Source organism: Furipterus horrens, unplaced genomic scaffold, assembly GCF_987537825.1.
Source record: "Furipterus horrens unplaced genomic scaffold, mFurHor1.1.pri manual_scaffold_19, whole genome shotgun sequence".
Taxonomy (NCBI): domain Eukaryota; kingdom Metazoa; phylum Chordata; class Mammalia; order Chiroptera; family Furipteridae; genus Furipterus; species Furipterus horrens.
Window position 1 is genome coordinate 2,186,380 of NW_028327189.1, and position 144,179 is coordinate 2,330,558.

A 144,179-nucleotide genomic window follows, 5' to 3' on the forward strand; every position below is an offset into this window, starting at 1 on the left:
ACCATTGCCTCCAATGTCACCTCCTAGCTTATGCCTTAAACTTTGCTTTTCTCCCCTTCCAATTATACATATAATAAAACCCAACTCTGCATACTCTGTCACAGCCTTTACCACCTTTGCCTGATTTTCCTCCATTATAACCCTGACCACTGAATCCTTTTTACACACTAACCACTCTGTCCTCTATCACAGCCCTAACAATTCAAGTAATTCCTTCATTATTTCAAGATCACGCTCCTACACAAATGAGCCAAAGAGGCTCGTGTTTTAACCTCTCCCTTTATTTCTTCACTGAAGTAGCTGTAAACAATTGGTACCTCAGTCAAATTTTTGTATGTCAGTGATTTTATCCAAGCCTTTATCAGAATTTGACTTCTTTCCTCGTGCTTGGGGAAGTCTAAATTAGGGTTTGGTGAGGTAAGTGGCTCCTTTCAAGACCTTATTATTTTTCTCTGTCCCACCATTCTCCTGAGGTGTTCAAGACGCCTGAAGGCAAGGACACTTTTAGCCTTTGGCATCTCCCTATGTATCAAATCCTGAGAATTCACACCAGTGCTCATGCTCTAAGTCAGGAGCTGCCAGCCCTAACTTCTCCCGGGGTCGCCTTGGTCTACACACGGCGTGTGTTGCTTTCCCAAGGCCTAACTTCCCTCTGCACTGTGGAGGAGTCCTGAGGACCACTGACCCTTAATTTTCAACCCCATCATACAAACTCTGGTACTTAAAAGTCCCCAGGAAACTGGATATGCCAGTCCCATTGGTAAAGTTGTGTGTAATAAAGGAGAAATGTATTTCAGTAAGCACGCAGTTCTCTTGCAAAGAAAGAAAAAAAAATAGGGTCCATGTCCATGGAGACATTCTTTCCAGTTGACAAAATCAGATATGAAAACACTTCAGGAGCTCTTTCTTGCAATTTCTGGTTCCACTGGTGAGGCACCCAGCTGTATTGTGGTGCCTTCATATTCCAACTAAGCCCAAAACACGACAACCCTTAACTTGCAAATGAGTCAGTTTTCATTGGAGCATATCTATTAGAAGCCATCTTCTTTTCCTACAAGGAGTTACATAGGCGTCCTAGTCAGCACTGATACTGCAGGGAGGAAGAAGAGAAAGGTTCTGAGAAATACCTGCAGGTCCTCAGCTGGTTATATGGTGGCTCCCAGGGAGTACAGGCAGTTTGGAGTGGGGAAGGAAGAGGCAAGGGAGTGATATGGCTTGAGTGAATGGAGGTATATCCACAACTCTCTGGACACACCTGAGCTTGCCAGATGTCATAGAATCTTGAAAATCAAATTAAAAACCTCTTGGGAAGTTTTAGGATGACAGAGAAGCTTTGACTTGTTTTCTGTTGTGCTCTTTACTCTGAGCTAACCACCAGGGCCCTGCTTGCAGTGAATCCACATCTGCTTTCCTGTCCCAAGTGGCAAAGAGGGCAGTAGGATCAGAGAAGAAGGAATAAGGCATAGGGCTGCCACCTCAAATGACACCAACTTGGTGGACAGGAAATGCTCTTGGATTGCCACTGAGCTGAAGCAGCTGGAAATGGACATGGAGAGCAGAAACACAGCTTCAAGAGGCATGATGCTGGACAAGCCAACTACTGTTGTTGGAAGCTAAGCAAGATCATCTGCTTAGTGCTTGGATGGAATTTGGCCTGTTAAACTGAGTACTGTGTGCTACTGACAGCTGAAGTCACCACCAGTCACTAGCTTTAGGACATAAACAAAGATCTCTTGACCCTTTGCCCAAGAGCACCATGAACCTGAAACATTTTCCTTTCCAGCCATGGCAGAATAGGCAGAGAGCATGTATCTAGCCTTTGCTAGTCACAGCTCCAATAAGGTGTGCACAAAAATTTCCTCATAGGCCACTTCATGCATACCAGCTTCTTGAAATTCATACATAAGCCCCAACCCTTCAAACCAGGAGCTGCCTGCCCTAAGGTTTTCCAATGTAGCATTTCTGTCTACATGACTTTATTTCCAGATGGAATGACATTCCTTTTGCATCACAGAGACAAGCCAAGGGAACAACACTTTCCTTTTGCACCTGGACCACATCATATACATTTCATGTACACTCAAGTCCCAAGAAAAACTAGCAGACTGAAAGGCCTCATTGGCATGCTGGCTCCTGCTCTCAAGAAACAGTACTGCTGTTTCATTAATTCAGGGAAACATGAAAAACAAAACAAAGAAATAAGTATAACCCAGGGAAAAATCAGTTTTTCTGCATGGAGAACAGTGTGGATGTTCTGAGAAAATACCTAAATATATCATCTTGAGTCTTCCTCTGGTTCCTTGGGTGACTGACAGCACAAGCAGGTGGTCTCTTGTTCTGACCAAGCACAAGCAGCCAAACTTGGATGAAGCAGCTGGCCTTTTTACCATGACCCATTTATCAGAAGCTGTGTTCTTTTCCCACTTACTGGCAAGATTTTGGTACTGCTAGGTGTGTAGGATGTTCCCAGCAAAAGCTTCAGAGGCCCTTTGGATGGGTGGCTAAGATGTGTGAAATGGCTGGAAAAGCTTGCAGTGTCCAGAGTTTGGGTGCTTGGCTCTCAGTTTTATCTTGCAGAATTTGGTTAAAGCTGGAAGTCAAGTGAAGTTAACTGGCCAAGTTCTTGGTTAAGAGACCTTCAGGATTCAAGAGAAGATGGTGGAGGGTCACTGACTGGGCAGTTCCCTAGCTGGCTTCTTGTGCTGCTACATCCCGGGCAGTTGGAGGAAGGGGAAATGGCCAGCACTGCAGTTTGCTAGGCAGAGGCTGAGTGCTGGGTGCTAGGGAAGTGTTATGGTTAGGTGGACAGATCAGGTCTGAAAGAGGACATACCTGAGGAAGCTGTGCAGTTCAAGCTTGTAATGCTCCTACAAGAGTTTTTGATATCTACAGTTCTAATACTCTCAATGCTTCTGATTTCAGAAGCAAAGCCTGGCTGGGAATTTTAGGCCCTTAGGAGTTTTTTAAAATCCTCACATGAGTACATGTTTATAATTTTAGGGTGGAGGGAGAAGGGGAGAGACAGAGACAGAGAGAGAGAGGAGAGAAATGCCAATCTGAGAGAGCTATATGGATTGGTAGCCTTCTGTACACACCCTAACTGGGGACCAAATCCCCAAACTTTTCTGTATGGGATTACATTCCAATCAACTAAGCAATCTGGCCAGGGACAGACTCTTAGGGTTTTGCATCTGCCAGCCAGCCATCTGTCTCTTTATTGTTGCCCAAGCTATGCACTGTAGTCTTTGACAGTTTCCCATTGTTTCTTACTACTGACTACCAAGCTAGCATAAAAGAAGGCCTATGGCAATGAGCTTTAGAAACAAGTTGTCTCAAGGAAAACCTGAGACAACTTCTGTAGTATCATTTTTTACTGGAAAATGTTTAGGGACAACCATGGCTTTTCCACCGGTAAATACATGCAAATATAAAATAGAATGGTGTTTCTGTGTAGTTTAAAAATGAAGCTTATTCAGTTGTTTTGTTATGTCAAATAGGGAAAAAAAGGATTTATAAAGGAAAATACACTATTGACCTTTATATTTTTCTATGTAGTTACCTTTCCCTCTGTTATTTCATCAGATGGCTTCATATTTCTGTCTTGAGTTCTTTATTTTACTCTTAAGGTCTCCCTTTAGTATTTCTTGGAGAGCAGTACTAATAATCCCTTAATTCCTGCTTCATTTTTATCTATAATTTTGTTGAATCTAAAATGCTTGGTTGGACACAATGGAATTCTATGTAGCAGAAAGAAAGAAGGAACTTCTACCATTTGCAACAACATGGATGGAACTAGAGAAAATTATGCTTAGTGAAATAAGCCAGGCAACAAAAGAAAAATACCTTATGCTGTCACCTATTACAGGAAACTAATGAACAACACAAACAAATGAGCAAAATTGAACCAGAGGTATGTAAACAAGAAGTAGACTAACAGTAACAAGGAGGGAGGGGGGGAAGAAAAGAAGGGTGTAAGGGGAAGGATCAAGTAAAAAAAAAATATATATATATATATGAATGACACGGACAGGGGCAACTGAGTGGAGAATAAATGTGGGGGAAGGGAGGGACAGGGTGCAGGGAAGCAAGAGGGTTAAAAAAGTGAGACAACTGTAATGGAAAAACAAAAATATTTTTTTAATGGGGGAAAAATGAAAATATGAAGAATGGAAATGCCAGTTCAGTGAATATTAGGACAAAGATTTTCCTTCAAGTTGTATATTTTTCTCCCTATTTGATCGCTCCAGAGTTTGGCATTCTAAACAAATAAGTAATGACATAGGTTTCTTTGCATAGAACTAATAAGACCAGTTGTTAATAGAGGTTCCTTTTTTTTTTTTTTGACCAAGTCTTTGACTGGAATGTCAAGCCTAAAGGAAACATACTTGGGCTCAGATTGTTACCAAAAAGCCCTGAGGAACTGGGAATGACTTTCAAATGTAATAAAAGCCCGTGAGATAAAAGGCCTGGTACCATGGTTGGTTGTGTGACCCACAGCAATCTTTCCAGGGAAGGAACGAAGGTTGTTTTCCTGAAAGATGGCTAGAAGGGACCTTAAGGAGCAATGAAAAACCAGAAAGACTTGGAAAAAATAGGTGTGTACAGGCAAGGATGAATGCCAGATATGTGGCTCAGCTCCTGTGCCCTGAAGAACAGACTGAGGGTCACCCCAAATATTCCTTGGGTAAGTTCCAGCAAAGCAGAACTAAAGATCATAAGTGATCATTTACTGCTCTTGTTATGTTTATGTAAACAAACAGGATAAATTAAAAATGGACTTAATGTAGTCCCTTTAAAGACAAGGAGGGTAACCTTAGGGAGAAAAATTATTATTCAAGGAAAATCACAATGATCAGTAGTGGAGTATAAAATAGGGCAACTAACCGTCTTAAAAGTTTCTTCTCATTTAAAATATGATTTCACTTGAAAATTAAACCATGTCTGTGATATCATCAAAGATATTCAAGTTGCAGGCAAATAGAATTTCAAGTGACTTGCAACTGGATGTCTTCCCAATAAGATAGTCTTACAGATTTAGAGACTTGTTTGTGGGTTATGTTACATAAATTAACACGTGTTTTCTGTTTTCAAAGGACATAAACCTATGATCACATTACCTGAGTGATTGTCTGTACGCATAAGCCTCACTTAATCCTCTCTGCAGCGCTGCCTCCTGGGACTCAACGGTTTGGCTGAACTAAATGGATGGGTTGGTGAAGAATGGGGTGGTCTGTGGGGTTCACTTTAAAACGGGTTTCTCTTTTCTATCCTAATGGCTTGGACAGAAAAGGCCCAGAGGTCTGAGAGGGGGAAAAACCTAAACTATTTACCTCAGCCCAAACTAAGTATAATGGGCAAAAGGGTTTTGGACAGGCGAGATGTGCCTAGCACACCTTCTTACAAAGAAGCCTTTTTTTTTTTTTTTTTTTTTCCTTCCCTAATATGGAACATTGAAAAATTAATCCCTGCCTTCTGTCATCTAGTAGTTATGGATTGAATGATGTCTTTTAACCCTTTTCGCCAAATCTGTTGCCACCAGAACACAACAAGGACACCAGCCTGTTAAACCAAGCACGCTGTTGACCGCAGACAGCCAACTGACCTGGAGTCTGCACGATCCTTCCCCATGTGGGAAGGCCACCCTCCCCTCCACACCCCCACTCTTATTAGGGTTTTCTGGACCCAAGGGTAGGTAGGACGACGACCATGTCCAGCTTGAAGCAGCTAGAGGAGCTTGAGACCTTCGCCTATTGTCCTTTACAAGATTACAAAGGGTCCTAATATTTGAGAGGGGGGGATAGTTAATTTTTATGAACCAAGGGTATGGACTTGGGGTGATTGCTGGCGGAGGGGGGTGCTCGGTGGAGGGGAACAGGGGGGAGAAAATTGGAACTGTTGTAACAATATAATCAATAAAAAACATTATACAAAATAAAAAAAAAAGAGAGAGGACCCAAATAAATAAAATCAGAAATGAAAGAGGAGAAATCAAAACTGATACAACAGAAATACAAAGGATTATAAGAAATTATTACGAACAACTGTGTGGCAAGAAATTTGACAACCTAGGGGAAATGGACAAATTCCTGGAAACCTATAGTCTTCCCAAACTGAATCAAGAAGAAGCAGAAAGTCTGAATAGACCAAAAACAGCTAGTGAAATTGAAGCAGTAATCAAAAAACTCCCAGCACACAAAAGGCCTGGACCGGATGGCTTCACAAGTGAATTCTACAAAACATTTAGGAAAGAACTAACTCCTATCCTCAGACTATTCCAAAAGATACAAGAAGAGGGAAGACTCCCAAACTCGTTCTATGAAGCCAGTATTACCCTAATTCCAAAACCAGGTCAAGACACAACAAAGAAAGAAAACTACAGGCCAATATCGCTGATGAACATAGATGCTAAAATCCTCAACAAAATATTGGTAAACCGGATCCAGCAACACATTAGAAAGATCATACACCACGATCAAGTAGGATTCATCCCAGGGATGCAAGGATGGTTTAATATTCGCAAGTCAATAAACGTAATACAACACTTAAACAAAATGAAAGACAAAAACCACATGATCATATCAATAGATAAGGAAAAAGCATTTGATAAAGTACAACACCCATTTATCATAAAAACTCTCAGCAAAATGGGAATAGAGGGAGCATACCTCAACATAATAAAGGCCATATATGAGAAACCTGAAGCCAACATCATACTCAATGGGCAAAAACTGAGAGCATTCCCCCTGACAACAGCAACAAGACAAGGATGTCCGCTCTCTCCATTCCTATTCAACATAGTCTTGCAAGTTCTAGCCACAGCAATCAGACAAGAAAGAGAAATAAAAGGCATCCAAATTGGAAAAGAGGAAGTAAAACTGTCATTATTTGCAGATGACATAATAGTGCACATAGAATCCCTATAGACTCCACCAAAAAACTACTCAACCTAATAAGAGAATTCGGCAAAGTAGCAGAATACGAAGTGAATATTAAGAAATCAAAGGCATTTTTATTTTTTTAATTTTTATTTTTAAATGTTTTTTATTGATTATACTGTTACAACAGTTCCAATTTACTCGCCCTTGCTCCCTTCCACCCAGCACCCCTCTCCCCAGAAATCCCTCCCAAGTCCATACCCCTGGTTCATAAAAATTAACTATCTCCCCTCTCTCAAATATTAGGACCCGTTGTAATCTTGTAAAGGACAATGGGCAAAGGTCTCAAGCTCCTCTAGCTGCTTCAAGCTGGACATGGTCGTTGTCCTACCTACCCTTGGGTCCAGAAAACCCTAATAAGAGTGGGGGTGTGGAGGGGAGGGTGGCCTTCCCACATAAGGAAGGATTGTGCATACTCCAGGTCAGTTGGCTGTTTCCAGTCAACGGCATGCTTGGTTTAACAGGCTGGTGTCCTTGTTGTGTTCTGGGGGCAACAGATTTGGCGAAAAGGGTTAAAAGACATCATTCAATCCATAACTACTAGATGACAAAAGGCAGGGATTAATTTTTCAATGTTCCATATTAGGAAAAAAAAAGGGGGGAGGCTTCTTTGTAAGAAGGTGTGCTAGGCACATCTCACTTGTCCAAACCCTTTTGCCCATTATACTTAGTTTGGGCTGAGGTAAATAGTTTAGGCTTTCCCCCTCTCAGACCTCTGGGCCTTTTCTGTCCAAGCCATTAGGATAGAAAAGAGAAACCCGTTTAAAAGTGAAGCCCACAGACCACCTCATTCTTCCCCAACCCAGCCATTTAGTTCAGCCAAACCGTTGAGTCTCAGGAGGCAGCACTGCAGAGAGGATTAAGTGAGGCTTATGCGTACAGACAATCACTCAGGTAATGCGATCATAGGGTTATGTCCTTTGAAAACAGAAAACACGTGTTAATTTATGTAACATAACCCACAAACAAGTCTCTAAATCTGTAAGACTGTCTTATTGGGAAGACATCCAGTTGCAAGGCACTTGAAATTCTATTTGCCTGCAACTTGAATATCTTTGATGATATCACAGACATGGTTTAATTTTCAAGTGAAACCATATTTTAAATGAGAAGAAACTTTTAAGACAGTTAGTTGCCCTATTTTATACTCTACTACTGGTCATTGTGATTTTCCTTGAATAATAATTTTTCTCCCTAAGGTTACCCTCCTTGTCTTTAAAGGGACTACATTAAGTCCATTTTTAATTTATCCTGTTCGTTTGCATAAACATAACAAGAGGAGCAAATGATCACTGATGATCTTTAGTTCTGCTTTGCTGGAACTTACCCAAGGAATATTTGGGGTGACCCTCAGTCTGTTCTTCAGGGCACAGAAGCTGAGCCACATATCTGGCACTCATCCTTGCCTGTACACACCTATTTTTTCCAAGTCTTTCTGGTTTTTCATTGCGCCTTAAGGTCCCTTCTAGCTATCTTTCCGGAAAACAACCTTTGTTCCTTCCCTGGAAAGATTGCTGTGGACCGCACAACCAACCATTGTACCAGGCCTTTTATCTCACGGGCTTTTATTACCTTTGAAAGTCATTCCCAGTTCCTCAGGGCTTTTTGGTAACAATCTGAGCCCAAGTATGTTTCCCTTAGGCTTGACATTTCAGTCAAAGACTTGGTCAAAAAAAAAAGGAACCTCTATTAACAACTGGTCTTATTAGTTCTATGCAAAGAAACTTATGTCATTACTTACTTGTTTAGAATGCCAAACTCTGGAGGGATCAAATAGGGAGAAAAAGTATACAACGTGAAGGAAAGGCTTTGTCCTAATATTCACTGAACTGGCATTTCCATTCTACATATTTTCATTTTTCCCCCACTAAAAAAATTTTTTTGTTTGTTTTTTCCATTAGAGTTGTCTCACTTTTTTAGCCCTCTTGCTTCCCTGCACCTTGTCCCTCCCTTCCCCCACACTTAGTCTCCACTCAATTGCCCCTGTCTGTGGGTCATTCATATATATATATATATATATATATTTTTTTTTTTTTTACTTGACCCTTCCCCTTACACCCTTCTTTTCCTCTCCCCCTCCTCCGTTGTTACTGTTAGTCTACTTCTTGTTTACATACCTCTGGTTCAATTTTGCTCATTTGTTTGTGTTGTTCATTAGTTTCCTGTAATAGGTGACAGCATAAGGTATTTTTCTTTTGTTGCCTGGCTTATTTCACTAAGCATAATTTTCTCTAGTTCCATCCATGTTGTTGCAAACGGTAGAAGTTCCTTCTTTCTTTCTGCTGCATAGAATTCCATTGTGTAAATATACTACAGTCTTTTGATCCACTCATTTACAGATGGGCATTTAGGTTGTTTCCAGCACTTGGCTATTGTAAATAGTGCTGCTATGAACACTGGAGTGCATAGGTTCTTTTGAATTCGTGTTTCAGGATTTTTCGGATATAATCCTAGCAATGGAATTGCTGGTTCAAAAGGCAGTTCCATTTTTAGTTTTTTAAGGAAATTCCAAACTGTTTTCCACAGTGGCTGCACCAGTCTGCATTCCCACCAGCAATGCACCAGGGTTCCCGTTTCTCCGCATCCTCTCCAGCACAAATGGTTTGTTGATTTGTTGATGATGGCCATTCTGACTGGTGTGAGGTGATATCTCATTGTGGTTTTTATTTGCATCTCTCTGATGGCTAGTAATGTTGAGCATACTTTCAAATGTCTATGGGTCCTGTGTATGTCTTCTTTGGAAAAGCGTTTGTTCAGGTCCTTTGCCCATTTTTTAATTCGGTTGTCTGTCTTCTTGATGTTGAGTCATATGAGTTCTTTATATATTTTGGAGATCAATCCCTTGTCTGAGATGTCATTGCCGGATATATTTTCCCATATGGTCGGTTTCCTTTGCATCTCGCTGATGTTTTCTTTAGCTGAGCAGAAACTTTTTAGTTTGATGTAGTTGCATTTGTTTATTCTTTCCTTTATTTCCCTTGCCTTAGGAGATATATCAGTGAAAATGTTGCTACGTGGGATATCTGAAATTTTCCTGCCTATTTTTTCCTCTAGGACTTTTATGGTATCACGGCTTACATTTAAGTCTTTGATCCATTTTGAGTTTATTCTGGTGTATGGTGTGAGCTGGTGGTCTAGTTTCATTTTTTTGCATGTCCCTGTCCAGTTCTCCCAACACCATTTGTTGAAGAGGCTCTTTTCATTCCATTTGATGTTCTTTCCCCCTTTGTCAAATATTAGTTGACCATATGAACCTGGGTTTATTTCTGGGCTCTCTATTCTGTTCCATTGATCTATATGTCTGTTTTTATGCCAGTCCCAGACTGTTTTGATTACCGTGGCCTTGTAGTGCAGTTTTATATCAGGTATTGTGATTCCTCCTACTGTGTTCTGCCTCAAAATTGCTGTGGTTATTCGGGCTCTTTTTTGGTTCCATATAAATTTTTGAAGTATTTGTTCTAGGTCTGTGAAATATGTTGCTGGTATTTTAATAGGGATTGCATTGAATCTATAAATTGCTTTGGGTAGTATGGACATTTTAATGATGTTGATACTTCCCATCCATGAGCATGGTATATACTTCCATTTATTTGTATCTTCTTTAATTTCTTTCTTCAGTGTTTTGTACTTTTCTGTGTACAGGTCTTTTACCTCTTTGATTAAGTTTATTCCTAGGTATTTTAATTTTCTTTTTGCTATGGTAAATGGGATTTTTCTTTCAGTTTCTATCTCTGAGTTTTTATTGTTGGTGTATAAAAATGCCTTCGATTTCTTGATATTGACTTTGTATCCTGCTATTTTGTCGAATTCACTTATTAGATTGAGTAGTTTTTTTGTGGAGTCTAAAGGATTTTCTATGTACACTATCATGTCATCTGCAAATAATGACAGTTTTACTTCCTCTTTTCCAATTTGGATGCCTTTTATTTCTCTTTCTTGTCTGATTGCTGTGGCTAGAACTTGCAAGACTATGTTGAATAGGAATGGAGAGAGCGGACATCCTTGTCTTGTTGCTGCTGTCAGGGGGAATGCTCTCAGTTTTTGCCCATTGAGTATGATGTTGGCTTCAGGTTTCTCATATATGGCCTTTATTATGTTGAGGTATGCTCCCTCTATTCCCATTTTGCTGAGAGTTTTTATGATAAATGGGTGTTGTACTTTATCAAATGCTTTTTCCTTATCTATTGATATGATCATGTGGTTTTTGTCTTTCATTTTGTTTATGTGGTGTATCACGTTTATTGATTTGCGAATATTAAACCATCCTTGCATCCCTGGGATGAATCCTACTTGATCGTGGTGTATGATCTTTCTAATGTGTTGCTGGATCCGGTTTACCAATATTTTGTTGAGGATTTTAGCATCTATGTTCATCAGCGATATTGGCCTGTAGTTTTCTTTCTTTGTTGTATCTTGACCTGGTTTTGGAATTAGGGTTATACTGGCTTCATAGAACGAGTTTGGGAGTCTTCCCTCTTCTTGTGTCTTTTGGAATAGTCTGAGGAGAATAGGAGTTAGTTCTTTCCTAAATGTTTTGTAGAATTCACTTGTGAAGCCATCCGGTCCAGGGTTTTTGTGTGCTGGGAGTTTTTTGATTACTACTTCAATTTCACTAGCTGTTATTGGTCTATTCAGACTTTCTGCTTCTTCTTGATTCAGTTTCGGAAGACTATAGTTTTCCAGGAATCTGTCCATTTCTTCTAGGTTGTCAAATTTCTTGCCATACAGTTGTTCGTAATAATTTCTTATAATTCTTTGTATTTCTGTTGTATCAGTTGTGATTTCTCCTCTTTCATTTCTGATTTTATTTATTTGGGTCCTCTCTCTTTTTTTCTTGATGAGCCTGGTTAAAGGCTTGTCAATTTTGTTTATCTTTTCAAAGAACCAGCTCCTACTTTTGTTGATCTTTTGAATTGTTACTTTAGACTCTATGTCATTTAATTGTGCTCTGATCTTGATGATTTCCTTCCTTCTACTTGATCTAGGCTTTGCTTGTTGTTCTTCCTCTAGTTCTTGTAGCTGTAGGTTAAATTTTTTATTAGAGATTCTTCTAGCTTTTTTAGGCAGGCTTGTATTACTATGAACTTTCCTCTTAAGACTGCTTTCGCTGTATCCCATAGGTTTTGGGTTGCTGTGTGTTCATTATCATTGGTTTCCAGGATCTTTTTGATTTCTTCCTTGATGTCATTGTTAAACCATTCATTATTTAATAGCATGTTTTTCATTCTCCATGAGTTTGAATGTGTTTGAGTTTTTTTCTTGAGGTTGATTTCCAATTTTAAGCCATTGTGATCTGAGAAGATGCTTGATATCATTTCAATTTTCTTGAATTTATTGAGGCTTGTTTTGTGTCCTACCATGTGGTCTATCTTTGAAAATGTTGCATGTGCACTTGAGAAGTATGTATATTTTGCTTCTTTGGGATGAAAACTTCTATATATATCGACTAAGTCCATTTGATCTAAAGTGTTGTTCAGTGCCTCAATATCTTTGGTGTTTCTTTGCTTTGAAGATCTGTCCATTGTTGACAATGGGGTGTTAAAGTCCCCTACGATGAGTGTGTTGCTGTCTATATCTTTCTTGGAGTCTTTCAAAATTTTCCTTACATATTTGGGTGCTCCTAAGCTGGGTGTATATATATTTATAAAGGTTATATCTTCTTGATGGATTTTTCCCTTAAGTATTATGAAATGCCCTTCTTTGTCTCTTTTTATGGACTTTGCTGTGAAATCTGTTTTGTCTGATATAAGTATTGCTACCTCGGCTTTTATTTCATGTCCATTTGCTTGAAATACTTTTTTCCATCCGTTTACTTTCAGTCTGTGTAGGTCTTTTGTTCTAAGGTGGGTCTCTTGTAGACAGCATATATGTGGGTCATTCTTTCTAATCCATTCAGCTACCCTATGTCTTTTAATTGGAGGGTTTAATCCATTTACATTTAAGGTTATTACTGATAAGTACTTATTCATTGTCATTTTTCCCCTTTGTACTCGTGTTCTTCTCTGTCTCTCTCTGTTTCTTTATCTTCTTAGAGCAGACCCTTTAGCATCTCTTGCATTGCTGGTTTGGTGGAGATGTATTCTTTTAGTCTTCCTTTGTCTGAAAAACTCCTTATTTCGCCTTCCATTTTGAATGAGAGCCTTGCTAGGTAGAGTATTCTTGGTTGTAGGCCTTTGTTTTTCATGGCTTGGAATATTTTTTGCCATTCCCTTCTGGCTTGTAGTGTTTCTGCTGAGAAATCTGAGGATAGCCTTATTGGAGCTCCCTTGTATGTTATTAGTTGTTTCTCTCTTGCTGCTTTTAGGATTCTCTCTTTGTCTTTGAATGTTGCCATTTTAATTATGATGTGTCTTGAGGTGGGCCTGTTGGGGTTCATCTTCATTGGGACGCTCTGTGCTTCCTGGATTTGCATGACTCTTTCTCTCCTCATGTGAGGGAAGTTTTCTGTCATTAGTTTTTCAAAGAGGTTTTCTATCCCTTACTCGTCTTCTCCTTCTAGAATTCCTATGGTATGGATATTACGTTTCCTGTTGTCCTGCAGCTGTCTTAGAACCCCTTCAGTCTTGTTCAGTCTTTTTTCATTTTGTTGCATTGTCTGGGAGTTTTTGCGTACATTGTTTTCCAGCTCGCTGATCCGATCTTCTGCTTCCTCTAGCCTGCTTTTAATTCATTCTACTGTGTTCTTCAATTCAGAGATCATATACTTCATTTCCTCCTGGCTCTTATTGATAGCTTCTATGTCCTTTTTGATGCTGGTATAATTGTCAGTAAGTTCTTATAGTTCTTCTGGAGTTCACTGTAGTTTTTCTGGAGTTCTTTGTAGTTTCTGCTGAGCTCATTTAGGTTTTCCATAATCCATGTTTTAAAATCCGTATCTGATATTTTGCTCCCCTCTATTTCATTTAGCACTCTTTCTGGGGATTCTACCTTTCCTTTTGATGGGGGGTTGTTTCTCTGTCTCCCCTATTTTGTGATTCCTTTTGTTTGTTGGTGCTTCTTAGAATGATCTGTTCTTTCTAGTTCTGCCTCTGGTAGCGTCAGATCATGTGCCAGACTGGCCCTAGGCAGCCTATTGGAGACTTCCAGTGATCTACTGCCTTTGTTTCTCTTCTTTAGTTGTTACTATACTCAATCTGTGGTTGGCCGTCAGTCTTAAGGACCGTGGGTGTGGCAACTTAATTCCTGTATGCAAGGCTTTTATTTCCCCTTATTATGACGCCACTTGGCGGGGAATGTTCTGCTGTACTGGGGCTGAGTCAGCATTGGCTGGTCCTGGGAGGGGGTTAGTGTAGCTTCCACTTACTCCTCCGCCCTCTTGGATCTCCGTCTGTGTTGTTCTTCATGATATTTCTTTAATCTGTCCGGTTGTATTTCAGCTACTTTTTGGTGGATCTTTTCCTCTGGTTAGTTGATTTAGAGTCACTCTGCCCACCTTGTCTTGAGATCTTTTGTGAAGGTGCTGCTAAAACATAATTACACAACCCAGGCAAGAAACCCACAGCCTCCAATGTCTCCCCCAAATACAATCTCACTATAGGCTGCAAATGAGCCCATGTTAATATACTTGTGGAGATACTGGGACTCTTATTTCATAGGAGAAACAGAAAGAAGTGGTTTTAAATGAAGGAAGGGTAATTTTTTGAGCTGGAAGTTGATAGAGTATTAATATTAGCAATTGGGATCAAGGTTATGTAAGAGATCAATTAACACTTACACTGTCTGTTTGAAAAGGACGGGAGGGTTACAGTGTGGAGTGAGAAAGTGGAAGTGTATAGTATTAGGATTATATAATCGGTATATACTATATAATTAGCATGGGATGTAGGGTAGACACAACAGACATCCAGGTAGACAGACAGCCAGAAATTGAAAGAGAGGAGTGGGGAAGTTAGAAGGTAGGAAACAGATTGAGAGAGAATTTTTTAAGAATAAAAATACAGAGTACAAAATAGTAAGACAGGAAGGGAGAGAGGAAAGAGAGAGAGAAAGTAGAGAAGAGAAGGGTAGGAGAGAGAACAAAAGGAGATGGGGAGGTAGAAGAGAGGGGACTGGATTAAAATTCTTTTTTAAATTATATATTATAAAAAAGATTAAGAGATTAAAACATGATATAAAGTTGCAAGATAGAGAGAAAGTTTGAATATAGAGAGAGAGGAATAGGAGATAGGAAAGCAATAGGATTTGGGAGGAAAAGATCTCAGAGGAGGGAAGAAAATCAGGAGGACGAGGAGATATTAGGGAGGGGAGGATTGAAATTGAAGAGTTGACAAAAGATAGGATGAAGGAGAGAAATACAAGAGGTAGAGAAAGAAGTGAGGGCATGGGGTAGAAAAAGAGAAGGGGTAAGATTGGGAGAGTAAAGGGAGAGGGGGATAGATTAGAATTATAATTTGAATATTAAGAGATTAGAATATAAAGTGGAATAGGGAGAGAGAGAGAATATGTATAGGGAGAGAAAGAAAATAAGGACAAGGGATGAAAGAAAGACGAATGTAGACTGAAGGGGGACAAAATAAAAAAAGAAATTTAATAAAGTTGAAGGTGCGTAGCGCAGAGAAAGGAGAGGGTGAGAAATGGAGAGAACTTAAAATTATAAAATTAAATGAGAATAGGATGAAGGGGAGACATGCTAAGGGGAGAGAAGGGAGGGAAGGGGAGGGGAGAAAAGGAGAGAGAATAAGAAGGGACTGACGGTAGGGGTAGTTAGAGAGTGAGGGATAAAAGAGTGACGATTTTAACTCAATTCAACTTTTATGCACAGTCTCTGGGTATTTTTGGTTTGTTTGTTTTTTGGTTTTTCCTTCCTTCCTTCCTGAGTCCGCTCCTATTCAAAATTTTATGAGTTTCAAATCTTTTCTGGTTGGTTGGCTGGCTGTGGGAGGGTTCTGCTTGATTCTGGGATTGCTAGTCTTTTTTTCATGGGCCTACCACCACTCTGCTGTGAGCTGCGTTTAGTTGTCCTCTCCTCAGGCAGCCTCAGCCCTCCTCAGGCTTGTCCAGCTACTCCTTCCCTCTGTTGGTCCAGCCTGTGCCTGCCAGCAATCCCCACCCTGCCTCCAGTCCTGTCTCTATTCCAAGGCTACAGCTTCTGCTCTCTTCCCTGTCTATATGCCTGCGCACCCTGTCTCTCTCCCTGTCTCAGGATCGTCCTTTTGTTGTGCAGGACTCTGGCACAGTCGGTCAAAGTGCTGGGCCCAGTCGCCCTTTCCTGCCGAGGGCCTCTCCCCTAGTCTGGAGCTTTGCAGTGGCTTTCCTGCGTGTGTTCTTCTCCTTGCCCCAAAACTTTCTCTATTCCGAGCTACAGCTTCCACTGGCTTCCCTGTCTATCGGCCTGCATGCTCTATCTCTCTCCCTGCCACAGCACTGTCCCTTTGTTCTGTAGGATTCTAGTGTGGTTGGTCAGCGCAGCACTCTCTTACCCCGGGGCTCTCTGCCAGTCTGGAGCTCTGCAGCAGCCTTTCCCTGCGGCCCCTTCTCCTTGCCCTAAAACCGTCTCCCCTCCAGAACCTCCGCCTCCGCTCTCTTCCCTACTTACACACCCTGCGCGTCCTATTTCCCTCCTAGCCCCAGACCGGCCTTTTATTCTATGGGATTCTAGCGTGACTAACGAGCAAACACTGGTTTCAAGAACGCAGTTCTCCCCTGGTCTTGAGTTCCGCAGCAGCTTTTCTGTGCTGCCGTTCTCCTTGCCCCAAAACTGCTCCTTTGTCCGGTAGGTTCCTAGCGCTGGTGCTGGGCTCGCCTGGAGTACCGAACTTTCGGTCTGAGGTTGCAGCTGAGGAGGTTTCCCATTCTCGGAATGACTCAGCCTTCATTTTGTGATAAACCCCTCCACCCCCCTCCACGCTGCTCCCAGAATCTCCTCCCCGTTCACGTTATCAGATATCCACACCCACTCAGTCACTCCTCTCTGCATTTGTTCCTGGTTTCTCTCCTTAACAGGAGCGAGCTGAGAACACTGTGCCTACTCCGCGGGCATCTTTGTCCCTCCATTAGCACTTTTCTCAAAGGCATTTTTATACACCAACAATAAAAACTCAGAGATAGAACTGGAAGAAAAATTCATTTTACCATAGCAAGAAGAAAAATAAAATGCCTAGAAATAAACTTAACCAAGGAGGTAAAACACCTGTACTCAGGAAACTACATAACACTGAAGAAAGAAATTAAAGAAGATACAAATAAATGGAAGCATATACCATGCTCATGGATCGGAAGAATTAACATCATTAAAATGTCCATACTACCCAAAGCAATTTATAGATTCAATGCAATCCCTATTAAAATACCAGCAACATATTTCACAGACCTAGAACAAATACTTCAAAAATTTATATGGAACCAAAAAAGAGCCCGAATAGCCACAGCAATTTTGAGGAAGAACACAGTAGGAGGAATCACAATACCTGATATCAAACTATACTACAAGGCCACGGTAATCAAAACAGTCTGCTACTGGCATAAAAACAGCGATATAGATCAATGGAACAGAATAGAGAGCCCAGAAATAAACCCAGGTTCATATGGTCAACTAATATTTGACAAAGGGGGAAAGAACATCAAATGGAATGAAAAGAGCCTCTTCAACAAATGGTGTTGGGAGAACTGGACTGGGATGTGCAAAAAAATGAAACTAGACCACCAACTTCCACCATACACCAGAATAAACTCAAAATGGATCAAAGACTTAAATGTAAGGCGTGATACCATAAAAGTCCTAGAGGAAAAAATAGGCAGGAAAATTTCAGATATCCCACGTAGCAACATTTTCACTGATATATCTCCTAAGGCAAGGGAAATAAAGGAAAGAATAAACAAATGCAACTACATCAAACTAAAAAGTTTCTGCTCAGCTAAAGAAAACATTAGCGAGATGCAAAGGAAACCAACCATATGGGAAAATATATTCGCCAATGACATCTCAGACAAGGGATTGATCTCCAAAATATATAAAGAACTCATACGACTCAACGCCAAGAAGACAGACAACCCAATTAAAAAATGAGCAAAGGACCTGAACAAACACTTCTCCAAAGAGGACATAAAGAGGGCCCATAGACATATGAAAGAATGCTGAACATCACTAGTCATCAGAGAGATGGAAATAAAAAGCACAATGAGATACCACCTCGCAGCAGTCAGAATGGACATCATCAACAAATCAAAAAACAACTTGTGCTGGAGAGGATGCGGAGAAATGGGAACCCTGGTGCATTGCTGGTGGGAATGCAGACTGGTGCAGCCACTGTGGAAAACAGTTTGGAATTTACTTAAAAAACGAAAAATAGAACTGCCTTTTGAACCAGCAATTCCATTGCTAGGATTATATCCAAAAAATCCCGAAACACCAATTCAAAAGAACCTATTCACTGCAATGTTCATAGCAGCACTATTTACAATAGCCAAGTGCTGGATACAACGTAAACACCCATGTGTAGATAAGTGGATCAAAAAACTGTGGTACATTTACACAATGGAATTCTATGCAGCAGAAAGAAAGAAGGAACTTCTACTATTTGCAACAACATGGATGGAACTAGAGAAAATTAAGCTTAGCGAAATAAGTCAGGCAACAAAAGAAAAATACCTTATGCTGTCACCTATTACAGGAAACTAATGAACAACACAAACAAATGAGCAAAATTGAACCAGAGCTATGTAAACAAGAAGTAGACTAACAGTAACAAGGGGGGAGGTGCGAGGGAGAGAAGGGGGTAAGAAAAGGAAGGGTCAAGTCAAAAAACATGTATAAACAACAAATGGAAATGGGCAAGTGAGTGGGGACTCAATGTGGGGGAAGGGAGGAGCAGGATGTAGGGAAGCAAGAGGGGAAAAAAAGTGAGACAACTGTAATGGAAAAACAAACAAAAATATATTTTTTTTAGTGGGGAAAAAATGAAAATATGAAGAATGGAATTGCCAGTTCAGTGATATTAGGATAAAGATTTTCATTCACGTTGTATATTTTTCTCCCTATCTGATCCCTCCAGAGTTTGGCATTCTAAACAAGTAAGTAATGACATAAGTTTCTTTACATAAGACCAGTTGTTAATAGAGGTTCCTTTTTTTTTTCTTTTATTTTGACCAAGTCTTTGACTGGAATATCAAGCCTAAAAGAGACATACTTGGGCTGAGGTTGTGACCAAAAATCCCTGAGGAATGGAGAATGACTTTCAAAGGTAATAAAAGCCCACGAGATAAAAGGCCTGGTACCATGGTTGGTTGCGCGGTCCACAGCAATCTCTCTAGGGAAGGAACAAAGGTTGTTTTCCTGAAAGATGGCTAGAAGGGACCTTAAGGCACAATGAAAAACCAGAAAGACTTGGAAATGACAGGCGTGTACAGGCAAGGATGAGTGCTAGTTATGTGGCTCAGCTCCTTGGGTAATTTCCAGCAAAGCAGAACTAAAGATCGTAAGTAATCATTTGCTGTTCTTATTATGTTTATGCAAATGAACAGGATAAATTAAAAATGGACTTAATGTAGTCCCTTTAAAGACAAGGAGGGTAATCTTAGGGACAAAAATCACTATTTAAGCAAAATCACAACGATCAGTATTAGACTATATAGTAGGGCAACTAACCGTCTTAGAAGTTTCTTCTCATTTAAAATATGGTTTCACTTGAAAATTAAACCATGTCTGTGATATCATCAAAGATAATCAAGTTGCATTTAAGTAGAATGTCAAATGCCTTGCAACTGGATATCTTCCCAATAAGACAGTCTTACAGATTTAGAAACTTGTTTGTGGGTTATGTTACATAAATTAACACTTGTTTTCTGTTTTCAAAGGACATAAGCCTATGATCGCATTACCTGAGTGATTGTCTGTACGCATAAGCCTCACTTAATCCTCTCTGCAGCGCTGCCTCCTGAGACTCAACGTTCTGGCTGAACTAAATGGCTGGGTTGGTGAAGAATGGGGTGGTCTGTGGGCTTCACTTTAAAACTGGTTTCTCTTTTCTATCCTAATGGCTTGGACAGAAAGCGCCCAGAGGTCTAAGAGGTGAGAAACCAAAATTATTTCCCTGAGCCCAAACTAAGTATAATAGGCAAAAGGGTTTTGGACAGGTGAGATGTGCCTAGCACACCTTCCTCCAAAGAAGCCCTTTTCTTCTTTCTTTTTTCTTTCTCCTAATATGGAACATTGAAAAATTAATCCCTACCTTTTGACATCTAGTAGTTATGGATTGAATGATGTCTTTTAACCCTTTTCACCAAATCTGTTGCCCCCAGAACACAACAAGAATGCCAGAGCCTGTTAAACCAAGCACGCCATTGACCGGAGACAACCAACTGACCTGGAGTCTGCATGACCCTTACCCATGTGGGAAGGCCACCCTCCCCTCCACAACCCCACTATTATTATGGTTTTCTGGACCGAAGGGTAGGTAGGACGACGACCATGTCCAGCTTGAAGCAGCTAGAGGAGCTTGAGACCTTTGCCCATTGTCCTTTACAAGATTACAAAGGGTCTTAATATCTGAGACTGAGGGATAGTTATTTTTTACGAACCAGGATATGGACTTGGGTCGGGGCTGGGGGAGGGAGATGCCGGGTGGAGGGGAGTAAAGGGGAGAAAATTGGAACTATTGTAACAATATAATCAATAAAATACATAAAAAAAAATAAAAGGTAGAAAAATAGGGATCATAAAGGCCATTCTTGGGACATTTAAAAAATATTCCATGAGATTTAAATCAACACCCCCAAATTACACATTAATAAAAATTATTCTTGTAGCACAGGAAGACTGCATTGGTCATTTGATAGGTAAATCTTTTCCATCAAGTAAAAGAATTTGCATAGGTAAAAGTACATAAATTAACTAGGAAATGAACCACAAAATATAACCTCAGAGTCTATACCTTTCCTCTTCTGAAAATATTAAACACTGTTGATGCTCAATGCTGTTGAACACTACATTAAATTTTAACACTTTAGCTATTTCAAATACAGTCACAGCCACTATTTCTTTTTCTTAAAGTTATTTACAGTCACATTAGAACCAAAGGAAAAGAAGGGCAAGAAGAAAAATTAGGCAAAGGAGTTTATATTCCAGACATTTCTTTAAATCTTAATACGAGCAACCACTTTTCAGAAGTAAAGTACGTTTTTTACACTATCAATTTCACAATCACATAGTTCACCATAAACTTCACCGACTAGGAACTCTGTCACGTAAAAAAGTTTTTAATTTTCAACCAGATTTGTTATCCACATACCACTTTATAAAGTTAAGTTTACAGTGGAGGCATGTCAGTGAAAACTGTGAAGGGGACAGTTCCAAAAACACACCCTATACTAAAGCAGTGATTAAGCTAGCAAAAACTGTAAACACCCACTTTTTTAATACTCTAGAATCTCATCAGAACCTACAACAACCAAAGGATTGCTTATTGAAGAAAGAAGCTGCTATTATTTTAGTAAAAGAACACTGTAACTTCTAAGACACCTACCTACCCTTCCGTAATCCCCAGCTTGGAGGTGGACAGTACTTCTGCTGTAGCTTGCTGGTGCCACACTGGGTAATAAGAGACATTGCTCTTAGGAACACTGATGGTGGGTTTTGACCTATATAGCAGCTTTCCCCGAGGAGCAGCAGAGAGGTATGTCTTGTTTTGCCAGCCTCAGCATTTCCTCACAGCTCACAGTGTCTCCTCGTGTCAAACTGGGGTCATGGAATAACAAATAGACAACAGAAGCAGCATACGGAATGAATAGCTTATGAAGAAGGAAGTTGGAAAAGCAGATACGTGAAAGAATAGGTCTTTGAAAAGGCTCCAGGTATTCAAAGGGAATCTACAAGACCATACATGTCCATGGCAGGATGCACACTCAGAAAAGGCCTCCAAAGACTCTACACTGTTTTGTATCTGGTTGTGTGCAAAGACAAAGTGTATATGCTAAGGCAAGTTTTAAATGGCTCAGCTAACAGTTAAAGGAGTTCGCCAAACAAAGCCAATGTTATAAAGCCTGGGGAGTTTGTTTGTTGTTGTTGTTTGGTTGCTCCAGGGATTCAAGGAACTCTCTTTCAAATCACTGGATGATCTCTAAGCTAACATGAGACTTCAGAGACCATACAGGACAAAGTATACAGTGACAGTATAATTAAAATCCCTCTGGGCCCTGGCCCTGTAGCTCAGTTGATGAGTGTTGTCCTGTCCCCGATACGCCAAGGTTGTGGGTTCGATCCCTGGTCAGGGCAACAGGCAAGAAGCAAGCAATGAATGCATAAACAGGTGGAAAAACAAAGCCATGTTTCTCTCTCTTTCTGTTGTCTCTCTTTCTCAATCCAATTTTAAAAAGAAAGAAAAAAACCCAATCCACAGTTTCACTTTCCACAATTTCAATTACCAGCAGTCAACCTGATCTAAAAATATTAAACAGAAAACTCCAGATATAAACAATTCATATGTTTACAAAGTCTAATTTTGCACCGTCCTGAGGCACATGATAAAACTCAGGTCACCCTGCTCAGTCCATACCAGTGCCTGATATGAATCATTCCTTTGCCCAGTGTCTCCATACTCTATACCAGCGGTTCTCAACCTGCAGGTTTGACTCCCTTTGGGAGTCAACCACCCTTTCACAGGGGTGGCCAAAGACCATCAGAAAGCACATATATAATAATTACATATTGTTTTTGTGATTAATCGCTATGCTTTAATTATGTTCAACTTGTAACAATGAAAATACAATCTGCACCTCAGATATTGACATTACGATTCATAACAGTAGCAAAATTAGTTATGAAGTAGCTACGAAAATAATTTTATGGTTGGGGGTCACCACAACATGAGGAGCTGTATAAAAGGGTCGCAGCATTAGGAACGTTGAGAACCACTGCTCTACACGCTTCCCGCTCATTAGTCACTTAGTATCCTTCTTGTTTATCACAGAGGCTTTCATGGAAATGTGTGCTTTTGGTCATGGAATCTGTTTTTTACTTAATAATGTTCCTGAAACACAAGAGTAATTGTGTCAACTCACACAGGGTAAAGAGAAGGCACAAAGTGAAAAGATCGAAATTTTCAAGCACAAGGTAATAAAATTATAATATGAACTTTGTAAGATCTATGATAAGAATAAATCTTTTATCTGTGAATTTGAGAAAGATAACCAAATTTGTACCCATTTTGCTGTCACACTGTAACAGAACCCCTGGGCTGCTCTGATTGAAACAGAACCCACGGGTTGTTTAGTTAGGGGCCCGATTGCCCACCGCCAGAATCATAACTCTGAATACCAGAGTTTGGTGAAAAGGAAAAGAATTATTTACACATAGTCCTGCCTCCCCCTCCCAGACCTGGCCAGTCTTAGGAAAGTCAGAAACACCGTTTCCCTACTTCCTAGACATAGTTCAGCTTTACCAGTAGCTGCCAATCACTCAGTTCTGATTGGGGAGGTCCTTTCTGTGCTGTGGTGCCCTCCAGCTCTCAATTCAGGGTCGTCTGGATTCTCAGCCTCCTCGTAAACTGCCTTCTTCCTGCAAACCGCATGGATCTCCTCTCCTTCTCCAAGCAGCCTGGCAAGAGCCCCTTCTTAAAGCAGCCTGGAGACCCCTGCCCCTCCAAGCCACATGGAGGGAGCCCACAAGAGCCAGAGAGTGAGGGCGTGAGGGCCAGAGAGAGCCTGAGAGAGAGCCTCCTAGAGCCAGAGCCAGCCCAAAATGTCCGCAGCTGCTTCTCTCTCCCTCCCTGCCTCCTCTCTCCCCCTGCGTCCTCTCACGCAGTGGGTGTTGCAAACAGTTCTGACCATTCACAGAACCCTATGTAGGCTCTGTCTGCTTCTTCCATACCAGCCCACAGTCCAAGATCCCTCCCACCTTCCTGAGTCTTGGAAGTGAAGCGGAACTTTGCAACAATGTATCCAGCCACTAGCTCCAGGCATTCAAGGGCATCCTGAGAGCTGCTTCCTGCTGCCTCTCTCCCAGCCGCAAACTCTGGGGTTTGTTTTTGGACTCCCCCGTTTCTGTAACAACACCTCAAACTGCAAAAGTTACTACCAAGTGTGTGTGGATAGAAGATATCAATAGAAAATGTGTTCTGACTTACAGTACATGTATTGCCAAAAACTACTGAGGCTATAAGAAAACTTCAGCAAAGGATCCCGTGAAAAGAGTGAGTCCTCAAGCCATTAACTGAAAGTAAAGGTGATTACACAGACTCAGGAATATGTTTGGACTAAAATATAATAAAAATACTAGAGTGAGTAAGACTACAATCCTATAATTCTTATTACAGTATATTGTAATAATTCTTACATTTATTACAATTGTTGGTGGTCTCTTTTATATCTAAAATTATAATAGGCATGTACTTATAGGAATAACATAGTACATACAGTTTTTGGTATTGTTCATACTTTGAGGAATCCAATGGAGCCTTGAAAGTTATCACCTACAGAAAAGGAGGGGACTACCATACAACTGTTATAAAAAGTTTACTATATAAACCAGAAAAAGCCAGTGAACAAAACTACAATCAATAACGAGGAGCAACAACAACCCCCAGGAAGGGATGAGTCTGCTTTGCAGATTCAGTGTTCATAACTCCCTGTTTCTTACTTATTGCCCTCTCTTGAGCAAATCTGAAACTACTTTTCTTCCCAAAGACACCTTAAATGTGACCTACCTATGATCAAGCACTAAACTGCATCATACGCCTCTATTAACAGCTAATTTCAACAGTCACCTGCTGCTCACTCTCCTTTGCTTGCTCAGTTTCCCCTTAAAAAGTTTCTGCTAATCTTGCCTACTCTTCCCAGTGGAAAAAATAAACTCATCCTGATAGTCTGAGACACTTTCACATTTCTTAAGTCAAAATATTCTCTCTTTTCCAGTACTCTCTTTCAGTAAGAGTCAAGATTTAAGTAATGATTAGTTTCTGTTTGACGGCCAAATATATATAATATTCCAAATATTCAGTAGCCAACAACAACAATAAAAAAATACAAGTTATTAAAGAAACACTAAAGTTTGCGCAAGTTCCAAGAATAGTTACTAGATATTATTTTTAAATAAACCGTTGTAAATAAGCTCAGAACTACAAAAAACCATAGACAAAGTTCTAAAGGAAATCGGAACAAAAAAACCAAGTATGAACATATAACAGTATCAATATGTAATAATGAAATAAAACGAATAGAAATTGCACAGTTGAAAAGTTCAATTGCAATTAATTAAATTCAGCAGACAGGTTCAACAGATTTTAGCAAGCAGGAGAATCAGCGAACTGGAAGGCAGGTCAACGAAAATTATGCTTGGTAGAGCTAACAGTTTTGGTACGTTTTTTCGCTTCTGCATAGGGTTGAGGGGGATCTCTGTAACCTCCGATCCTTAAACTCAACCCAGTCTTCAGAGACTCGCACTGTTTTCCTACTCCGTCTCTTCAGAGGCCAACCTCTTCCGGTCACGTGAGGAGGCTTCCGCGATCTCATTGTGTGCTGAACTTCGGGAGGTGGGAGCTGCTCCAGCTGATGGGCTGATTGGTCAGAAAGGTTTAGGCTGACTCCGTCACATCTTCGCGACGTAGGAATAGACGAAGGGTGGCGAAGAGACCGTGGTCTAAGGAAACGTTAGAAGTCGGAAATGGTGGGACAACGACGAAAGCGTAGCAGGTCAGTCCGAGAGGTGCTGTGTTTGCTGCTGGGCACCGGGCGTGTAAAGTGAACAAGATCGTTTGTCCGTCTAAGTTAGTCCGTGGACAAACTTACGGCCTTTTTCCTCGTAGGGTAACTGCAGCGGGAACAGGTGTGTGGGTTTGGATCGGAATAAATGCAGTGCGGCTGATAGTTTCGAACCAGCAAGTTTATGATGAGGGAGACCGACAATGCAGCCCGGACTGGATAAAGGGTTCGAGGCAGGGACTTGGCTGCTGCGACACCACGTGCGACCAGTCGTGCAAGGTCACCGCACAGTCCCGGGAGTCTGGTGTCCAACCTCCTAGCCTACGCTTTCCCAGTGGTTAGCGTGGTGGGTGGCGCCGTCGCTGGCAGGAGGACGTTAGGTGGTTTGCAGAACTCTCGAAAGGGTGACCCCAGGAAGCGAAGGCGACATTGTTCAGTAGTTAACTAATGGCGCTGACCTAGGGTATGCTACGCTACATTTTATTTATCTTCCTTTCCTGTCCGCCATAACCCAAACTGGTGGGACAGCGATTCACAGCCGTTTTTTAAATGTCCCAAGAATGGCCTTTATTATCCCCACTTTTCTACCTTTTAATCTGCCATAAGTAATACTGACTTGCAAAGAGGATACTGTTTTTCTGCTTCTATAATGTAGAATAGTTTGGTGGCAAATAGTTTCTAGGACTTGTGCTGGTAGTTTAAAAGATGGTTTTTTCTTTAAGAATTGAAGAGTAGATCACATTAATGTGATTGTGTGGAGGTAGATAGTGTCCCCCCGAAAGATGCCCATATCCTAATCTCCGAAACCTGTGAATGTATTGCATTACCCTGCGTGGCAGAAGGGACCTCTCGACTATAATTTTGTAGGATCTTGAGATGGGGAGATTGTCCTGGGTTTGTCTGAATGGGTTCAGTGTAATCAAAAGGGTCCTTATAATAATAGGAAAGCAGGCAGGTCACAGTAGAGATGGAGATGTCATGATGAAAGAAGACATCAGAAAGATGCCTGAAGACGCTATGCTGCAGATGTTGAAGGAGAAAGGGGTAAAAAGCCTGCTGACTCAGTTTGGACTTCTGACCTCCAGAACTGTAAGATAAAAAGTGTGGATTTTCTTCTGCTAGGTTTGTAGTAATTTGTGGCAGCAGTAATAGGAAACCAGTATAACATGCATTCTGTAAAATGTCCTCATTCACCAAGTATCCCAACAATTAGACTGTGGTCCAGCAATTTACATTTATTGTATCTCTCATGTTAGTACTTTGTAAGGTAGGTACTGTACATCCCAGATTATAGATAAGAAAACAAAGAACTTGACCTCTCCTAGTGGTCACTGGGAGGTGGTAAGTGGTATATTCAAAGATCGACCCTTTCGGCTCCAAAGGATTTATCTATCTCATGATCTCAACACAATTATGGAGGATGATAAAGGGCAAAATTAACTTTCTTGCTGAAAGAAATGTGAGAAAAGTTGGTGGTAGGTAAATGAATAATAATTTTTACTAAATGAAAAACAATTATTAAGGGTAGGAATCAGTGATTACGAGGTATCAGAAATTTGTTGTAACCTAGGGACCAGTATGAGTAGTTAGACTTCTAGGCTTTACACTTCTTGTTTCACTTATTTGTCCCTAAGTGGGCTTTAAGATACATTATTTAGGAAGTGTGCTGCACTGTCACTCCGTGAAAAGTAATCCATTCTAACCTGGAAATCTCTCCATTGCAACTTGGGAAAATTGCAAGACTGCATGGAATTAATTATGCTGCAGTTATGTAAAGTGTCGAGTAGAGAGCTCCATTTTAATTTTGTTAAATAAAATCCATAGAACATAGTGTTAACATATTAAAGTTGTCTGGATACATAGGACAGATAAAAAGAAGAGACTTGATGTTTCAAAGGTGCATTATCATTGTCCACATGGAGCTGAGGGAGAGGGCTTTACATAATTGGGACAGAGATATCCCAGTTAGCCAACCCATAAAACTAGGGGACCATTTTTTACATTTAGGAGGCTGTGGCTTAAAGATGCTAATTGTGTGATGTAACTCCTACCCCTCTGTATATTTCATTGGACATTACAACCCTTGGATGTCCTGATCATTTTGCTGCCAAGGTCAGTGTTTAGAATCATGTTGCAAATAATCATTGAATTACAGTTAGAGCCAGATGTGATTATTTCAGCCCCTTTTAGTTTTATAGATAAAATAGCCACAGGTGTTATTTGCAAAATGCAATCAGTTGTGTTTGTTTTAAAAGGATATTTTATGTGATCTAACGTACTACCATTTTAGAACCCCCTAAGACATATAGAACTTAGTAGTATCTGCACTACTAGTATGGAAATTACAAAACTAAACAAGACTGCTTCTTAACTAGCCATTTTCCAAACTATTTTGATCATTCCTGGATTCTTCAATGGTGGATGGAACAAATTAGATTTTCTCACCCCTAAGTTTAGCATTGGTTACTCCTCATATGTACCTCTTTGTACATCTTTGTGCACTATAATTTACAGCATCAGTCACTCTAGTTCTTTTGACTGTGGAGAGATAGTATGTGCAGTCACTCCTAGAATGTTGTCTCCCTCTTAATGTCCATCAGAACCCCATTAGCAAGAGATCTGGGAAGACCATAATCTTTGGAATGTTAGTGATAGTGAAAATAATTCATCCTTAATTTCCCTATCTTTCGTTTATATCCTGGACAGACTTGTAAAAATTATGTCATCACTGCTTGTTTATCATAGCTACTTATAATATATTTGTGAGGATTAAATGAGGGTCTGCTAAATGCCGTTGTAGGTGGTTTAATCCGAGTGATCCAGAGCAGTAAAGACCTAGAGAGAATGCTTTATATCAATTCTTCATCACCACATATTTAGATTATACTGATCAGATACACCAGTCAGAGTCTGATTTATTAGTTATAGTTATCCAAGAAAAAAGTGGTGATGCTCTTCTCCAGAAAATATCCAGTCCCAGGATGTTTTCTGTAAAGTTGCCTCTCCCTGATTATCTGTGTTGAGGTATTGATCCCTCACAGACCATGTCTTTATTTCTACTGTCTCCCTGTCTCTACCCTATTTCACCCTGGGCAGGAGTTCTGAAATTTTTGGCCTAAGAAGTTATATAAACATTACTTAATTTTTACTTAAAAATCATTGAAGACTCCAGTGTAGAATCCTAAGCCTCATCAATGAACTTGTTTTAATGTGTTATGTGAAAATCAAATGGTCCTTTTTTTTCCTTTTTTTCTTCAAGTGGATCTTACGTCTTTCATTTCATTTTGCATTATCATGTGGAAAATATTAATGCACTGAGTTGTGTAATCTTCCAAATATTAAAAAATATTTCCAAGTATTAAAAAATTACTTTTCTGAATGTCAATACCAGTCTCATCAGAAAAATCTTTAAGCACTGAAATAATGGTGATTGATTTAAATGTTCCATTATTGTAGTTTTATTTGGAAGTTTGTTACCACTGCAACAGGTATTGTCAGTTGTTAATTTTTCTGATGGACTTACTTCATTAACTTTCTAGATTTGGGTTTGGCAAATACCCATGTCTGAATAATCATTGGAATAAGAAACTATGAAGGCTCAAAGATTTTAATTTATTTGTAAACTAATTTTGTCTTTTGATTGAAGCATTTAATTATTTGTATTTAAGGTTGTATAGTTATTTGTTGCCATTTTTCTTTTTTTATTTTATTCTTGTTTACATTTGTCCCAATTTTAACCCTTTGCCCTTCTCCACCCATCCCACGCCCTGCTTCCAGTCATTCCCCACACCATCGTCTGTGTCCATGGGTCCATCCATCCATGTAGTTTGACTAGTTTCTTCCCTTTCCACAGTTCCTGCCCTCCTCACCCCTCGTACAGCTGTCAGTCTGTTTCATGTTTCCATATCTCTATTATGCTTGTTATTTTAATTTTGTTTTTTAGATTTCTCTTATCACTGGAATCATATGGTAATTGACTTTCACCAACTGGCTTATTTTATTTAGCATAGTACTCTCCAGTTCCATCCATTTCACAAAATGTAGGAATTTTTTTTTTTCTGCATAGTATTTCACTGTAAAAATGTTCCACATTTTTAAAATCTATTCATCTACTGATAGGCAGGTGGCCTATTTTCAGCTCTTGGCTATTGTAAATAGTACTGCTATGAACACAGGCTTGCATAAGTTCTTTTGTTATGGCTACACAGGCGAGATTGAACACTCTGAAGCGGTGTATAAAGTTAAGCAAAGGATTTTAATAATGGCCAGGAGTTGGGCAGACCCTGAGCTGGTCTCTTAACATGCTTGAACCTACAATGGAGTCTAAACACCGGGTTTTTATACTTGTGCAGTCTCTTTGTTTCTTCTTTGGCGGGAAACAGCCTTAGGAAGATGGGGGGGCTGGGCAGGAATGCAGGAATGTCTTGGCAGTAGCAGGAACAGAAATTTGCAAGACTATAAGGTTATCTCCGGTGGCAGCATAGCTCTTCAGCCAGGGACAAACTCCCTGCGAAGCAATCTATCTTCAAAGGGCTAGACATTCTGTTAAGCACAGCCTTCACAAATGTTATAAACCAGACACAAGCAAGCAAATGGGAGGTGATAGAGGCTGAGGCGCTTTTAGCTTGTAAATCACTAATTGCTATAACACTCCTTTTTACATTCCTTTTCCAAGGCCTTTTAGCAAGTTCTTGCTACTATTTACAAAGAACATTTGAAGCCCCTACACACTTACATACTTAGCAGACCTTTGAAACTTTTTACAGGGAATATTTGGTGCCCGTACTATTCGGTGCTCCTACACTTTTGATTGATATTTTGGTTTCTTAGGGTATATACCCAGCTCTGACATTTCTGTGTCAAAAGGCAGTTCCAGTTTTAGATTTTTTTAAGGAAATTTTATATGTTTTCCACAGAGGCTACATCAGTGTGCATTCCCACCAACTGCATGCACTAGGGTTCCCTTTTCTCCACATCCTTTCCAGCACTTGTTTGTTGATTTATGAATGATGGCCATCTGACAGGTATGAAGCGGTATCTTATTGTGGAACGTTCTTAATATTATCTCATTTGCTGCAAATAAGGATTCTGATCTAGTTAAAAGTAAAAAGGAAATTTTCTAGTTTTTAACTTTAATAAACACTGCTATTGCTTAGCGTCTTTGAGTGTAGATGTGACAGGGCTTGGTGATGGAGTCAAGAGCCACAGAGTTGGAAAGCAGACATTATTGTACATCTAAGCTTCCTCCTTACCTCCGACACCTGCCCTCCTAGCCTCACTAGCAGCCAGCTCAATGCGGAGGAAGGCAGAGCAAGATGTTTGGTCAGAAAAAGACAGGGGCAGCTGGCTTTTTCTCTCCTTTTAATCATGACTGAATACACTTAAACGCTTTTCACCAGAGGAATCCCAAAGCCACTTAACAGACTTTAATAAAGATGTAGCTAGGGCCTCTATCTGCTCAGTGGTGGTCAAGCATGACTGTATCACAGCAACTGGTAACAATGGAATTGTTAGTGTTTATGGGCCCCAAAGCGACTCTATTTTTGGCTTTTTCAAAGGGGAGAATTCCCACTAGCATTTAGGTCATGGTTAAGTAAATCTTATTACACTTCATATACAATGTGTGTGTGTGTAGTAATTTGTACTATATATTCAGGTAGATAAATAATAATAGTACTGTTCTTCAGCTATGAGCTGATTGGTCTAGATTCATTTGTTTATTGTAAACACTGCCCAAAATCCCATTAGTTGAATTCATAAATTCTCTGCTCTAACAGAACCAAGTGGCATAGTTAAAGTTTGGGTTTTCTCAATGTAGCAACATTTTTGCTGATATATCTCCTAGGGCAAGGGAAATAAAGGAAAGAATAAACAAATGGGAGTACATCAAACTAAAAAGTTTCTGCTCAGCAAAAGAAACATCAGAAAGATGAAAAGATAACCAACAGTATGGGAAAACAGAAGGGTTTGATCTCTAAAATATACAAAGAACTTATAACACCAGGAAGACAGACAATCCAGTTAAAAAATAGGCAAAGGACCTGAACAAACACCTCTCCAAGGAGGACATACAGAGGGCATGTAGGCACATGAAAGAATGTTCAACATCACTAGCCATCAGAGAGTTGCAAATTAAAACCATAATGAGATACCACATCACACCTGTCAGAATGGCCATCATTAACAAATCAACAGGTGACTTCTGGTCAAGATGGAGATGTAGACACACACACTGCGTCTCCCTCCACAACTAAGAAGGAATACAGCTACCTCAAAACTAGAAACAACCAGAAGTTCCAGAAAATCAAACTACATGGAAGTCCAGCAAACAAAGATATAAAGAAGAAATATTCATCCAGACAGGTAGGAGGGGCGGAGCCAGGGCGGAGCCAGGGCAGAGAGGGCGACGTGTGGTGGTGGCGGCAGTATAGTGGAAAGCATAGTCACATATTTTAAAAAGTTGGGAGAGACACCTGGGGAGCGTTCCAAGCTCCTCATGGGACCTAGCAGCTCATGGTCCCAGCAACAGGGAAAATCAAGCCTCATTGCTTCTGACTATGCAGACCAGTGCTGGTTGGGGTGGGGGTAGAAACTGCCAGTCTCTCAGCAGAGTCCGCTTGTTTAAAGGGCCCTCACAGTCCTAGAATGTCCACAGACCCACCCACTCTGGGAATGATGGCCAGGGCAGCAGCTAGAGAGGTGCCAGTCCTGTGCAGAAGTGGGAGCGGTGCCTGGAAAAGGAGAGTGCTGGGCAGGAGGCATTGTTCCCTCTCTGACCTCTCCACCACATACAGCGCCACAATGTGGTGAAACAGGTCGCCCTGTACCGATGAATCCCTAAGGTTCTGCCCCTTACAACATAACAGGAGTGACAACTCTACCTGGGACTCAGAGGCAAACAAAAACAGGATCCTGTCAGAATGAGGAGACAGAGAAGTATGGCCCAAAAGGGGAAAATGATCAAGACTCCAATGGGAGAACTAAGTGATGAGATAGCCAGCCTCACAGTTGAGGAGATAGACAACATAACAGACACAGAGTTTGAAACACTCGTGATTAAGATGCTCACAGGCTTGACAGATATGCTTAAGTACAGCAAAAGCATAAGAAAAGATGTGAAGGCTATGCTAAGTGAAACGAAGGAAAATCCACACAAAATCAATGGTGAAGGAAGGAGACGGGAATTCAGAACAATGATTTGGAACATAAGGAAGAAAAGAACAGTCAACCAGTGCAGAATGAGGAAGCAAAAATTGAAAAAAAATGAGAAAAACTTCCCAAATTTTACAAAGGAGATTGACATACAGGTCCGTGAAGCACGGAGGGTCCCGGGCGAGCTGGACCCAGAGGGGACCATACCAGGATGCATCATGATTGAGATGCCAAAGGTGATAGATAAAGACTGAGTCATGGGGGCAGCAAGAGAGAGGTGGAGAGTTGTCTACAGGGGGCCTATAGGACTATCAGCTGATTTCTCGGAGGACACTTTGCAGGCAGGAAAGGACTGGCAAGCAGTATTCAATGTGATGAAAGGCAACTTGCAACCAGGACTACTCTATCCAGCAAGCTATTATTTGGAATGGAAAGGCAGATGAAATGCTTCCCAGACAAGGTAAAGCTAAAGGAGTTCATCATCACCAAGCTATTATTATACAAAATGTCGAAGGGACTTACTTAAGAAAAAGAAGGTCAGAACTATAAACACTAAAATGACAACAAACCCATAACTATCAACAACTGAATCTAAAAGATAAAAACAAAATCCAACTAAGCAAACCAGAATAGGAACAGAATCATAGGTATGGGGATCACTTGGAGGGTTATCAGCTGGGAGTGGGGAGGGGGAGAAATGGGGATATGGTGCAGGGATTAAGAAGCATAATCAGTTGGTACAAAATAGACATGGTGAAGTTAATAATAATATAGGAAAGGGTGAAGCCAAAGAACTTATAGGCACGACCCATGGACATGAAGTAAGGGGGGTGCGATTGCTGGAGGGAACGGGGGTATTGGGCAGAGGGGAGCAAACAGGAAAAATATTGGGACTGCTATAACAACATGATCAATAAAATATATTTGAAACAAAAACAAATCAACAAACTGTTGTGGAGGAAGTGCGAGAACCAAACGGTCGGAGACAACCAAATTAGAATTTAAAGAGCCTTTATTAGCTGGCCAGTGACTGCCCACCCGTCCACAAGCCGGACTTAGGTGGACAGCCCCGACCTTAGGGACTGGGGGATTTATAAAGCATTTCGGGTGCATTCTTGTTCCTACAGGTGCAGGAGCTTGGACAAAAATACAGCTTTTATAGACAAAAATTTTCCACTATTCTCAAGGTCATTGCTCAGAGGAATAGGTCACTGTTCAAAGGAATAACAGGTTTTAAGTTCTTTCTTCTGCTTGGTCGGAGCATGCAACTGCCAGGGTCTTGTTCCTGGGACCCAAGTTCGGCTGATTACCCTACTGGCTGGACATCTAAGAAATATCCTTTAACACAAACAAGTGCTGACGAGGAACCCTAGTGCACTGTTGGTGGGAATGCAGACTGGTGCAGCCACTATGGAAAACAGTATGGAATTACCTCAAAAAACTAAAAATGGAATTGCCATTTGATTCACTGATTCCACTGTTGGGATTATACTCAAAGAATCCTGAAACACTAATTCAAAAGAACCTGTGCACCTATATGTTTATAGCAGCACCATTTACAATAGTCAAGTGCTGGAAACAGACTTAAGTGTCCATCAGTGGATGATTGGATCAAAAAACTGGGTACATTCATACAATGGAATACCATGCAGCAGAAAGAAAGAAAGAACAGCCTTTTGTGACAACATGGATGGAATTGGAGAGTATGATGCTCCTTGAAATACGCTAGGTGGCGCAAGACAAATACCATATGATCTCACCTAATACAGAAATCTAATGAACAAAACAAACAAATGAGCAAAATATAACCAGAGGCATGGAAACAAGGAACGGACTGACAGTGACCACAGGGGAGCAGAGAAGGAAAAGGGGGGAGGAGAGGAAGGATCTAATCAAGGAACTAGTTATGAATGACCCATGGACATGGACATTGTGGGGATTGACTGTGGGAGAGGTTGGAGGTAGGCAGGGCAGCAGAGAGTAATGGGGGGAAAATTGGACAACTAACAGAAAAACAATACAAAAATATCTAAAGAAAGAAAAAAAGTATGGGTTTTTCTTTTCTCCACAGAACAGGATGGGAGTGTTTGGTCTTTGGTTCCTTTTGGGAATGACATACCTTGGCCCCAACCCTAACATCTTTCTCATTAAGTGGACTGAAGTCAGAGTACACACAGGGTACTCAGGGGGAAATCAGTGGACACTAAGGGAGAATTGGTCCAAATGAGTAAGTAAGACATGTTTTTTCTCTCTTGTTTTTGAGCAGTTCTGAATGCTTAGCCATGCTTATTTGTGCCTATGGCTTAGCTTTCATTTTGGCTTGAAAGTAAGACTGATGACTAGGCAGAAGTTTAAGATTAGTCTTATGTTGTAATTTAAGTCTGTGTTCATCTTCTTTCACAGTATCTCTCTTCTCAAGTTTTCCTCTCTACTGTATTTTTTTTCGTTATTGCTGCCCTTTACTCCAGGTTGCATAAGTTATTAATTGTGTCTTTGATATTTTTATCTAAAAGCCTCCTGGGACAGTTCTCCCAAGGGTAAAAAAGGCAAACTCATGTACAGGTTTCTCAAGGAGCTGTCAGAGTTTGGATGGGACCATAAGCTTTTCAAAATAGTGTTTCTATTGTTCCCTGTGGCACTATTAGCCTGCACTAATAAATAGTGTTTGTTGCTGTCTCTAGGATGCTATTGACCTGGGATGTGGAACTCTAGGTGGGAGGTTGGAAATTGCAGTGTTCTACTGCAAAGCAACTGCTGTTTTTTCGCTAAGCCTTGCATTGGGCTATTATTTTGTGTTGTAAGTTTTCAGAAGATTTCAGAGTTCTTCAGAGGTTGACTCTGATAAATCCTGCCATCACGTCTTATTGAAGGCACAGAGCCTTGTCCACCATTATGGTAGTGCCTCCTCTCTATTTTATTTATTTATTTTATTCAAAGTAGTATTATTATTTTATTTTTAAAAACTATGAAAGGGAGGAAAAGTCTTGCCAAATGATGACATGTGCCTATTGATTGTGCCATGTACAAAAAAGTAAAAGCTACATTTAACTATAAACAAAGTAAAACGGAAAACTATTTTTATGCACTACATAGCTTTCCTCCCTTGATTCCATTTGATTGAACCCTTAACCCTTTTCTTCATGTTTCTCTCCCCATATTTCCTCTACCTTGTAATTGGCACAGTGGAAGAATCTAGAATTTGCAAACAAAGAGTAAAAGGAGATATGTTGAGTAATTCTGAATCAAACGATATTCTTCAACATCAAGACTCAAACTGTGGTGGCACAGGTAACAGACATTCACTGGACAAGGATGAAGGCTGTGACTTTATAATAAAAAACAATAATTTGATGAGCGCACTGTATTGCACACAAGAATCAAGAGAGAAACCTCCTCGGCTAGAAGCTGGAACAGAGCCCTCTAATAGTCCACAAGATTCAGAGTGCAACAGGAACAAAGGAAAAACATTAGGTAATCATGTCTACTCAGTGGTTGGACATTGTCACACAGCTCATTTACTTATATTTTCTGAAGCACATGTGATTATGGGATGTGGTCAGGTTTGAAATACATGTTGTTTAGCTACTGCATTTATTTCTTTTGGTTAGGTCGGTGTGCTTGTCCATTGCAATTATATGCATGAGGCTTAAAAAAGCAGAGTAGAAAGCTTAACTATATGAACCTTAGTTATTTCTCTGAATTATCAAGAACTGATTTTCCTAAATACATTTATGGCCAGTTTTGCAGAAGTGGTATTTGATTTGCCTTGTTGTTTGATCTTGTAAAGTCGTCCAACTAATAATGAACAGTTAACACTGTATTATTTAAAAGATATTCACTAAAATTTAGAAATGATGTATGTTATTTTCTGTTTACAAAGTTGATTAATAAGAGTGGATTTTAAGCTAGGTTTTCCTCTCTTCTGCTGTTGATTTTCAGTTTTTTATTCCAATTTTATATAACAGTTACCTTGTCTGATTTGGCTGGTTTCTGCATATGACTATAGCTAGTATGTTCTTTCCTTAATCTCTTACTCTTAAGTACTTTAACATTTATAAGAATATGAAATGTATATAACTTTTTGCAAGTGAGACAAATATCTTCAGAAATACTACCCCGAGTGTGTATAAAATCAATTTGCAGGTTAAAATTGTTTAGTTTAAAATGGCCAGAGTTTATAATCTTCAGAAAGTTGCAATTTAATTTTATTTCTTAGACATTAAGTCATTATATTCCTCTTCATTTGGCGTTGAATTTAAAAAAAGATTTCAGTGTAAAATTTGTGTACATAGGAAAGTGTTTATTTGGAAGTCAGCCTATTCCTGTTCCCTTCCCCCTGAGGCATGTAAAGTATACAAAATATTAAAGTTTTCTTCAGATTTAACAAAAAATGAAGAAATAAATGTCTCACAAAGAAAAGTGAACATTCTAGCAAATGTATACCTATCTCCAGGGAAAGTAATAAAACTTTACTCTTTACCTGGACCCATCATTTTTTCCCATATATTTCAGCCATCTCCTTCTCCCTACCACCGTTTTTAAGGTACTGTTTTTAAAACACTTTCTCAAGGGAAGGGCTAACTGCCTTCCCTTTTTGCACTATACTTGCTTAATGCCCAGATTATGCTTAGTAAATTATCAGAAAATAATTATAACTCAAATTGGTCACAGGAAAAATTTTGAGTCACTAGGGACTATGTGTATTTTAGATACAGGGAGACTGTATAGCTTTTTAAATAGCTTCTTGAACTTCCTTGTGTATTTGTCTCTGATAGGAGAAAGTTCTTAAAAACCTTCCCATCCTTTGTAAAACATCTTAACTTAGAATCAGTGATTAGGCAAGTATTTTTAAACTTCCAGCAAGTGTTCTTACTATTTAAGTGCCATTTAGCTAATATCTACCAGTATTAGTTGGTACATGAAGTTTGGGTGTGGGCAGCTAATAAGTCATAATTGGAAGAGTTACTCTTAATTTAGCAAATGAATCTCTATATTTGATTGATTTGAAAATTTTTATCTTCTGGTTTTTTTCTTCTTATTATTAATCATCAGGAAAAGAAGTGTTATTATTGATGCAAGCCTTAAATACTCTTACAACTCCAGAGGAGAAGCTGGCAGCTCTTTGTAAGAAATATGCTGATCTTGTGAGTATTAAGAGAGCAAGGCTCATATAAAATATGGTAAAATGTGGGTGTGCTTGATAAACTTTTAATATATTTTAATATAGCTTTATATGTAAATTACATTTTACAATATTCCCTCACTTATCATGGGTATTACGTTCTAGAATCCCCCATGATAGGTGAAAATCTGCAAAGTAGGAACCTTACATTCATTTTAGTATTTATATATATTTTAAAGCTTTATAAACCCTTCCCACACACTTATAAACCATTTCCAGTCCCTTATTAACCTTTTCCACACTTTTATAAACACTACGTATGTTCTTAAACATATTCTACACTCTTAAACCTACGTAACTTTAACAACATACATATACAGTACAGCAAAATCCCGCAATATAGTGAAAAATGCGCGATAAACAATTATATGTAATATTTTTTAAAATCCCGTGATACAGTGAGGCTGCAATAAGTGAACCGCGATATAGAGAGGGACTACTGTATTTCAGAATCGAAGGGAATAATCTAATTTCTTGGGAGTTAAGTTGGTTGTATGGCCTTGTTTTATGATATCCTGAACATAATACTGCTTTTTGAGGTGTAGAATAGATATCCTAAAATTTAGCCTCAGCATTTCTAGGTCAGCATTTTTATTTGTCTGTTTACATGCCCCTCTTTCAGGAGTGAATGATTTCTGTATTTAACTTTAGAAATTCTAGACATGAAAGAATAACTAGGGGCAGGGTCTTGATTGAAATTGTAAGTTTTGTGAAATAGTCTTGTACAGTGACTTTTTCCCTTTTTATTGAATCTGTTGGGATGACACTCGTTAGAAAAATTATTCAACTGGTGTACTGTAATAATTTTTAAAATAGATAATACCTGACTCTTTAATCAGGGGCACTAATCTCTTTTTCTTTAGATTGTCAAATAAAATATGTGACAACTGTCAAAACAACAACAGTAGTCATCTGGTATAAATGAATAAAAATTATATCCATCTTCTGTCAGATAGGTAAAAAATATGATATATTCTTTGGTGTAGAATCTTAATAATTAGTTTATATGTGCTTTGAGATGACAGTGGTTGAAAATTGCTGCTCTTGTGGAATAGCCATGATGAAAATGAAATGAACAGTGGTAGAAAAAGAAAGAAAAAGATAGGTGGACAAAGGAGAAAAAATTAGGTAGAAAAAGTAACAGAAGTGGGTGAAGTAGTTGACTTGGTGATGTGACACATGCAGCCATCTATGAAAGAATTAGAGAAGAAAGAGTATATTGACTTGCCCAGTAGTCTAGGGTAGTCCTCAAAATCATGCAGATCACTTGGGCATCTTATCAAATTGCAGTTTCTGATTCACTATGTGTAAAGAACACTTTAAAGTAGATATGAAGAGGGCTGGGGGAGATGGGCTAAGATGCTACATTCTAACAAGGACCAACGTGATGGCCAAAGGTGCTGGTCCAGGGACTGGACCAGGAAATCATTACTGCATTTGTTTTAGGGATTGGTACACTCGAGTCCCTCTATTTGATTTAGTTTTATCCCTCTGGAGAGCAGTAGTTCTTGTGAAAAATAAGAGGTATACATATTTTGGTTTGTAAAAATGTTTTAAAATGCTTTCCCTAAAAAGGTTAGGATATGTAACAGTGAGACCACCTGAGAGTATATCAGTCAAAGACGCAAGAAGAGGGCCACATGGAGGTGAAAGAGACTAATATGTACAGCCCACCCCAGAGCAGTGACCCACTTTGAGAGGAAATTCACAAACTTAGAGCTTCTCCTTAACAGGCGAAGGGTTTTTACCCCACATTAGGCACGCAGCTTTTAAGATAAGTACCTTTCATGGCTGGATGCTTCTATCGCATCACCAAGTCAACTACTTCACCTTCTGGTCTGCTACTTTTTCTACTTAATATACACTCCTTTCTCTATTTATATTTTTCTTTTCTGTTGTTTAAGTCTTCTTTTTCTACCACTGCTCATTTGATTTTCATCATTTGGCTATGTTACTAGAGACTGTCTTACATATCCAAAAATGCCCAAAACATCTGGCTTTGAAAAATCAACGTGGGTTCTCACCCAGGAGATCCAAAAGGCTGTGGTGAACTGAGAAACACCTCTTAAAGGGTTCATGCACAGACTTTCTTGCTCCAGTGAGAAAGCAGCTTTTTCAAAAGTGTTCACACTTTATGTTAAAAGAGATTCATTTGCTAATCTAAAGATCATGAGCCTGAGGGGCAGGGACCTGTTGCAATACTCTTCATGAATGCAGGCATTGGCGAGCACCATTTTTGCACTCTCCCTCTACCTAGCTACAGTTATCTGGTGCGGTTTTTTTGTTACTATAGACTCTTTTTTTACTTTTTCTTTTGGTGGAATCATGTTTACCCTTCAACTGGTAGTTGCACTTTCCCTATATCTTGCTAAAGCCAGTGGGAGACATCTTTTTATTTTCTTTTTGCTCAGTGGGTGCCATCTTTGTATTCTACCTATGTTGTGCTCTACCATGCTAATATCTCTGGGCAGGGAACTTTTACACATGTCTGCTGCCCTGGTTTTGTGGCTGCTGCCCTAGGGATATGTTTTGATCTTCTGGCTCTGGGAGCTAGGGGACTTGCATTTCTTGTTCCCATGAAACTGTAATAACCAGAGAGAGAGCTCTTGGCAGACTTCCACCCCCAGGGTACTGCACAAACTGATGCCTACTTCCTTGTCTAGGAGCTTTGGCCTGAGAGGCAGACTTCTGGGAAGGCACACTCCTAGAACTGTGTGCTCTCAAGGAATGAAGACTCTGAATGCAGTCTTTGCACTCTTACACTACCTCACTAGATAGCTTCTGGTATCTCCAGAAATGAGCTTATACTCTTGTCTGGAGTCCTGATTTAGTGACTTTCACCCAGGGAATACGTCCACATCGCTTGGTCTTGGGGTCATCAGTGTAAGAACGGAGTCGCTCAGAAAGCCAGCAGTGAGCAGGAAAAAAAGAAGTTTATTGAGGGGATTAGCAGGCAGGGAGGGAACCATGCCGAAAGTGGCTCTGACTCCAGACTCCTAGGGAAGGAGGAGTTGTTTTATAGGGGGAAGAAAAAAGGAACTATTGAATTTAGTTTGGTTATCTTGCACCTGCAAGCATATAAAGGGGCTGATCAAGGCCAAACACAGCTCAACTTGACACACCCCACTATCTTGGGGAACTTCCGGCCTAAAACATCACTATCTTCCAAGCAGCTGCAGGCAGGTGGGGGGAAGGCATGGGAACTGAGGCTGTCAATCAGGGCCTACACTTGGCATTTCCACAGGGCTGTATATACTTGTATACTTCAAAAGTTGATCGCTGAGGACCTGGTATCTTCTAGCTGCTGACTGATTCTCCCTCTATGTTCCTTGGACAACTAAGGTCTTGGCACACCTGCAATAACGGAGCTATTAAAAATAAAGTAGGTTGCTTAGACAGTTACAAAATTGCAAGAGCTCAGCAAGGTAGGACAATTGGTTAATTTACATGAGGCCACCCCTTCAAGCCAGAAACGGGGTTGTTTCATCTTAACATAGAAAAAAAATAGCAAAATGAAAGAGAGAAATATACAGTCAGACCTCAGTTCTCAAGTGTCTCCCATTTCAAATCATTTAGTTCTCAACCACATTCATGGAAAAACTGTATCACTTGTTGAACAAAAATTCACTTCTCGACATGACAACCCTTTCATGCTGATACCTGTATGATTAGTCACATGACACTCAGGCAACGATAAAAGGAGAGAATGTGTGTGTATGAGTCAGCTTACCACTAAACCTTGTGTTGTTAACATCTCAGGAAATTGTGCTGTGAATATTTTTGTGATTTTTGCTTTTGCTGCTGCTTACTAAACACAGTGAGTCACCATGGGTCCTAAGAAGGTTAGTGATACAGCAGTGAAAAGGGAACTTGTGAGAACAACATAAAACTTAAAAAAATAATTGGAAAGTATGGTAGAGATATTCACATGTCTGATCTGGCAACTGAGTATGTCAAGACAAAATAAATGATTAGCTCAATTTTAAAACATAAAGGGGCCACAAAGTGCTTATGAAACAACATCATAGGTGATAGAAAAGATAGGAAAATTGTTGATTTGTATAAATGAAAAGCGGCCAGTGATAGCATTTCAGAGGCAATGATATGTGAAAAAGTGAATATGCTGCATGCTGACTTATTGAAAAACACCCCTGGAATGAATTAGCTGTCTGGTTCATGTGTGGGACCAATCCTGCGTGGTGCTGATAGCAGCTCTGTGCTGTGTGAGAGCCAAGGCTGCACTGGGCCCTGAATACCTCTTTCTGTGCCAATTTCTAATCTCTTTGTTCTGCTGTTTTCAGTTGAATAGGGGACAAGAAGGAGCCAGCATAGCTTCTAATAAAGCTTTATAAAGGGCTTCTGTGGATATTCTCTTTCCCCTGTGGATATATGGCAGGGGTTCTTGAGTCTGGCCTTACCATACTGAGGAGATTGCAATCCTGTAGGTGGGTGGATAGACACAACTTCCCATTCTCAAAGGTTTGTGTTCTATGGTTTGGGTGGTCCTACCTGGCTGCAAGGAATCTCAGGTGCTCAGCTGTAGCCCATCCAGTTTCAGGCTCACTGATTTTTATATGACAACATAGGCGAGATTGAACACTCTGAAGCAGTGTATAAAGTAAGCAAAGGATTTTAATAATGGCCGGCAGTCGGGCAGACCCTGAGGTGGTCTCTAACAAGCTCCAACATGTAATGGGGCTTAAAAGCTCGGTTATATACTGGTGATGTCCCTTTGTTTCTTCTTTGGTGGGAAACAGCCTTAGGAAGAGGGGGCTGGGCAGGAATGCAGGAATGTCTTGGCAGTGACAGGAACAGAAAATTGCAAGGCTGTAGGGTTATCTTTAGCTTGCAGCTGCAGCCTTTTAGTTAGGTCGAATCTTTTATAAACCAATTAATTTTGCAAAAAGACTAGACCCGTTGTAAGACATAACTTTACAAGAGTTATAAACAGGTTACAAGCAAATGGAAGGAGGTAGAGACTAAGCTGGGGTCTTTTAACTTGTAAATCACCGAGTGGCTGTAACATTCTTTTTTTTAAGGCTTGCTAGCAGCCCTTTGCTACTTACAGAGAACATCTGAAGCCCCTACATATTTACATAGTTAGCAGACTTCTGAAACTTTTTACAGGGAATATTTGGTGCCCCTACACTTTCTCAGGAGGCTCGGACCAAACCATCCATTGTGTGTGGAGGCCTGCCCCCTGCTCACCAGCTACACTGGGTGGGGCCCCAATCTCTTCATCATCATGCAACCTTCTACCCTTCTTTTTTCATCTGGGTTCAGTGAGTACAAACCACATTTAGAATCTGGCTTCTTAGCTGGCAGGGCAGCTGTGTGTGTGTGGTTCCCTGCTCATCCATGTTTCCACTCTCCTCTTTAAAAAATTCCCTATGTGGAACCCACACTGCAGTTCCACTCCACTGTCCAGCTCTAAAAAGGCAGAGTCTTGGTCAAAGCTGACTACAGCCTTCTGGTGCCTCCAACAGTCTTAGGAGCCAGAGTTCCCCTGCTGGACTCTCTTGGTTGGCCAGAGCCATGGATGTGCTGCTCACTGCGTGTGCAGCTCAAGTCTCAGCCTTCATACATTCTCCCAAGTCTCTCCCTCTTACAATTGGGTGTTCCCTTTGCAGGACTGTGCTTCCCCCCACTGCCTTTTCCCACCCCGTTCCAGGAGGGGCAGGAACCACCAGGATGCACTTTCTCTTCTCTGCTCTCTCCTTTGCTTCAGGCACCTCACCCAGGGTATTATCGGATAGTGCAAAGCCTCTTCTGCACTCTCTGGCTTCAAAAATTCTTATCTACTAAGATTCCATTAATCGTTCAGTCACTTGTTAGATGATCTATTAAAAACCCATGCTGTGACCTTTCTTTTCCTTTGGGATATTGCTGTGCATTTTTTAGCATGGCAAAGAGAATATAATTTTGCTTTGACCCAAGAGTTGTGTTTCAGAATCTCAATCCTGTCTGCTTATTTCTAAAATGGAAAAAAAATAGATGGAAATAATAAAAGACAGGGATAGTCCCTGAAGTTGCCACATATCATTCTCCTACAGTTTTATAGGACCTCTTCCTCTGGGACAAATATTTAAATAGTGATGAATCCCCTTCTACTTTCTCTGAAACCTACAGAACAGCCATGTGATGACCCTTCCCTGTTTGGAACATTGATTGTGTATTTAAGATGAGCTTAAACTTTGCAAAGTACCTTCTGGATTTGATTGGAATCCCTACTGATACTATGCCAATGGAGAAGCATGCTACTTACCTGCAATTATTATTAACCTCTGCACTTAACCATAGCTGCCAATGCCTGTTTGTGGGCTCCAATTTGTCCCCATTCATCCTCGGGATAAATCTTGCTTCCTGACCTGAGGAGAAATCCATCGTGGTGCCTAGGATTAGTGTGATTTGGGTTTGGGAGATGGAAAATGTCTGAAAACTGTTCTTCTTTTTACCACCTCACCAAATCAGTATCTTTGATTCTGCTGCCTTATGAAATGCGAACACCAGAATTCATATCAATTTCATGGGGAAATGGTGCAGGGATTAAGAAGCATAATTGGTTTGTGCAAAATAGATAGGGGGAAGTTAAGAGTAATATAGGAAAAAGTGAAGCGAAAGAACTTATATTCATGACCCGTGGACATGAACTAAGGGGGGTGGGATTGCTGGGGGTAGGGGGGGTACTGGGCAGAGGGGAGCAAAGCGGGAAAAAATTGGGACTATTGTAACAATATAATCAATAAAATATACTTAAAAAAATTTATATCCATTTCTATGGTCAGTATCTCAACTTCTATTTACTAAAAGTTCATTCTCTGGCGACTTTTATTCTTTTTATTTTTTCTCTCCTAGATCTCAAGGCTAAAAGGTGGGTCACTCCTGTCTGTCTTTTTCTTTTTTTTTTAAACATATTTCTTAAACTTTAAGGCAAATATAACTGTTCTGATAATCTTTGCTATCATGGACCTACCTTCCTGGTCATTCCTCACTTACTAAAGACTTTTGCACTGACCCACTGTGGTCCCCAATACCCCAAATCATATCTCAGTTTAGGAGCTTACTCACTGTGGTCAGCTCATGGGGCACTATGGCCATCGCCTCTTTTTTTAAAATTAGGCTAAAATATACATAACATTAAAGGCATTGTTTTAACCATTTTTGAGAGTGCAGTTTCAGTGGTGTTACCTACTTTCATCATCCCAAATTGAAACACAGTAACTCCTCATTCTCTATCCTCCATCCTCTAGGAACCATCATTCTACTTCCTATATCTCATATTCACTACTCTAGGTACCTACTCTAAGTGGAATTAAACACTTTGTTTTTTGTGCCAGGCTTATTTCGCTAAGCAGATAGCAGATTTCATTTCTTTCTTTTTTAAATTATTTTTTTATTTTTTGGATTTTCAATTACAGTTGTCCCATTTTCCCCCCCATTACTGCCCCCATCCCACCCCACCCCTTCTCCCACAATCATATCCCTCCCCGTTGTCCATGTCCATGAGTCATTCATACACGTTCCTTGACTAAACCCTTCCCTTACTTATCCCACTTCTCTGCCTCCCCTCTCCCCCCTATTGAATGCTGTTCTACTCCTTGTCCTATTTAGTTTATTTGTTTATGTTGTTCTTTAGTTTCCTGTATTGGGTGATATCATATGGTATTTTGCTTTCTTTGCATGGCTTATTTAACTAAACATAATTCTCTCCAGTTCCATCCATGTTGTCCCAAATGGCAGGAGTTCCTTCTTTCTCTCCGTTACATAGTATTCCATTGTGTAAATGTACCACGGTTTTTTGATCCACTCATCCACAGATGGGAACTTAGGCTGTTTCCAGCACTTAGCTATTGTAAACAGTGCTGCTATGAACATAGGGGTGCATAAGTTCTTTTGAATTAGGGTTTTAGGATTTTTTGGGTATAATTCTAGCAATGCAATCGCTGGTTCAAAAGCCAGTTCCATTTTTAGTTTTCTGAGGGAATTCCATACTGTTTTCCATAGTGGCTGCACCAGTATGCAATCCCACCAACAGTACAGTAGGGTTCCTGTTTCTCCACATCCTCACCAGCACTTGTTGTTTGTTGATTTGTTGATGATGGCCATTCTGATTGGTGTAAAATGGTATCTCATTATGGTTTTTATTTGCATCTCTCTGATGGCTAGTGATGTTGAGCATTTTTTCATGTGTCTATGGACCTTCTGTATATCCTCTTCAGAGAAGTGTTTGTTCAGTTTCTTTGCCCATTTTTTAATTGGGTTGTTTGTTTTCTTGATGTTGAGTCGTATAAGCTCTATATATTTTGTAGATCAGTCCCCTGTCTGAGATATCATTGGCAAATATTTTTTCCCATATGGTTGGTTTCCTTTTCATCTTGCTGATGTTTTCTTTTGCTGAGCAGAAATTCTTTAGTTAATGTAGTCCCATTTGTTTATTTTTTCCTTTATTTCTCTTGCCTTAGGAGATGTATCCATGAAGATATTGTTATGTGGGATATCTGAAATTTTCCTGCCTATGTTTACCTCTAGGACTTTTTATGGTGTCACGGCTTACATTTAAGTCTTTGATCCATCTTGAGTTTATTCTCGTGTGTGGTGTAAGTTGGTGGTCTAGATTTTTTTTTTTTTGCACGTCCCTGTCCTGTTCTCCCAGCACCATTTGTTAAAGAGGCTCTTCTCACTCCATTTTATGTTCCTTCCTCCTTTATCAAATATTAGTTGACCATAGAGGCCTGGGTTTATTTTGAGGCTCTCTGTTCTGTTCCACTTATCTATATGTCTGTTCTTATGCCAGTACCAGACTGTTTTGATCACAATGGCTTTGTAGTATTGTTTGATGTCTGGTATCGTGATTCCTCCTGCTGTGTTCTTCTGTCTCAAGATTGCTTTTGCTATTCGGGGTCTTTTTTGGTTCCATATGAATTTATGGAGTATTTGTTCTAGGTCAGTGAAATATGTCATTGGTATTTTAATAGGGATTGCATTGAATTTGTAAATTGCTTGGGTAGTATGGCCATTTTGATGCTGTTGATTCTTCCCATTGAAGAACATGGTATTTGCTTCCATTTATTTGTATCTTCCTTAATTTCTTTCTTCAATGTTGTGTAATTTGCAGCGTACAGGTCCATTACCTCTTTGGATAAGGTTATTCCTACATACTTTATTTTTCTTGTTGCTATAGTAAATGGGGTTTTCTTTTTTGTCTCTGTCTCTGATATTTTATTGTTGGTGTACAGAAATGTGTTAGATTTCTTTATATTTATTTTGTACCCTACTATTTTGCCAAATTCACTTATTATATCGCGTAGTCTTTTAGTGGATTTTATAGGGTTTTTTATGTATACTGTCATGTCATCTGCATATAATGATAGTTTTACTTCTTTCCCAATTTGGATGCCTTTTATATATTTGTCTTGTCTGATTGCTGTGGCTAGGACTTCCAACACTATGTTGAATAGGAGTGGAGAGTGTGGACAGCCTTGTCTCGTTACTGATTTCAGGGGGAATGCTTTCAGGTTTTGTCCATTCAGTATGATGTTGGCTTCAGGCTTCTCATATTCAGCCCTAATATTGTTAAGGTATGCTCCCTCTATTCCCATTTTGCTAAGTGTTTTCATCATTAATGGGCTTTGTACTTTATCAAATGCTTTTCTGCATCTATTGATATAATCATGTGATTTTTGTCTTTCATGTTGTTTAGGTGACGTATTATATTTATTGATTTGTGAATATTAAACCATCCTTGCATCCCTGAGATGAATCCCAATTGATTGTGTTGTATGATCTTTTTGATGTATTGCTGGATCTTGTTTGCCAATATTTTATTGAGTATTTTAGCATCTATGTTCATCAGTGATATTGGCCTGTACTTTCCTTTCTTTCTTGTGTTTTGACCTGGTTTTGGAGTTAAGGTAATACTGGCTTCATAGAAAGAGTTTGGGATTTTTCCCTCTTCTTGGAATTTTGGAATAGTTTGCGGAGGGTAGGAGTTAGTTCTTCCCCAAATGTTCTGTAAAATTTGCCTGTGAAGCCATCCGATATAGGGTTTTTGTGTGCAGGAGGATTTTTGATTACTGTTTAAATTTCCTTCTTTGTTATTGGTCTGTTGAGACTTTCTACTTCTTCTTGATTCAGTATGGAAGGTTATATTTTCTTGAAATTTGTCAATTTCTTCTAGGTTGTCAAATTTCTTGCCATACAGTTGTTTGTAGTAATTTCTTACAGTCGTTTGTATTTCTGCGGTGTCAGTCGTATTTTCTCCTCTTTCACTTCTGATTTCGTTTATTTGAATCTTCTCTCATTTTTTCTTGATGAGCCTGGCTAAAGGCTTGTCGATTTTGTTTATTTCTTCAAAGAACCAGCTCCTAGTTTTGTTGATTTTTTGAATTGTTTGTTTGGCTCTATGTCATTTAATTCTGCTGTGATCTTGATGATTTTCTTCCTTCTCTTGCCCTAGGCTTTGTTTTTCGTTGTTGTTCTAGTTCTTGTAGCTTTAGGGTTAGGTTCTTATTTGAGATTGTAGTATTTTTTTCAGTTATGCCTGTATTGCTATGAACTTCCCTCTTTTTTTTTTTTTTTTTTTTTTTTTACAACCTCCTTTATTTTTCTGGGAGAAAATTACAAGGAGGTAAAATGCAGGAAAGTGAATCTCTCTCCTCCTCTGGAGCACAGAAGGAATGACTTTTTCTTATTTTTATTTTTATTTATTTATTTATTTTTATTTTCAGTTTTTCAATTACAGTTGTCCCCTTTTCTCCCAATTTCTCTCCCCCACCCAACCCACTCCCTCTCCTGCAATCATATCCCTCCCCGTTGTCCATGTCCATGAGTCATTTATATACGTTCTTTGACTAAACCCTTCCCTTATCCCCCTTCTCTCCCTCCTCCTTCCCCCCTATTGACTGCTGTTCTGCTCTTTGTTCTATTTAGTTCTTTTGTTTGTGTTGTTCTTTAGTTTCCTGTATTAGGTGATATCATATGGTATTCTTCTTTCTTTGCCTGGCTTATTTCACTAAGCAAAATTCTTTCTAGTTCCATCCATGTTGTTGCAAATGGCAGGAGTTCCTTCTTTCTTTCTGCTACATAGTATTCCATTGTGTAAATGTACCACAGTTTTTTGATCCACTCATCTACAGATGGGCACTTAGGTTGTTTCCAGCACTTAGCTATTGTAAACACTGCTGCAATGAAAACATAGGGGTGCATAAGTTCTTTTGAATTGGTGTTTTAAGATTCTTCTGGTATAATCCTAGTAATGGAGTCGCTGTTCAAAAGGCAGTTCCATTTTTAGTTTTTTGAGGTAATTCCATACTGTTTTCCATAGTGGCTGCACCAGTCTGCATTCCCACCAAGAGTGCAGTAGGGTTCCCTTTTCTCCACATCCTCGCCAGCGCTGGTTGTTTGCTGATTTGTTGATGATGGCCATTCTGACAGGTGTAAAGTGGTATCTCATTGTAGTTTTTTTATTTGCATCTCCCTGATGGCTAATGATGTTGAGCGTTTTTTCATGTGTCTTTGGACCTTCTGTATGTCCTCTTCAGAGAAGTGTTTGTTCAGGTCCTTTGCCCATTTCTTATTTGGGTTGTTTGTTTTCTTGATGTTGAGTCGTATCAGCTCTTTATATATTTTGGAAATCAGTCCCCTGTCTGTGATGTCATTGGCAAATATGTTTTTCCCATATGGTTGGTTTCCTTTTCATCTTGCTGATGTTTTCTTTTGCTGAGTAGAAACTCTTTAGTTTGATGTAATCCCATTTATTTATTTTTTCCTTTATTTCTCTTGCTTTAGGAGATGTGAACTTCCCTCTTAAGACTGCTTTTGCTGTGTCCCATAGGTTTTGGGCTGTTGTGTGTTCATTATCATTAGTTTCCAGAAATCGCTTGATTTATTCTTTGATGTCATTGTTAACCTATAATAGCATGTTATTCACTGTTCATGATTTTGGTTGTCTTTGATTTTTTTCTCTGTGGTTGATTTTTAGTTTCAAACATTGTGGTAAGAAAAGATGTTTGATATGATTTTAGTATGATGTGTTTGTTGAGGCTTTGTTTGTGTCCTATGATGAGGTCTATCTTTGAAAATGTCCCATGTGCATTTGAAAAGAATGTATATTTTGCTTGTTTGGGTTGAAAAGTTCTATATATATCAGTTAAGTCCATGTGGTTTAGTGTGTTGTTCAATGCCTGTATTTCCTTGGTGTTTCTTTGCTTCGAAGATCTGTCTATTATTGATAATGGAGTATTAAAGTACGTTACTATGAGTGTGTTGCTGTTAATATCCTTTTACGGTCTTCTCTTGCAATACTGGTTTGGTGAAGATGTATTTTTTTAGTCTTCTTCTGTGTGGGAAACTCCTTATTTCACCTTCCATTTTGAATGAGAGCCTTGCTGGGTAGAGTTTTCTTGGTTGTCGCCTTTGTTTTTCATTTCTTGAAATATTTTTGACCATCCCTTCTGACTTCTAGTGTTTTTGTTGAGAAATCGGTCGGTAGCCGTATCGGAGCTCCCTTGTATGTTATTTGCTGTTTTTCTCTAGCTGCTTTTAGGATTCTCTCTTTGTCTTTGAATGTTGCCATTTTAATTATGATGTGCTTTGGTGTGGGTTTTTTTGGGTTCCTCATCATTGGGACTCTATGCTTCTTGAACTTGCATAACTTTTCTCTTATCATGTTGGGAAAATTTCCTGTCAGTATTTCTCCTCTCACCTTTTCTATTCCACGCGCCTCTTCTCCCTCTTATTCCAATGATCCTGATATTATTTCTTTTCATGCTATCTGTAATTTACTTATATCTTGTTCATATATTTTCAGTCTTTTTTCATTTTGTTGTATTGTCTTGGAATTTATTTCTACATTGTCCTCTAACTCAATGATCCGATCCTCTGCTTCATTTAGCCTGCTTTTGATTGAATCTGCTGTGTTTTTCAGTTCAGAGATTGTATTCTTCATTTCTTCCTGGTTCTTGTTAATAGTTTCTGTGAGCTTTCTTATGCTGGTATATTTCTCTGTAAGTTTCCTATAATTTTCTTGGAGCTGTTGGTGACTTCCTTGAAGTTTGTCGTAGTTACTTTTGAGGTTGAGTATATTGAGCTTCTTCGCCACCATTGTTTTGAATTCCATGTCTGACATTGGGCTGTGTTTATTCCATCTACCTCTTTCTGTGGATTCCTATTTTTTTTTAATTGAGACTTTTTTTTCTGCGTCTTACCATGTTGGATTCTTCTTGTTTGTTTTTGTTTTTTGGATTTGTCTCCTTTAACTTCCCACCTTTGTGGTATGAGATTCTTTATAGGAGATCTGGGGGTTTCAGTGGTGCATCTCTTTGATCTCCTCAGCCTGATGTTCTTGGGGCACCCTTTATGTTGTTTGGTTATGCAGTCTGGTTATATTTCAGATGCTCTTTTGTAGGATCTTCCCTCTGGTGAGTTGATTGAGAGTCACTCTGTCCACTTTGTCTTGAGTTCTTCTTTGGAGATGCTGTTAAAAACATAAACACACAGCCTAGGAAGGATACCCACACCCTCAAAAATATCCCCCACCCTCCATCCCGTTATCATCCGCAAATGTAGCATAAATGTAGAGGGATTCGAGCTTTTATACTATAGGAAGAATAGATAAGATTTGTTTTAGGGGAGGAAAAATATGATTTTTGAGAGAGAGGATGATAGATTAATGATAGTGGGAAGTAGTGTTGAGACTATGCAAGACAGTAGGTAATATTTACATTGTGTGTTAATAATAATAAAAGAAAAGGAGGGAAGAATGCAGAATATAGTAAGAAAGTGGAATTGTGTAGTATTCGATTTATATAGTAGTTATTTTCTATTTAGTGTGAAAGGGAGTCTAAACTAAACAGACAAACAAAAATTAAAGAGGAAGGATGAGAAGGAGAGATGGTATGTAAACAAATTAAAGACATAGTATTTTAAGGAAAAATAAATTTAAAAAATAATTGATATTAAAGTTTATAATAAGAAATTTTTAAAAAATGAAATAAAATACAAATAAAAAAACTAAAATAGAAATAAAAATTTAAAAAATATATAAAAGGAAAGTTTTTACTCAGTTAAGCCTTTGTGTGTTGTCTTCTTTTTCTGGATCCACAGCTGGTCTAATGAGGCAGGCCAGAGGTTCCTGTTCCTTGCAGCAGCAGTGTGTGCCTACAGTGGCCAGCATTCCTTTGGTGCCTGTTGGAGCTGTCCAGGGTGGTTGTGCGTGTGCAAGGTGGCCTGCTGAGCCACGCCCTGGGAGTCAGTCTCTGGCCCCTTGGGGTGGGGCCCCGGACACTTGTGCACAGTGCAAATGAGTGTCTGTGAGTTGCCGCCACCTGCAGTTCCCACACCTGCCTGGGCAGGCAGAAGCAGAGCCCACACGTGGTCTGCGCTCTGGCCTGGCGCCCACTGGACCTGGCCAGGGGTGTCTGTGCACGGTCTTCTGCGTGCCCAGCATGCCCTCCCTGCGCCCATTGTGGCACTGATCTTATGTCTGTTGTGGTGTGTTCGAGGGGCACCTGGACGCATGGCCCAGCACACCTGGGCCAGTGAATGAGGGAGATTTCATTTCTTTCTAGCTGAAGAATATTCCTTGTGTCTCTCTGTCTGTATATGTACACATGAAGTGTGTATATATGTGTGCTTATGAGTATATGTACACAAATATGAATAAACAAAATTTGGTTATTTTTATATTTTGGCTGTTTTTAATAATGCTGTTATGGAACATGGATTTATAAATACATATTTAAGTACCTGCTTTCAGTTCTTTTGTATGTATACCTAGAAATGAAATTGTCACCGAACAAAACAGGTTAGGCTGCTGGCTGCAACAAAATCCAAATTCATGAGGCAGGTGCTGGTGTAAAAGCAGAGAGGTTTATACAGGTACCGCACAACATGGGAGAGTGATGGGCTTCTGTCTCAAAGACCATCTCTATCCCTGTGATCAAGCTTGAGGTCTTAAAGAGATTGCGAACGGAGTACTTTTTTTTTTTTCCTATCCAATTACCTTTCTGGCATTTTGTGCCTTCTGGGCTCTATCCATTCATCTTGCTTCTGGTGCACTTGAGCCCTGTCCATTTCTGTTTCTAGTTTAATGCACACTTGGGAGCCCTTGCCATTCATCTTTCTAGCGTTGGGGTCTTCAAGTCCCTATCCCGTCATATTTCCATCTTTTTGCTTGCGTAGTGTTAAGAGCCTCCCCTGCTGCCATCTTGGTAACGAAATTGGTGTATCAGTAACTTTATGGTAACCATAGTGACTGCATTCCACCAGCAAGCAATGTGCAACGATTTCAGGGTAAACACTTGCTTTCTGTTTTTTTTTCTGATAGTAGCCAAGCTGATGGGTATGAAGTGGTATTTTGTTACGGTTTTGTTTTTATTTTCATACTGATTAGTAATTTGGAGCATTTTATTGTACTAATTGGCCATGGAAATGTCTTTTTTGGAAAAATGTCTACTTAGTCCTTTACACACTGTGTAGTCAGGTTGCTTTTTTCCTCCAGTTTCAAGAGCTGTTTATGTATTGTGACTATTAATCCCTTACCACATATGTGACTTCCAGATATTTTCTCCTGTTTTGTGTGTTGTCCTTCATTCACTTAATAGTGTCTTTTGATGTACAGCAGTTTTTATTTTGATGAAGTCAAATTTATGGGGTTCTTTATGTTGCCTATGCATTGGTATCATATCTAAGAATCATTGTGAAACTCAGTGACATGAAAGATTTTCTTTAATTTTTTTTCTAAGAGTTTTATAGTGTTAGGTTTTACATTAATTCATTTTTCTATTTTGTGTTACTTATTATATACAGTATTCCCTCACTTATCGCGGGCATTACATTCTAGACTCCCCTGAAATAGGTGAAAATCCACAAATAGGAACCTTACATTTATTTTAGTATTTATATATATTTTAAGGCTTTATGAATCCTTCCCACACACTTATAAACCGTTCCTAGTCCCTTATTAACCTTTCCCACTCCCTTATTAATCTTTTCCACACTTTTATAAACACTACTTATGTTCTTAAACATATTCTACACTCTTAAACCTACATAACTTTAACAACATATGTATACAGTACAGCGAAATCCCGTGATATAGCGAAAAATTTGCGATAAATAATTAAATATAATATTTTTAAAAATCTCGTGATAGAGTAAGACCATGATAAGTGAACCACTATATAGAGAGGGACTACTGTACAGTGAGTGTTAGGTAAGTGTCCAACACTGTTTTTTATTTCTTCATTTTCAAATGCAGATATTCAGTTTTCCCAGCTTGTTTGGTTGAAGAGACAGTCCTTTCTCCATTGAATGGCTTTTGGCACACCTGTTAAAAATCATATATTTAGAATTTATTTCTGAGCTCTTTATTCTCTTCCATTGGTGTATATTTGTCTTTGTGCCAGTTTATTTCAACATCACTTTGTATTAATTTTTGGTGTACACATAGCGGTGGATAGTTTTCCTTTACAAGTGTATGACAATTTTTAATCACTTATCCATTGATAAATACTTAGATTGTTTCCATGTTTTGGTTATTGTGAATTATACTACAACACAGATACTATTGCAAGTTATTATCTTCATTTCCTTGGCAAAAATAGTTAATGACTGGATCATATTGTACTTCCATTTTTAATTTTTTGAAACATTGTTCTCCATAGTGGTTGCACTAATTAATACACATTCCCATGAACAGTACACAACGGTTCTCTTTTATTCACATTCTTGACAACACTTGTGATATTTGTTTTTCTTCTTGATAATAGCCATTCAAACGGGTGTGAAGGGTATCTCATTTTGGTTTTGATTTCCATTTCTGTGATGACTGTTGACACTGAGTACCTTTTCATATACCTTTTGACCATTTGTATGTTTTCTTTGGAAAAAGTCTGTTTGGATCTTAAACCATTTTCTAATCAGATTCTTTATTTTAAATTTGTATGTTTCTATTCTTTTGCTTTTCAATTGTATGAATCCTGTATGTATTTTGGTTAGTAAGCTCTTATTAAGATGAGATTTTTAAATATCTAGTTTTATTCCACTCGTTTCTTTTAGCTTTGCTGATGAATAACATTTGCTCTGTAGAGCATTTTTTGTTTGTTTATTTGCTTGCTATAGTTCCACTTGTTTATTGAAATAAAAAGCTTACAACCTATGTTTTCTCCTAGGAATTTTGTTGTTTCAAGTTTTACATTCAAGTCTTCGATCCATTTCTATTTTGATTTTGTGTGTGGTGTAAGAATTATTCTTTTGAATGGGATCTATGTTTTATGCCTGTTTTAATGCAAATACCATACAGTTTTAATGAATAAATTATGATGGCTATGCTTATTTTTAGTACTTTTCTCTTTGGACCTTTATGCTAGCTTTATAAATTCTTTTCTTTCTTTTTAATGAAAATTCCATACTGTATTTTTTTAATGTATTTTATTGATTATATGGTTACAATAGTTCCAATTTTCTCCCCTTTACTCCCCTCCACCCAGCATCTTCCTCCCCCAGCAATATCCCCCCCAAGTCTATAACCCTGCTTCGTAAAAAATAACTATCCCTCCCTCTCAGATATTAAGACCCTTTGTAATCTTGTAAAGGACAATGGGCGAAGGTCTCAAGCTCCTCTAGCTACTTCAAGCTGGACATGGTCGTCATCCTACCTACGCTTGGGTCCAGAAAACCCTAATAGTAGTGGGGGTGTGGAGGGGAGGGTGGCCTTCCCACATGGGGAAGGATTGTGCAGACTCCAGGTCAGTTGGCTGTCTCCGGTCAACGGCGTGCTTGGTTTAACAGGCTGGCATCCTTGTTGTGTTCTGGGGGCAACAGATTTGGCAAAAAGGGTTAAAAGACATCATTCAATCCATAACTACTAGATGACAAAAGGCAGGGATTAATTTTTCAATGTTCCATATTAGGAGAAAGAAAGAAAAAAAAAAGAAAAAAAAGGGCTTCTTTGGAGGAAGGTGTGCTAGGCACATCTCACCTGTCCAAAACCCTTTTGCCAATTATACTTAGTTTCGGCTGAGGAAAATAGTTTAGGTTTCCCCCCTCTCACACTTCTGGGCCCTTTCTGTCCAAGCCATTAGGAGAGAAAAGAGAAACCAGTTTTAAAGTGAAGCCCACAGACCAGCCCATTCTTCACCAACCCAGCCATTTAGTTCAGCTAAACCGTTGAGTCTCAGGAGGCAGCGCTGCAGAGAGGATTAAGTGAGGCTTACGCGTACAATCACTCAGGTAATGCGATCATAGGCTTATGTCCTTTGAAAACAGAAAACACATGTTAATTTATGTAACATAACCCACAGACAAGTCTCTAAATATGGAAGACTGTCTTTTTGGGAAGACATCCAGTTGCAAGGCACTTGACATTCTACTTGCCTGCAACTTGAATATCTTTGATGATATCACAGACGTGGTTTAATTTTCAAACGAAAACATATTTTAAATGAGAAGAAACTTCTAAGACAGTTAGTTGCCCTATTTTATGCTCTACTACTGATCATTGTGATTTTCCTTGAATAGTGATTTTTCTCCCTAACATTACCCTCCTTGTCTTTAAAGGGACTACATTAAGTCCATTTTTAATTTATCCTGTTCATTTGCATAAACATAACAAGAGCAGCAAATGATCACTTAAGATCTTTAGTTCTGCTTTGCTGGAACTTACCCAAGGAATATTTGGGGTGACCCTCAGTCTGTTCTTCAAGGTGCAGAAGCTGAGCCACATACCTGGCATTCCTCCTTGCCTGTACACACCTGTCCTTTCCAAGTCTTTCTGGTTTTTCATTGTGCCTTAAGGTCCCTTCTAGCCATCTTTCAGGAAAGCAACCTTCGTTCCTTCCCTGGAAAGATTGCTGTGGACCGTACAACCAACCATCGTACCAGGTCTTTTATCTCGCGGGCTTTTATTACCTTTGAAAGTCATTCCTCATTCCTCAGGGTTTTTTGGTAACAACCTGAGCCCAAGTATGTCTCCTTTAGGCTTGAAATTCCAGTCAAAGACTTGGTCACAAAAAAAGAAAAAAAAAAGAAACCTCTATTAACAACTGGTCTAATTAGTTCTATGCAAAGAAACTTATGTCATTACTTGTTTAGAATGACAAACTCTGGACGGATCAGATAGGGCGAAAATATACAACGTGAAGGAAAATCTTTGTCCTAATATTCACTGAACTGGCATTTTCATTCTTCATATTTTCACTTTTCCCCACTAAAAAAATTTTTTTTTTTGTTTTTCCATTACAGTTGTCTCACTTTTTTCACCCTCTTGTTTCACTGCTCCCCGCCCCTTTCTTCCCCCACTTTCAGTCCTGACTCCGTTGCCAATGTCCGTGAGTCGTTTATACATGTTTTTTGACTTGACCCTTCCCCCTTCTTACCTCCTTCTCTCCCTCCCACCTCCCCCTTTGTTACGGTTAGTCTACTTCTTCTTTACATAACTCTGTTTCAATTTTGCTCATTTGTTTGTGTTGTTCATTAGTTTCCTGTAATAGGTGACAGCATAAGGTATTTTTCTTTCGTTGCCTGGCTTATTTCGCTAAGCATAATTTTCTCTAATTCCATCCATGTTGTTACAAATGGTAGAAGTTCCTTCTTTCTTTCTACTACATAGTACAACATTGTGTAAATGTACCACAGTTTTTTGATCCACTCATCTACAGATGGGCATTAAGGTTGTTTCCAGCACTTGGCTATTGTAAATAGTGCTGCTATGAACATTGGAGTGCATAGGTTCTTTTGAATTGGTGTTTCAGGTTTTTTCGGATATAATCCTAGCAATGGAATTGCTGGTTCAAAAGGCAGTTCCATTTTTAGTTTTTTGAGGAAATTCCAAACTGATTTCCACAGTGACTGCACCAGTCTGCATTCCCACCAGAAATGCACCAGGGTTCCCGTTTCTCCACATCCTCTCCAGCACAGATTGTTTGTTGGTTTGTTGATGATGGCCATTCTGACTGGTGTGAGGTGGTATCTCATTCTGGTTTTTATTTGCATCTTTCTGATGGCTAGTGATGTTGAGCATTCTTTCATATGTCTATGGCCCGTCTGTATGTCCTCTTTGGAGAAGTGTTTGTTCAGGTCCTTTGCCCATTTCTTAAATGGGTTGTCTGTCTTCTTGGTGTTGAGTCGTATGAGTTCTTTATATATTTTGGAGATCAATCCCTTGTCTAAGGTGTCATTGGCGAATATATTTTCACATATGGTTGGTTTCCTTTGCATCTTGCTGATGTTTTCTTTAGCGGAGCAGAAACTTTTTAGTTTGATGTAGTCCCATTTGTTTATTCTTCCCTTTATTTCCTTTGCCTTATATCAGTGAAAATGTTGCTACGTGGGATATCTGAAATTTTCCTGCCTATTTTTTCCTCTAGGACTTTTATGGTATCACAGCGTACATTTAAGTCTTTGATCCATTTTGAGTTTATTCTGGTGTATGGTGTAAGTTGGTGGTCTAGTTTCATTTTTTTGCAAGTCCCTGTCCAGTTCTCCCAACACCATTTGTTGAAGAGGCTCTTTTCACTCCATTTGATGTTCTTTCCCCCTTTGTCAAATATTAGTTGACCATATGAACCTGGGCTTATTTCTGGGCTCTCTATTCTGTTCCATTGATCTATATGTCTGTTTTTATGCCAGTACCAGACTGTTTTGATTACCGTGGCCTTGTAGTATAGTTTGATATCAGGTATTGTGATTCCTCCTACTGTGTTCTGCCTCAAAGTTGCTGTGGCTATTCGGGCTCTTTTTTGGTTCCTTATGAATTTTTGAAGTATTTGTTCTAGGTCTGTGAAATATGTTGCTGGTATTTTAATAGGGATTGCATTGAATCTATAAATTGCTTTGGGTAGTATGGACATTTTAATGATGTTGATTCTTCCCATCCATGAGCATGGTATATGCTTCCATTTCTTTGTATCTTCTTTAATTTCTTTCTTCAGTGTTATGTAGTTTCCTGAGTACAGGTCTTTTACCTCCTTGGTTAAGTTTCTTCCTAGGTATTTTATTTTTCTTGTTGCTATGGTAAATGGGATTTTTCTTTCAGTTTCTATCTCTGAGTTTTTATTGTTGGTGTATAAAAATGCCTTCGATTTCTTAATATTGACTTTGTATCCTGCTATTTAGCCTGATTCACTTATTAGGTTGGGTAGTTTTTGGTGGACTCTATAGGGTTTTCTATGTACACTATCATGTCATCTGCAAATAATGACAGTTTTACTTCCTCTTTTCAAATTTGGATGCCTTTTATTTCTCTTTCTTGTCTGATTGCTGTGGCTAGAACTTCCAAGACTATGTTGAATAGGAGTGGAGAGAGCGGACATCCTTGTCTTGTTCCTGACCTCAGGGGGAATGCTCTCAGTTTTTGCCCATTGAGTATGATGTTGGCTTCAGGTTTCTCATATATGACCTTTATTATGTTGAGATATGCTCCCTCTATTCCCATTTTGCTGAGAGTTTTTATCATAAATGGGTGTTGTACTTTAACAAATGCTTTTTCTGCATCTATTGATATAATCATGTGGTTTTTGTCTTTCATTTTGTTTATGTGTTGTATTACGTTTATTGATTTGCAAATATTAAACCATCCTTGCATCCCTGGGATGAATCCTACTTGATCATGGTGAATGATCTTTCTAATGTGTTGCTGGATCCGGTTTGCCAATATTTTGTTGAGGACTTTAGCATCTATGTTCGTCAGCGATACTGGCCTGTAGTTTTCTTTCTTTGTTGTGTCTTGACCTGATTTTGGAATTAGGGTTATACTGGCTTCATAGAACGAGTTTGGGAGTCTTCCCTCTTCTTGTATCTTTTGGAATAGTCTGAGGAGAATAGGAGTTAGTTCTTTCCTAAATGTTTTGTAGAATTCACTTGTGAAGCCATCTGGTCCTGGGCTTTTCTGTGCTGGGAGTTTTTTGATTACTGCTTCAATTTCATTAGCTGTTATTGGTCTATTCAGACTTTCTGCTTCTTCTTGATTCAGTTTCGGAAGACTATAGGTTTCCAGGAATTTGTCCATATCCTCTAGGTTGTCAAATTTCTTGCCATACAGTTGTTCGTAATAATTTCTTATAATTCTTTGTATTTCTGTTGTATCAGTTGTGATTTCTCCTCTTTCGTTTCTGATTTTATTTATTTGGGTTCTCTCTCTTTTTTCCTTGATGAGCCTGGCTAAAGGCTTGTCAATTTTGTTTATCTTTTCAAAGAACCAGCTCCTACTTCTGTTCATCTTTTGAATTGTTAGCTTAGACTCTATGTCATTTAATTGTGCTCTGATCTTGATGATTTCCTTCCTTCTACTTGATCTGGGTTTTGCTTGTTTTTCTTCCTCTAGTTCTTGTAGCTGTAGGATTAAATTTTTTATTAGAGGTTCTTCTAGCTTTTTTAGGTAGGCCTGTATTGCTATGAACTTTCCTCTTAGGCCTGCTTTCGCTGTATCCCATAGGTTTTGGGTAGTTGTATGTTCATTATCATTAGTTTCCAAAAACTTTCTGATTTCTTCCTTGATGTCATTGTTAACCCATTCGTTATTTAATAACATGTTATTCATTCTCCATGAGTTTGAATGTGTTTGAGTTTTTCCTTGAGGTTGATTTCCAATTTTAAGCCATTGTGATCTGAGAAGATGCTTGATATTATTTCAATTTTCTTGAATTTATTGAGGCTTGTTTTGTGTCCTACCATGTGGTCTATCTTTCGAAATGTTCCATGTGCAGTTGAGAAGTATGTATATTTTGCTTCTTTCGGGTGAAAACTTCTATATATATGGACTAAGTCCATTTGATCTAGAGTGTTGCTCAGTGCCTCAATATCTGGTGTTTCTTTGCGTTGAAGATCTGTCCATTGTTGACAATGGGGTGTTAATGTCCCCTAGGATGAGTGTGTTGCTGCCTATATCTTTCTTGGAGTCTTTCAAAATTTTCCTTACATATTTGGGTGCTCCTAAGTTGGGTGCATATATATTTATAAGGGTTATATCTTCTTGATGGATTTTTCCCTTAAGTATTATGAAATGCCCTTCTTTGTCTCTTTTTATGGACTTTGCTGTGAAATCTGTTTTGTCCGATATAAGTATTGCTACCCTGGCTTTTTATTATGTCCATTTGCTTGAAGTACTTTTAGATCTTTTGTTCTAAGTTGTGTGTCTTGTAGACAGCATATATGTGGGTCATTCTTTCTAATCCACTGAGCTACGCTATGTCTTTTAATTGGAGCTTTTAATCCATTTACATTTAATGTTATTACCGATAAGTACTTATTCATTGTCATTTTTTCCCTTTGTACTCGTCTTCCTCTCTGTCTCTGTTTCTTCATCTTCTTAAAGCAGACCCTTTAACATCTCTTGCAATGCTTTTTTGCTGGAAATGTATTCTTTTAGTCTTCTTTTGTCTTGGAAGTTCTTAATTTCACCATCCATTTTGAATGAGAGCTTTGCTTGATAGAGTATTCTACGTTGTAGGCCTTTGTTTTTCATTGCTTGGAATATTTTTTGACATTTAGTTCTGGCTTGTAGTGTTTCTGCTGAGAAATCTGATGATAGCCTTATTGGAGCTCCCTTGTATGTTATTAGTTGTTTCTCTCTTGCCGCTTTTAGAATTCTCTCTTTTGTCTTTGAATGTTGCCATTTTAATTGTGATGTGTCTTGAGGTGGGCCTGTTGGGGTTCATGTTCATTGGGACCCTCTGTGCTTCCTGGACTTGAGTGACTCTTTCTCTCATGTGAGGGAAGTTTTCTGTCATTAGTTTTTCAAAGAGGTTTTCTATCCCTTGTTCTTCTTCTTCTCCTTCTGGAATTACTATGATATGGATATTATTATGTTTCATGTTGTCCTGCAGCTGTCTTAGAGCCTCTTCTGTCTTGTTCAGTCTTTTTTCATTTTGTTGCATTGTCTAGGAGTTTTTTTGTATGTTGTCCTCCAGCTCGCTGATCTGATCTTCTGCTTCCTCTAGCCTGCTTTTAATTCCTTCTACTGTGTTCTTCAGACATTGTATTCTTCATTTCCCCCTGGCTCTTATTGATAGCTTCTATGTCCTTTTTCATGTTCGTGTAATTCTCTGTGAGTTCTTTGTAGTTTTTCTGAAGTTTCTTGTAGTTTCCCTGGAGTTCTTTGTAGTTTCCGCTGAGCTCATTCAGCTTCTCCATAATCCATGTTTTGAATTCCGTATCTGATATTTTTCTCCCCTCTATTTCATTTATCATCCTCTCTGGGGATTCTTCCTTTCTTTTTGATGGGGGGTTGTTTCTCTGTCTCCCCATTTTTGTGATTCCTATTGTTTGTTGGTGCTTCTTAGAAAGATCTGCTCTTCCTGGTTCTGCCTCTGGTAGCGTCAGATCATGTACCAGACTGGCCCTAGGCAACCTATAGGAGACTCCCAGTGATCTACTGTCTTTGTCTGCTTTCGTTAGTTGTTAATCTACTGAATCTGTGATTAGCCGTCAGGCTTAAGGACCATGGGTGTGGCAGCTTTATTCCTGTAGGCAGGGCTTTTATTTCCCCTTAGTGTGACACCGCTTTGAGGGGAATGGTCTCTCTGCTGTACTGGGGCTGAGTCAGCACTGGCTGGTCCTGGTAGGGGATTAGTGTAGCTTCCACTTACTCCTCCGCCCTCTCGGATTTCCGTCTGTGTTGTCCTTGATGTTATTTGTTTAATCTGTCTGGTTGTATTTCAGCTACTCTTTGTTGGGTCTTTTTCTCTGGTTAGTTGATTGAGAGTCACTCTGCCCACCTTGTCTTGAGATCTTTTGTGGAGGTGCTGCTAAAACACAATCACACAATCCAGACAAGAAACCCACACCCTCCAATATCTCCCCCAACTACAATCTCACTATAGGCTGCAAATGAGCCTGTATTAATATACTTGTGGAGATATTAGGACTCTTATTTCATAGGAGAAACAGATAGGAGTTGTTTTAAATGAAAGACGGGTAATTTTTGAGCTGGAAGTTGATAGAGTAATAGTATTAGCAATTGGGATCAAGGATATGTAAGACAGCAATTAACACTTACACTGTATGTTTGAAAAGGAGGAGAGGGTTACAGTGTGTAGTGATAAAGTGGAAGTGTATAGTATTAGGATTATATAATCGGTATATGCTATATGATTAGCGTGGGAGGGAGGATAGACACAACAGAGATCCAGGCAGACAGACAGCCAGAAATTGAAAGATAGGGCTGAGGAGGTTAGAAGGTATGAAACAGATTGAGAAAGAATTTTTCAGTAATAAAAGTACAAAGTAGAAAATAGCAAGATAGGAAGGGAGAGAGGAAAGAGAAAAAGAAAGTAGAGAAGAGAAGGGTACGAGAGAGAATGAAAGAAGAAAAGGAGGTAGAAGAGGAGGGACTGGATTAAAATTCTATTAAATTATATATTATGAAAAGATTAGGAGATTAAAACATGATATAAAATTGGAAGATAGAAAGAAAGAGAATATATAGAGAGAGTAATAGGAAATGGGAAAGCAAGAGGATGGGGGAGGGAAAGAACACAGAGGAGGGAAGGAAATCAGGAGGAAGAGGAGATATTACAGATGGAAAGACTGAAATTGAAGAGTGAACAGAAGATAGGATGAAGGAGAGAAATACAAGAGGGAGGGAAACAAGTGAGGGGATGGGGTGAAAAGTGAGAAGGGGTGAGAATGGGAGGGTGAAGAGAGAGGGTATAGATTAGAATTATATTTTGAATATTAAAAGATTAGAATATAAAGTTGAATAGGGAGAGAGAAAGAAAGAGAGAGAGAATATGTATAGGGAGAGAAGGAAAATAAGGGCAAGGGATGAAAGAAAAACGAATGTAGACTCAAGGGGGACAAAATAAAGAAATTTAATAAAATTGAAGGTGCTTAGCACAGAGAATGGAGAGAGAGAAAGGGAGAGACCTTAAAATTAAAAAGTTAACTGAGAATAGGATGCAGGGGAGACATGCTAAGGGAGAGAAGGGAGAGAAGAGGAGGGGAGAAAAGGAGAGAGAATAAGAATGGACGGGAGGGGCAGTTAGAGAGAGAGTGAGAAATAAAAGAATGAGAGGATTTTAACTCAGTTCAACTTTTAGGCACAGTCTCTGGGTATTTTTGGTTTGTTTGTTTTTTTTTTTTTGTTTTTCCTTCCTTCCTTCCTGATTCTGCTCCTATTCAAAATTCCATGAGTTTCAAATTTTTCCTGGTTGGTTGGCTGGCTGTGGGAAGGTCCTGCTTGATTCTGGGGTTGCTAGTCTTTTATTCATGGGCCTACCGCCGCTCTACTGTGAGCTGTGTTTAGTTGTCCCCTCCTGAGGCACCCTCAGCCCTCCTCAGGCTTGTCCAGCTACTCCTTCCCCCTGTTGGTCGAGCCTGTGCCTGCCAGCAATCCCCACCCTGCCTCCAGTCGTGTCTCTATTCCCAGGCTACAGCTTCTGCTCTCTTCCCTGTCTATATGCTTGCTCACCCCACCTCTCTCCCTGTCTTCACGATCATCCCTTCGTTTTGCAGGACTCTGGCACAGTCAGTCAAAGCCCCGGGCCCAGTGGCCCTTTCCTGCCCACTGCCTCTCCCCTAGTCTGGAGCTCTGCAGCAACTTTCCCGTGTGGGCTCTTCTCCTTGCCCCAAAACTGTCTCTATTCCAAGCTACAGCTTCCGCTGGCTTCCCTGTCTATAGGCCTGCGCGCTCTATCTCTCTCCCGGCCCCAGCACCGTTCCTTTGTTCTGCTGAATTCTAGTGTGGTTGGTCAGCGCAGCGCTCTCCTACCCACCAGGAGTTCTCCGCCAGTCTGGATCTCCACAGCAGCCTTTCCCTGCTGCCCCTTCTCCCCGCCCTGAAACTGTCTCCACTCCAGAACCACCGCCTCCGCTCTCTTCCCTACTTACACACCCTGCGCGTCCTATTGCTCTCCTAGCCCCAAACCCGCCTTTTATTCTGTGGGATTCTAGCGTGATTGTTTAGTTCTCCCTTGGTCGGGAGTTCTGCAGCAGCTTTTCTGTGCGGCCGTCTCCTTGCCCCAAAGCTGTCCCTTTGTTCTGTAGGGTCCTAGTGCAAGTGCTGCGGGTGCCCGGAATGCCGACCTTTCGGTCGGTGGTTGCAGCTGAGGAGGTTTTTCTCTAGACTCAGATCACACAGTTTCTCCCAGTCCTGGTTGTTCACTGTTCTCTCCCTTCTCTGGCTTTTTCGGCCAAATCCTCTCCCTAACTCCCTACAAGAATTCACTTATCGGTGTGCCCCGAGCAGGGGGAGCCTCCAAGCAGCTCTCGACTAGTGAGCTCTCCGGCTTGGTACTATAGATGCACCGAATGACTCAGCCTCCACCCCATCCCCCACGCGGCTCCCACGCTCTCCTCCCTGTTCACGCTATCGGAGATCCACACTCACTCAGTCATTCCTCTCCGCATTCGTTGCTGGAGTCTCTCCTTAACAGGAGCGAACTTAGAACACTGTCCCTACTCTGCGGCCATGTTCCTATAAATTCTTAATTCACCAATTTTACTTAGAGCGTTCTAAATATTACTATATGTGTAGCTTTACCAGTGAGATTTATAATCTTATATTAGACTATTCTGAATTTTACTCTATGTAAAATTTAGCTTTACCAGTGAAATTTATAATTTATAATTCTGTATGTTTTCCTGTTACTATTTACTGCCCTTGCATTTCAACTTTAACATTCCTATTAAGGTCCTCCTTTTGATGATGAATTCCTTTTTATTTTTTTCTAGAATACTTTCTCTTTTTATAAGTATATTTTATTATGTTGTTACTGTAGTCCCAATTTTTTTCCCCTTTGCTCCCCTCTGCCCAGTAACTCCCTTCCCTCCAGCAATCCCAACCCCCTTAGTTCATGTCCATGGGTCGTACCTATAAATTATTTGGCTTCACCCTTTCCTGTATTATTCTTAACATCCCCCTGTCTTTTTTGTACCAACTGATTATGCTTATTAGTCCCTGAACCATTTCCCCATTGCTACCCTCCCCTCTCCTCCCAGCTGATAACCATCCAAATGATCTGCATACCTATGATTCTGTTCCTGTTCTGGTTTGCTTAGTTGGACTTTGTTTTAATCTTTTAGATTCAGTTGTTGATAGTTATGAGTTTGTTGTCATTTTAGTGTTCATAGTTTTGATCTTCTTTTTCTTAAGAAAGTCCCTTTGACATTTCATATAATAATGGCTTGGTGATGATGAGCTCCTTTAGCTTCACTTTTTCTGGGAAGCACTTCATCTGCCCTTCCATTCTAAATGATAGCTTTGCTGGATAAAGTAATCTTGGTTGTAGGTTGCTTCTCATCGCATTGAATAGTGCTTTCCAGTCCCTTCCTGCCTGCAAAGTGTCCTCTGAGAAATCAGCTCATATTCCTATAGGCACCCCTCTGTAGGCAACTCTCTGCCTCTCTATTGCTTCCCCCAGGACTCTCTTTCACCTTTGGCATCTCAGTCATGATGCTTCGTGGTATGGTCCCCTCTGGGTCCAGCTCACCCGCGACCCTCTGTGCTTCACGGACCTGTATGTCCATCTCCTTTGTAAAATTTGGGAAGTTTTTCTCATTTTTTTCAATTCTTGCTTCCTCATTCTGCACTGGTTGACTGTTTTTTTCCTCCTTATGTTCCAAATTATTGTTTTGAACCCTGGTCTCCTCCCCTTCACCATTGGTTTTGTGTGGATTTTCCTTCATTTCACTTAGCACAGCCTTCACATCTCTTCTTATGCGTTTGCTGTACTCAAGCATATCTGTCAAGCCTGTGAGCATCTTAATCACCAGTGTTTTGAATTCTGCGTCTGTTATGTTGTCTGTCTCCTCATCTGTGAGGTTAGCTATCTCCTCATCACTTAGTTCTCCCATTGGAACCTTGGTCCGTTTCCCCTTTTGGGTCATACTTCTCTGTCTCCTCATTCTGACAAGCTCCTGTGTTTGTTTGCCTCAGAATCCCTGGTAGAGCTGTCACTCCTGTTATGTTGTAAGGGGCGTAGCCTTAGGGATTCGTCAGTGCAGGGCGACCTGTTTCACCACATTGTGGCACTGTATGTGGTGTAGGGGTCCGAGAGGGAACAATGCCACCTGCCCAGCACTCGCCTCCCGCCCCCCTCCAGGCACTTCTCCCACGTCCACACCAGACCGGCGCCCCTCCAGCTGCTACCCTGGCTGTAGGCAGCCTTCGTCTCCACCCCAACCCCCACTGGTCTGCACAGTCAGAAGGAATGAGGCTTGATTTTCCCTGTTCCTGGGACTATGAGCTGCTAGGTCCCATGAGGAGCTTGGAACGCTCCCCAGGTGTCCCTCCTGACTTAACGTGTGACTGCGCTTTCCGCTGGCTCGCTGCTGCTGCTGCTGCCACCGCCACTGCTGCCACCGCGCTGCGCCCTCCCCACCCTGACTCTGCCCCTCCAATCTGTCTGATTGAGTGTTTCTTCTTCCTATCTTTGTTTGCTGGACTTCCATGTAGTTTGATTTTCTGGAACTTCTGGTTGTTTCTAGTTTTGAGGTAGTTATATTACTCTTAGCTGTGGAGGGAGACGCAACGTGTCTGTCTACACTTCCATCTTGACTGGACTTTCCAGTGATGAATTCGTTTATCACTTTTTTTTAAAGCATTTTTTAAAACTTTTATTTATTTATTTATTAATTTTTAGAGAGGGGGAAGAGAGAGAAAAAGAGAGGGAGAGAAATATCAATGTGTGGTTGCTTCTCATGCATCTCCAGCTGGGGATCTGTCCTGCAACCCAGGCATGAGTCCTGACTGGGAATCGAACTTGTAACACACACTGCCAGGGCCCTTTATCACTCTTTTGACTCAGAGACAATTTTGCTGGTTTTCCTTGCTATTCTTGCTGACTTTTTTCTTCTTTTTCATGTTTTGAATATGTTGTGTCCTCCTTTTCTGGTCTGCAATGCTTCTGCTGAAAACCTGCTGATAATTTTATGGGAATGTCTCTTGTATACAACCAGGTATTCTTCTCTTGGTGCTTTTAGAATCTCTCAGCTTTAACTTCTGACAATTTAGTTATTGTTGAACATTCTTTTATTTTGGATTTATAGCAGTGGTTACTCTCTGGGCTTCATAGATTTGGATGTCTGTTTCTTTCCCCAGGTTTGAGAAGTTTACAGCCATTGTTTCTTCAAACAGCTTCTATATTCCTTTTTCTCTTCCTTCTCCTTCTGAGACCCCTATGATGCAAATGTTGGTGTGTGATGTTCTGTAACACCCTTGAAATACGTTCACTTTCATCATATTTTTGTTTGTTTCAGCTCTGATTTGGGTGAGTTCCACTTTACTGTCTTGAGTTCACTCATTCTTTTTCTGCCTCATTTAATTTGCGGTTGAAACCTTTGTTTTATTTTTGTAGTTTAGGTATTGTATCATTCAGCTTCACGACTCTGATTTGATACTTTCTTATATATTTATGTTCTTACTGAAAACTCTCATTCATTTATTTCTCTTCTGAGCTTGGTGAGCCTCTTTGATTGTTTTTTTAAACTTGTTTCAGGTTAGTTGCTTATCTTTACTTCATTAAATTTTTTAAATGATGTTTTATTCCTTTTGAGGCATACTCCTTTGTTTCTTCATTTTCTTAGTCTTTATTTGTTAATTCTTAAGCATTAGATACTACAGCCACCTCTTCCAATCTTAAAAGAGTGACTTTGAGTGGACTCTGAACCTTATTCAGCTGTGTGTTACATAGCTCTTGCTTGTCTCCTAAACTTTGTTATTGCCTAAGCAGCCTATTTTATTCTTAGTGGCTCCCAGTTGTTGAGGGTGTGCCGAGTCCTGTCATTGTCCAGAAGGGGGAATCTCAGTCAGCATCTAGTTTCAGGTTGATTGGAAGGAACGTCCAGAAGCAGCACCTTCTGAAGTATGCAGATACAATGTTTCAGGGGACTACTGAGAGAAGGGCATGTCTATCTCTTTCTGTGACAACACTGGTATGATATTCCATTAATAACTGTTTCTTTCTTTGCTATCATCACATTGAATGTGGCCCTGCTGACCACCAGAGCCATGCTGTCAAAGGATGTGCCCTCTGGACAACAGACACAAAACCAATGGCTCTTTTCTTGGAGATACTGATGACCTGGAGTGCGGTAGATTGAAAGTGTGAAGTTAGTGCCTTCTGCCATCTGTGGTCTCTGGAGAGGAATATAGTTGGCCCCTAGATATGTGTTTAATTGGACAACTGCCTCTCTAGAGCTATGAAGAAAGCTAATAGTACTCATTCACATAAAGACAGGGGTTGCATTTCAGTATCCGGTCTCTCCGCAGTACCAGGTGGAGAGACATACAAAGTTGGCAGGCACTGTTTCTCCCTTTGTACTAGTCCCATGGGACCTACAGGTACAAGCTCAACAGGCCTTCAATGCCAGGCAATCAATGGACATTCCCTGGGTGGCAGCCACAAAAATCAAGGTGCCAAATAAGTGCGTAAGTTGCTTTCTGAGACATAATTTGTGACCTGGTACAAGTCAGAGGCTGAGCACAGAGTTGGCACCCACTCGCCTGTGTTCTTTGAGAATGCCTTTATAGGCCTTTCCATGTGTGCCAAACCTGAAACCTGTCCCTGAGGCTGAAGCTCTAAGGCAAGCAAATAGGCCCCTTTTATAGAAAGACTAATGATGTGTTTCAGTCTGCTGTCTGTGCAGTTACATCTGATAGCTTGCCAAGAACTGTTTCTCTGGTTTTCCCTTTATTCATCCATTCAACTAGTTATAGTCCCATGGGACTCATGAACACAGAATCGAAGCAGTCAAGGAGTGTCTTCAGGAAGATAGTCACAAAAACCAGGGCACCAGGTAGATGTATGCACTTGTTAAGGTGTAGCAGAAGGAACAAAGAAAGTGAAGATAATAACCATTCCCTGAGACCTCTAGAGAGGATTATAGTGGCCCTTAGATGTATGTTTAATTAGATGTTTGCCTTCAAGCTGCAGCAATAAATATAGGTTAATAGGCCTTTTTCACAGGAAAAGCTGAGGTTACAGTCAGCTGCCTCTGTGCTAGGACCAGCAGTCAGGTGGTTGGTTACTGCATACATGTGCCCTTTAAGACCTGTTTCTCAGTTCCTTCCATATAGCCTTGGATCTCAGGACACAAGACCTGTTGACTTTCAGATTAGATGTTTGGGGATTTACCTCTCAAGTACAGGTTTAAAAGCTGGGTTACCCAATATGGTGTTTCATATGTAATTGTAGATTTGGTGTGATCATGGGATAAAGTGAAGTCAAGCCTCTGAGATCACTACCTTGAACTGGAATCGTGACAGAAAAAGGCACTGTTACCAATCACCAGGCTTTTGACCTGAAAGGGCATGACACCAACTCTTCTCAGTTTTGGAAGCACCTGAGTTATGTTTCATACCCATTCTGCCAGTATCTGCTTTTGACTGGAGAATTTAATCCATTTACATTTAAAGTAATTGATGGCGACTGATTTTTACCATGTACTCTGTGTTATGCATTGGTGTTGACTTAGTGTTTAATTTTTGGTAGTAAAACGTTTTAATCTCCTTATTTCATTCTTTGTATATTCTCTAGCCTTTTTTGGGGGGGTATTTATTATGGGGATTGCATTTAACAACTTGATGTTATTAACACTATTTAGCATTTATGCCATCTTCAATTAAAAAATATACGAAAAGCTTTCTACTACTCTATTACCACTTTTAGTTATTAATGTCACAAAACTACCTACTTTAAGCATTGTTTTTCCAAAATAGGCAACTTGGTTTTTTAAGTGTATTTGTCTCTTAATTTATGCAGAGACACAATGGACTGCAAAACGTAATTATAATAGTAGTAGCTTTTATACTACTTTAGATTCTGTCGAACATTCTTTTACTTTAACCTGAAGGACTCTCTTGAATATTTCTTTTAAAAAAAAATTCTACTTGATTTGAGATAGAGAGGAAAGGAGAGAGAGAGGGAGCAAGGGAGAGAAGGAGAAAAAGAGAGAGGGGGAAACATTGCTTTGTTGTTCCACTTGTGCGTGTACCCTGACTGGGGGTCAAACTGACAACCAATGGAGTCTCCCTTGAGCAGTCCCTGCAGGATATGTGTAGTAATCACAACCTCCCTTAGCTTTTATTTATCTGGGAATGTTTTTATTATCCCTCATTCTTGAAGAAGAGTTTTATCAGATATAGGATTCTCTAGTTTTCTTCCAGCAGTTTGAAGGCACTGATTTCTGGTCTCCACAATCTCTGCTAAACAGAGTTGATAATCTTCCTGACAGTTCTGCTGCTTTCAAGATCTCTTTGTCTTTGGTATTGGACAGTTTTATCATAGAGTGTGTCAGTGGAGGCATATGAGTTGATTCTTCTTAAAGTTCAGTTAGCTTTTTGGATTTGTGGATTCATACTTTACATCAGTTCTGGGAAATTTTTGGCCTTTATTTTCTTGAAGAATCTCTGCCCCAACTTTACTTCTCTTCTTGGACTCCCACAGTCCATATATTGGTCCACTTGATTGTGTTCCTCAAATCTATTAGGCTTTTAGATTGTTTCTCAGTCTTTATATTTCCTGAAGTTGATAATTGCTATTGTACTATCTTGACATTCATTTTTTTTTCTTTTACCTACTCACATCTGATATTTAAACCCTCTAGTGAATTTCTCATTCCAATTATTTTACTTTCCAACTCCAGATTTTTGGGGGGAACAGGGAGGGTGTAGTTCTTTGCATGGTTTCTTTTCTCTATTGATACATTGTTTCCTGTCTTTGTTCACAAATCTTTCATAATTCTGTCATCTGGTTTTCCTCTGGGACCGTTTCTATGGATTTTATCTTTTTTCTTTCATACAGTGATATTTTGCTATGTTTTCGTAGGACTTAAAACTTTTTGTTACTGAAAATGGGTCATTTCATTTTTTATTTTTATTTACTTTTTGGTTTTTCAATTACAGTTTTCCCATTTTTCTGCCCTTGCTACTCCCCACCCAGCGCACCCCTTCTCCCACAGTCATATCCCTCTCCATTGTCCATGGCCATGAGTCATTTATAAATGTTCCTTGACTAAACCCTTCCCTTACTTATTCCCCTTTTCTCCCTACGCCCTTCCCCCTATTGAATGCTGTTCTGCTCCTTGTCCTATTTAGTTTGTTTGTTTATGTTGTTCTTTAGTTTCCTGTATTAGGTGATATCATATGGTATTTTTTTTCTTTGCCTGGCTTATTTCACTGAACATAATTCTCTAGTTCCATCCATGTTGTTGCAAATAGCAGGCATTCCTTCTTTCTCTGTGCTACACAGTATTCCACTGTGTAAATGTACCACAGTTTTTTGATCCACTCATCTACAGACGGGCACTTAGGCTGTTTCCAGCACTTAGCTAAGGTAAACAGTGCTGCTATGAACATGGGGGTGCATAAATTCTTTTGAATTAGGGTTTTAGGATTTTTGGGGTATAATTCTAGCAGTACAATCGCTGGTTCAAAAGGCAGTTCCATTTTTAGTTTTTTGAGGTAATTCCACACTGTTTTCCATAGTGGCTACACCAGTCTGCATTCCCACCGATAGTGCAGTAGGGTTCCCGTTTCTCCACATCCTCACCAGCACAAGTTGTTTGTTGATTTGTTGATGATGGCCATTCTGATTGGTGTAAAATGCTATCTCGTTGTGGTTTTTGTTTGCATCTCTCTGATGGCTAGTGATGTGGAGCATTTTTTCATGTGTCTATGAACCTTCTGTATGTCCTCTTCAGAGAAGTGTTTGTTCAGTTTCTTTGCCCATTTTTTAATTGGGTTGTTTGTTTTCTTGATGTTGAGTCGTATAAGCTCTTTATATATTTTGTAGATCAGTCCCCTGTCTGAGATATCATTGGCACATATGTTTTCCCATATGGTTGGTTTCCTTTTCATCTTGCTGAAGTTTTCTTTTGCTGAGCAGAAACTCTTAAGTTTGATGTAATCCCATTTGTTTATTTGTTCCTTTATTTCTCTTGCCTTAAGAGATGTATCCGTGAAGATATTGTTACGTGGGATATCTGAAATTTTCCTGCCTATGTTTACCTCTAGGACTTTTTATGGTGTCACGGCTTACATTTAAGTCTTTGATCCATCTTGAGTTTATTCTCGTGTGTGGTGTAAGTTGGTGGTCTAGTTTTTTTTTTTTTTTTTTTTTTTTTTTGCACGTCCCTGTCCTGTTCTCCCAGCACCATTTGTTAAAGAGGCTCTTCTCACTCGATTTTATGTTCCTTCCTCCTTTATCAAATATTAGTTGACCATAGAGGCCTGGGTTTATTTTGAGGCTCTCTGTTCTGTTCCACTTATCTATATGTCTGTTCCTATGCCAGTACCAGACTCTTTTGATCCCAGTGGCTTTGTAGTATTGTTAGATATCTGGTGTTGTAATTTCTCCTGCTGTGTTCTTCTGTCTCAAGATTGCTTTTGCTATTCGGGGTCTTTTTTGGTTCCATATGAATTTTTGGAGGATTTGTTCTAGGTCAGTGAAATATGTCATTGGTATTTTAATAGGGATTGCATTGAATCCGTAAATTCCTTTGTGTAGTATGGCCATTTTGATGATGTTGCTTCTTCCCATCCAAGAACATAGTATTTGCATCCATTTATTTGTATCTTCCTTAATTTCTTTCTTCACTGTTAGGTAATTTTCAGAGTATAGGTCTTTTATCTCTTTGGTTAAGTTTACTCCTAGGTACTTTATTTTTCTTGTTGCTATAGTAAATGGGATTTTTTGCTAGTTTCTATCTCTATATATTTTATTGTTGGTGTACAGAAATGTCTTAGATTTCTGTATATTTATTTTGTATTCTGCTCTTTTGTCAATTCACTTATTGTATCGAGTAGTCTTTTAGTAGAGTTTATAGGTTTTTCTAGGTATGCTATCATGTCAGCTGCAAATAGTGATAGTTTTACTTCTTCTTTCCCAATTTGGATGCCTTTTATTTCTTTGTCTTGTCTGATTGCTGTTGCTAGGACTTCCAACACTAGGTTGAATAGGAGTGGAGTGAGTGGGCCGCCTTGTCTTGTTACTGATTTCAGGGGGAATGCTTTTAGGTTTTGTCCATTCAGTATGATGCTGGCTTCAGGTTCCTCATATATAGCCTTAATTATGTTAAGGTATGCTCCCTCTATTCCCATTTTGCTGAGTGTTTTCATCATAAATGGGTGTTGTACTTTATCAAATGCTTTTTCTGCATCTGTTGATATGATCATGTGATTTTTGTCTTTCCTGTTGTTTAGGTGGTGTATTATATTTATTGACTTGTGTATATTTAACCATCCTTGCATCCCTGGGATGATCCCACTTGATCGTGGTGTATGATCTTTTTAATGTGTTGCTAGATCCTGTTTGCCAATATTTGGTGAGGATTTTAACATCTATGTTCATCTATACTGACCTGTAGTTTCCTTTCTTTGTTGTGTCTTGACCTGGTTTTGGAGTTAGGATTATACTGGCTTCATAGAAAGAGTTTGGGATTTTTTCCTCTTTTTGGATTTTTTGGAATAGTTTGAGGAGGGTAGTGTAGGGGCACCAAATATTCCCTGTAAAATGTTTCAATACGTAAGTATGTAAGGGCTTTAAATGTTCTTTGTAAGAAGTAGCAAGGACTTGCTGAAAGGCCTTGGAAAAAGGAATGTAAGGAGTGTTATAGCAATTAGTGATTTACAAGCTAAAAGGACCTCAGCCTCTATCACCTTCCATTTACTTGTGTCTGGTTTATACATTTGTGAAGGTTGTGCTTTGCAGAATGTCTAGCCCTTTGAAAATAAATTGCTTCGCAAGGAGTTCGTCCCTGGCTGAAGAGCTATGCTGCCGCCGGAGATAACCTTATAACCTTTTGAATTTCTGTTTCTGTTACTGCCAAGACATTCCTGCAGTCCTGCCCAGCCCCCTCTTCCTAAGGCTGTTTCCCGCCAAAGAAGAAACAAAGAGACTGCACCAGTATAAAAACCCAGCATTTAGACTCCATTGTAGGTTGGAGCATGTTAGAGACCAGCTCAGTGTCTGCCCTACTCCTGGCCATCATTAAAAACTCTTTGCTTACTTTATACACCGCTTCAGTGTGTTCAATCTCGCCTATGTAGCCGTAACATTTTGGAGGCCCCAGTGAGATGCCTCTGTAAAGCGGTGCTGCCTTCGGTGAGCCCCCGGGGCTTCATGCGGTCCCGTGTTTCTTGCTGATATGTGGCAGGACAGCGGCCGCAAGCTACGGTTGGGAGCAATTCCCTGTGCCTTCAGGAGACACTCAGGAGCTGCTAGAAGCCCTGAGGGCCCAATCTAGAGTAAGCAAAGGACAGTGGGCAGCCTCAGCGACAGGTGAGTGGCAACCCATTTGGGCAGCGGACTTGGGCCACTGACATTGCAATTTGGTCTCTTTTGTCCTCTGGACGCAGAGATACATATTCCCGAACAGGAAATTTGTTGAAGCCGGCTCGGCTAGCTTCATTTGGATTGTATAGAGCTCTTTTGGTTTGGGGTTGTGCTGCCTGTAGCCGAAGCTATTCGTCTAATCTCAGAAGCCTAGGCGGGGTTTGGGTGGGATTGTTTAACCTCTGAGTGAATGTGTGAGTGAATGTTAAGTTTAAAGTTAAAAAAAGTTATTTCCTCCTTTTTGTGTGACTCCACAAACTTCGGTCTATGGAGTCTGAGTGGGCTCTCACCTCGCAGGAGGAGAGGCCAAGCGGGCATTTGTTTGGCTTCCTTTGGAAGCTCCCAAGCCCGTGTTTGTCTGTGCCATGGGGGGGATTGCCCCTGTGCCTTGTGTTCCTGCTCCTAATTGTAATCCAAATTAAGTGCATGTTTGTAGCAGTCACCTTAGCCAACATAAGGGGATGCCAGTCTAAGCCTGCACCCACAGTTCTTGACTGTGTGCTCCGGAATTTACCCAAGTTCCGGGGACAAAATCTCTTTATGAACTCCGGCACCCTGAAAACATTCTGTAGATCAGAGTGACCTGCTTTTGGGGTCGGATAGCCCCCCGCTTGGGGGTACTTTAAATCTAAATATTATAAGTATAAAATGGTGTTGCCTGGGGAGCAAAAATGCAACAAGGAGAAGTGTGAGAAATGCTCACAATAAAAACTGGGACACAGGACTTGAGCAGTAAAACGAGGCCTTTATTCACGAGTCTGCAGAGCCGGGCGCACCCTCACAGCCAGGAGAATGTGAGCGCCAAGTAGACAAAGGAAACTGGTTTTATAGTCTTAGCTTCCCCACCCTGAAATTGCCACCCTAAAGTGATTATCTTTTCCACCCTGAAATTGCCACCCTAAAGTGATTATCTTCCTTGCCCTAAAGTGAGAGCGATTAGCTTCCCCGTCCTAACGCAATTAGCTTCCCCTCCCCTCTCCTTCTTCCCCATTTCTCCATTACTGGTTACTCCAGAGTTACAATCTAACACGGTTATCTAAATGCCCCTTCTGTGGTTTATAGATATGCCAGTGCTGTCAGCTCCCTTCTCAGAGACCCTCTAATTACATTTGCCCTTAAGACCCTTTAATTACATTTGCCCTTTGTTACTAATGACTTTTTTCTGGTTTGGGAGTCACTATGTCCTTGTTTCTAACAGAAGGGAGAGTGTTGTTGGGGGAAGTAGCAAGGCAGGAGGGAGCCGTGCCTTGAGAGAGTGGCTCCTGCTCTGCACTTCTAAGGGAAAAGTGTTTTTTTTAAGAAGACAAAAAAAAGGTATTATCTTGCAGATGGCTAGTCAAGGCCAAGTTAGTGGCTCCCAGCTCACATGCTCTCTCTCAAACAGCTGCAGGCTCGGGAGAGGGGTGTGGGGAACATGAAAACCAAGGCTATCAATATGGGCAGTGTCACAGAAAAAAAGCCTTGGACCTTTTGTGCTGTGTCCTGCTGCCTTGTAGCCCTGGCCAGAGGGATGAGGCTCCTTAAAAATTTCCCCAGAGAAATTGCCTGCAGCATTTCTTTCCACCCCAGGTAACTTCTAGCAATTCCATTTGCATCTGACTACTCCCTGCTAGAGCTGCAGGAAGGGGCAATGTTAAATTTGCTAGCGAATCGGCCATGTAATCCCCTTGCTACAGGTTACAGAAACAGCAGGATGTCTGTCTCTCCAACATGGAGGGGAAAAAAAAGTGACACTTTTAAAACTCAGGCCCCTGGTCTTCAAACTGGTGCAAGCTTCTTGGCTGCCAATCAACAACACCTCTAAAGGGCCCTCAATCTCCTCACTGCTTCAGCAGAGGGAATATGCCTATATCTTAAGGGAAAGTGTTGTTACACATGAATAAAACTAATGTCCCTTCTAGACATTCTCTTCAATAGAAAAGAATAAGGAATAATCAGGTGGGCTGCTATAAGAATATACAAAACCAAGCATCCTCCTGGTCAGGGAATTGTCCTGACCAAACAAAAGGTTCCCAATATAAATCCTAAATAGAGTAGTAATAGGCCAAATAAAACAATTGAAGAACTTCTCAGGAAAGCTCAGAAGCGTATGTTAGAAAAAAAGAAGGAGAAGCAGGAACTTCAAAAAGCTGCAGGATATTATCCTCTGCAAATCTAGGAACTTTTAGCTGCCAAATACTAAGTTTAAGTATAATCCTTCACCGTGTGGAAAAAAACAAGAATTAGAAGCACGTTATGGTTAAATCTGAATAGGTAAAATATATAGAAAGTGTATAAATGTTGCAGAAGGTCTGTGAAAAGTTATAATAATAAAAAGGAAAATTGTGAAAGTTTTTAAACCTAGGATAAGGAAACCTCAATTATTTATGGTCTGATTGTATGGTTACTGTACTTTGTATTGGCATTGGCCATATGCTCTAAAAGGAAAATTGAGGTTTCCCAGGGATATTTAAAACTTCACATTAAAAAAATAAAAAAAGTAAACCAGGGAAAATGTAAGGCATGTAAATGCAAAGGTTTGTTAAAAGTTTATAAAGGTTAAAAAAAAATTGTATGGTTTTAATAATGAAAAGTATAAGACATGGAAATGCAATTTTACTAAATATTAAAAGGACAAGAATTTTCCTTCAGACTGTATATTTTTCTCCCTACCTAATCCTTCCAAAATTTGGCAATTTGAAAAAGTAAGTAATAACATTAGGTTTCCTTGCATAAAACTAAGAAGACCAGTTGTAAATAAAGGTATTGTTAACCAAGACTTTGACTGGAATGACATGCCTGAAAGGAGGCATGCTTAGGCTCTGGTTGTTACCAGAAAGCCCAAAGGAACTGGATTTAACTTTCGAAGCTAAGAAGAGACCATGAAAAAAAGGCCTGACATCTTGGTTGGTTGTGCGGTCCACAGCAATCTTTCCAGGGAAGGAACGAAGGTTGCTTTCCTGAAAAATGGCTAGAAGGAACCTTAAGGCACAATGAAAAACCAGAAAGACTTGGAAAAAGCAGGTGTTTACAGACAAGGCTGAATGGCAGGTGTGTGGCTCAGCTTTTGTGCCCTAATGGGCAGACTAACAGTCAGCATGAAGGTTCCTGGTATAAGTTCCAGCAAAGCAGACTTAAAGATCATGTGTGACCAATCACTGCTCTTTTTGTGTTTATGCAAATAAACAGGCTAAATTAAAATTGGACTTGATACAGTCCCTTTAATAACAAGGAGGGTAATCTTAAGGAGAAAAATCATGACTCAAGGAAAATGACAGTGCTCAACGGTAGACTAAACTAGTGCAGCTAATTATCTATAAAGTTTTCATTTAAAGTTTGTTTTCATTTGAAAGTTAAATCAGGTCTATGACATTATCAAAGATGCTTAATTTACAGGCACGAAGAATGTCAAGTGCCTTGCAACTAAATGTCTTACTAATAAGACAGTCTCTTAAATTTAAAGACTAGTTTGTAAATTATGTTATGTAAATTAACATGTGTGTTCTTTCTGTTTTCATAGGCATAAGCCTATGATCTCATTACCTGAGTAATTGTCTGTACTTACAGGTCTCACTTTAGAAGCCCATTTGCAGCGCCACCTCCTAAGACTCAACGGTTTGGCTGAACTAAGTGGTTGGGTTGGTAAAGTATGGGGTGGTCTATAGGCTTCACTTTAAAACTGGTTTTTCTCTTTTCTATCCTAATGGCTTGGACAAAAAGGGCCTAGAGGTCTGAGAGGGGGGAAACCTAAAATATTTCCCTCAGCCCTAGCTAAGTATAGTGAACAGACGAGTTTTGGACAGGTGTGACATGCCCTGCACACCTTCCTCCAAAGAAGCCACTTTGTTTCCTAATGTGGGACACTGAAAAATTATCCCTGCCTTTTATCATATGGTGGTTGTTGGTTAAATTATGCCTTTTAACCCTGTTGCCAAATCTGTTGCCTCCAGAATATGACAAGGATGCCAACTTGTCCAACAGTGTCAGCCCTTGGAAACCAAGCATGCTGCTGCCCAGGGACAGCCAACTGACCTGGACTCTGCAAAATCCTTCCCCGTAAGGGAGGGCCGCACTCCCTTCCACCCCCACTCTTATTAGAAATTCCTAGACCCAAGGGTAGGTAGGACGACAACCATGTTCAGCTTGAAGCAGCTAGAAGAGCTCGAGACCTTCGCCCATTGTCCTTTTATAAAATAAAAAGTCTTAAGTCTAAGAAGGGGAATTATGCAGGGGCTTCAGCCATTCCTTATAAGAAAAGAAAAGGGGGGATTGCTGGGGGAGGGGGTGCTGGGTGGAGGGGAGCGGGGGGGAGAAAATTGGAACTGTTGTAACAATATAATCAATAAAAAACATTAAAAAAAATAAAATCATTTATTAGTTAAAAAAAAAAAAAAGAAAAGAAAAGAAACTGGGAATTAGGCTAATTCCTCCCAAGTATACTGCATTGCACTGAGAAAAGGGTAAGGCAAAAATAAGTAAAGTCCCATAAAATTTTCTATCATTTTGAATGTACCGCTTTCTTAGTTGGGCATTTTTTTAATTGCTATTAATCTTTGACTAGTTTTCAAAGCTATAAAACTTATTTTAGTCAGTTCCTAGTTTTTAACTCAATGTTTCCATAAGGGTCTGGAAATTTGTTTTCCACCATCTTGCTAACATTCCATTTGCTCTTGTTATTAATCATTGAATCTACAATGCATGGCACATAGCAAGTGCTCAAGAAATGTCTGCTAAATTGAGTTTTAAGTATTTGTTTTAGGTCTGTAAAATATGTAGCTAGTATTTTAATAGAAATTGTATTGAATCTATAAATTGCTTTAATATATTATAGACATTTTAGTAATGTTAATTCTTCCCATCCATAAGTGTGATATATGCTTCCATTTATTTGTATCTTCATTAATTTCTTTCTTCAGGGTTGTGTAGTTTTCCGAGTGCAGGTCTTTTGCCTCTTTGGTTAAGTTTATCCCTGAATACTCTTGTTTTCTTGTTGCTATAGTAAATGGGATTTTTTCTCTTTCTTTTTTCTGGTTTCTATCTCCTAATGTTTTATTGTTTGTATATAGAAACGCTTTTAATTTCTGAATAATAACTTTGTGCCCTGCTATTTTGTCAAATTCACTTATTAGGTCAAGTAGTTTCTTCGTGAAGTCTGTAAGGTTTTCTATGTATGCTATCGTGTCATCTGCAAGTGGTAACAGTTTTGTCTTCCTTACCAATTTGAATGCCTTTTATTTCTTCTTATCTGATTGCTGTGGTTAGAACTTCCAACACTGTTTTAAAAAAAGGTAAAAAGAAGTGGACATCCTTGTCTTGTTCCTAATCTCAAAAGGAATGCTCTCAGATTTTGTCCATTAAATATAATGTTGGCCTCAAGTTTCTCGTATATGGCCTTTATTATGTTCAAGTATGCTCCCTCTATTCCCATTTTGCTAAATGTTTTCATCATAAATGGGTGTTGTACTTTATTGAATGCCTTTTCAGCATCTATTAATATAATCATGTGGTTTTTGTCTTTCATTTTGTTATATAGTGTATTACATTTACTAATTTGTGAATATTAAACCATCCTTGAATCCCTGAGGTAAATCCCACTTAATCATAATGTATAATCTTTTTAATGTGCTACTAAATCTGGTTTGCCAACATTCTATTAAGCATTTTAGCATCTATGTTCATCAGTAATATTGGCTTGTAGTGTTTTTTCTTTGTTGTGTCTTGACCTAGTTTTGGAATTAGGGTATTACTAGCTTCATAGAAAAAGTGTAAAAGTTAATCTTCTCTAAATGTTTTGTAAAATTCACCCATAAAGCTATCCAATATTTTGTGTGTTGGCAGTTTTTTTTTTTTTTTGGTTACTTTTTCAATTTCATTCTTTGTTATCAGTCTGTTCAGGCTTTCTACTTCTTAATCCTGTTTTGGAAAATTATATGTTTCTAGAAATTTGTCTGTTTTATCTAGGTTGTCAAGTTTCTTGCCATATAGTTATTTATAGAAATTTCTTACAATCCTTTGTATTTCTGTGTTATCAGTCATAATATCTCCTCTTTTGTTTCTAATTTTATTTATTTGGGTTCTTTTTTTCTTAATAAGCATGGAACCAGCCCCCTGCTTTTGTTAATCTTTTAAGTTGTTTAGTCTGTGTCATTTAATTCTACTCTAATGTTAATAATTTCTTTTCTTCTACTTGCTCTGGGCTTTGTTTATTATTGTTGTCCTAGTTCTTGTAGATGTGGAATTAAATTTTTATTTAAAGTTCTTCTATCCTCTTTGGGTAGGCCCGTATTGTTATTGACTTTCCTCTCAAAACTGCTTTTGCTGTGTTCCATTGGTTTTGGGCTGTTGTATACTCATTATCATTTGTTTCCGGAAACTTCTTAATTTTTCCTTGCAGCTCCTGAAAGCTAGCATTACAAATACCCAACTCCTTATCCTTGCTACTAAGTCCCTCCTGAAAACGAGGGTTTAAAAACCCTAGTTATAGTCCCTAGGCTTATTCCAGGGACTAGAGGGGGGATTATGTAGGGGCATCAAATATTCCCTGTAAAAAGTTTCAATATGTAAGTATGTAAGGGCTTTAAATGTTCTTTGTAAGAAGTAGCAAGGACTTGCTAAAAGGTCTTGGAAAAAGAAATCTAAGGAGTGCTGTAGCAATTAGTGATTTACAAGCTAAAAAGACCTCAGCCTCTATCACCTTCCATTTACTTGTGTCTGGTTTATAACATTTGTGAAGGTTGTGCTTTGCAGAATGTCTAGCTCTTTGAAAATAAATTGCTTTGCTGCCGCCGGAGATAACCTTATAGCCTTTTGAATTTCTGTTCCTGTTACTGCCAAGACATTCCTGCAGTCCTACCCAACCCCCTCTTCCTAAGGCTGTTTCCCGCCAAAGAAGAAACAAAGAGACTGCACCAGTATAAAAACCCAGCATTTAGACTCCATTGTAGGTTGGAGCATGTTAGAAACCAGCTCAGGGTCTCCCCAACTCCTGGCCATCATTAAAAATCCTTTGCTTAACTTTATATACTGCTTCAGAGTGTTCAATCTCACCTATGTAGCCGTAACATTACCACAGCTCTCTGCTGTGAGCCAGAATGGGTTGGGTCTCACACATTGGTCCTATAATGCCATTTAGTCCTTTCATTTTTGTTTAGCAGCGCTGCTATGCTGGCAAGCTGGCGTGTGCACCCAAGGTCCTTGCCAGGTCTTGGGTCTTGCCTCAGCTCTCCTTCCAAAAATGTCTCTGTGTGGCTTATAAACTGCAGCACTGGTTTGACTGTTGAGCAGAGCCATTGTTCATGCACGTAGGTCTGCAAGCCTGGTGGTCCCTACCAAGTCTTGGTCTCGCCTTGGCTTTCCTTCTAACAGAGTCTCTGTGTGAACCTGTCATTGCAACACTGGTCTGCATTTTTGTTTAGCAGAGCCATTGTGCCCGCGCTTTGGCGTACAGGCCCTGGAACCGTACCATGTATTGAGTCATGCCTCAGCTTTCCTTCTAGAAGTCTCAGTGTGGCCCCCATCTCTGTGCTCTTCTCACTCCAAAATTTACACAGTCTCTCACACCTCCGACAGTTTCAGTTCACTGAATCCCTCCCTGACTTCTGTGGCAAGGACGCTTACAGTGCAAGCACCGTTTCCAGGTCTCTTGCCCCAGTAGACCCCAGCTACTGAGCTGGTCTGCAGCTGTTACCTACAAGATGCAGCAAGAGGCGCTGAGCTGGGCAGCCTGGGTGACACTGCTTAGAAAGTGCAGGCGGTGGTTTTTGCCCTCTCCTGTGCTGTTCCCATGCTCCCATCCCTGTTTGCCCTATCTGAAAGTCATTTTCACTCACTTTTCACTCCATTTTTATACTCCAAGTCAGTTCTGTGATGGAAGCAAGCAGTCAGGGATGCTAGCTTGCTCTGATGCCACCTTTCCCCCTTCCTACCTCTGTCTTAATGTTTATGTTTTCCCCTTAGATTTCATGTGTCATAACAATCACTATCTTTGGAACTACTGATTTTTCCTTTATTTATCCATTCCACTTGTCTGAAAAAATTCTAACTGTGGGCATCTGAAAAAACAGCCAGGCAGATGAAAATGCAACTAGATCTGCATGGCTGTATACCTTCTTCTCAGTCACCGCACTATTATAAAACCCCACATTGTTAGTTACTTTTTTTATTAACTATAAACCCTCAACTTCTTTCATCCTCTCTTTCTAAGCAGATGACCATGCCTTTTATTTTTTATATTGCCAATTATCTACATTAAATCTATAACTTAATTGCATCTTTGTGGGACTCTTTCATTCATTTCTGTATGATTAATATTTATTACCTCAATGTCTAGTACGCAGTCAGTTAAGTGTAATATATCACCTTTAGCGCTTCTCTGCTCCCATATCACTGTTTGTTATTACTGTTAGTAATAAAGAGTACAGTTAAAATAGGCATGACACTATACTTTGACTCATTTTCTGCTATAAGAGAATCTTTGAAATGGGAAAGAAAGAGGTTGAGTTACAGATAGTGTGTATACCCAGTTTCAGTGTGCTGTGTTCATGAATCCATGATAATATAAAAAAGCAAGATGATGATTATTATTTACTAAAATTATTGAGGCAATATTGATTCATATTATGTAAATTCCAGTTGTACATTATGATTCAGTATCTGTATACTGTATTTCACGCTTACCACAAAAGGTTTAGTTTCCTTCATTGGAGGTGTTTTTAATAACTGTAAATATGTTGTTGCTTGATAGGTTTTTTGGATATCTTACTGTTGCTCTTGAACAGTTTTGTCAACATTTATTCTTCATGAGAGCTTCATTTAATTTTCAGCAAGACTACTCTTTTATCTGTTAGTGTAAAATAAAATAATATGCTCTAACTATATAATTGGCTTCCTCACTCACAAAGATTCCTGAGTACTGTTTATTTGTTTGAGTAGTTTTTTTATGTTATGGTAGAAAAGTAAAACTAGGTGGCAGGAATCTCACTCAGGCCCTGGAGCTCTCCGCCACCACTCTATGGTTTAAGTTCCTTCCATTTCCCTGACGCCAGGCAATAACCACAACTATCTACATAACTAAGAACTAGCTACCAGCCATAGATAAGCAAAGTACCTGAAAAGCTGTATTATTTCCTACCCTCATTCCCAAAACTATGGGCCGTTGGGACTTTTTGGGACCTCTGTTGCAATATCTGCATAGGGTTGAGACCCCATGCTTTTGGGGAAGGAGTTTCATAGCCTTGATATCCCTTTGGTGGCTTCTCAGCTGCACACATGGGTATGGCGGCTATCTCCCCTTTCTACTAGTCTCTGTGTGGCTTCTGTATTCCTTGGTTATAAAATCTCAGTTCACCTAGCCTTCAGTTGGTTGTTCATGTCAATTGCTCTAGAATTTAGCTGTATATCCTGTTTGGGGCTGGGAACAAGTAGGCACAGCTCCCACCTACTCTGTACCACCCCAGAATTCCTAGATGCTATTGATTCATATCAAGTTTTCTTAAAAGATTCATTTTTTTTCAATAAAAGTACATTGAGATTGCTTTTCTTTGCCCATTTAATTACTTGCATAGTATTTTTTCATAACTGAATAAGAGAGTAGTACAAAAGGTACCATGACTAATTTTTCCACTTGTAATTCAAAGGTTCATAGTATACTTTGTAAATGTAAAGTATGCTTGTTATTTTAGCTGGAGGAGAGCTGGAATGTTCAGAAGCAAATGAAGATTCTGCAGAAGAAGCAAACCCAGATCGCAAAAGACAAAGTTCACTTGCAGAGTGAACACAGCAAGTCTGTTTTGGCAAGAAGAAAACTAGAGTCTCTTTGCAGAGAACTTCAGCGTTACAACAAGACATTAAAGGTTATTGGTTCATTTCTCTGTTTTCAGGAGGTACTTAGGCTGATTTTATAATCAATGACTGTTTAAAGTAAATCCTTGCTTCTCATGATTTAGTGGGACTTAAATGTTATTCTCTTTTGTACACTTGCTCTGGTACATTAGGTTCCTGAATAGAGGGCTTTTGGGAGTCCTTAGAGATAAACTGCCTTGCTTTTTATTTTGCTGGGTCTAATACTGTATGGTGAGGTCACTGTAAATCAAAGATTCACTTTTCCTATCCAGCTTTTGATTTTGGGTTCAAGGAAGAGCTGCTGAATGTATTTTATTTGATGCAGAAACCTCTTCTGCTCAGAAAATGGTTTGTTCATAGTCCTCCATCTTAAGAAACTCAAGGTTGCCAGATACTCTGCGAACCATTAATGTAGTTGATTACTATTTCTTCCTTGAGTAAAGAATGAAATGCCTAGCTGAAATGAAGAATAGTAATAAAAGTACTTTGAAAAGGAGAGGTAGGATGTAAAGCTATTCTATGATGCTAATAGGCTAGTTTGCATAACTACTCTCAGGCCTTCTTCAGCTATTCATTTGCTAAATAATTTAAACTTACACCTTAGCTAATTATAAAGGAAGAGGCAGCAGGTATCAAAATTTCTATCATTGAGGAAAGAGGGGAAAGGAGTATAGAGGATAAAAAGAATCCCTGAAATGGGAGCATAACTGTTTTTAGCAATAGGTAAGGGATACGGTTGAAGAATGATTTTAATTAAGCAAGAGCTCAGTTTACTCTGTCACAGAAGACTCCCAAGGACCTAGAATACATGACAGTTTCTGAAATGAATACTCATCTGGTGTTAGCGGGGTTTTTTTGTTTGTTTGTTTTGTTTTCTTGCTTGCTTATGAAAGCTTGGGTTTGATATAATTAAAGTAGATGATTGGTCCTCCTCTCCCTCCACCCCAACTCTCCATACACACATAAGTCATCATTTTGACTGGATTGGTAATTGTTTAGGTAAAATTGTTTTTAATGCTTATATCTTAAGAAGAAATGAAAGTAAACTTTTTAAAATGAATATTTCATTTGTCCTATGCCCTTTGAAGAGGTGTGACACAAAAAAGCAAGATGCTATGTGTGATATATTCTCTTCAGCCTTAAGGATGATGGCCTGCCTAAACACTGGGCATCTGGGAAAATAACGTGGAAGAAGCTGATTGTATGGAGAAGCTCCTACTTATACTTTAATGCATTAAGTAGCTAGAAGGTCAGATAACATTTTATATTGGGCAGTTTGTACCTCTCTGACAATTTACTTAGGAAAATCTGCCTGCTTCTGAAAGTAAGTAAGAGCTTTCTGGTTATACATCAGAAGAAATTGTAGCTCAGAAACAACACTTTCAGCATCATTTTTGAAAACACACAGTAGCAGCATCTTTTATATGAGCATTTTATCTATAGGTTTAACGCAATTAACAGAAATTATTTTGGATGATAAGGAAGAAAATATGCAGCAGGCCCAAGAGGACGAAGAAAGACGTAAAGAAGCAACTGCACACTTCCAAATCACTTTAAATGAAATCCAAGCACAGCTTGAACAACATGACATACATAACGCCAAACTCCGCCAGGAAAACATTGAACTGGGAGAGAAGCTGAAGAAGCTCATTGAACAGTATGCACTGAGGGAGGAGGTAAAGGTGTTTTGTTTATTTAGATAGCATTTCATTATTTCATAAAACCTTTTACCACTCATTGCTAATTTAAAACTATTGTCACAGGATATTTTAGAACTTTTGTATGTGCATGTAATAATCAGCCATTTATTAGGGAAGGACTGGCTATGTGTGAACTGAAGGACTAATTGGAATTACCACTCCATAGCCCAGGAGTCGGTAGCTTTGGATATCTAACTAATTTCTAGAAGATAGGTTAAGTCCTACCTGTGTGTCATGTGATACTGGAATGTGGTGATTTTAGCATACAGATTGTCCTTCCCGTATCCAATCTAACAATAAATATTGGGGCCTCAAAAACTCTGTCTTAGACTTCCTTGATAATCTGTACAATTGCATTCTACCAACTGTATTATTTGGAATAAAAAAATGAACCTTCTTTTAATTCATTACCCACTCCTCTTGGTGGTCATGTTACCACGCAAAAGGGTGTTCATTCACGTGGTACCTTGGAGTAAGACTCAACAATTAGTGTTGAAAAAATCAGGTTGTTACTTACAATATTGCACCTGGGCAGGGGCTGGGAGCACCCCTGTTCTCCCATAAGACCCAGCACTTCCCTTGATCCCCAAAAGGCAATAAGCCAAAACCATGCCCAGAAGTTCCCCATTCCTTATCTATCAGCTCTCCCCTTGAGGATCTGAGGTACAATGTCATCAACCTCCATGTAGTAGTCCAGAAAAGCATGGTGAAATCCCAGGAAAGGCACAAGTCCTGAGAGTGTCCTGTCTGTATGTCCCAAGCTCAAAGAGTCCAGATAGAGTCCAGGTCTGCAAGGTGGCATTCTTGGTGGCTTCAGAGTCAACTGGACCATGCACAATCAGAGCAGCAGGATGCCTGTTTTTTAGTAGCCCATGCTGCATGGCTGGAAGCATAGCTGCTTATTTCTTTTCACTGTGGACCAGCTTTCCTACAAAGCTGCCTAGCTGCTACATCATAGCTGTCTTACTATACACCAGACCTCATGGTGGGCTGGTGTGGTGCTTCGCAGTCTTTCCAAACCGTGTGGACCAGCGTGCTACATGGCTATCACCTTTCATTCTGCCTGGCTCCTTTTCTTCTTTCAGATCACATCGCATTGCCTTACCTTCTTTCAAACCACGTGGCTTTGCCTACTTACATGGCTGTTGCCTTATTTTAAACCCCTGAATGTGGCCTGTGACAGTCAGTGTGTTGACAGGTCCTGACTACTCTCAGAATCTTACGTAACACTCCTCCCCACCCCAGCCTTTTTTTTGTCACCATTCTGTGCTCAAAGCCCCTACCCTCTCCTTAGAGGTGTGGAGGGCCATAATTAAGAAACTAGCTACCAGCCATAGATACGCTAATTACCTTACCCTTACCCCCCAACCCCAAAACTATGGGTTGTGGGGATTTCTGGGAACCCCTACCACAGTCACACACAAAATGAAGTTAAAAAGTTTTAGGAATGATCTATGCCTGCAGAACCTGATTATAGTGTTTATTTTAGAAGCTAGTATGAAAGTTAGACAGTTAGTAGCAAATTGATGATTAAATGGCTCATTTTAGTTTCCTTACTTTTAGAGACTTTGGGGTTTTGAAAGAATGCCTCTCCTGCCTTTATTATGTTTTTAAAAAGATGACCAGTTAAAATGGCAAATTTTATGTATTTTACTACCAGCAAAATTATACCAGTTTAAAATTCAATTTTTGTATTGTCTTAATTTATAATTTACATGTCTTTGAAAACATGTTTAAGATTTGTCGGTATTTTTCTAACCATTTTCTTTAATCTCATTATAGGAAATTCCATGCTTAAAACTAGAATATATAACCTAGCTTCAGAAGTTACCCGCTTCCCTGTCTGGGCAGCTGGGTTTTTTTTGTTTGTTTGTTTTTTAAACAAATCTAAGACATCTCTCAAAACTCTCTGAATGTGTATCCTGAAATGACAATACCCTTTGTTACATAACATTGTTACAGCTTATAATTTAACGTTAACCACTTAATTGAATGCCTTGTCACTGTTTTTATTTCTCTGCCTCTTCCACACCTTTTAAGATTGTTGGGAACAGATTAAAACAAGTTTTATACATTTTATTAGATATTATGTCATCTTTTTAATTTATACGCTTATAGAGTGATTTTCCTATTAGTAGCTTTATAAAATCCTCGTTTTGTTAAATACTCTAAAATTTTTAACTTTTTAAGAATGACATTACTTTGCTATTATCATATGGAATTTGCAAAGTATATTTTCATGTTGTATCATTTTGAAGTTCATGTGCATTTTAGGAGTTACAGAATTTTCTGTCTTTTTTCAAGATATAACTTAATAATCCAGTCAATGATTTTCTTTTTTTCTTTAATGTATTTTATTGATTATATTGTTACAATAGTTCCAATTTTCTCCCCTTTACTCCCCTCCACCCAGCATCACGCGCCCCCAGCAATACCCCCAGAGTCCATACCCCTGGTTCGTAAAAACTAACTATCCCTCCCTCTCAGATATTAAGACCCTTTGTAATCTTGTAAAGGAAAATGGGCGAAGGTCTCAAGCTGCTCTAGCTCCTTCAAGCTGGACATGGTCGTCGTCCTACATACCCTTGGGTCCAGGAAAACCTAATAATAGTGGGGGTGTGGAGGGGAGGGGAGGGTGGCCTTCCCACATGGGGAAAGATCATGCAGACTCCAGGTCAGTTGGCTCTCTCTGGTCAACAGCATGCTTAGTTTAACAGGCTGGCATCCTTGTTGTGTTCTGGGGGCAACAGATTTGGCGAAAAGGGTTAAAAGACATCATTCAATCCATAACTACTAGATGTCAAAAGGCAGGGATTAATTTTTCAATGTTCCATATTAGGAGAAAGAAAAAAAAGAAAAAAAGGGCTTCTTTGGAGGAAGGTGTGCTAGGTACATCTCACCTGTCCAAAACCCTTTTGCCCATTATACTTAGTTTGGGCTCAGGGAAATAGTTTAGGTTTCCCCTATTTCAGACCTCTGGGCCCTTTCTGTCCAAGCCATTAGGACAGAAAAGAGAAACCCGTTTTAAAGTGAAGCCACAGACCACCCCATTCTTCACCAACCCAGCCATTTAGTTCAGCCAAACCATTGAGTCTCAGGAGGCAGCACTGCAGAGAGGATTAAGTGAGGCTTATGCGTACAGACAATCACTCAGGTAATGCGATCATAGGCTTATGCCCTTTGAAAACAGAAAACACATGTTAACTTATGTAACATAAGCCACAAACAAGTCTCTAAATCTGTAAGATTGTCTTATTGGGAAAACATCCAGTTGCAAGGCACTTGACATTCTACTTGCCTGCAACTTGAATCTCTTTGATGATATCACAACATGGTTTAATTTTCAAGTGAAACCATATTTTAAATGAGAAGAAACTTTTAAGACAGTTAGTTGCCTTTTTTATAGTCTACTACTGATCATTGTGATTTTCCTTGAATAGTGATTTTTCTCCCTAAGATTACCCTCCTTGTCTTTAAAGGGACTACATTAAGTCCATTTTTAATTTATCCTGTTCATTTGCATAAACATAACAAGAGCAGCAAATGATCACTTATGATCTTTAGTTCTACTTTGCTGGAACTTGCCCAAGGAATATTTAGGGTGACCCTCAGTCTGTTCTTCAGGGCACAGAAGCTGAGCCACATATCTGGCATTCATCCTTGCCTGTACACACCTGTCCTTTCCAAGTCTTTCTGGTTTTTCATTGTGCCTTAAGGTCCCTTCTAGCCATCTTTCAGGAAAGCAACCTTCGTTCCTTCCCTGGAAAGATTGCTGTGGACCGCACAACCAACCATGGTACCAGGCCTTTTATCTCACGGGCTTTTATTACCTTTGAAAGTCATTCCCAGTTCCTCAGAGCTTTCTGGTAACAATCTGAGCCCAAGTATGTTTCCTTTAGCCTTGACATTCCAGTCAAAGACTTGGTAAAAAATAAATAAATAAATAAATAAAAGAACCTCTGTTGACAACTGGTCTTATTAGTTCTATGCAAAGGAACTTATGTCATTACTTACTTGTTTAGAATGCCAAACTCTGGAGGGATCAAATAGGGAGAAAAATATACAACGTGAAGGAAAATCTTTGTCCTAATATTCACTGAACTGGCATTTCCATTCTTCATATTTTCATTTTTCCCCCACTAAAAAATTTTGATTTGTTTTTCCATTACAGTTGTCTCACTTTTTTAGCCCTCTTGTTTCCCTGCACCCTGTCCCTCCCCTCCCCCACATTTAGTCCCCATTCAGTTGCACCTGTCTGTGGGTCATTCATATATATATATATATATTTTAACTTGACCCATCCCCTTACACCTTTCTTTTCCTCCCCCCCGCCCCCCTTGTTACTGTTAGTCTACTTCTTGTTTACATACCTCTGGTTCAATTTTGCTCATTTGTTTGTGTTGTTCATTAGTTTCCTGTAATAGGTGACAGCATAAGGTATTTTTCTTTTGTTGCCTGGCTTATTTCACTAAGCATAATTTTCTCTAGTTCTGTCCATGTTGTTGCAAATGGTAGAAGTTCCTTCTTTCTTTCTGCTACATAGAATTCCATTGTGTAAATGTACCACAGTTTTTTGATCCACTCATCTACAGATGGGCACTTAGGTTGTTTCCAGCACTTGGCTATTGTAAATAGTGCTGCTATGAACATTGGAGTGCATAGGTTCTTTTGAATTGGTGTTTCGGGATATTTTGGATATAATCCTAGCAATGGAATTGCTGATTCAAAAGGCAGTTCCATTTTTAGTTTTTTAAGGAAATTCCAAACTGTTTTCCACAGTGGCTGCACCAATCTGCATTCCCACCAGCAATGCACCAGGGTTCCCGTTTCTCCGCATCCTCTCCAGCACAAGTTGTTTGTTGATTTGTTGATGATTGCCATTTTGACTGGTGTGAGGTGGTATCTCATTGTGGTTTTAATTTGCATCTCTCTGATGGCTAGTGATGTTGAGCATACTTTCATATGTCTATGGGCCCTCTGTATGTCTTCTTTGGAGAAGTGTTTGTTCAGGTCCTTTGCCCATTTTTTAATTGGGTTGTCTGCCTTCTTGGTGTTGAGTCATATGAGTTCTTTATATATTTTGGAGATCAATCCTTTGTCTGAGATGTCATTGGCGAATATATTTTCCCATATGGTTGGTTTCCTTTGCATCTTGCTGATGTTTTCTTTAGCTGAGCAGAAACTTTTTAGTTTGATGTAGTCCCATTTGTTTATTCTTTCCTTTATTTCCCTTGCCTTAGGAGATATATCAGTGAAAATGTTGCTACGTGGGATATCTGAAATTTTCCTGCCTATTTTTTCCTCTAGGACTTTTATGGTGTCACGGCTTACATTTAAGTCTTTGATCCATTTTGAGTTTATTCTGGTGTATGGTGTGAGCTGGTGGTCTAATTTCATTTTTTTGCATGTCCCTGTCCAGTTCTCCCAACACCATTTGTTGAAGAGGCTCTTTTCATTCCATTTGATGTTCTTTCCCCCTTTGTCAAATATTAGTTGACCATATGAACCTGGGCTTATTTCTGGGCTCTCTATTCTGTTCCATTGATCTATATGTCTGTTTTTATGCCAGTACCAGACTGTTTTGATTACCGTGGCCTTGTAGTATAGTTTGATATCGGGTATTGTGATTCCTCCTACTGTGTTCTGCCTCAAAATTGTTGTGGCTATTCAGGCTCTTTTTTGGTTCCATATAAATTTTTGAAGTATTTGTTCTAGGTCTGCGAGATATGTTGCTGGTATTTTAATAGGGATTGCATTGAATCTGTAAATTGCTTTGGGTAGTATGGACATTTTAATGATGTTGATTCTTCCCATCCATGAGCATGGTATACGCTTCCATTTATTTGTATCTTCTTTAATTTCTTTCTTCAGTGTTATGTAGTTTTCTGTGTACAGCTCTTTTACCTCTTTGATTGAGTTTATTCTTAGGTATTTTATTTTTCTTGTTGCTATGGTAAATGGGATTTTTCTTTCAGTTTCTATCTCTGAGTTTTTATTGTTGGTGTATAAAAATGCCTTCGATTTCTTAATATTGACTTTGTATCCTGCTATTTTGCCGAATTCACTTTTTAGATTGAGTAGTTTTTTTGTGGAGTCTAAAGGATTTTCTATGTACACTATCATGTCATCTGCAAATAATGACAGTTTTACTTCCTCTTTTCCAATTTGGATGCCTTTTATTTCTCTTTCTTGTCTGATTGCTGTGGCTTGAACTTCCAGGACTATGTTGAATAGGAGTGGAGAGAGCGGACATCCTTGTCTTGTTCCTGATTTCAGGGGGAATGCTCTCAGTTTTTGCCCATTGAGTATGATGTTGGCTTCAGGTTTCTCATATATGGCCTTTATTATGTTGAGGTATGCTCCCTCTATTCCCATTTTGCTGAGAGTTTTTATCATAAATGGGTGTTGTACTTTATCAAATGCTTTTTCCGCATCTATTGATATGATCATGTGGTTTTTGTCTTTCATTTTGTTTCTGTGGTGTATCACGTTTATTGATTTGCGAATATTAAACCATCCTTGCATCCCTGGGATGAATCCTACTTGATCGTGGTGTATGATCTTTCTAATGTGTTGCTGGATCCGGTTTGCCAATATTTTGTTGAGGATTTTAGCATCTATGTTGATCAGCGATATTGGTCTGTAGTTTTCTTTCTTTGTTGTGTCTTGACCTGGTTTTGGAATTAGGGTTATACTGGCTTCATAGAACGAGTTTGGGAGTCTTCCCTCTTCTTGTATCTTTTGGAATAGTCTGAGGAGGATAGGAGTTAGTTCTTTCCTAAATGTTTTGTAGAATTCAGTTGTGAAGCCATCTGGTCCTGGGCTTTTGTGTGCTGGGAGTTTTTTGATTACTGCTTCAATTTCGCTAGCTGTTATTGGTCTATTCAGACTTTCTGCTTCTTCGTGATTCAGTTTGGGCAGACTACAGTTTTCCAGGAATCTGTCCATTTCCTCTAGGTTGTCAAATTTCTTGCCATACAGTTGTTCGTAATAATTTCTTATAATTCTTTGTATTTCTGTGGTATCAGTTGTGATTTCTCCTCTTTCATTTCTGATTTTATTTATTTGGGTTCTCTCTCTTTTTTTCTTGATGAGCCTGGCTAAAGGCTTGTCAATTTTGTTTATCTTTTCAAAGAACCAGCTCCTACTCTTGTTGATCTTTTGAATTGTTACTTTAGACTCTATGTCATTTAATTCTGCTCTGATCTTGATGATTTCCTTCCTTCTACTTGATCTGGGTTTTGCTTGTTGTTCTTCCTCTAGTTCTTGTAGCTGTAGGGTTAAATTTTTTATTAGAGATTCTTCTAGCTTTTTTAGGTAGGCTTGTATTGCTATGAACTTTCCTCTTAAGACTGCTTTCGCTGTATCCCATAGGTTTTGGGTTGTTGTGTGTTCATTATCATTGGTTTCCAGGAACTTTTTGATTTCTTCCTTGATGTCATTGTTAACCCATTCATTATTTAATAGCATGTTATTCATTCTCCATGAGTTTGAATGTTCTTGAGTTTTTTCCTTGAGGTTGATTTCCAATTTTAAGGCATTGTGATCTGAGAAGATGCTTGATATAATTTCAATTTTCTTGAATTTATTGAGGCTTGTTTTGTGTCCTACCATGTGGTCTATCTTTGAAAATGTTCCATGTGCACTTGAGAAATATGTATATTTTGCTTCTTTGGGGTGTAAACTTCTATATATATCGACTAAGTCCATTTGATCTAAAGTGTTGTTCAGTGCCTCAATATCTTTGGTGTTTCTTTGCTTTGAAGATCTGTCTATTGTTGACAATGGGGTGTTAAAGTCCCCTACGATGAGTGTGTTGCTGCCTATATCTTTCTTGGAGTCTTTCAAAATTTTCCTTACATATTTGGGTGCTCCTAAGTTGGGTGCATATATATTTATAAGGGTTATATCTTCTTGATGGATTTTTCCCTTAAGTATTATGAAATGCCCTTCTTTGTCTCTTTTTATGGACTTTGCTGTGAAATCTGTTTTGTCTGATATAAGTATTGCTACCCCGGCTTTTTTTTCATGTCCATTTGCTTGGAATACATTTTTCCATCCCTTTACTTTCAGTCTGTGTAGATCTTTTGTTTTAAGGTGGGTCTCTTGTAGACAGCATATATGTGGGTCATTCTTTCTAATCCATTCAGCTACCCTATGTCTTTTAATTGGAGCGTTTAATCCATTTACGTTTAAGGTTATTACTGATAAGTACTTATTCATTGTCATTTTCCCCCTTTGTACTCATGTTCTTCTCTGTTTCTCTCTGTTTCTTTATCTTTTTAGAGCAGACCCTTTAGCATCTCTTGCATTGCTGGTTTGGTGGAGATGTATTCTTTTAGTCTTCCTTTGTCTGAGAAACTCCTTATTTCGCCTTCCATTTTGAATGAGAGCCTTGCTGGGTAGAGTATTCTTGGTTGTAGGCCTTTGTTTTTCATTGCTTGGAATATTTTTTGCCATTCCCTTCTTGCTTGTAGTGTTTCTGCTGAGAAATCTGAGGATAGCCTTATTGGAGCTCCCTTGTATGTTATTAGTTGTTTCTCTCTTGCTGCTTTTAGGATTCTCTCTTTGTCTTTGGATGTTGCCATTTTAATTATGATGTGTCTTGAGGTGGGCCTGTTGGTGTTCATCTTCATTGGGACGCTCTGTGCCTCCTGGATTTGCGTAACTCTCTCTCTCCTCATGTGAGGGAAGTTTTCTGTCATTAGTTTTTCAAAGAGGTTTTCTATCCCTTGCTCTTCTTCTTCTCCTTCTGGAATTCCAATGATACGGATATTGTTACGTTTCATGTTGTCCTGCAGCTGTCTTAGAACCTCTTCAGTCTTGTTCAGTCTTTTTTCATTTTGTTTCATTGTCTGGGAGTTTTTGTGTACGTTGTCCTCCAGCTCGCTGATCCGATCTTCTGCTTCCTCTAGCCTGCTTTTAATTCCTTCTACTGTGTTCTTCAATTCAGAGATCGTATTCTTCATTTCCTCCTGGCTCTTATTGATAGCTTCCATGTCCTTTTTGATGCTGGTATAATTCTCAGTAAGTTCCTTATAGTTCTTCTGGAGTTCACTGTAGTTTTTCTGGAGTTCTTTGTAGTTTCCACTGAGCTCATTTAGCTTCTCCATAATCCATGTTTTAAATTCTGTATCTGATATGTTGCTGCCCTCTATTTCATTTAGCACTCTTTCTGGGGATTCTACCTTTCCTTTTGATGGGGGGTTGTTTCTCTGTCTCCCCATTTTTGTGATTCCTTTTGTTTGTTGGTGCTTCTTAGAATGATCAGTTCTTCCTGGATCTGCCTCTGGTAGCGTCAGATCATGTACCAGACTGGCCCTAGGCATCCTGTTGGAGACTTCCAGGGATCTACTGCCTTTGTCTCTCTTCTTTAGTTGTTACTATACTCAATCTGTGATCAGCCGTCAGGCTTAAGGACCGTGGGTGTGGCAACTTAATTCCTGTAGGCAGGGCTTTTATTTCCCCTTAGTATGACACCACTTGGAGGGGGATGGTCTGCTGCTGTACTGGGGCTGAGTCAGCACTGGCTGGTCCCTGGAGGAGGTTAGTGTAGCTTCCACTTAATCCTCTGCCCTCCTGGATCTCCGTCTGTGTTGTCCTTAATGATATTTCTTTAATCTGTCTGGTTGTATTTCAGCTACTTTTTGGTGGATCTTTTTCTCTGGTTAGTTGATTGAGAGTCACTCTGCCCACCTTGTCTTGAGATCTTTTGTGAAGGTGCTGCTAAAACATAATTACACAACCCAGGCAGAAACCCACACCCTCCAATGTCTCCCCCAAATACAATCCCACTATAGGCTGCAAATTAGCCCGTGTTAATATACTTGTGGAGATACTGGGACTCTTATTTCGTAGGAGAAACAGAAAGGAGTTGTTTTAAATGAAGGAAGGGTAATTTTTGAGCTGGAAGTTGATAGAGTATTAATATTAGCAATTGGGATCAAGGTTATGTAAGAGAGCAATTAACACACTGTCTGTTTGAAAAGGAGGGGAGGGTTACAGTGTGGAGAGAGAAAGTGGAAGTGTATAGTATTAGGATTATATAATCGGTATATACTGTATGATTAGCGTGGGATGTAGGGTAGACACAACAGACATCCAGGTAGACAGACAGCCAGAAATTGAAAGAGAGGGCTGGGGAGGTTAGAAGGTAGGAAATAGATTGAGAGAGAATTTTTTAAGGATAAAAATACAGAGTAGAAAATAGCAAGACAGGAAGGGAGAGAGGAAAGAGAGAGAGAAAGTAGAGAAGAGAAGGGTAGGAGAGAGAACAGAAGAAGAAGGGGAGGTAGAAGAGAGGGGACTGGATTAAAATTCTTTTTTAAATTATATGTTATAAAAAAGATTAGGAGATTAAAACATGGTATAAAGTTGCAAGATAGAAAAGGTGAATATAGAGAGAGAGGAATAGGAGATAGGAAAGCAAGAGGATTTGGGAGGAAAAGAGCTCAGAGGAGGGAAGGAAATCAGGAGGAAGAGGAGATATTAGGGAGGGGAGGATTGAAATTGAAGAGTTGGCAAAAGATAGGATGAAGGAGAGAAATACAAGAGGTAGGGAAAGAAGTGGGGGGGTGGGGTAGAAAAAGAGAAGGGGTAAGAATAGGAGAGTAAAGGGAGAGGGGGATAGATTAGAATTATAATTTGAAAATTAAGAGATTAGAATATAAAGTGTAATAGGGAGAGAGAGAGATTATGTATAGGGAGAGAAGGAAAATAATGACAAGAGATGAAAGAAAAATGAATGTAGACTGAAGGGGGACAAAATAAAGAAAGAAATTTAATAAAGTTGAAGGTGAGTAGCGCAGAGAAATGAGAGGGTGAGAAAGGGAGAGAACTTAAAATTAAGAAATTAACTGAGAATAGGATGCAGGGGAGAATGCTAAGGGGAGAGAAGGGGGGAAGGGGAGGGGAGAAAAGGAGCGAGAATAAGAAGGGACTGATGGTAGGGGTAGTTAGAGAGAGAGTGAGAGATAAAAGAATGAGGATTTTAACTCAATTCAACTTTTATGCACAGTCTCTGGGTGTTTTTGGTTTGTTTGTTTTTTGGTTTTTCCTTGCTTCCTTCCTGAGTCTGCTCCTATTCAAAATTCCATGAGTTTCAAATCTTTTCTGGTTGGTTGGCTGGCTGTGGGAGGGTTCTGCTTGATTCTGGGGTTGCTAGTCTTTTTTTCGCAGGCCTACCACCGCTCTGCTGTGAGCTGCCTTTAGTTGTCCCCTCCTGAGGCAGCCTCAGCCCTCCTCAGGCTTGTCCAGCTACTCCTTCCCTCTGTTGGTCCAGCCTGTGCCTGCCAGCAATCCCCGCCCTGCCTCCAGTCCTGTCTCTTTTCCCAGGCTACAGCTTCTGCTCTCTTCCCTGTCTATATGCCTGCGCACCCCACCTCTCTCCCTGTCTCAAGATCGTCCTTTTGTTCTGCAGGACTCTGGCACAGTCGGTCAAAGCGCCGGGCCCAGTGGCCCTTTCCTGCCCAGGGCCTCTCCCCTAGTCTGGAGCTTTTCAGTGGCTTTCCTGCCTGTGCTCTTCCCCTTGCCCCAAAACTGTCTCTATTCCGAGCTACCGCTTCCGCTGGCTTCCCTGTCTATCGACCTGCGCGCTCTATCTTTCTTCCCGCCACAGCACCGTCCCTTTGTTCTGTGGGACTCTAGTGTGGTCGGTCGGCGCAGCACTCTCCTTCACCGGAGCTCTCTGCCGGTCTGGAGCTCCGCAGCAGCCCTTCCCTGCGGGCCCTTCTCCTTGCCCTAAAACCGTCTCCCCTCCAGGACCTCTGCCTCCGCCCTCTTCCCTACTTACACACCCTGCGCGTCCCACCTCTCTCTTAGCCCCAAACCTGCCCTTTGTTCTGTGGGATTCTAGCGCGACTAAAGAGCAAACACTGATTTCAAGACCACAGTTCTCCCCTGGTCCGGAGTTCCGTGGCAGCTTTTCTGTGCGGCCCGTCCCCTAGCCCCAAAACTGCTCCTTTGTTCTGTAGGGCCCTAGCGCAAGTGCTGGGCGCGCCCGGGATGCCGAGCTTTCGGTCGGAGGTTGCAGCTGAGGATGTTTCTCTCTAGACTCAGGTCACACAGTTTCTCCCAGTCCTGGTTGTTCACTGTTCTTTCACTCCTCTGGCTTTTTCGGCCAAATCCTCTCCCTAACTCCCTACAAGAACCCACTCCCGGCTAGTGAGCTCTCCGGCTTGATACTGCAAACACACGGAGTCTCAGAATGACTCAGCCTGCAGTTTGTGACAAACCCCTCCACCCCCCTCCACTCTGCTCCCACGATCTCCTCCCCGTTCACGTTATCAGATATTCCCACTCACTCAGTCATTCCTCCCCGAGTTTGTTCCTCCTGGATTGTCTCCTTAACAGGAGCGAGCTGAGAACACTGTTCCTACTCCACGGCCATCTTGGTCCCCCCCCCACCTCCCTGTTTCTTTATCTTCTTAGAGCAGACCCTTTAGCATCTCTTGCATTGCTGGTTTGGTGGAGATGTATTCTTTTAGTCTTCCTTTGTCTGAAAAACTCCTTATTTCGCCTTCCATTTTGAATGAGAGCCTTGCTGGGTAGAGTATTCTTGGTTGTAGGCCTTTGTTTTTCATGGCTTGGAATATTTTTTGTCATTCACTTCTGGCTTGTAGTGTTTCTGCTGAGAAATCTGGGGATAGCCTTATTGGAGCTCCCTTGTATGTTATTAGTTGTTTCCCTCTTGCTGCTTTTAGGATTCTCTCTTTGTCTTTGAATGTTGCCATTTTAATTATGATGTGTCTTGAGGTGGGCCTGTTGGGGTTCATCTTCACTGGGACTCTCTGTGCTTCTTGGATTTGCGTGACTCTTTCTCTCCTCATGTGAGGGAAGTTTTCTGTCATTAGTTTTTCAAAGAGGTTTTCTATCCCTTGCTCGTCTTCTCCTTCTGGAATTCCTATGATACGGATATTATTACGTTTCATGTTGTCCTGCAGGTGTCTTAGAACCTCTTCAGTCTTGTTCAGTCTTTTTTCATTTTGTTGCATTGTCTGGGATTTTTGTGTACGTTGTCCTCCAGCTCACTGATCCGATCTCTGCTTCCTCTAGCCTGCTTTTAATTCCTCCTACTGTGTCCTTCAATTCAAAGATCGTATTCATTTCCTCCTGACTCTTATTGATAGCTTCTATGTCCTTTTTCATGCTTGTGTAATTCTCTGTGAGTTTCTTGTAGTTTTTCTGGAATTCCTTGTAGTTTCCCTGGAGTTCTTTGTAGTTTCTGCTGAGCTCATTCAGCTTCTCCATAGTCCATGTTTTGAATTCCATATCTGATATTTTTCTCCCCTCTGTTTCATTTAGCACTCTCTCTGGGGATTCTACCTTTCCTTTTGATGGGGGGTTGTTTCTCTGTCTCCCCATTTTTGTGATTCCTATTGTTTGTTGGTGCTTCTTAGAAAGATCTGCTCTTCCTGTATCTGCCTCTGGTATCGTCAGATCATTTACCAGACTGGCCCTAGGCAGCCTATTGGAGACTTCCAGTGATCTACTGTCTTTGTCTCTCTTCTTTAGTTGTTAATCTACTTAATCTGTGATTAGCCATCAGGCTTAAGGAACATGGGTGTGTCAGCTTCATTCCTGTAGGCAGTGCTTTTATTTCCCCTTAGTACGACACCACTTGGAGGGGAATGGTCTGTCTGCTATACTGGGGCTGAGTCAGCACTGGCTGGTCCTGGGAGGAGGTTAGTGTAGCGTCCACTTACTCCTCCGCCCTCTTGGATCTCTGTCTGTGTTGTCCTGGATGTAATTTCTTTAATCTGTCTGGTTGTATTTCAGCTACTCTTTGGTGGATCTTTTTCTCTGGTTAGTTGATTGAGTCACTCTGCTCACTTTGTCTTGAGATCTTTTGTGAAGGTGCTGCTAAAACATAATCACACAATCCAGACAAGAAACCCACACCCTCCAATATCTCCCCCAACTACAATCTCACTATAGGCTGCAAATGAGCCTGTATTAATATACTTCTGGAGATATTGGGACTCGTATTTTGTAGGAGAAGCAGATAGGAGTTGTTTTAAATGAAGGAAGGGTAATTTTGGAGCTGGAAGTTGATAGAGTAATTATATTAGTAATTGGAATCAAGGTTATGTAAGACAGCAATTCTCACACTGTATGTTTGAAAAGGAGGAGAGGTTTACAGTGTGTAGTGAGAAAGTGGAAGTGTATAGTATTAGGAGTATATAATCGGTATATGCTATATGATTAGCGTGGGAGGGAGGATAGACACAATAGACATCCAGGCAGACAGACAGCCAGAATTTGAAAGAGAGGGCTGAGATTGTTAGAAGGTAGGAAACAGACTGAGAAAGAATTTTTCAATCATAAAAATACAGAGTAGAAAATAGCAAGACAGGAAGGGAGAGAGGGAATAGAGAGAAAGTAGAGAAGAGAAGGGTAGGAAAGGGAATGAAAGAAGAAGGGGAGGTAGAAGGGGGAGGACTGGATTAAAATTTTTTTAAATTATATATTATAAAAAAGATTAGGAGATTAAAACATGATATAAAATTGCAAGATAGACTATAGAGAGAGAGGAATAGGAGATGGGAAAGCAAGAGGATGGGAGAGGGAAGGAACACAGGAGAGAAGGAAATCAGGAAGAAGAGGAGATATTAGGGAGGGAAAGACTGAAATTGAAGAGTTGACAAAAGATAGGATGAAGGGGAAATACAAGAGGGAGAGAAAGAAGTGAGGGGCTGGGGTGAAAAGAGAAAAGGGGTAAGAATGGGAGGGTGAAGGGAGAGGGGTATAGATTAGAATTGTAATTTGTATATTAAAAATTAGAATATAAAGTGGAATAGGGCAAGAGGAAGAAAGCGAATATGTATAGGGAGAGAAGAAAAATAAGGGCAAGGGATGAAAGAAAAACGAGTGTAGACTTAAGGGGGACAAAATAAAGAAAGAAATTTAATAAAATTGAAGGTGCTTAGCGCAGAGAATGGAGGGGGGGGAGAGAACTTAAAATTTAAAAAATAACAGAATATGATGCAGGGGAGACATGCTAAGGGGAGAGAAGGGAGGGAAGAGGAGGGGAGAAAAGGAGAGAGAATAAGAAAGGATGATAGGGGCAGTTAGAGAGTGAGAAATAAAAGAATGAGAGGATTTTAACTCAGTTCAACTTTTAGGCCCAGTCTCTGGGTATTTTTGGTTTGTTTTTTTGTTGTTGTTTTTCCTTCCTTCCTTCCTGAGTCCGCCCCTATTCAAAATTCAATGAGTTTAAAATCTTTTCTGGTTGGTTGGCTGGCTGTGGAAAGGTCCTGCTTGATTCTGGGATTGCTAGTCTTTTATTCATGGGCCTACCGCCGCTCTGCTGTGAGCTGCGTTTAGTTGTCCCCTCCTGAGGCAGCCTCAGCCCTCCTCAGGCTTGTCCTGCTATTCCTTCCCCCTGTTCGTCGAGCCTGTGCCTGCCTGCAATCCCCACCCTGCCTCCAGTCGTGTCTCTATTCCCAGGCCACAGCTTCTGCTCTCTTCCCTGCCTATATGCCTGGGCACCCTACCTCTCTCCCTGTCTCATGACCCTCCCCCCGTTTTGCAGGACTGTGGCACAGTCAGTCAAAGCGCCGGGCCCAGTGGCACTCTCCTGCCCAGAACCTCTACCCTAGACTGGAGCTCTGCAGCAGCTTTCCCGTGTGGGCTCTTCCCCTTGCCCCAGAAAGGTCTCTATTCCGAGCTAGAGCTTCCGGTGTCTTTCCTGTCTATGGGCCTTAGCGCTCTCTCTCTCTCTCCCCGCCCCAGCACCGTCCCTTTGTTCTGCTGGATTCTAGTGTGGTCGGGCAGCACAGTGCTCTCCTACCCAGGAGCTCTCCCCCAGTCTGGAGCTCCTCAGCAGCCTTTCCCTGCGGCCCCTTCTCCCCACCGTAAAACAGTCTCCCCTCCAGAATCACCGCCTCCGTTCTCTTCCCTACTTACACACCCTGCGCGTCCTATTTCTCTTCTAGCCCCAAACCCGCCTTTTTTTCTGTGGGATTCTAGCGCAATTGCTCAGTTCTCCCCCGGTCCGGAGTTCCACAGCAGCTTTTCTGTGAGGTCGGTCTCCTTGCCCCAAACCTTTCCCTTCGTTCTGTAGGGCCCTAGCTCTAGTGCTGTGCGAGCCCAGAGTGCCGAGCTTTCGGTCGCAGGTTGTAGCTGAGGAGGTTTCCCTCTAGACTCAGATCACAGTTTCTCCCAGTCCTGGTTGTTCACTGTTCTCTCCCTCCTCTGGCTTTTTCGGCCAAATCCTCTCCCTAACTCCCTACAAGAATTCACTTATCGGTGTGCCCCGAGCAGGGGGAGCCTCCAAGGAGCTCCAGGCTAGTGAGCTCTCCGGATTGTTACTGCAGACGCACCGAGTCCCAGAATGACTCAGCCTGCAGTGTGTGGTAAACCCCTCCACCCCCCTCCACGCTATTCCCACGTTCTCCTCCCTGTTCACGCTATTGGAGATCCACACTCACTCAGTCACTCCTCTCCGCATTCGTTCCTGGAGTCTCTCCCTAACAGGAGGGAGCTGAGAACACTGTCCCTACTCCGCGGCCATCTTCCCTTCCTCCCCATTACATATCCAGTCAACTATTTTCAATCAACGGCAAATCTAGTGCACACTCCGCAAAACGTTATTGATTACCCTGTTGTGAACCAGCATTTCTTCCTGTCACATGGGATATTGTAACTGGAAAAGTTATTATTTTCTATCTGAGAAGGATGTTCTGATGACTTTATTGTACATAAATATCACTTAGAAATTTGGTTTGGAAATAATAATGACCTCTCCTCTTTCCAAGTATGTATGTAATGTGTACTAGGCACCAAGTACCTTAAATATTTTAACCCTTGCATTGATTTTTACAATAACTGTAAGGTCGATATAGTTTTCAATCTTTATAGATAAGAAAGCAGATTCATTAAGGAGCAGAATTTGCCCAAGACCATATCCCCTGAACCAAGATTTGACCCCAGATCATTTCAACCATTATATCGTGCTGCTACCCACACTAAGAAATTTGGGGGAAAGCCCAGGAATTTTATGTGAAGGATGAATGAGTTTAATATGAATAGTTTGATTTCCATCTTTTTTCTTGATAGCTTGGGCCTAACTTTTAACAGAGAAGAAATGGGAAATTCAAAGCTGTTGATGGGGACAGCCCACCTCCAACAACAATGGGAACAGACAGTATAGGGGATCATTCCTTCAGGTGCAGGATGATGTTAAGATGATGTACATAGATGTTTCCTCAAGCATAGGGATAGAAAGATTCAATGTTATTAGCTGTGATTTTATTAGCAGGAAGAACACAAAAGCAGGTAATTATAACTTGTGTTATTTCTCTTCACCAATATGTATTCTTTTTTTTATTAAGTGATGGGAGAAATTTTATTTTTCCTTAGCATATTGATAAAGTGTTCAAACATAAGGAACTGCAACAACAGCTTGTGGATGTCAAGCTTCAGCAAACAACACAGCTCATAAAGGAAGCTGATGAAAAACATCAAAGGGAGAGAGAGTTTGTAAGTTCTATTTCCTTTTTCTTTGTATTGAAAAATGAAACATTTCAGGTTTATTGCCTTTTATATGGTTTTTTATGACTGGACTTGTTATTTATTTGTTAATTATTTTTTCCTTCATTTTATTTTATTGTTGTTCAATTAACATTTGTCCCAATTTTTCCCCCACTGCTCTCCCTTGCTGCCCCCCAACTTCCATAGTCAGTCCCCACGCTGTGGGCATGTCAACGGGTCCTTTATACTCGTTCCTTGCCTAGACCCTTCCCCTACTTTCCCTCATCATACCCCTTCCCCCTCCCCTCTAGTCACTGTCAGTTCTATTTCTTAAAGAACTTGATTGACAAAATTGTAACCAAAGTCTTTAAAAACATTTAAACTAAGTATTTTATATACACTTGAGTCATGTTACTTGCTTTTTCACTCTCTAGATTGAAAAAGTTAGAATATGTTCAGCTTTTTATTTCTGCTAACATTTTCACATAAAAAATTGTATAACATGATTTTTAGACTACTGAAAAGACCTGCACATGTTTTATTTTTTGTGCATGTGTAGAATATTTTCTTTTTTTTTTTTAAGGAATGATCATTAAGTTCAAAATTGTGACAGTCATTTGGCAAGTTAAGCATTAAGAGCTAGAGGCAATTTTATTTCACACCAACTTTATCAACTGTGAACAAAGTGAGATCCCACACTTAACGTGTAATTTAAACTATATGCTTTACTTAAATAAAGTAGGAAATGATTATAATAGTATGGACTGGTCCATCTAGTGTGTCATTCAAGTAGCCTAGGTCCTGAGGTAAGTGTAGTGTGAAATACTCAGTTCCTAAGTGTTCCTAAAATGTGAACAACATACTAAGTCCAATTCTAAGGTTTAGAGAGATGTATTTTCACAGCATGGACCTTTAGTGTAAAGCAACAATAGCATCTAGTGCACAACTGAAGAAGCAATTGCCATTTCCATCATGGAGTATAAATTCGTGTGTGTGTGTGTGTGTGTAAACACATACATGTATTACATGTGCATACTTTGTGGTTGATTTAAGGACTTTTTAAGGTTTAATTGCACTACATATAACATTTTCCTTGAGAAGTTTAAGGACAATTTCATAACTGTTACCATGGAACTTCACTATATAATTTTGTTTAAAACTCATGTATACAGGGTGGAGCAAAAGTAGGTTTACAATTGCTGAGTACATGGAACACAGATTTTGTTCTTATATTGCTATTTACTTATTGTATTATTTTTTATACAAATAACTATAAACCTACTTTGCCCACATTTATTGACTAGACCCTTCTTTTCCCCACTTTTGAAAAAATATTCAGAAATCTGATGTCTGTTCTCTCTCTCTCTTTTTTTTTTTTTTTTTTGGTTCTATACCTACTCTGCTTTACCTTGCCTCTCATGGAGTAGGGCTTCTTAGCCAGTCAGATAATATCAGGATTTCTAGTCCTGTTTTTTCCTTCAATTTGGTCTTAATGATTTTAACCTAAAACACCTCAATTTACACCTGAGTTTCATAAACCTTATTAGGCCTTCAGGAGTCTTCTCTTCCTCTCCTTAAGTGGGTAAAAGATTATTCCTAAGTGTTGAAGTGGTACAGTTCAAAGATAGCGATAATTAGCAATTGTTGTAATAGGATATTTTACCCATTGACCTGTGATTCTTTCTAAAATAATAACAGGAAATACTAATGTTAACTTTCTGTTCATTTGACTTTTAAATGTGTAATTATTCTGTAGTATTTTGCCACAATGTTTCTGTTTTCTAGTTATTAAAAGAAGCAACAGAATCCAAGTACAAATACGAAGAAATGAAACATCAGGAAGTACAATTAAAACAGCAGGTAACTTGACAGCACAGGAATAGGACAATTTGTGAGTATTCTTGCTCCCAGGCCAGAGCCAGGTAGAACAGAATGGTAAATCTCTTGTTCTCTTGGAGCAATTTTTCCGTTCACTTATGGTGACTAACTTCCTGTGATTGGACTAGGATTTTTCTTGATTTTAACATTGTAAATCCCATGTCTTAAGAAACCCCTCAGTCCAATGGAAATTGGGTTAACTGCTCAGTTTATTTTCATGGTGCCCTTTCTACTAACCTAGATAATTTAAAAATATTTTTCTAATTTTATTCTTCAAGGAAAGTAAAGCAGGCAAGAAATGCATACCTTGTTCTATATGTAGTTTAAAAAACTGCATATGCTCACACAGGTCCCATTAGCAGGTAATGTTTTGTGAGTGCTTCTTAAAAGAATTGGGATTTTCTCTATTTGTCAGTTCAGTCCTTTTCTGTTGTCCTATAGCAGTCTATTATTTTTGAAATTAAGCTGATGTGCCAACTTAAAGTAAAAATAGACGAAATACTGTGTTTTCTATCTCTGAAACATTACTGATACCTGATACCTGTCTGGTTTGTACAGACAGAAGCAATTAGGTATTTCTATGTACATTTCGTTCTCTTTTGGTTAACTAGACTATATTCTTTTCAAAAAAGTACTTTCTTTTTTTTTTGTTGATTATATTGTTACAACAGTTCCAATTTTCTCCCCCTTACTCCCCTCCACCCAGCACCCCCCTCCCCCAGCAATCCCCCCCAAGTCCATACCCCTGGTTCGTAAAAATTAACTACCCCCCTCCCCCAGCAATCCCCCCCAAGTCCATACCCCTGGTTCGTAAAAATTAACTACCCCCCTCCCCCAGCAATCCCCCCCAAGTCCATACCCCTGGTTCGTAAAAATTAACTACCCCCCTCCCCCAGCAATCCCCCCCAAGTCCATACCCCTGGTTCGTAAAAATTAACTACCCCCCCCAAATATTAGGACCCTTTGTAATCTTGTAAAGGACAATGGGCGAAGGTCTCAAGCTCCTCTAGCTGTTTCAAGCTGGACATGGTCGTCGTACTTTCTGTTTAAAATTTATTATATAATGTTAATGTAAGAACTCTCTTAATTCTTAAGTATATGAACACATTAAGACTGGCGCTCATATTCGTGAGCAACCCTTTGGAATGCTATTTTTGGGAACATTTTATAATTTAGTGATACTCTATAAACCTACTAATCTCACTTAGTTTGAAAATTGAATAGTAATCAAATATGAAAAGTTTTCCTTCGCAAGAGTTGGTCCCATTTTATGCTGTTACCGTGTCAGTTTCCAGCATTTATTGACAGTTTCATAGTCTTGGTATGCCTTTACTCACTGTTTTGTAATTCAGTCACATAAATCCAGGAGTCATGGTAGTTGGATACCCACAGTGGGTGAGCATGAGACTGTCTCAGATGGGGCTGTCTACCTTGATATGCCATCTTCAGTAAAATTGAGCCATGCTAAAACTGTCTTAATGTTCTCCCTCAATCACCAGAATTCCCTCATTGTGCCAGAGCACCGCTGTTGCTCCCACCTTCAGGCCAGCAACCTCAGAGGCACTGTCAATGTGTGCCCCTCTACGGACTGCTCACACATGCTCTGCATTCTTCTTCAGTTTGCCCCTAAATTTCTATTTATCCTCGCCCTATTCCTCACCTTTCTGCAGGCATTGCTTTGGCTATCTTACAGTTTCCTTGTCTAGCTTCTCACTGGTAACATTGCTTTCAGTCAGCTTTCCCCTCCTACGTACAGCAGAGCTTGCTTCTACATGCTCCCTCTATGGCCCATCCCCCCTAATAACTGGTGGGCTGGTTCCGTCATACCATTCCTACCTCCTACCTGTCCTGTTTGCATGGCTGTCTAATAGTCCTCATGCAGCACTAATGAAAGAGGAAAGTGGAAAGGCTGTTTCTTGGCCTTTGATTATCTTTTCTCTTCCACTTTTCTTTGGCAAAACACTTTGCAGCACTCACCCTTAGTGGTGGGTTCACATTCTTCAATTTTAGTTACCACAGACCAGACACATTACGTGGAAAATTCTGGAAATAAGCAACTTATCAATTTTAAATTGTGTGCTGTTCTGAATTTCATGATGAAATCTTATACCAGGTGTTCTGTCCTACCTGAAACAGGTATCACCCCTTTGTCCATTGTCTCCATACTATAAAGCTACCTATTCATCTAATGGATACCCATTTATCAGGGAGGGAGAAAGGCAGACTACATTTATATAACTTTTATTACAGTGTATGGTGATAATTGTTTTATTTTATTATAGCTATTGTTTTTAGTCCCTTGTTCTGTCTAGTTTATAAGTTAAGCTTTATCATAGGAATTATGTATAGGAAGAAATATAGTAATATATAGGGTTTAGTATTCTGTGGTTTCAGGCATCCTCTTGTGATCTTGAAACTTATCTCTTGTGGAATACAATATTTTTCTGGGCCTCTGTTTTCTCATCCTGAATGTAATATAATTATGTTAGATCATCTCTAAAGCCTTCCATCCTGCTCTAAGCAAAATCATTTATCCCACCTGCAAGGCATAGTTTAGGGCTCACTCACATACTTTCTATTCTGCTACTGCCTCCCAGCCCCCCCCCAAAGATAACTACATTCTACATTCAGTTACCATTGTTTTTCCAACCAGCATAAAAACTCCTCAGCAGTGGGGGATAAACATAATTTGGTGTTTTTATTTTTTTTAACTTTTCTTTTTTCTCTACTGTACTCCCATTAACTCCCACTAAATTCTGCTTCAACCAAACCATTCTTTGGCTTCTCTTTTACTTCCCTTCCATGTTCAGGAAAGAAATAGCCTTAATATTAAGCTTAGAGCTATTCAGAAAGTACACTTAAAATAATAACTTTTTGCAAGAACAATTTTTCAAATATAAGGAGAGGAGTGGTGCATAAAACATTATGGTTATATGAAATTTATAGTTATACCACTCTACCTTCCTTTTTATTGTAATTTATTGAGTGGAGCTAGTAAATACTTATATAGTTTTAAGTATTAGCACAGATTAAGCCAACAAAATTTCAAATTTTAATACATTTCAGTGGTGTATTAAGAATTTTAGCCTTTCTTTGGTTGTTCCAATATTTAATGCGTTTGTTCCTACTTTCATAACATGTAACCAGTCACTAATGTTTAGCTATATTATGTACTTTCTATAACCATTGGGTTTAAAATCGCTTATTTGATACTCAGAATATTGGATCCCTTTTTTTTTTTCTGTAGCTTTCTCTTTATATAGATAAGTTTGAAGAATTCCAGACTGCAATGGCAAAAAGCAATGACCTCTTTACAACCTTCAGGCAGGAAATGGAAAAGGTATTATATATTTATAGTGGAATATTGCTTCTAAATTTACATGTGATTACTTTAAGCATAATTACTGTTGGGATGAGCTTATAATGATCTGATACAATCCTAACTTATTTTTTGTAATCCTGCATTGGTGTATTCAGGCATTTGTGTCCAGAAATTACCCCAAGTTGATAATAGTCTCTATACTCTCAAAATCCTGCCATTATTAAAGAGAATTTTCCTCCTAATAAGGACAGTTTGTTGTTAGAAGTAGATATTTTAATAAATCACTTCAGATGATCTCCCCTCAGTTTTTTCAAAAAGTGTCATAAAACACTTTTTAAAAGTTTTTGTTTTTTTAATCCAGAACAAGGACAGTAATATATTTTAGTTTACTGTCCTTATGCCCAAAACATTTTTACTTTTTAAAATTTGATCTTGGTACATGCAGAGACATCCTTATAAAATTAAAAAATTAGTTTTGAAGAGTAACAGAGAACACTTACCTGCTTCTGTCCTGAAGTAAATTGGGAGCAGCAACTCAGTTTGGAGCACAGACTCTGAAAGTGAGACCTGTTCTGTGTAACTTCCTTGGGGCAAACTATTTACGTTGGCGCTGGCCCTTTAAAATTGGGTTTTACAAAATGGTGGTTATTTGAGGATAAGTAACAATAGGGTCTGGCATTTTATAAATAGTTAATGGATATTAGTCTTCATTATCACATCTGAAAAACACTTGAAAGCACGTTTTTGGTTGTCAGACTTCTCACATGAACAAGTATCCTTGAATTATTTATTGTAGATCGAGTGTTGTTTAACATCTTTGTTCCTTCTTTGTTGAAAAGAATAACAAAAGTATCTGCTGTATTTCAAACATACCTGTCCATGTTAAGTGTTCCAATTAGCATCTTCAGCTATTTTTAGAACTACTAATAGGGAAGATTCAGTGAGCCTGAGCAGACTGGTTTTGCCTGCCAGTTTTTGCTGCTGAAGCTCCAATTGAGGGGAACTGTTATGTACAGTGAAAGTATTAGCTGGACTGTAGTACATGCATGCTATTGACACAGAACATTTTAATAGAGAAGCTCCCCATTTAAATATCCTGGAGAATCCTCAACTGAAACTTTTTTTTTTTTTTTTTTTTTGCTAGTGGCTATACAGCTCTTTGTAGGTCAACACTCAACCCACATCTTATACATGCTTTTCCCATGGCCTTTGTTGCACTCTGCTTGTGAGACAGTTTTGTGGGTAATAACCCATGACATAAGGCATTGGGTCTGCATTATCCTTGTTTCCTGCCTGGCTTAGTATCTCTGCTTGAGACAGAGCTGATAGGAAGACCAACAATAGAGGAATATTGGAAACATGTGTGTTTGATAGGCATAGGTGATTCTTATTTGGTATTTCTGAAAAGCGGGATCTTGTAGCATTGATTTAAGAACACTCCTTATTTTTAGACCCATTTTATATTTGACAAAATCTGAAGTAAAAGTCTTGTGAGTTGTCAGGGTGATGAAACATATTAAAATTATTAAATCTTTAGGTTTCCTGGTTACCTAAATTCTTCTGCTGTGGTTTTAGATCCTTGATCTCTTTGTTGCCTGAGAATCCGTATTCTTCCCAAGAATCTGATGAAATAAATTTAATGTTTTGTATCCAGAAAATAAAAGAACATGGATTTTTTTTTCCATACAATCTAGGGAGCAGAAGGTCTTGTATCTTCCTATCATCAGTTGGAACAAATTGTATTCCAGCCTTAACTGAGGGATTTGAGGATGTGGTATTCAAAGTTAGCATCTGCTTCTTCTTCTGACATTGAGAAGATAAAATTTGTTATTTTTTAAAATAAAGACATACATACTATCAGCTGGTTGAGGCAAGTGCACTGTTGAGAGAGGAGAGAAACATTATCAAATGTCTCTGTTGTAGGTCAAGGAGTACAATTTAGAATGTAAATTTGCATTGTGTTGATTCACAGATGACAAAGACAATTAAGAAACTGGAAAAGGAAATGATAACATGGCGTACCAAATGGGAAACTAATAATAATGTACTTCTGCAACTGGCTGAAGAGGTGAGAAGGTTTTACATGAATGGTAAACACTCATTTATTTCAGATTTAAGGCATGCTAGAACATCTGGGTGTTTGCTAAAGTAATAGCAGGTTTCATAATTAAAGTTTAATTAGTTTTATGCAGTTAAGTTAGGTTGTCTTGAGTGAGATATGTAAACTTTCCCCAACTAATTAGATCAGGTTTGTGTTGTAGACTGTTCTGAAGTATCTAGATTCTGCTTTCCTCTTAGTAAATGAGCTTCTGCAGACTAAAGGTTTCTTAAATGTTTTATGCTGCTTCCCTCATAGTTTTTGATTTATTAAATCTAGGGTGTGGCTCAAGAATTTGCTTTTCTAACAGGTAATGCTTTTGTTGCTGGTTCAGTGCTCTTCAGTAAAGACAACTTTATTTAAATTCCTGTGGAGGGATCCCAAACTTATATCTCAGTTGCTTTTTTTGCCCTGATTTATTCTTTCCAAAAGGCAACAAACTACTTTTTGTCAGACTTTGTAAATAAAGCTGAAATGTATTCCAAGTGCAATTACTAAAGTTCACGCTTTCATAAATTTGATAGGGCTAGTTTATAACATTTCACAATATAAAACATTACAGGTCTGAAAGTGTGGAAGAGAAGAAAAAACAATGTAGAAATAAAACGATTCTTATTTTGGGCATCTTTAAATTAAGATGCTGAATTTTCTTAATACTTAATGTAAGAACGGTGTTGTTCAGAGAACTGTAGGAGGGAGCGAGCAGATAGAAAGAAGTTTATTTGAGGGAATTAATAAGCGGGGAGGAAGCCGTGCCTTGAATGGCCTGACTCCGGGGTTCTAGGGAAGGAGGAGCTGTTTTATAGGGGGAAGAAAAAAGAAACTATTGAATTTAGTCATTATCTCGCAGCTGTGAGTCTAAGGCTCATCAAGGCCCAACATAGCTCAGGCTGATGTACCCTGCTGTCATGGGAAACTCCCAGGCAGCTGCAGGTGGGTGGGGAGGGGGGGGATGGTGTGGGAACCAAGGCTGTCACTTAATACTTGACAGAGTCAGGTAGTGCATTTGGGTTACTTTAAGGAAATATGACAAATAATTTAATTTTTGTATTGCTTCAGAATAATTATAAATATCAATATTTAGTGAGGTCCAAAAGATTTTAAAAAGTCATTTTTAGTGTAGCTCAGATTACTTATAATCAGATTACTGATAATCTAATTTGCATTTACGTATACATTAGTCCTTCTCTATATTGCAGTTCACTTATCGCGGCCTCACTGTATCACGGAATTTTAAAAAATACTATAATTATTTATCGTGGATTTTTTGCTGTATCGTGAGATTTTCCGGTACTGTATATGTATGTTGTTAAAAGTTACCTAGGTTTAAGAGTATAGACTACGTTTAAGAACATAAGTAATGTTTATAAAAGTGTGGAAAAGGTTAATAAGGGAGTGGGAAAGGTTAATAAGGGACTGGGAACGGTTTATAAGTGTGTGGGAAGGGTTTATAAAGCCTTATATATATATAAGCCTTATATATATATATATACACTAAAATAAATGTAAGGTTCCTACTTCATGGATTTTCACCTATTGCGGGGCGGTCTAGAATGTAATACCCACGATAAGTGAGGGAATACTGTACAGACGTTACTAAAATACTGTTGTTGTGGTTTTTTTTTTAGAAAACTATTCGTGATAAAGAGTACAAAGCTTCTCAAATGAAATTGGAACGGTTAGAGAAGCTGTTTAGAGCTCTTCAAATGGAAAAAAATGAGCTCAGTGAGAAGGTGGAAGTCTTGAAGGAGCAGGTCTCTGTGAAAGCAGCAGATAAAGATTTAGCAACACCTGTAGTACAGCCCTGTACCGCCATTGATTCTCAGAAAGAGTTGAACACTTTCTTCAAAAGTGCTCCAGGGGTCTACTTGAAGGATGAGACCAAGGGAGTAAATGAAACAAAATGCAGTTCCAATGACCCTTTTCACATGATCTCTTCTGGACATTGATTCAGTTGATGTAATGAAGAGTAATTAATATATTGAGATGTATTTTGTATATAACTTTTCCGTAGCAGTTAGTACAGATTTTCTGATAAAAGTTTTCTTACTTTTTCTACATACGTATTTTCTTAGAACTGTTGAACTGTGTGATACATGAGACTGCTTAGCAGTTTTGCATTGTTTCAGTGTATACATTTCTACAGATGTATTACATATCTGTATTATTTTCCCCTTCTTTGGAATATATGTGTTCATTGCCTTTTTGGTTCAATGTTAAATGTTTGTGTTCATTGCCTTATTTCTGCCCTTTGCATCTAATTATAATTAAATTTAGATTTGTTCTAACAGTGGCTCCATATGTGAAAACTAAAACTAACATAAACTCTCTAGTCCACTAACATAAGAAGACAACATATAAAAATGATTAGTTTTGTTTAGGAGCTCATTTTAATGCCAACCAAAATTAAGATTTGAGTATGGGATATGAAAAAAACATGGTATATTTGATTCAGATCAGCTTTCTTATATTGGTTTTTTTATTTATTTTTTATTGATTATACTGTTACAGTTGTCCCAATTTCCCTTCCCTCTGCTCCCCTCCACCCGGTGGCCCCCCTTCCTCCAGTTGTCTCCCCACCTTTTAGTCCATGTCCATTGGTTGTGCATATAGATCTTCTCAGTCTCTTGCCTCTTCCTGTCTACTCCATTCCCTCCTACTATGCTTCTTAATTCCTGTACCATCTCCCTCCCTTACCCCCTTACCCCTCCCTGCTGACCTCCCCCCAATATGTTCCCCATACCTATAGTTCTTTTTCCACTCTCGTTGACTATTTAGTTTGCCTTTGTTTCAATTCCCTAGCTTCTGTTGTTGGTTCTTGTGTTGCAGTTTTCATGTTAGTGTTCATAGTTTTGATTCTTTCTCTAAACCATTCCCTTTAACATTTCATAATAGTGGTTTGGATCTAATGAACTCTTTCAGTTTTATTTTGTCCTGGAAACACTTTCTCTGCCCTTCTATTCTGAATGACAATTCCGCTGCATAGAATATTCATGTTTGTAGGTTTTGGATTTTCATTACTTTGAATATTTCTTGCCAGTCCCTTCTTGCCTGCAGGGTCTCCGTTGAGAAGTCAGCTGATAATCTAATTGGGAACCCTTTGTACATGATTCTTTTCTTCTCTCTTGCTGCTTTTATGATTCTCTCTTTATCTTTAACTTTTGACATTTTGATTATAATGTGTCTTGGAGTGGTTCTCCCTGGGTCCAGTTTTTCTGGAACTCTCTGTGCTTCCTGGACCTGTAAGTCCTATGTTCCTTCTCCAAGTTTGGGAAGTTCTGCTTTATTATATTTTCACTTAATTTTTCAATTTCTAGTTCTTTTTCTTCGCCCTCTGGCAATTCTATTATTCTTATGTTTGGTCTCTTATAGCTGTCCCAGAGGTTTCTGATCCTCTCATCATTTTCCTTGCTTCCCGTTTTTTCTCTCTGCACTGGTTGACTGTTTGTTCCTTCTTCATGTTCTGGTTTGTTGATTTGAACTCTGCATTTTATTTTCTCACCATCTGTCTCATATGTGGTTTTGTTCTTTTCAGTATGAGTGTTTTTCAATCCTTTCTCGTCTTTTTCCAAATCTTTTGTTAATTCTGTAAGCCACCTAATAACAATGGCCCTGGACTGAGCCTCTGACAGGTTTCTTATTTGTTCATCTGTCAGATTCTTCATCTGTTGCCTGGTGACCTGCGCCACCGGGATTTCTATAGTTGTCTGCCTCATTTTGACAGGTGCATTTTGCTTTCTTGCCCAGCTATAGGGGGCAGTGCCAATGTACTCGTCACAACCCAGCGACCGGCAGCAATCTGCATCCTTTTTCGCCGTGCTGTGGCCCTTTGTCATCACTACCTAGCGACCGGTGGCGATCTGCAACCTATTTTGTGGCACTGTGGCGCTTTGTGGTCACTACCCAGCAACCAGCACCGGTCCAGCAACATTTTTCGCTGTGCTGTGGTGCTTTGTCGTCACTGCCCAGTGACTGGTGGCGATCCACAACCTATTTTGCGGTGCTGTGGCGCTTTGTGTGGGAGCGGGGGTCCAAGATGGATTCCTGCAGTTATTCTCCACTGGGAGACTCTGGTCCGTTCTCCCGCTCTCTGGGCCTCACCGTCTGAGGCAATGCGGTGGCTGCTTTTCCCTGCATTGGGGTTGGGAGCTGCTGGGGCTCAACTGCAGCCAGGACTGCTCTCCCTGCCACTGTCCGTGGTGCCACTGCAAACAGCACAGCCCACCTTCGCTTCTCTTACCTGCCTGACTAGCGCTGCTGGTTTATAACTTCGTACGTTGGGCTTCTGTGTAGTTTTATTTTCTGGAATTTCTAGTTATCTTTTGTTTTGATGTAGTTGTATTCCTCTCTAGTTGTAGAGGGAGACTGAGCGTGTCCGTCTAAGCCTCCATCTTGGCCGGAAGTCTGATAATATTGTTAACATTTGATGAGTTGGTATGGCTACCAAGTCTTGATGCCCTCAAAGTAGTGGCAGGTTATGTATATGAAGATACTATTTGTAAAGAAACTAAGATCTGCAAGCAAGTCATTGGACAAATCGGCTTAATATTTATGTGTCTAAGAAAGTTATACTGTTTTTGTTTTATGTTAGATGTTGAAAGAAAAAAATCAGTAATAGGTCTCTGCACTTAGGGAAATTTCTGAAATTGTGATGTCATTTCTTATTTTCTTTATTTCAGTGCCTAAAAGCTGCGTATTTTATTTAATGCTTCTTTAACCTATAATCTGAAACTGATCAAAAGTCCAAAATTATTTAATAGGAAAAAGAGGCCAGAGTATGAGATACTTACAAACTTCTACCACTGACCATGACAATCAACAGGCCAGACAGAAAACATACATGAAATTTGACTATTATGCCAAAATTAGCAGAATCAAACCCCTTTCCACACAAGGTTTTATGAGTACCTGCTTTGCATACTAAGTGAAAATTTTGACCCAACTCGTAAGTGGAAATGTCAGAAATATAATTTAAATAAGAATTGAGTCTGGTGATCATATTGTACCAGGACCCTGCTGCTTCTAAACTTTTAGCACTATGAAGATAGCTTTGTGGCCCATCACACTTCTTCATCACTTGTTTTATGTGGAAGGTAAATCTTTGGCTGAGAGCAATGTTATTGACAGAACTTGATCTACTCTTTGCGGTTTACTGGGTGTATTAGGTAATATTGTGTGAAATAATATATTATAGGATCTAGGTTGTTTGAGAAACTTTTGGTTTCCTTTCATAATGTTTCCTCATTACCAAGTGGAAAAAAGGGAAACCCTAGTGAAAAAGATTCTCTTCTATATGTCCTTTAGCATCCCTAGTATCTACTACATTCTAGAACTGCAGTTGGCAAACCATATCTGTAACTCACTAGTGCTGCTCTTGAGTATATTTGAGCAAGTCTTAAATATTTATTATCTGACCCTTTGAAACATCGTAGCTCACCCAGGTAAAGTTTAAATGCTTTAATAAGTTAAACTGTGTTTGGTTTTACCATTTTGTGGAAACTTCTGGACTTCTAAAATTTATAGTGATGGTTGGTTTCAACGTAGAGAAATCAACATAGGTGCAAAATAGCAAACTTTCATATTCAGATAAAGAGAAATACATTATGTGGTTCATGAGACAATTTTAGTTATACACGACTGTCTTTTACATCTGTAATCACAGTTCATTTACTTACGTGTTCCAAAAATATCTACCTCTTTAAGACTATAAAAGAAAATCACCAAAAAAAGAGATGCTGTATTAAATACACTTCCTTGGCTTTACAGCTTACAAATCTTTCACGGAGATAGAAAACTGATGAGGCAGTCCTCATTTTTCAAAGACATTTTGTTGAGATTTTTCACTAATAGTTTTATTTATTTTGCTAGAGTTTAGTAAATATGTAATGATTGATTCAATAGCCTTGACTTCCAGCCAAGATGGAGGCATAGGTAGACACAGTGTGTCTCCCTTCACAACTAAGAAGGAATACATCTACCTCAAAAAGTGTAAAATATGTAATGATTGATTCAATAGCCTTGACTTCCAGCCAAGATGGAGGCATAGGTAGACACAGTGTGTCTCCCTTCACAACTAAGAAGGAATACACCTACCTCAAAAACTATAAAAAACAATCACAAGTTCCAGTAAATTGAACTGAAGTCCATCAAAGAAGAAATATCCAGACAGGTAGAACAGGCAGAGCTGAGGCAAAGAGTAAGTGGTGTGGGGCATCAGCTTTGGCAGTGGCAGCACTATGGCTGGGGTCAGCTGGTGGAAAGCTTAGTCACACATTTAAAAAAGTCGGGGAGAAGGATTTCTGGCCACGATGGAGGCCTAGGCAGACACACGGTGTCTCCCCCACAGCTTAGAAGGAATACAGCTACTCAAAACTACAGACAACCAGAAGTTCCAGAAAATCAAGCTTCATGAAAGTCCAGCCGACAAAGAAATGAAGAAGAAATACTCATCCAGACAGGTAGGAGGGGCAGGCCCAGGGTGGAGAGGGCTCTGTGTGGTGGTAATGGCAGCAGTAGGCTGGCAGAAAGTGCAGTCACATGCTTTAAAATGTCGGGAGGGACACCTGCGGAGAGCTACCAGCACCAGACCACCTGTGAAGCTTACAGTTCCAGCGCTAGGGAAAATAAAGCCTCATACTTCTGACTGAAAACCAGTGGGGTTGGGGCGGAGGAAGAAACTGCCACTCAGAAGAGTCCACTTGTTTAAAGGACCCCCCTCACTGTCCTAGAACATTCGCAGACCCACCCACTCTGGGAATAATGACCAGAGCAACAACCAGAGAGGAGCCAGTCCTATAAGGAAGTGGGAAAAGTGCCTGGAAAGGGGCAAGTGCTGAGTAAACAGCATTGTTCCTTCTCAGACCGCTCCCCACATAGAGCCCCACAATGTGTCAAAACTGGTTGCCCTGTACTGATGAATACCTAAAGCTTTGTCTCTTACCACGTAACAGGTGTCACAGCTCTATGTAAGACACAGGCAAACAAAACACAGGAGCCTGTGAAGTTTAGGAGACAAAGCAGTATGGCCCAAAAGAGGAACAGATCAAGGTTCCTGTGGGAGAACTAAGGGATGAGGAGATAGTTAACCTAACAAATGAGATAGCCAGCCTAACAGCTGCAGAATTCAAAACACTGGTGATAAAGATGCTCACAGACGACATATATGCTTAAGTATGGCAAACATAGGGAAGAAGTGAAGGCTATGCTAAATTGAAACAGGAAAATCCACACAAAACGAATGGTGAAGGAAAGGAAATCAGGGTCAACTCAATTATTTGGAACATAGAAGGAAAAAAAAAAAAAAAACCAGAACAGAATGAGGAAACGGGAACTGAAAAAAATGAGGAGAGGCTTGGGAACCTCTCAGACAACTTTAAATGTGCCAACATCTGAACCATAGGGGTGCCAGAGGAGAAGAAAAGAATCAAGAAATTGAAAGTTTATGTGAAAACATAATGAAGGAAAACTCCCCAAATTTGGCGAAGGAAATGGACTAACAAGTCCAGGAATCACAGAGTCCCAAACAAGCTAGATCCTAAAAGGACCAACCAAGACATCACAATCAAAATACCAAAGGTGAAAGGGAATGTTAAAAGCAACAAGAGAAAAGCAAAAGAGTATCCTCCAAAGGGTTGCCTATAAAACTATAAGCTGATTTCTCAAAAAGAAACTTTGCAGGCAAGACGGGGCTGGCAAGAAGTATTCAAGGTGATGAAAAGGACTTGCAACCAAGATTATTCAGGAAAGCTATCATTAAGAATGGGTGGGCAAAGAAAGTGCTTCCCAAACAAGGTAAAGCAAAAGGAGTTCATCATCACCAAGACATTATTGTACGTAATGTCAAAGGGACTTAAGAAAAGATCGAAGTTATTAACATTAAAATGACTACAAACACAACTATCAACAACTAAATCTAAAACGTGGGGAAAAAACATGCTAAGGAAACCAGAATAGGAACGGAATCATAGGTATGCAGGTCATTTGAAGGGTTATCAGCTGAGAGGGGGAAAGGGGATAAATGGGGAAATGGTGTAGGGATTAAGAAGCATAATTGGTTGGTACAAAATAGACATGAGGAAGTTAATAATATAGGAGGGTCCAAGATGGCAGAGGAATAAGTGCAAGCTACACTAACCTCCACCCAAACCAATCTGGACTTAAAACTTAATTGTGGAGAAGTCATCTGGAATAACCAACTGAACACTAGCCAGAGAGAAGTCTTATAATCACGGAGAGACAGAAAAGGCCGCTTCATCACAATGTGACTGGTAGGAAGTGTGGAAATGTGAAAGGGGTAGCTGGACTCCCTCAACTGGTAGCTGAGGGACTGAAGAACAGCTCAGCAGCCAGCTGTTTCCCCTGAGAAGAGCAGAGTCTAAACCCTCAGCTGGGATTCCCAGGCTACAGCAACAGAGTGGAAAGTAAAATTGCATCCACCTGTGAAAAGGAAAAAGCCACAGGGTTTTTTGCTGACCTGAAAGAAACAGCTGGAGAAATTGAGTTCTTAAGGAGACCACGTACAAAAATACTTTGGCACCCACTTACCCTGGGCTCAAGCAGATTGAGGGCAAAGAAGACTAGAAACGCTTGGGGAGAATTTGGAGACTTGGCTTTGAGGAGACAACTGAGGGAGCAGCCGACAGGGTGCCAGTGCTGACTCATTCGCCATACTGCAGGCAGATCATTTCCCTCCAATGGCGACAGCCTGAGGGGAAACAAAAGCCCTGACTGCAGGAATTAATCTCCCCAACCCTTGGTGTTTAAGCCTGAGAGCTGATCACAGATTGGATAGATTAACAACTAAAGTAGACAAACAAAGGCAGTAGATCTTTGGTAGTCTCCAACGGGCTGCCTAAGCCCATATTGGTGCACGATCTGACGCCACCAGGGACAGACCCAGGAAGTGCAAAACAATCTAATAAGTAGCAACAAACAAGAAGAGTCACAAAAATGGGGAGTAGGGGAAACAACCCCACATCGAAAGGAAAGGCGGGATTCCCAGAAAGAGTGCTAAAGGAAATAGGAAAAACCAAACTACGAGATATGGATTTCAAAACATGGATTATAGAGAAGCTCAATGAGATCAGCAAGCTCAAAGAAAACTACAAAGAACTACAGGGAAACTACAAGGAACTTACTGAGAATTCACAAGTATGAAAAAGGACATAGAAACTATCAGTAAAAGCTGGGAGGAAATGAATATAATTTCTGAATTGAAGAAAATAGTAGAATGAATTAAAGTCAGGCTAGACGAAGCAGAAGATTGCATCAGCAAGTTGGAGGACAACATAGAAAAAATTTCGCAGACAGTGCAAAAAAATGAAAAAAGACTGAAAAGGAAGAGGTTTTAAGACAGCTGCAGGAAACATGAAATTAATAATATTCATATCATAGGGATTCCAGATGAAGAAGAGGAGCAAGGGATAGAAAACTTGTTTGAAAAACTAATGACAGAAACTCAAACTTGATGAGAGAAAAAGTCACACAAGTCCAGGAAGCACAGAGGGTCCCAATGAAGATGAACCCCAACAGGCCCACCTCAAGACACATCATAATTAAAATGGAAACATTCAAAGACAAAGAGAGAATCCTAAAAGCAGCAAGAGAGAAACAACTAATAACATACAAGGGAGCTCCAATAAGACTATCATCAGATTTCTCAGCAGAAACACTACAAGCCAGAACTAAATGTCAAAAAATATTCCAAGCAATGAAAAACAAAGGCCTACTACCTAGAATACTCTATCCAGCAAAGCTCATTCAAAATGGAGGGTGAAATGAGCTTCCAAGACAAAAGAAGGCTAAAAGAATACATTTCCAGCAAACCAACATTGCAAGAGATGCTAAAGGGTCTGCTCTAAGAAGATGAAGAAACAGAGAGAGACAGAGAGGAAGACGAGTACAAAGGAAAAAATGACAATGAATAAGTACTTATCGGTAATAACCTTAAATGTAAAAGGATTAAACGCTCCAATTAAAAGACATAGGGTAGTTGAATGGATTAGAAAGAATGACCCACATATATGCTGTCTACAACACACACAGCTTAGAACAAAAGATCAACACAGACTGAAAGTAAAGGGATGGAAAAAAGTATTTCAAGCAAATGGACATGAAAAAAAAAAGCCGGCGTAGCAATACTTATATCACACAAAACAGATTTCACAGCAAAGTCCATAAAAAGAGACAAAGAAGAGCATTTCATAATATTAAGGGAAAAATGCATCAAGAAGATATAACCATTATAAATATGTATGCACCCTACTTAGGAGCGCCCAAATATATACGGAAAATTTTGAAAGACTCCAAGAAAGATATAGACAGCAACACACTCATCGTAGGGGACCTTAACACCCCATTGTCAACCATGGACAGATCTTCGAAGCAAAGAAACACCAACGATACTGAGGCACTGAACAACACTCTAGATCAAATAGACTTAGTCAATATATATAGAAGATTTCACCCCAAAAAAGCAAAATATACATACTTCTCAAGTGCACATGGATCATTTTCAAAGATAGACCACATGGTAAGACACGAAACAAGCCTCAATAAATTCAAGAAAATTGACATTATATCAAGCATCTTCTCAGATTACAATGGCTTAAAATTGGAAATCAACCTCAAGGAAAAAACTGAGAAGACATTCAAACTCATGGAGAATGAATAACATGCTATTAAATAATGAATGGTTTAACAATGACATCAAGGAAGAAATCAAAAAGTTTCTGGAAACTAATGATATTGAACACACAACAACCCAAAACCTATGGGATACAGCAAAAGCAGGCCTAAGAGGAAAGTTTATAGCAATACAGGCCTACCTAAAAAAGCTAGAAGAATCTCTAATAAAAAATTTAACCCTACAGCTACAAGAACTAGAGGAAGAAAAACAAGCAAAACCCAGATCAAGTAGAAGGAAGGAAATCATCAAGATCAGAGCACAATTAAATGACATAGAGTCTAAGATAACAATTCAAAAGATCAACAAAAGTAGGAGCTGGTTCTTTGAAAAGATAAGCAAAATTGACAAGCCTTTAACCAGACTCATCAAGAAAAAAAGAGAGAGAACCCAAATAAATAAAATCAGAAACGAAAAAGGAGAATTCACAATTGATACCACAGAAATACAAAGCATTATAAGAAATTATTACGAACAACTGTATGGCAAGAAATTTGACAACCTAGAGGAAATGGACATATTCCTGGAAACCTATGGTCTTCCCAAACTGAATCAAGAAGAAGCAGAAAGTCTGAATAGACCAATAACAGCTAGTGAAATTGAAGCAGTAATCAAAAAACTCCCAGCACACAAAAGCCCAGGACCAGATGGCTTCACAACTGAATTCTACAAAACATTTAGGAAAGAACTAACTCCTATCCTCCTCAGACTATTCCAAAAGATACAAGAAGAGGGAAGACTCCCAATCTCGTTCTATGAAGCCAGTATAACCCTAATTCCAAAACCAGGTCAAGGCACAACAAAGAAAGAAAACTACAGACCAATATCGCTGATGAACATAGATGCTAAAATCCTCAACAAAATATTGGCAAACCGGATCCAGCAACACATTAGAAAGATCATACACCACGATCAAGTAGGATTCATCCCAGGAATGCAAGGATGGTTTAATATTCGCAAATCAATAAACATGATACACCACATAAACAAAATGAAAGACAAAAACCACATGATCATATCAATAGATGCGGAAAAAGCATTTGATAAAGTACAACACCCATTTATGATAAAAACTCTCAGCAAAATGGGAATAGAGGGAGCATACCTCAACATAATAAAGGCCATATATGAGAAACCTGAAGCCAACATCATACTCAATGGGCAAAAACTGAGAGCATTCCCCCTGACAACAGCAACAAGACAAGGATGTCCGCTCTCGCACTCCTATTCAACATAGTCTTGGAAGTTCTAGCCATAGCAATCAGACAAGAAAGAGAAATAAAAGGCATCCAAATTGGAAAAGAGGAAGTAAAACTGTCATTATTTGCAGATGACATGATAGTGTACATAGAAAATCCTTTAGACTCCACAAAAAAACTACTCAATCTAATAAGTGAATTCGGCAAAATAGCAGGATACAAAGTCAACATTAAGAAATCGAAGGCATTTTTATACATTAACAATAAAAATTCAGAGATAGAAACAGAAAGAAAAATCCCATTTACCATAGCAACAAGAAAAATAAAATACCTAGGAGGAAACTTAACCAAGGAGGTAAAAGACCTGTACTCAGGAAACTACATAACACTGAAGAAAGAAATTAAAGAAGATACAAATAAATGGAAGCATATACCATGCTCATGGATGGGAAGAATCAACATCATTAAAATGTCCATACTACCCAAAGCAATTTATAGATTCAATGCAATCCCTATTAAAATACCAGCAACATATTTCACAGACCTACAACAAATACTTCAAAAATTTATATGGAATCAAAAAGGAGCCCGAATAGCCACAGCAATTTTGAGGAAGAACACAGTAGGAGGAATCACAATACCTGATATCAAACTATACTACAAGGCCACGGTAATCAAAACAGTCTGGTACTGGCATAAAAACAGACATATAGATCAATGGAACAGAATAGAGAGCCCAGAAATAAACCCAGGTTCATATGGTCAACTTATATTTGACAAAGGGGGAAAGAACATCAAATGGAATGAAAAGAGCCTCTTCAACAAATGGTGTTGGGAGAACTGGACAGGGATATGCAAAAAAATGAAACTAGACCACCAACTTCCACCATACACCAGAATAAACTCAAAATGGATCAAAGACTTAAATGTAAGCCGTGATACTATAAAACACCTAGAGGAAAAAATAGGCAGGAAAATTTCAGATATCCCACGTAGCAACATTTTCACTGATATATCTCCTAAGGCAAGGGAAATAAAGGAAATAAAAAACAAGTATGACTACGTCAAACTAAAATGTTTCTGCTTAGCTAAAGAAAACATCAGCAAGATGCAAAGGAAACAAACCATATGGGAAAATATATTCGCCAATGACATCTCAGACAAGGGATTGATCTCCAAAATATATAAAGAACTCATATGACTCAACACCAAGAAGACAGACAACCCAATTAAAAAATGGGCAAAGGACCTGAACAAACACTTCTCCAAAGAGGACATACAGACGGCCCACAGACATATGAAAGTATGCTCAACATCGCTAGCGATCAGAGATGCAAATAAAAACCACAATGAGATACCACCTAACACCAGTCAGAATGGCCATCATCAACAAATCAATAAACAACTTGTGCTGGAGAGGATGCAGAGAAACAGTAACCCTGGTACATTGCTGGTGGGAATGCAGACTGGTGCAGCCACTGTGGAAAACAGTTTGGAATTTCCTCAAAAAACTAAAAATGGAACTGCCTTTTGAACCAGCAATTCCATTGTTAGGAATATATCCAAAAAATTCTGAAACACCAATTCAAAAGAACCTATGCACTCCAATGTTCATAGCAGCACTATGTACAATAGCACAGTGCTGGAAACAACCTAAATGCCAATCTGTAGATGAGTGGATCAAAAAACTGTGATACATTTACACAATGGAGTTCTATGTAGCAGAAAGAAAGAAAGAACTTCTACCATTTGCAACAACATGGATGGAACTAGAGAGAATTATGCTTAGTAAAATAAGCCAGGCAACGAAAGAAAAATACCTTATGCTGTCACCTATTCCTGGAAACTAATGAACAACACAAACAAATGAGCAAAATTGAACCAGAGGTATGTAAACAAGAAGTAGACTAACAGTAACAAGGGTGGAGCTGGGAGAGAGAGAAGCGGGTAAGAAGGGGAAGGGTCAAGACAAAAAACATGTATAAACGACCCACGGACATGGGCAACTGAGTAGGGACTGAATGTGGGGGAAGGGAGGGACAGGGAGCAGGGAAGCAAGAGGGGGAAAAAATGAGACAACTGTAATGGAAAAACAAAAATTTTTTTTAGTGGGGGAAAAATGATAATATCAAGAATGGAAATGCCAGTTCAGTGAATATTAGGACAAAGATTTTCCTTCACGTTGTATATTTTTCTTCCTGTTTGATCCCTCCAGAGTTTGGCATTCTAAAGAAGTAAGTAATGACAGAAGTTTCTTTGCATAGAACTGATAAGACCAGTTGTTAATAGAGGTTCCTTTTTTTTTTCCTTTTATTTTGACCAAGTCTTTGACTGGAATGTCAAGCCTCAAGGAGACATTCTTGGGCTCAGGTTGTTACCAAAAAGCCCTGAGGAATGGAGAATGACTTTCAAAGGTAATAAAAGCCTGCGAGATAAAAGGCCTGGTACCATGGTTGGTTGTGCGGTCCACAGCAATGTTTCCACGGAAGGAACGAAGGTTGCTTTCCTAAAAGATGGCTAGAAGGGACCTTAAGGCGCAATGAAAAACCAGAAAGACTTGGAAAGGACAGGTGTGTACACGCAAGGATGAATGTCAGGTATGTGGCCCAGCTTCTGTGCCCTGAAGAGGAGACTGAGAGTCACCCTAAATGTTTCTTGGGTAAGTTCCAGCAAAGCAGAACTAAAGATCATAAGTGATCATTTGCTGTTCTTATGTTTATGCAAATGAACAGGATAAATTAAAAATGGACTTAATGTAGTTACTCTAAAGACAAGTATGGTAACCTTAGGGAGAAAAATTATTATTCAAGGAAAATCACAATGATCAGTAGTAGAGTATAAAATAGGGCAACTAACCATCTTAAAAGTTTCTTCTCATTTAAAATATGGTTTCACTTGAAAATTAAACCATGTCTGTGATATCATCAAAGATATTCAAGTTGCAGGCAAATAGAATTTCAAGTGCCTTGCAACTGGATATCTTCCCAATAAGACAGTCTTACAGATTTAGAGACTTGTTTGCGGGTTATGTTACATAAATTAACACGTGTTTTCTGTTTTCAAAGGACATAAGCCTATGATCGCATTACCTGAGTGATTGTCTGTACACATAAGCCTCACTTAAGCCTCTCTGCAGCGCTGCCTCCTGAGACTCAACGGTTTGACTGAACTAAATGGCTGGGTTGGGGAAGAATGGGGTGGTCTGTGGGCCTCACTTTAAAACGAGTTTCTCTTTTCTATCCTAATGGCTTGGACAGAAAAGGCCCAGAGGTCTGAGAAGGGGAAAACCTAAACTATTTTCCTCAGCTGAAACTAAGTATAATGGTCAAAAGGGTTTTGGACAGGTGAGATGTGCCTAGCACACCTTCTTACAAAGAAGCCCCCCTTTTTTTTTTCTTTCCTAATATGGAACATTGAAAAATTAATCCCTGCCTTTTGTCATCTAGTAGTTATGGAATGAATGATGTCTTTTAACCCTTTTCGCCAAATCTGTTGTCCCCAGAACACAACAAGGACACCAGCCTGTTAAACCAAGCACGCCGTTGACTGGAGACAGCCAACTGACCTGGAGTCTGCACGATCCTCCCCCATGTGGGAAGGCCACCCTCCCCTCCACACTCCCACTCTTATTAGGGTTTTCTGGACCCAAGTGTAGGCAGGACAACGACCATGTCCAGCTTGAAGCAGCTAGAGGAGCTTGAGACCTTTGCCCATTGTCCATTACAAGATTACAAAGGGTCCTAATATCTGAGAGGGGGGGGGATAGTTAATTTTTACGAACCAGAGGTATGGACTTGGGGGTGGGGGGTGCTGGGTGGAGGGGAGCAAGGGTGAGAAAATTGGAACTGTTGTAACAATATAATCAATAATAAAAAAAAGAGACTATTAAAAAGAAAAAAGATATTTAAGTTGCAGGCAAGTAGAATGTCAAGTGCCTTGCAACTGGATGTCTTCCCAATAAGACAATCTTACAGATTTAGAGACTTGTTTGTGGGTTATGTTACATAAATTAACATGTGTTTTCTGTTTTCAAAGGGCATAAGCCTATGATCGCATTACCTGAGTGATTGTCTGTATACATAAGCCTCACTTAATCCTCTCTGCAGCGCCGCCTTCTGAGACTCAACGGTTTGGCTGAACTAAGTGGCTGGGTTGGTGAAGAATGGAGTGGTCTGTGGGCTTCACTTTAAAACTGGTTTCTCTTTTCTATCCTAATGGCTTGGACAGAAAGGGCCCAGAGGTCTGAGAGGGGGGAAGCCTAAACTATTTCCCTGAGACCAAACTAAGTATAATGGGCAAAAGGGTTTTGGACAGGTGAGATGTGCCTAGCACACCTTCCTCCAAAGAAGCCCTTTTTTCCTTCTCCTAATATGGAACATTGAAAAATTAATCCCTGCCTTTTGACATCTAGTAGTTATGGATTGAAAAATGTCTTTTAACATTTTTCACCAAATCTGTTGCCCCCAGAACACAACAAGGATGCCAGCCTGTTAAACCAAGCACGCCGTTGATCGGAGGCAGCCAACTGACCTGGAGTCTGCACGATCTTTCCCCATTTGGGAAGGCCACCCTCTCCTCCACACCCCCACTCTTATTAGGTTTTTCTGGACCCAAGGGTAGGTAGGACGACGACCATGTCCAGCTTGAAGCAGCTAGAGGAGCTTGAAACCTTCGCCCATTTTCCTTTACAAGATTACAAAGGGTCTTAATATCTGAGAGGGAGGGATAGTTATTTTTTACGAACCAGGGGTATGGACTTGGGGGGTTATTGCTGGGGGAGGGAGATGCTGGGTGGAGGTGATTAAAGGGGAGAAAATTGGAACTATTGTAACAATATAGTCAATAGAATACATTTAAAAAAATAAAAATAAAAAAGAAAAAGTAGAGGAAAAAACTTCAATTGCACTTTTAAAAGGTATCAAGGATTATTGCCCTTCATTCCCTGATAGAGGGACACTAGATCTAGATGTTTAGGAAAGGGATGGGCAGAAACTGACTCATCTCCAGGATATTGGCACCCATAACGGAGCTCAAAATTTGGTCACTTGGAGAGTGGTTAGGGTGGTGTTGGTGCCTTTGCAAACCAGGGCTCATAAGGCTGAAGAAAATATTTACAATTACCATGAGAATGCTTGTACAAAGGACAAAAGTTTTGTTCCCCTTACTGAGGAGGAAGGGGCTGATTCCGAGTCTACTACAGGGTGGGTGTAGTGGGGAGCCACAGGGAGCAAGCATCCCTAAGTGAAATGATAAACTGGATAGTTTTGATCAACATCTGCCCCTTATGCCTGTAGAATTGCTTCCTAACCCGCAACCAACTGATACCATTCCTTCTAAAGCCTCCCATGTAATGCGGAAATGTTTGTTACAGATCATGCAAGTGGGGGATCGTGAATCTATGCAAGCATTTCCTATAGTTGTTAAGCACCAGAAAAGCGGTGAAAAACCCACTCACAATCCCATATCTTTTGAGGTATATAAGGATCTTAAGAAAAGTATTACAGAGAGTAAGATGGTCGATGAGTGAGGAGAGGCTGTGGTTTCAGGCTCCCGAGACCCGTCTGCAGTTTGGGCTAAGTGCAGACAGAACATCTCAGTGAGCAGCTGGACACTGGCAAGAGTCGAACCATGGCACTGGTGGATTAAAGAAAATCCATCTGGGAACAACCTGTTTAGTGAGGATAGCGGAGGAAAAGGGGACGAAACGGGATTCCTGACTGGGGCGGCTGCCCAAGCAGTGGCTGGAAGTACGCAAAGGTTTTTTGGCGACCACAGGCTACCCCGGAGAGGAGTTGGGAGGAGAGCGGATCTCTGCCCGCTGGCAGAGACGGGACTCGACCAAGTGGCATTGACGCCAAAGGACAGGAGACAGTGCGCTGCTGGGCAAGTGAGAACATAATTCTCCTTTATATTTTTCTCTAGTGGACGGTGGAGAGGGGAGGAAAGTTTTGGGGTCGTAGGCCATTCTTGAGGAGCACAGGCGCGGAGGCGCGCTCATCCACCCCTCAACCCTACCCTTGGGTCGCGGGGGCGTGCATAGGGAAGTACTCTCACTCACTGGCCCAGGTGCACGGGGCCGTGAGTCCAGGCGTCCCTCGGACACTCCCCAACGGACATAAAATCAGTGCCCCAACGGGCACAGGGAGGGCCCACTGAACACGCAGAGGACCATGCGCAGATACCCCTAGCCAGCTCCCATGGGCGCCGGGCCCCAGGCCGGAAAGCAGACCACCAGTGCAGGCTCTGTTCTGCCCACGGGTGAGGGAAGGCAGGCGGCTGCAGCATGGGAACAGCAGTCGGCAGTGACCCACAGACGCTCACTTCCACTGTGCACAAGTGTCCGCAGCCCTGCCCTAAGAGGCGAGAGACCAACTCCCAGAGCTCGGCTCAGTGGGACAAAGGGCACAGGCGGCGCGCAAGCATGAAAACACCTCAGCCAGGGGTCAATAGGCGCCAATCAAGGGGCAAACTCTCGGGCCGCCCCGCCCGTGCAGGGGCTCGCGTGTAAGGACACCTCAACTGGCTCCAGCAGGCAGCAAGGGAGCGTGCCGAACCTCTGAACCACCACATTAGACCAAGCTGCGGACGCAGAAAAAGAAGGCAACATGCCAAGGCTAAAACGGAGTAAAAACATCGCTTTTTTTTTTCCTTTTTTTTTCTCTCTTCTTTATTATTTCTTTTCTTTCTTTCTTTATTCTTTTCTTTCTTCTCTTTTCTTGAGTTTTTTGTGGTTTTTTAAAAAAAATTTTCTCTCTTCTTTCTTTCTTTCTCCTATATTCTTTCTTTCTTTTTTTCTTCTCTTTTCTTGGGTTTTTTTTTTGGGGGGGGGTGTTTTTTTTTCTCCCCTTCCAAAAAGAATAACAAACTTTATCTCTAACATGTTGCATATAACCTCTCCTTCTCATCCTTTCTCTTTAATCGTTGTTTATTCATTTGTGTGTCTAGTTTAGCCCCCCTATCACTCTAAATAATAGAATATAATTACTATATAAACCCAATACAATACAACCCCACTTTCTTACTATATTATGCATTTTTCCATCCTTTTCTTCTATTTTTATTAACATACAATGTAAATATTACCTACTGGCTTGCACAGTCTCAACTATTTTTTCTTTTTTTTTTTAGATTGGCAGATATAATTTTATTTTTTTATTCTTTTTTCAGATTTAATGTGTTTTATTGATTAAAATATTACATTTGTGCCAATTTCCCTTCCCTCTGCTCCCCTCCACCCGGTGGCCCCCCTCCCTCCAGTTGTCCCCCCCTTTTAGATTATGTCCATTAGTTGTGCATACAGTTCCTCCCAACCTCTCTCTGTCTATTCCATTCCCTCCTACCATGATCCCCAATTCCTATATCATCTCCCTCCCTCTCCCCACTCCCCCTCCCTGTTGACCTCCCCCCAATATGCTTCCCGTACCCACAGTTCCTTTTCTACTCTCGTTGCCTGTTTAGTTTGCCTTTGTTTCATCTCCCTAGCTTCTGTTTTTTAAACCAGTCCCTTTAACATCTCATATAACAGTGGTTTGGATCTAATGAACTCTTTCAGTTTTATTTTGTCCTGGAAACACTTTCTCTGTCCTTCTATTCTGAATGACAATTTTGCTGGATAGAGTATTCGTGGTTGTAGGTTTTGGATTTTCATTACTTTGAATATTTCTTGCCAGTCCCTTCTTGCCTGTAGGGTCTCCCTTGAGAAGTCAGCTGGTAGTCTAATTGGGACCCCTTTGTACATAATTCTTTTCTTCTCTCTTGCTGCTTTTAAGATTCTCTCTTTATCTTTAATTTTTGACATTTTGATTATAATGTGTCTTGGAGTGGTTCTCCCTGGGTCCAGTCTCTTGGGAACTCTCCTTGCTTCCTGGACCTGCAAGTCTATTCCCTTCCCCAAGTCTGGGAAGTTCTCCTTTATTATATTTTCACTCAGTTTTTCAAGTTCTAGTTCATCTTCCTCACTCTCTGGCAAACCAATGATTCTTATGTTGGGCCTTTTATAGCTGTCCCAGAGGTTTCCGATCCTCTCACTGTTGCTTCCCATTTCCTCTCTCTGCATTGGTTGACTGCTTGTTCCTTCTCCATATTCCAGTTTGTTGAAATGAACTCTGGATTTTTTTTCCTCACCATCTGTCTCGTATGTGGTTTTGTTCCTTTCGTTATGAATGTTTTTCGCTTCTTTCTTATCTTTTTCCTGCTCTTTTGTGAATTCTGTAAGCCACCTGATAACAATGGCCCAGAACTGAGCCTCTGACACGTTTCTTATCTGTTCATCTGTCAGGTTCTCTATCTGTTGCCTGGTGAGCTGTGCCACCGGGATTTCTATAGTTGTCTGCCTCATTTTGACAGATGCGTTTTGTTTTCTTGGGCCGGCTGTAGGGGGCAGTGCCTGTGTACGCGTCACAATTCAGCGACCGGCGCCTGTCCACGACCTATTTCGCAGCCCTGTGGTGCTTTCTTTGGGGGCGGGGGTCCAAGATGGATTCACACAGTTATTCAGCTAGGAGACCGGGATCCGTCCTCCCGCCCCCCTGGGCCTCACTGTTCAAGGCGATGCGGTGGCTGCTTTCCCCAGCGCTGGGGTCGCGCACTGCCAGGGGCTTGACTGCAGCCGGGATTTTTCGCCGACCCGCCGCTGTCCCAGGTGCGACCGCAAGCAGCGCTGCCCTCTTTAACTCTTACCTGCCCAAATGGCACCGCTGGTTTATAACTTCATATGTTGGGCTTCTGTGTAGTTTTATTTTCTGGAATTTCTAGTTATCCTTTGTTTTGAAGTACTTGTATTCCTCTCTAGTTGTAGAGGGAGACCTAACGTGTCCGTCTAAGCCTCCATCTTGGCCGTAAGTCTCCAGTCTCAACTATATTTAATCTATCACCCCCTCTATCAAAAATTATATTTTTCCTCCCCCAAAACAACTCATCTATTCTTCGTATAGTATAAAAGCTCTAATCTCTTTACATTTATATTAATACGGGCTCATTGGGTGATGATAGCAGAATAGAGTGGGGGATACTTTTTGAGGGTGTGGGTCTCCTGCTTGGGCTGTGTGTTTATGTTTTTAACAGCATATCCACAAAAGAACTCAAGACAAAGCGGATAGAGTGACTCTCAACCAACTAGCTAGAAGGAAGATCCTACCAAAGAATATCTGAAATATAACCAAATAGCATAAACAAACGACATAAAGCATAACTCAAGAACATCAAGCTCAGGATATCAAAGAGACTGCACCACTGAAACCCCCAGATCTCCGATAAAGAATCTCACACCACAAAGGAGGGAAGTCAAAGCAGAATACCCCTCCCCCCAAAAAACAAACAAACAAATAAATAAATAAATAAAAAGAAAAAGAATCCAACATGGTAAGACGCAAAAATAACCCCTCAATGCAGAGAAAAGAGGAATCCTCAGAAAGAGAGATAGATGAAATAGACATAGCCCAAATGTCGGACATGGAATTCAAAACAATGGTGGTAAAGTAGCTCAATATACTCGACATCCTTAAAATCAACTATGACGACCTCCAAGGAAGTTACCAACAGCTCCAAGAAAATTACAGGGAACTTGCACAGAACTACACCAGCATAAAAAAAGACATAGAAACTGTTAACAAGAACCAGGAAGAACTGAAGAATGCAATTTCTGAACTGAAAAACACAGTAGAATCAGTCAAAAGCAGACTAAATGAAGGAGAGGATCAGATTACTGAGTTAGAGCATAATGTAGGTAATAATTCTCAAATGATACAGCAAAATGAAAAAAGATTGAAAAAAGATGAACAAGATGTAAGGGAATTACATGATAGCATGAGAAGAAATAATATCAGGGTCATAGAAATTAGGTAGGAATGAGAAAAGGACCATGAAATTGAAAAACTGATAGGAGAAATAGTGACAGAAAAATTTCCGAACCTGATGAGAGAAAAAGTTATACAAGTTCAGGAAGCATAGAGAGTTCCAATGAAGAGGAACCCCCAAAAACTCACTCCAAGGCACATCATAGTTAAAATGGCAACATCCCAAGACAAAGAGAGAATCCTAAAAGCAGCAAGAGAAAAAAAGCAAATAACATTCAAGGGAGCTCCGATAAGGCTATCAACTGATTTCTCAACAGAAACATTACAAGCCAGAAGGGAATGGTCAAAAATATTTCAAGCAATGAAAAACAAAGAACACTCTACCCAGCAAGGCTCTCATTCAAAATAGAAGGTGAAATAAGGAGTTTCTCAGACAAAGGAAGACTAAAAGAATACATCTCCACCAAACCAGCATTGCAAGAGATGTTAAAGGGAGTGTTCTAAGAAAAAAGAAGAAAAGAACAAGAGAGGAGAGGAACAGAGGTACAAAGGACAATGAATAAATACACGTCAATAATAACCTTAAATGTAAATGGATTAAAGGCTCCAATTAAAAGACATAGGGTAATGGAATGGATAAGAAAACAGGACTCACATATTTGCTGTCTACAAGAAACACACCTGAAAACAAAAGATTTACACAGACTGAAAGTAAAGGGATATAAAAAAATATTTCAAGCAAACGGACCAGGAAAAAAAGCCGGGGTAGCAGTCCTCATATCAGACAAAATGGATTTCTAAGCAATGGCAATAAAAAGAGACAAAGAAGGACATTTCATAATACTTAAAGGAACAATCCATCAAGAAGATATGACTTTGATAAACATATATGCACCCAACATAGGAGCACCCAAATACATAAAGCAAATACTAGAAGACCACAAAAAGGATATCAACAACAACACACTCATAGTAGGGGACTTCAACACTCCATTAACAACAATAGACAGATCATCCAAGCATAGAAACACCAAGGATATACAGGCATTGAACAACACACTAAACCACATGGATCTAACTGATATATATAGAACTTTTCACCCAAAAGAAGCAAAATATACATTCTTTTCAAGTGCACATGGGACATTTTCAAAGATAGACCACATGATAGGTCACAAAACAAGCCTCAACAAATTCAAGAAAATTGAAGTCATATCAAGCATCATTTCAGATCACAATGCCTTGAAACTAGAAATCAACCTGAGAAAAAAATTAAAGACACCCAAACTCATGGAGATTGAATAACATGCTATTAAATAATGAATGGGTTAACAATGACATCAAAGAAGAAATCAAGAAATTTCTAGAAACTAATGATAATGAGCACACAACAGTCCAAAACCTGTGGGACACAGCAAAAGCAGTCCTGAGAGGGAAGTTCATAGAATACAGACATATCTGAAAAGGATAAAAGAATCTCAAAGAAAAAACCTAACGATAAAGCTACAAGAACTAGAACAACAACAACAAACAAAGCCTAGGGCAAGAAGAAGGAATGAAATCTTCAAGATCAGAGCAGAACTAAATGACATAGAGACTAAACAAACAATCCAAAAGATCAACGAAACTAGGAGCTGGTTCTTCGAAAAAATCAACAAAATCGACAAGCCTCTAGCCAGTCTAATCAAGAAAAAAAGAGAGAAGACACAAATAAACAAAATCAGAAATGAAAGAGGAGAAATCACGGCTGATACCTCAGAAATAAAAATGATAGTTATAAATTATTACAGACAACTGTATGACAAGAAATTTGACAATCTAGAAGAAATGGACAAATTTCTAGAAACATACAACCTTCCAAAACTGAATCAAGAAGAAGTGGAAAGTCTCAACAGACCAATAACAAAGAAGGAAATTGAAACAGTAATCCAAAATCTCCCGGCACACAAAAGCCCTGGACCGGATGGCTTTACAGGCGAATTCTACAAAACTTTCAGGGAAGAACTAACTCCTATACTCCTCAAACTGTTCCAAAAACTCCAAGAAGAGGGGAAAATCCCAAAGTCTTTCTATGAAGCCAGTATTATTCTAATCCCCAAACCAGGTCAAGACACAACAAAGAAAGAAAACTACAGGCCAATATCACTGATGAAAATAGACGCTAAAATCCTCAATAAAATATTGGCAAACAGGATCCAGCAATACATCAAAAAGATCATACATCACGATCAAGTGGGCTTCATTCCAGAGATGCAAGGATGGTTTAATATTCGCAAATCAATAAATATAATACATCACCTAAACAGAATGAAAGACAAAAATCACATGATCATATCAATAGATACAGAGAAAGCATTTGATAAAGTACAACACCCATTCATGATGAAAACACTCAGCAAAATGGGAATAGAGGGAGCATACCTTAACATAATTAAGGCTATATATGAGAAGCCTGAGGCCAACATCATACTCAATGGACAAAAACTGAAAGCATTCCCCCTAAACTCAGGAACTAGACAAGGTTGTACACTCTCTCCACTCCTTTTCAACACTGTTGGAAGTCCTAGCCACAGCAATCAGACAAGAAAAAGAAATAAAATGCCTACAAATTGGGAAAGAGGAAGTAAAACTTTCATTATATGCAGATGACATGATAGTATACCTAGAAAATCCTATAAACTCCACTAAAAGACTACTCTATATAATAAGTGAATTTGACAAAATAGCAGGGTATAAAATAAATATACAGAAATCTAAGGCATTTCTGTACACCAACAATAAAATAGCAGAGACAGAGACAAAAAAGAAAATGCCATTTACTATAGCAACAAGAAAAATAAAGTACCTAGGAGTAAACTTAAACAAAGAGATAAAAGAACTATACTCTGAAAATTACATAACATTGAAGAAAGAAATTAAGGAAGATACAAATAAATGGAACCAAATACCATGTTCTTGGATGGGAAGAATCATCATCATCAAAATGGCCATACTATCCAAAGCAATTTACAGATTCAATGCAATCCCTATTAAAATACCAATGACATATTTCACAGACCTAGAACAAATACTCCATAAATTCATATGGAACCAAAAAAGACCCCGAATAGCAAAAGCAATCTTGAGACAGAAGAACACAGCAGGAGGAACCACAACACCAGATATCAAACAATATTACAAAGCCACTGTAATCAAAAGAGTCTGGTACTAGCATAAGAACAGACATATAGATCAGTGGAACAGAATAGAGAGTCCAGAAATAAACCCAGGCCTCTATGGTCAACTAATATTTGATAAAGGAGGAAGGAACATAAAATGGAGTGAGAAGAGCCTCTTCAACAAATAGTGCTGGGAGAACTGGATAGGGACGTGCAAAAAAATGAAACTAGACCACCAACTTACACCACACACGAGAATAAACTCAAGATGGATCAAAGACTTAAATGTAAGCCGTGACACCATAAAAGTCCTAGAGGAAAACATAGGCAAGAAAATATCAGATATCTCACGTAACAATTTCTTCACGGATACATCTCCTAAAGCAAGAGAAATAAAGGAAAAAATAAATAAATGGGATTACATCAAACTAAAGAGTTTCTGCTCAGCAAAAGAAAACATCAGCAAGATGAAAAGGAAACCAACCATATGGGAAAACATATTTGCCAATGACATCACAGACAGGGGACTGATCTCCAAAATATATAAAGAGCTGATACGACTCAACATCAAGAAAACAAACAACCCCATTAAAAAATGGGCAAAGGACCTGAACAAACACTTCTCCGAAGAGGACATACAGAAGGTTCATAGACACATGAAGAAATGCTCAACATCATTAGCCATCAGGGAGATGCAAATAAAAACCACAATGAGTTACCATTTTACACCAGTCAGAATGGCCATCATCAACAAATCAACAAACAACAAGTGCTGGCGAGGATGTGGAGAAACGGAAACCCTACTGCACTGTTGGCGGGAATGCAGACTGTTGCAGCCACTATGGAGAACAGTATGGAATTACCTCAAAAGATTAAAAATGGAACTGCCTTTTGAACCAGCAACTCCAGTACTAGGATTATATCCGAAGAATCTTGAAACACCAATTCAAAAGAACTTATGCACCCCTATGTTCATTGCAGCCCTGTTTACAATAGCTAAGTTCTGGAAACAACCTAAGTGTCCATCTGTAGATGAGTGGATCAAAAAACTGTGGTACATTTACACAATGGAGTACTATGTAGCAGAAAGAAAGAAGGAACTCCTGCCATTTGCGATAACATGGATGGAACTAGAGAAGTATGCTTAGTGAAATAAGCCAGGCAAAGAAAGAAAAATACCATATGATATCACCTAATACAGGAAACTAAAGAACAGCACAAACAAAAGAACTAAATAGAACAAAGAGCAGAATAGCAGTCAATGGGGGGGAGGGGAGAGGGAGAGAAGGGGAATAAATAAGGGAAGGGTTTCATCAAAGAACCCGTATAAATGACTCATGGACATGGACAACGCGGAGGGATATGATTGCGGGAGAGGGGGTGGGTTGGGTGGGGGAGAGAAATTAGGGGAAAAGGGGACAACTGTAATTAAAAAACCAAAATTAAAAAAAAAAAAAAGAAAGAAAAGTATTACAGAGTATGGGCTTCAATCTCCTTATACCTCTGAGCTTCTCACCGCTATTATGGATATGTATCGCATCGCCCTCTGTGACCGTACAGCTTTGGCATGAACTGTCCTCACTCCCATTCAATTCTTGGTTTGGAAATCTGAATATCAAGAGAAATGCTGCATGCAGACTATGGAGAATAATGTAAGCGGGAGTCCAGTCACCTTTAAAATGCTTCTGGGGGTAGAACAACTTGCTGACCCCAAGGAACAGGCTAAGATGAGTCCACTGATGTTTTCTCAAATTTCACTTGTGGCTCTCAGAGCATTTAAACTTGTTCCAGACACCAGGACTAAGGCTGTGGGCACCTTCACTAACATTTATTCAGGAGCTACTGAACCTTATTTAAAAATTTTGAGTGACTCCAGGAAGCCATTCAGAAACAGATTGAGAGTGAAGAAGCAGCTATGGCTTTACTCCTCAGATTGACCTATAACAATGCCAACCAGGACTGCCAATCAGCCCTAAACTCTATCCATCTGACAGCCACTGATATTAGTCAATTTGTTAAGGCTTTTCAGGACATAGGAACAGAGGAGCACAGGGTCAGTCTTGCTGCCACTTCTACCATGGCCACAGTCACCATTGCTCTTCAAGGCAAAATGAAGTGTTTTAATCATGGGAAGCCTGACCATATGCAGAAGGAATGTTGCAGAAATATGAAGCAGGATAACTGTGGCCCCCCGCCTAAGGTATGCCCTCATTGTGGCAAAGGGAAGCACTGGTATAATCAATGCTGATCTAAATATGACAAGTTTGGCAAGCTTCTCCCTCCTCAGGGAAACCGGAAGGGTGTGCGAGCTCCGGCACCCCAAACGCAAACAGGAACCCAACAGCCAGGAACGATCAGCAATTGCTATAGAACCAGGCAAGCATCACATTACCAACCTCCACACTGCCACAAGGGAGAGCGCAGGACTGGGACTGGTCACCACAGGAGAGCTCATCCTAAAAGAACAGGGAATGATTGTTAAGGACCCCACAGGAGTGTGGGGAAATTTACCCAAAGGGACAGTTGGCCTCGTAATTGGAAAATCTGGTTTTACTTATCAGGGTGTCATAGTCCAATTCATAGACTCAGACTTTCAGGGAGAAATTCAAGTTATGCTGTCTACCACCAACTACCATATTATATCATTTCAGATGAGAATTGCTCAACTTCTTCTACTCCCTTAATTTGTTCCCAATATTCAACAGATAGAGAGAGGGGATGGGGGCTTCAGAAGCACCAACGATCAGCTGGTGTTTTGGACAGCCTCCATTGAACTTAATAAACCCATCTTGAAGGTCTCCATTAGAGGCTGAGACTTCCATGAATTGCTGGATACTAGAGCTGATATTTTCCCACTAGCATTGGCCACATGGTTGGCCCCTTACCTAAGCTGATGTTACTATCCAGGGAATTCGAGGGGCTACACAGCCTCTCTGAAGCCTCTAGACTCTCAGATTGTGTGGTCCAGAAGGCAAGAGGGGCAGGTACATTCCTGTGTTCTTTCATCCCCCCTCAATATTTGGGGGTGGGACTTACTAACCCAGTGGGAAATGCAGATCACCTTACCACCTTTTCCCTAGTGGCCACTGTTCATGTCTCTCTTCTATCCCTTATGTGGTTGTACAACATGCCGGTTTGGGTTGATCAGTGGCCACTGAAAGGGGAGAGACTCAACCACCTTAAGAAACTGGTCCAGGAACAGCTAGATGCTGATTGAATTGAGCCTTCCAGCAGTCCATGGAATACTCCAGTTTTTGTGGTCCCCAAGAAATCAGGGAATTGGACATTAATTCATGATCTTAAAAAGGTTAATGAAATTTTGCAGCTGATAGGGGCACTTCAACAGGGTGTCCCTAATCCTGCCTGGATCCCTAAGTATTGGCCTCTAATAGTCATTGATCTAACTGATTGCTTCTTTACTATAACCCTTGCAGAGAAGAATAGGAAAAAGTTTACCTTTTCTGTTCCAGTTTCTAATAACTCTCAATCTCTTCAGCATTATCAGTGGAAAGTACTCCCACACAGCATGCCTAATAGTCCCACTATCTGTCAGCATTATGTTCATAAAGTCCTGCAACCTATTCAACAACAATTTAGTAATATTCTACTTTATCAATATATGCATGGCATCCTGCTCACCTCCCCAACAGAAGAGATTATGGCCCAGGCTTATATAATACTTGTTTGCAACATAATGTTTTCATAGCTGGACTAGTTATTTCTCCTGACAAAATCCAGTGTTGTGAGACATGGAAATACTTAGGTTATATCTTGTTTTCATGTACAATAAAGCCATAAGCCCTAGAACTGAGGCTTGCACAGCCTTTAACTCTCAAAAGCTGCTTGGCTGCATTAATTGGGTTCATCCAAGCCTAGAAAGTACTACCCAGCAGCTCTGTCATCTGTATGATTCTCTTAAAGGAGATTCCAACCTTAACTCTCCCCAGACCCTTTCCCCTCTGGCTCTTAAAGAACTTGAGCTGGTGGGTGAACACCTTCAGTGCCAACAATTGTCCAGAATTAATCCCTTTATGTCAGCCTGACTCTTCTGTTTTCCAACCTTAGATATGCCGAGGGGCTTGATTAGTCAATTACTTTCTTCCTTGATAATGACTGAGTGGTTGTTATAATCTCATCAACCAAGGCAAACTATCACCTATGTCAGTTCCCTATGTGTTCTTGGTACAATTTTTTGGACATGATCTGGAAACCATTCACTTTCCCCTTACCGAATTATATCTACATCAATTCTTTTCTCAATCTTTCGATTTTCTTTTCTTAAGTATATTTTATTGATTATGTTGCTACAGTAGTTTCAATTTTTCTCCCTATGTTCCCCTCCGCCCAGTACCCCTCTTTCCTCCAGCAGTCCTACCTTCCTTAGTTAATGTCCATGGGTCATGCATATAAGTTATTTGTCATCACCCTTTCCTATATTATTCTTAACTTCACCATGTCTATTTTGTACCAACCAATTATGCTTCTTAATCCCTGCACAATACCCCATTCCCCCCCCCCAGCTGATAACCCTCAAAATGATCTTCATAACTATGATTCTGTTCCTATTCTAGTTTGCTTAATTGGATTTTGTTTTTATCTTTTAGATTCAGTTGTTGATAGTTGTGAGTTTGTTGTCATTTTAGTGTTCATAGTTTTGATCTTCTTTTTCTTAAGTAAGTCCCTTTGACGTTACATGGCTTGGTGATGATGAACTCCTTTAATTCACCTTGTCTGGAAAACACTTCATCTGTCCTTCTATTCCAAATGATAGCTTTGCTGGATGGAGTAATCTTAGTTGTAGGTTGCTTTTCATCACATTGAATACTGCTTGCGAGTCCCTTCCTGCCTGCAAAGTGTCCTCTGAGAAATCAGCTGATAGTTCTATAGGCACCCTCCTGTAGGCAACTCTCCACCTCTCTATTGCTGCCCCAAGGACTCTGTCTTTATTTTTCATCTTTGGTATTTTAATCATGATGTGTCTTGGTGTGGTCCCCTCTGGGTCCAGCTCATCCAGGACCCTCCATGGTTCCTGGAACTGTATGTCCATCTCCTCTGCAAAAATTGGGAAGCTTACCTCATTTTTTTCAATTCTTGCTTCCTCATTCTGCACTGGTTGACTGTTTTTTTTTCTTCCTTATGTTCCAAATCATTGATTTGAGCCCTGGTTTCCTTCCCTTCACCATTCGTTTTGTGTGGATTTTTCTTTGTTTCACTTAGCATAGCCTTCACTTCTTCTCTTATGTGTTTGCCATACTCAAGCATATCTGGCAAGCCTGTGAGCATCTTTATCACTAGTGTTTTGAATTCTGCATCTGTTAGGTTGGCCATCTTCTCATCTGTGAGGTTGCCTATCTCCTTGTTGCTTAATTCTCCACTGTAACCTTGATCCAATTCCCCCTTTTGAGCCATACTTCTCTGTCTCCTCATTTTGACAGGCTCCTGTATTTTTTTGCCTCATCATTCCAGGTAGATCTGTCACTCCTGTTATGTTGTAATGAGTGGAGCCTTAGGGATTCATAAGTACAGGGCAACCTGTTTCACCACGCTGTGGAACTGTATGTGGGGGAGGGATCTGAGAGGGGACAATGCTGCCTGCCCAGCACTCGCCCCTTTTCCAGGCACCTCTCCCACTTCCACACCAAACTGGTGCTCCTCTAGCTGCTTCCCTGGTTGCCATCCCCAGACTGGGGCGGGGGGGGAGGGCAGTCTGCAAATGTTCTAGGATCATGGGGCCCTTTAAACAAGTGGACTCTGTTGAGACTGGCAGTTTCTGCCTCCACTCCAACCCGCACTGGTCTGCACAGTCAGAAGCAATGAGGCTTGTTTTTTCCTGGTTCTGGGACTGTGAGCTGTGAGATCTGGTGAGGAGCTGGGAATGCTCCCCAGGTGTCCCTCCTGACTTTTTAAGATGTGTGACTGCACTTTCTGCTGGCCTGCTGTTCCCATTGCTGCTGCCGCTGCCACTGCTGCCACTACACTGCATCCTCTCTGCCCCGTCTACCTGTCTGGATGAGTATTTCTTCTTTATATCTTTGTTTGTTGGACTTCCATGCAGTTCGATTTTCTGGAACTTCTGGTTGTCTCTAGTTTTGAGGTAGTTGTATTCCTTCTTAGTTGCGGAGGGAGACGCAACGTGTCTGTCTAGGCCTCCATCTTGGCCAGAAGTCTCAATCTTTTGATTTTCAATGTGCGTTAGTAGATTATGTTGGAAGAATCAAGATGAACCTCTCCCCAGACAAACTCTTGCAAAATATCCCCATGCTTAACATCAGATTGAAGTGTAAGTATAGTCAATCACCCACTGAGGGGGCTCACACTGTGTTTGTTGACAGATCTGGAAAAACTGGTAAGACTGACATTACTTGGCAGGAAGGTGTCAAATGGGAAAATATTGTCTCACAAGAACATTCTTCAACCCAGTGAGTGGAAACTTCTGGAGTTATTTTTGCATTCCAGGTTGGTCCTCAGAACCTCTCTGTCTTGTATGTGACTTGAATTATACTGTTCATACTGTTCTTAACATTAATCAGGCATTTCTAAAAACTAGTATTGATCTTCAATTGCTTTCGCCCTTCATTACCCTTCAAAGCCTTATAGACAAGAGGACTCATCCCGTTTGTAACCCACATACACCCTCACTCTGGTTTTCCTGGACCTATGGCTGAGGGCAATGCGAAGGCTACTGCTTTACTTAGTGTTATTGATAATTTCCAGCAAGCAGCTGACTCATATAACTTTTTTCATCAGAATAGTCAGGCCCTAAGGAAGTATTTCCATATCATCAAATCTCAGGCAAAGCAAATTGTGTGACTGCCAGGCAATTGGAGAGTCCCTGCCATTCCAGGGTACTAACCTTTGTAGCCTTGAATCATGTTCCATCTGGCAAACAGATCTAACTCATTATCTGTCGCAGACCTCCACCAGTAGTGTCCACGGTGCTGTGGATGAAATGAATAAATGTACATGGACTGCAAGAATCCAGTGGAGAAGAGGGGACAAAGTTGGCCATTTTCTAGAGGAGAAAGTGCAGTTTGCCCCTGCCTGAATAGGCTTTTATTAACTCTTTAAGTGAATTACATTCAAGAAAGTTATGAATCATTGTGCCATGATTATTACTTTTATAAAACAGAGAAGAGGATGTTACACATGCATGAATGATAAGGATAACTGATCTAGCCACATCCTGTCCTTGAAAATCAGCCCAGAATAGGCCCTAAGAAACTGGTTCAAGGGTACACACTGAAAATCTGTTGCCCTCAGCCCAGGATGAGGAGGTCCTTTAGAAGAAAGCAAGCTTTAAAGCTATTACACAAATGTAGGTCTGGTTCCTCATGGAAAAACTGGTGTGTGGAGTGGGTCCTGTGTACCACCATGATCCCAGTGGTTTTCCACTCTGGGGCTGAGATACATTTGTCACCACCAAGAACCTTGGCTTCCCTTACCTACCCCCTTGTTTTTAATTAAATTGGTCCTAGTAGTGAGACCTACAAAGCTTGCTACTTGCTGATCCCTCTTACAACTCTGGGGTAAATTTTTGAAAATGCAGCAAAGTATACAAGGTGTTATTAAAACCAATAAACAGCTCCAAGGAAACAAATTCTTAGGTTAAACACATCAAACCAGTTTGGGGGGTTTAACCAGCTGTGATTATCACAGAGGATTTGAAAAACCTCTTGCTTAGTCAAGCGTTGAATGCCCTGCAACTGCTAGTGCAGTTCTAATTGCAATTTATCGATCTGTCATTTTAAATTGGTAGAAAAAGCCCCTCTCAGGCGATGTTGGATATAACTCCAGGAATGCTGGCTGGAATTCCACTGGAGTGGGGTCACACACAGCTTGGGGAATTCAGGATTGCAGGTCAGCTGCTGGGGGGTGACTAGCACAT

The 144,179-nt window shown here is 39.9% G+C and overlaps 1 protein-coding gene across 2 annotated transcripts; it reads left to right on the top strand.

Annotated features, from left to right (window-relative positions):
- Window positions 1-25,536: 25,536 nt before the first annotated feature.
- Window positions 25,537-113,704, top strand: LOC149990276 (gamma-taxilin-like). Of its 2 annotated transcripts, none has more exons than XM_090265490.1 (10): window positions 25,537-25,556; window positions 35,901-36,188; window positions 37,770-37,861; window positions 84,830-85,000; window positions 86,471-86,665; window positions 104,051-104,170; window positions 105,947-106,021; window positions 109,287-109,379; window positions 111,334-111,429; window positions 113,088-113,704. In XM_090265490.1, exons 2-10 carry the CDS (start codon window positions 35,942-35,944, stop codon window positions 113,406-113,408), a joined length of 1,410 nt encoding a protein of 469 aa, XP_090121616.1. In that variant the 5' UTR covers window positions 25,537-25,556; window positions 35,901-35,941; the 3' UTR covers window positions 113,409-113,704. The 2 variants fall into 2 exon arrangements, with proteins under 2 accessions (XP_090121616.1, XP_090121615.1); XM_090265489.1 differs by lacking the exon at window positions 25,537-25,556 and adding an exon at window positions 34,798-34,944.
- The last annotated feature ends 30,475 nt before the right edge of the window (window positions 113,705-144,179 follow it).

Bases quoted from the DNA above. Each gene is read 5' to 3' on its own strand.
- LOC149990276 (XM_090265489.1), top strand. The intron at 86,666-104,050 runs GTAAAGGTGTTT...ATTTTTCCTTAG, and splicing joins AGTATGCACTGAGGGAGGAG to CATATTGATAAAGTGTTCAA. The intron at 106,022-109,286 runs GTAACTTGACAG...TTTTTTCTGTAG, and splicing joins AAGTACAATTAAAACAGCAG to CTTTCTCTTTATATAGATAA.